This window comes from Lepisma saccharinum, chromosome 13 (genome assembly GCF_977018435.1).
Source record: "Lepisma saccharinum chromosome 13, izLepSacc3.1, whole genome shotgun sequence".
NCBI lineage: Eukaryota > Metazoa > Arthropoda > Insecta > Zygentoma > Lepismatidae > Lepisma > Lepisma saccharinum.
This window is the reverse complement of record NC_139241.1, coordinates 85,576,615-85,698,510: the sequence shown is the minus strand read 5'-3', so window position 1 is coordinate 85,698,510 and position 121,896 is coordinate 85,576,615. Positions and strand designations below refer to the sequence as shown.

General features: G+C 38.1%; 3 protein-coding genes across 9 annotated transcripts; all 3 read left to right on the top strand.

Annotated features, from left to right (window-relative positions):
- The first annotated feature begins 6,874 nt into the window (after positions 1 to 6,874).
- On the top strand, positions 6,875 to 28,747 carry Cox17 (Cytochrome c oxidase copper chaperone COX17). Of its 2 annotated transcripts, none has more exons than XM_083134602.1 (3): positions 6,875 to 7,114; positions 12,743 to 12,865; positions 28,597 to 28,747. In XM_083134602.1, exons 1-2 carry the CDS (start codon positions 7,032 to 7,034, stop codon positions 12,825 to 12,827), a joined length of 168 nt encoding a protein of 55 aa, XP_082990728.1. In that variant the 5' UTR covers positions 6,875 to 7,031; the 3' UTR covers positions 12,828 to 12,865; positions 28,597 to 28,747. The 2 variants fall into 2 exon arrangements, with proteins under 2 accessions (XP_082990728.1, XP_082990727.1); XM_083134601.1 differs by lacking the exon at positions 28,597 to 28,747 and adding an exon at positions 17,814 to 18,302 and having other exon boundaries at positions 6,877 to 7,114.
- A 55-nt stretch (positions 28,748 to 28,802) lies between these two features.
- LOC145997491 (uncharacterized) lies at positions 28,803 to 36,131 on the top strand. Its single transcript, XM_083134600.1, has one exon. It carries the CDS (start codon positions 28,814 to 28,816, stop codon positions 33,197 to 33,199), a length of 4,386 nt encoding a protein of 1,461 aa, XP_082990726.1. The 5' UTR covers positions 28,803 to 28,813; the 3' UTR covers positions 33,200 to 36,131.
- A 5,245-nt stretch (positions 36,132 to 41,376) lies between these two features.
- LOC145997497 (uncharacterized) lies at positions 41,377 to 120,097 on the top strand. Of its 6 annotated transcripts, none has more exons than XM_083134613.1 (12): positions 41,377 to 41,488; positions 44,613 to 44,656; positions 61,825 to 62,837; positions 72,778 to 72,898; positions 75,321 to 75,436; positions 82,513 to 82,681; positions 87,641 to 87,764; positions 90,366 to 90,680; positions 94,827 to 94,954; positions 102,442 to 102,665; positions 109,777 to 109,846; positions 116,573 to 120,097. In XM_083134613.1, the coding sequence occupies exons 3-11, from the start codon at positions 61,848 to 61,850 to the stop codon at positions 109,819 to 109,821; spliced, it is 2,232 nt and encodes a 743-aa protein (XP_082990739.1). In that variant the 5' UTR covers positions 41,377 to 41,488; positions 44,613 to 44,656; positions 61,825 to 61,847; the 3' UTR covers positions 109,822 to 109,846; positions 116,573 to 120,097. The 6 variants fall into 6 exon arrangements, with proteins under 6 accessions (XP_082990739.1, XP_082990734.1, XP_082990738.1 ...); XM_083134608.1 differs by lacking the exon at positions 116,573 to 120,097 and adding an exon at positions 105,709 to 105,792 and having other exon boundaries at positions 109,777 to 116,344; XM_083134612.1 differs by lacking the exon at positions 116,573 to 120,097 and having other exon boundaries at positions 109,777 to 116,344.
- The last annotated feature ends 1,799 nt before the right edge of the window (positions 120,098 to 121,896 follow it).

The following is a 121,896-nucleotide window of genomic DNA, read 5'->3' as shown; positions in this document are numbered from 1 at the left end:
TCAGTATTTTAATGTTTTATTAACACAGAAACAAGGCTTAACAGTGTTAATATAAAAAAAAATATTATTATTGTTGCATTAGAAGCAGACACGTAGCCAGGGGGGAGGGCTAAGGGGTGAAGCTCCCCCGAAATCCCACAAATATCTATTATAAATAGTGTATAGTGGTAATTAATTTTTACTTCCTTATCTTGCATAATAATTTGTAATATACTAAGAAATTCATATTTAGGGCTTCTAGCCTCCCTTTTTCACCTTTAGATGTCGGCTGCTGATAGGGAAGAGCCCCAACCGAAATAAAATCCAGGCTATGGCCCTGCAGCAGGTTCTCTCTCAAAATAGGATGTAATGCGTCCATTGTTGACAATAATTTTCTGTATAGAATGTGGACTTTAATATATTTGTCTACAAGTGCATTTGAACATTGGGAAGGCGAGGCCCCTACTTCTTAAATTTGGGAGGGGGGGTGAAGCCTCCTCTTCTAAATGTTGGGGCCAGGGGCCAGAAAATGTCTTGCTCACTCCCAATTAAGGTACTCTCTCGCTATTTTTTTTCTGTCTCAGTTGTTCTTGTTCTCTTTACCTCACCTTCTTTCCTTTATCATTTATCCTCTCTTCCCCTCCAAAAATATTTTATTTTTCGCTTTAAAAATATTCACTCTCTTGAAATTGTTTTGTTCAGTTCATAGTGGGATTTTTTTTTTTTTTTTTGAGTGGCTAGAGCGGCCAAGAGAAACAACTCATATGTCAAGATTTGTCCTTTTCAAAGGTTCGTTCGCCCTTCCGTTGGGTGCCCGAACATGAATTTCATGTACATCTCCGAGAAATGCTGCATCCTCTGGAAAGCAGATGACAAGATCAAAGGCAGAACGAAGGTGAAATCGCTGCGCGAAATGACATTGAAGGCATAACTGCATTGTGGGTCAACGCTATGTAAAAATGAAAAAGAAAAAAAAAACATTCATAGCCAATTCTTGCTCGCAAACTGGTGGGAGTAACGTGAACTTGTTTTAAAACTAGCGTTACTTTATGCTAGGCTCATTCCAGAGTTCTTGGAAAGGGATGAATGTCGCTGTGGGAGGAAAGGTTGTGGATTATCTTGTTGTGCACTACCCTTCTGTGTGACTTCTGGTGCCGATACCCAGGCACGTATCCAAGAATTCCTTTCGGGGAGGAGGGGGGGGCTGAACACATTTTTGTTAAAAGGGGTATAGATAGAACCTCACAATTATATGTTTAAGGTCAGTGGTGGCAATTTGGTTCCAAAACTGTGTGGGGGGGGGGGTTTGCAAGGAAACTTTACTTTCTCTTGTTAGACAAGGCTTAGGATTAAGAGGCCATAGTATGGAGGCAAAAAAATCATAATTTTATTTAATGTAAACAGAAAAAAATCCTGAAGGTGGGGGGCTCGAGCCCCCTGATTCCCACCTTGGATACGCGCTATTAATAATAAGAGGGTTATAGAACATTCTTCGTCTTGCCTCGACAATAATTTCTCCTTAAATTATCGTCATATTATTCAAAAAGACAAATATCTAATTTTATCTAGTGTAAACTGAAACATTTCCTGGGGGGGAGGGTCGAGCCACCTTATCCCCACCTTGGATACGCGCTAGTAACAATAACAGGGTTATAGAACAGTCTCCGTCTTTTCTCCATAATTATTTCTCTCAAATTATCATCACATTATTCAAGAAGCCTAAATCCTAATTTTATGTAGTGTAAACAGAATCGCTAAGATCAAAGGGTGGAGGCTCAAACCCCCTGATTTCCACCTGGGATACGCACTATTAACAATAACAAGGATACAGAACATTCTCCGTATTGCCTCGATAATTATTTCTCTTCTTAAATTATCTTCACATTATCTTATTTCGCACCACAAGAAACAAAAAACCTCATTTTATCTAGTGTAAACCGAAAACTTTCGGGGGGCTCGAGCCATCTCCTTAGATACGTGCCTGCCGATACCGACACTACAATGATTTGTTCTTATTGCAGATAACAGAGAAGAATGGACAGCAGGGCATATACAGAGCCGGCCAAATGAGCATTAATAAATATATCTGCATTTGTGTATAGGCCGTGTTAAAAATGTAAACATAAACATTGGTGAGGTCTTGCCCGGTCCCCCCGGAACTTCCGGTTCAGGCCAGTCCCCGTTGTTGCCAAGCAGATTCACCGCCATACGAAGTAAGAAATGAGCGCTTGTTTTCATCAGTTATGCGACGATAGTCATGAAAGGCATTTGTTAAAGTTCTACTATGAAGGAGTGGACGTCTAGAATCCGTCGGATGAGCAACTGCAGAGCAGATTATTAAAATATGACTTGTCTTTGTGGTCGCCAGTTGTATAGCACACTACGTACATAGCCTACAAGTACGTATCTCATGTACACTCACGACGAACGTTTAGATACTTACATTCAATTATTTTGTAAATGGAAAAGTGAGGGAAAGATAATTCTATAAAACTAGTGATATTATTATATTATAAAGTATGCTTAAGTGAATCTTTGCTAACAAATCTGCAGAAGTAATGACACATAACAAATGCTAGTAAATATATGTGCTTTCAACGTCGCCTTTCCGCCTGAGGGATTTAGGGAAAACCTATGATATGGCATGCCACTTTCACTTGCACGAATTTACTTCAAGCAACAAGGGAGTTTTCAGACTGAAGCAACAAGCGATATCGGCATTTCGCACAGAAGTATTCAATCTAAAGCAAATCATCCAACAGTCACGCTTGCGCAAATAACAGGCCGGGGCAACACAATGATAAAACGGCACAGTCCGAGCGACAAGCGACACCTGCAATTTGTCGTTCGGAAGGTGTTGTTTATTTTTTAATGTTGGTTTCCAAGAGACACGTATCGCTGCAGTCTGAAAGCTTCCTTTCGAACCAATTCACCATGAGAAAATGCACGTGTCGCTTGGACTGGACCGTTGTTTTCTCAGTACCATACATCGTGTCGCCTCGCTCTGTTGTACTCGTATGCAAGGTGAATTGTTTCCTTTAGAGTAAAGTGGCTGTTGCTTGTCGCTTCGGTGTGTAATCTCCGTGCCACTTAAAATAAAGTGAATCCTCAGTGATCAATGAAATTTTTCGAACCGAAGCGACACGACAAGCTGCACGTGTCGCTCAGATTCCGAATGGCGTGTATTGTGCCGCCTGAGACTTGATTTCCCATGAGCGGTAAATGCTTATTTAAAGACTAAATGGGCCTGTGTCGCTTGTCACTTCGGTACGAACCACTGCTGTCGCGTGTCGCTTCGGTTTGAAACCTCACTAAGAGGCGTGCTCTTTACCACAACACAATACGCAGATAAACGATCAACATGCTTGTAACAAAATGCAAGTCGTAAAAATCCTTTCCGGGTACCAATCCTTTCTCGTTCTGCTTGTATCAACAGGTTTCGTCTCTCTACGTCCTTCGAAAACCTACGAAGTGAGACTTGACAATAAATTTGTTTCCGATCGGCCTGTGCAACCATATGCTACATAGCTGAAACGTATTTCCTTGTAAAAGAATCTCCACTTTGCCCTTTCATATTAAAGTCCATAGAATCGTAAGCGTAATCGGATGTTCGAGGGGGCCAGACGAGTGCGCATGCTCCGCAGTAGCTCCTCCTTTAACACCGTCTATAGTTTCACTACCCCCCCCCCCCCCACCTCCAGGTTAATACAAACTACAAAAATGTTGTTTACATGAAATGAAGCAGGGACACTTAATAAACAAAAACCACGGATTTTTCGGTGTAACAGCAACACTTTAAAAAAGGCTTGCAACATTTCAAAAACTTACTTTTCTTCTTTTTGCATCCTCTGGGGTAGAAAGAAGTTCACATAAAATATCACAAGACATTGTAAAGGCAGGATAATGCTACACGAGAATAATTTGAGAGTTATTTAATGTCATTGTGACTCAGTAACCAGCCTCTGTTATTTTAAACTGGAATTATTCAAGTATCGATATCGGCATGTATGTGTCGGTGGAGGCATAAAGTGGACTTAAAACAACAAATCAACCAAACAAATGCGCGCGCGCGCACACACACAGACAATATAATATAATAGAGTATTGTTTTAAGTCCACTTTATGCACATATAGGCTCACTGGCGTACTCAGAGCGGAGGCTGATGGCGGGGCTACAGCCCACTCCGAAGTTTTGAAAAATCAACATTTTCAAATAAAAGCAGCAAAGAAGTACTAGGGAAAACCCAGAGTGGTAAATGCATACCTTTCTTCAAATGACCCACGATTGCCATTTTTGAGAGTGGAAAGTTCTAAAAATACGAAGTATTATACTTTGTATGCCATTGCCACTCCCCTACGAAGCATCTATGCACTATCCCTCACGAAAAAAACTGGGTAGAGTCCAGCGCAGATAATTCTGCCGTGCGATGCGCGAAACAACTAAAGAAGCAGTGTTGCTAATGGAGCAGATAGAAAAATCGCTGCAGTGCGCCGATGCACAGCTGTTACGTACAACAATAAAATTAGAGAATTCAGGTCTATCTAACGTTGAGTTTTAAACGTCATGCATTATACCAGGACTAGGATTAATATGTACTAACAAGTGGCTTTGTATGTAGCTACATACATATGGACTAAAAATTTGCAAAATATGAACTAACACATAAGTAAAATTACCAAAAATGCTGCAAAGAAGACTTCTTCATACGATTCCTTATTTGAGTGATTTCAAACAAAATAAAAAAATATATATATATTATTTTTCATTGCATTAATGCACTGGTGGCGTTCTAACTTTTCACTCCCAAAACCCGTATACACTGGTATGGAACTGCAACGGCAGATAATAACATGCCAACGTGTGAAACCGCTACAATTGCACCATAACACTCCTCCTCAAGCAGTATTATTATTTCCTCTCTGAGATCGGCGACAGTCGGTTGCCTTTGTTGTACATTTACAAAGGATGCCGGCTTCCACAACAATAACAAGTACATATACTGCCACTAGACGATAAGCTGCGCGGCTTTTTCTTTTGTTATGAACCAGGGCAGGCGCTAGTCATTTTGCCTCCCTGGGAGGTGGCGGCAGATGCCGCTCTATTTCGACCCCCCCCCCCCCCCGGTCATTACGCAGCAACGGAAAATTGAAAATCAATATATTCCTAACTAAAACATCAAAATATAAAATAAATAATGAGACTTCTTATGCTATTTCAATACTATTCAGCGCAAAAGAATATCTCGCTCGATCACAGTTTTCAATAGGCTTATTTTTTTCTTCTCTTCAAATTTTGCCGCTCTGGGCGATGGGACGGTTCGCCCTCCCCTTCCGCCGGCCCTGCTATGAACTTGGTCACCCAGCAAAGCATGGCAATTTTAACACAGAAAACAATATGTATCGCATTAAGCATCAAAAATGACAGCCTCCTCTATGCAATTTCTACAAGAACACGTGCCGGAGCCAGAGTTGAAATGATGTTGGAGCCACATCATTTATTTATTTTGAATAATTCCAAAATTATGAAATATGAACAATTTGTTGCTGCTGTTCGCTGCTCTCTTGCCAAAATGCTTTATTGGGATGCTAACACCATGACTGGCTTCCTCCTTCATGAACTCGTGCACGTTGCTTAGAATTTCCCGAGCTTGGCTATGCAAGGTTTTTGATTTCAACTTCGACAGAACTGGAGGCATTATGGAATTTAACGTTCATTAGCAAACACACACTTTTACATACACACACGCAATACACGCACACAACGTCAAACCGGTCAAATACTTAGTATAAAATAAAAATATGGTGCTTCCAATCCAACAAAACTCACCGCCACTTTACCTGCCTTTTCCCCTTCCGTGACAGAAATAGTGCTTCATTATTACAGTTGGCAACACTAGTTACTAGCTAGCCAATGAACATGCACTGCATAAAAGAAGCAAGCACTACGCCGTGCTATATTGCCACATTAGCGTCCCTACCGAACGGGGGGAACCGCGAGCTGGAGCGCTATTCAATTGTTTTCAATGATGTTTGCGCGAGTGTGTCCAGGAATGGAATGACAATGTGGCAACAATAGCGAAGGTTTTCGAGCAGGGTAGAACACATGATGCTAAGAGAGAGGGAGACGAAACGAAAATTCGTTTCTACGCAACGGCAAATTTACGTGTGTGGCACTCTACGCCAGTGTATAGGCTAATCGGGACTGGACTCTTTGTAACTTTCAAAAGAAATTGTAAAAAAAAAGCTTCTACAAAAAGAATAATCGAATAAAAATATATAGCTACTTTTTTACATGATATGTTGTTTTTTTAAGTTCACTTTACGCACAGTAAGACCATGGTAAGGCTAATCAGGACTGCACCTACAGTTTAAAGTGGGATCCAAACCACTGTGCCATGTGCCTCCACTGGCCATCGAACCCGGGACACCTTGATTACAAGGCGACGAGGTTACCACTACGCCATCCGGGAGGCCCTATGTGTGTGTGTTTGGAAGTAACAACAGTAACACAATACCATAGAATAGCTATGACAATACACTCTGGAAACAGTTACTTTTTTAGGAATTCTAGCATTGAAGAAAGTTCAACATTACGGTCTAGGGGTTAGGACTTGTATGTTTAGAATACCTGAAGAGGGAGTAATCTAATTTTCATATAACTACCGTGAATAGAATTAGGAACTTAAAGTCGTCTCAATGATGTCTTTGCTCAGTAAATTCTACAACTGTTTAATGATCAGTGGTGGGTAGCGCACCAAGCACGAAATGGGAACTCTAGCCGAAGGATTTGTAAAAGTTTTCTCTATTGGTGAAGCCCAGGGACTTGTTCTATCGCTGGCCAATCGCTTCCGACAATATAACAATGGGCAAATCTGATCGGAAACTAAGGTTGGTCTGCGCTAGGTTCTTGTGCATAAAACTTGAACAAACTCTATTCATGAGGTTAAGTGAGAAGTAGTGGGGAGAGGTGAAGAAAGGATTAGTTGTCATTGTTTATAGTATATAACACTTTTGTAGTTTCTACGCTTGCTTAGGTGACCTAATTTGTGAAAATGCCTGACGATAAGAAGAATGCTGAGAAGAAATTGAAGCCTTGCTGTGCATGCCCCGAAACAAAAAGAGCCCGAGATGCCTGGTAAGCATAGCCGTAGGCATATCAAATTAGTATAGTTGTCGTGCGGTATGCACTTCTGCAAATTGGACATGCTATTGACGTACCAAAGGTTTATTTGTTGTATGTTTCATTAAAATGAAGGGTTAATGGTGCTATATGAACCGTAATAGGATTCTCACCACTAGAGGTGCTTCACCCCTAAGTTGGCCTACCTGCAAGTTCAATAGGGAAAGCAAAAAAAAATCAGTATTACTTTCTCATGTATTACGGTGATGTGTTTTTAAAGTAATTTTGCTGTTTGCATGGAAGGACTAAGTTTGACGTATTGCCTCAGTTAATTCATCAAATACATTTTCGTCTGATTTTTTTAAAAACTAAATAACCAAATTTCGAAATAGTTTTTTCTTATAATAACTACACGATTTTTGTATATGGTAGAAAGGAGTATTTTTCTTAGTTACCAGTTTTACATATTGTACTTTGTATTCACTGTGGATAACTTCATTTATTTACTATTATAACTTAAACCAGTGTGGGATCTACAAGCCGCAAAACCCCTCAGTGCAGGGGAGCCCGGAGACAAGTAAGCCTTTAGGGGGCCCTCAGCCATTGACATAGTAGAGGGTTCGTGTATGTAAAAAATAAACTTATTTACTCAGGTGACAGATATACAATATATACGGATAAGGTAAAATTAATGTTTCCTGTGCATCACCGTGCCATGGAGCCACATTTAGGATATGTGGGGGTAGGGCTAGGTATCATTTGATTTGAGGCTGCGTGTGCCCTGGAGCCACTTTATGCGGGGACAAAGCCCGAAAAATTCCAACCTTCGATCACACACTCCGGGTCTCCCACGTGGGAGTCAGACTAGAATCAAATCATGATAGAATTTCGGGAGGTGAAGGTTTCTATAACCTATCTTTAATCAGGAAAAAGTTATGACTGCATGATTGTAACAAATGTATCATTTTCCAGGTGTGGGAAAACAGTGTCATGTATGTATATATCACATCACCACGGGCGCCGAAATCGAGGGGGCCCGGGTTCCTCCAGTTCTCGTTTGGCCCCCCTATTGGGCCAAAAACCGCACACCGAAATTTCGCATGCAACAGTTGGGAAATTATGCAGGATTCTGCACTGAATGGGCAGGATCAATAATGTGGGACTAGTACTCAGTTTGAGTGTCTTTCTTGTGCGTTTAGTATTTCAGTACTTCCTTTTTCAAACCGACAATGAATAAAGTAAAATGCATGGTAGGCTATATCATGAATGAATATGCACGAGAGTAAAGGAAAATGTATGGGAATACTGTAGTCTTCATGCTCTTGAATGAGTCCGTCCATTGCAAAATAGGCACCTTTGTTTCCCTTCGGAAAAGTCAAGCAGAAGTTGAAAACCACTGTTTTATATGTATATAATGAGGATTAGTATTTTATTTTTTTACACGTAGCAGTAAACATGTGTGTGCTACTTCATAATGTGTCTGAAAGTTGCAGTGTTACATATTTATATCAATGCTTAACCAACATTCAAAACAATAGGTGTATGGCCGGGGCACTGCCTTTGACGGTGGCAGATCGGCATCCCGATTTAGTAGAGCCAAATCCTTATTTCTGAGTATATTTGTCTTTTGAAGAGTTGGATTTGTGTAGAGAAAAATAAATTGAAGTTACTTCTCAATGACAAATGTATATTGCAAAATCATGTAGCAATTTAAATTAAGAGACTACTGTTATTTTGATATCAACGTACAATATACGTGTTCTTTGATATTAAGGCATTGAAAAAACAGGGGTATTTGGCCGAAGGTGGAAAGTAGTGGGATCAGTGTAGAAAGATGAGGTGGGGGGGACAGTGTGGACAGTAGGGGTGCCAAAAATCGACCTCGCCTGGATGAAAATTTTATCTTGGGCCTTCCTTTTTTATATAAATATATGTAAAGATATTAAACTCCTAAAGGATTGTAGGAATAAGTATTATAAACCGAATATGATAAAAGAAACTCTTGCCCCTCCCCCCCAAACAGAAAGAAATTAGTATTTATGCTTTACTTAGCTTTGCGCCCTCCAAATCTCTGAAGAAATTGGCGCCTATGCACATCACCCCCTTCCCATTAAAAAATGAGATGAATTCAATATGGCGGACATCCGCTTGGAACACACCAATGTGGTTCCCTCTAACCCTAACCTGTTTCTATTTTGACCATATAAATATAATCCATATTCTTATACGCAACCTAACTTCTTTACTTTTTATAGGGTGTGTTAACGGACTTTTGAATCACCATGTAGGCCTATATGTGACTTTGTCAACATGAGATCAATAATCACACACATACATTATACATATGTGTATGTACATACATACCCCTGTGGTGCAAGTAGTATTGGGAAATGCTGATTCTGCCCCACATTTTCTGTGGGTGCTTATTTATACTAAAAATTTACTAGAATATAGACTGTAAAGTGCAAAATTAATGCACATATGTGTATATCCATACGTATATGCCTAATTTGTGTGTGTGTGTCTGTGTGAAGGTAGGTAGGTAGAGGGGTGGCTTTTGGTAATATTTTGCGGGGGGGGGGGGGGGGGCAAGATTTGTAGATCCGGCACTGACTTAAACGCAGAATAATGGGGTTAGGTAATGTTTGTTCATTTCAGTATGCTTTTTATCATAGATTTTTTCTAGAAATTATCAATCTCAGTGTCTTCTGATGACACCAGGCTACTGCTAGGGATCACAGCATGATGTAAATCTGTACATTGGTACTGGTATGATTCACATTCCATTTTGACAGTTACAGAGTGGAGAAAAAAAGTAACTATTTGATTCAGCATTTTAATACTTTGGTAACAGTTTCATATGGGCAAAACACCTCTCACTCGTTTATTTCGTCATTTTTAAAATTCGTACGTACATATTCTGCATTGCGAAAAATTCTTCAAGGTTGCATTTTGCTTTTTTCACGAAAATAATTTCAATTTTTCACATTAAGAGTAATTTTTGTTATTCCTTTTTTCGCTTGCGTAACACACAATATGGCGGGCACAGCTTGACTACCGTTGTAGATCATCAGTGGGTATGCAGTGTTTCCAAACTTCTTAACCGAAAAATACCTACTATCGTGTTCGTCACATGTGCAAATTGTACATTACGCACGGGTAGCCCTACGAACTGTGCACAGGTAGCCCCAAAAAACCATTCACGGATAGCTCCACGAACCCTTTTTGGTAAGGTTGGGTTAGGTTAGGCAAGCATAGTTAAAAAAAAGTGGTTGGAAACACTGACAGGGGGTTATCAAACGTACACCGCATCCGGTTCACGTAGAGGAAGCAAATAAAAACAATGGCGATTGTGCGTCTGTGAGATATTTCTCTTGAAAAATACACGAGTTCCCGGTCAAATAGATTCCACGATGAAAGAAAATACCTCCACGAACTTTGAAAATGCTACAGAAACTCATTTCCGTAAGTAGTTTCTTCTGTAAAAATGAAGAAAAACGTTTTGCCCATATGAACCTGTTACCAATACTTTTTACTTCATTTGCCAAATAAATTCTACCTGTTAATGTTTTACCATTCATTTTGAATTGAAATTTTTGGGAAGGCTCCAGATTAACCTTAAATGCAGTTCATAACTACAATGTGTGGAAAAGGAAATTGTCCCATTCTTGTTAACTTACACAATTGTAACTTGGGCCAAACATGCACGCTACAAGCTGTTCTCTTCAAAGTGGAATTTTAAATTAATTTTGAAAGTTAAATTTGTTTTTCCTTCTCTCTTGCATGGCAACACAACCTGTATCAGTATTAGAATTACCATGTGAACACATTTGAATGACAAATTAGATATATTGATATTTGTAGAAGTGTCAGAATATAATAATCAATTGTTTAATAGTCCTTGTTGAATGTCTTCACTGCTGAAAACATTTCACCAGGCTGATGATATGTAGAACATAGCCTATGTTTGTTTGTCACATAGATCATATTTTCCACTTTATTTTAAACTACAATGATTGTATTTTTTTATTGTATTGATTTGATTTATTTTACTTCGCTTTTGGTGCCACTTTTGGCTAATTTGCGAAGATAGGGATGAGTGACGATTTGATGAATGGACACTCACAAACATCCATGCCCAGGCCAGGATTCGAACCTGGGACCCCTGGTGTCGTAGCGCAATGTGCTAACCACTCTGCCACGTGGGCCGGCGAACTACAATGATAATTCAAACTTTAGTAAAGCATGTTTTCGACCAAAAAAAAACAGTGAATAAGATTTTGTTAATTTATTATTGAACTAAGATATGAATGTTATATATTACCATATATTTTTTGTCTGAAATCCATATCATTTGCTTAAAATTGTTGTAAGGGAGATACATATTTTCTAAGGCAGTGCAACTCACACTGGGAGGAATGGTAGGGAAATGACTGAAACTAGTTGGAGACAAAAGAAATTACTTGGTTACTTGGTACAAGTATTCCAAGGTAGGAGGTTTCATGCTTCCACAGGCTATACTTTTGAATCAAATATCTTGGTTATTTGTGGTTTTTGTGATTAGAAACATATTTAATAGCCCTGTCCAGTTGGCTGCACTTTTTGACACTCGGTGCAGTGCAGGTGTATCCATTGTCAGAGTGGTGCAAGGAAGTTACTTTCAACCAACAAGACTGAAAGCGGTGTTCAAGTTCAGAAGATTCGACAAATGCCTGTCTGCTGCTTTAAACGGTCATTTGATGAGTTAACATGCACCACGTGACCATACACCGGTCCGAAAGGTAGTGCAGACACCAAATACACTACTTGACACGAAATCAACGAACTAGATGACTCGGTGTTGCACCGTGCAACCAACTAGACACTTCGGTGCAAAGAGAGTCAAAGCGAGTCAGAAAATGCGGTGAACTAGACGGGGCTAATATTACATAAAATCTCAAAATCTATCAATTAAAATAGAATTCAACAAATTCTCAATAAAACATTAAAATGCTGACAAAGGCAAACTATTATAGATAAAAAGTATACATAAAAACGTATTGTTTCCACCCTCTAACAGGGTCTTCTTCAGACGAAACTTCACAATAAATTTATATTCCACCCTGTTAGGGGTGGAAACGTTACGTTTTTATGTATAATTTTTATACTATAAAAGTTCGCCTTGATCAGCATTTTAATGTTTTATTAACATGGAAGCAAAGCTTAACAGTGTTATCAAATTCTGAAGGGGGTGCAGTTGGTCATGGGGCCTGAACAAAATACGCAAGGAGCTTTGAATCTTGGGGTATTATCTTTCAGTCAGATAAAAATTGACCAAGTCATGTCAATATTGATGTGAGAAAATGGCCTGGTACAAGTGGTACAAGTTGTTTGTTGCTTCAGTATGAATACATCATATGGACTGAGGAATTTAGAATATAAAAGACTGTTTAGAGTATTGGATAGTGTTCTTTGCTTAATATAGTTTGTTATAGAGGTAACACATTTTCATTAATGCTTTTCATGCATTCAGGCTAGTGGCATCATACTCAAGTATTTTTTTTTATTTATTTGTTAGCAGGTGTCAGAGTACTTCATATGTTAACATTGTAGGTCCTAGAGATGTGACCATCGTGAATTTGAGCAAGCTCTCTCTCTTTGCAGCATAATAGAGAATGGCGAGCTGAACTGCCAGTCGTTGATAGAAGCCCACAAGGAGTGCATGAGGAAACATGGCTTCAACGTGTAACTTCTCAGGCAGGATCACCTGATTGCTTCAGGAACTGGGTAAGGCCTCGCTTGATGGATTTTCAGGGTACAAGTATTCAAGGCAGGTGAAAAAGTGTTACAAATTGAAACATTAATTCTGTCATTTCCAGTGTGTACCAATGTCCTTTTTTTTTTAAAGGGACCGTCCTTTAAAACTAGGACTACTGATAAATTCCATTGGGTCCGTCACATATTTCCTATAGTAACACAATACAGCTAGTGTAAAGCAAGATAGTTTTAATTGATAGATAACATAATCCCTTTTGTAAAACAATAACACAACACTGTTCACTTTGATTTTTTGAAAATCACATGAGGTAGATAGCCACCATTCCGTGTTGTACACTCACAGAGTTGACGAACAAAATTGTCCATTACAGACAAACGAGAATTGCAGGTGGAATTGGCTGGACTTCTTCCCGAATTCTTCTCTTCAGAGGGTTAAGTTAGGGATACGTGTTCACAAACTGCTCTTGAGGTGCCCCTAGAGAAAGAAGTCAGTGTGTGGTGTGCAGCTACCATACAACGTAACGTACATCACTTTTAAAATACGCCTCTACCACAAAGCAGGGTGTTCAGTGTTCCAATACTCCATTGCTACAGAAATGGCATCCCTCATGCTCTTACCAACATGGTTACCCTTGACCCTCTGTACCCCTTAGAGAAAGTGAAATATCGTGCATGGTTTATGAAGATTTTGTTGTTTATGAATGTTTTCAGTTGATTTTAGCTCTCGGAAATGTGTTATGGTGAAGTAAAGTATGTCTGTTACCTATGCATGTTACATTACTCTGAAGCAAAACAGCCCGAAGGCTTCACACAAGTGAATATACAGCAGCTATAATTTTACGTAGTTAGGTTTGGTACTGATAGTTATTTTCGGCATGTTCTTTCGCTATTTTAGTATACATACAAACAGTTTTTGCTAACAAAAAGCGGCGAAAATACTTCAAAATTGCAGGTTTTAACTTACGTGTGCCATTCTTTGGTATCAAATATCTCCGTTATTTGTGCTTTCCTAACGCTGGAACCACTTTTACATTACATTACATAAAACATTGAAATCTGTCTATTAAAAAAAAAAAAACTATATAATTCTCCCCTAGCATGCTCGGTTTCATCCCTACTGCTGGGCTCTAGGGAATACCAACCTTTGAAAGTGGTAGACCCTGTATATTCAATACTGTCCTTTATTTTAATTTTTCTTCATTTATGAACCAGTGTGGAAAAAGTCTGAGAATTTATTTTGTCTGGAAAAGTCATTGAGAAGAACTCTGTATACCTGCATCAACATTATATTATACAGGGTGTTATTTTAATGGCAACCACGGAAACGTATAGAGGACATCAAGACAAATAACTTTTCTCAGTAACATTTCTTCTCGTTGGTGCATCAATTCAACGGTACAGTCGTTAAAAAAGCCCATTTTGCCACCTGCATGCTGGCAACCACACACAACATTTGATTGCATTTGTGACATCATATCCCATCGTGAAGCGATGCGTTCCAGGGTTGCCAGGAACACACATATTCTATGAAAAATGACATAGCTACAATAAGCCACATTATGTACCGTAAAACAAAACGAGGAAACATATTCTGTAACCTAACAGGAAGTAAACAAATGATACGAAAAATGGTAGAAAGAAAATAGAATTCAAGTGGAAGTGGTCATATCGAATTTTGTCTCAGCTTACATGTAAAATCTTTGCAATTCTAGTTACTAATTTGGCATCTACAATTTAGTCCATCCACTTCGTCCTTCTGATACTAGTTGTCTGTGACACACTGAACAGATGACAAAATAGAATGAAAGAACTCAAAATTCCAAAGGTAAGCAACACATAATATAATGTATATTCAGGGCATTATGAGGCAAGTGGCAAAAATGGTTGAAAATACAGGGATATAAGTAGTAGCAATACAAGCTCTCCGACGACTGTGTTTATCTATGCACCGGATACACATGTAATAGTTTTCAACTGTGAACAGGGCAGTATATTCGCTACTGATTCATCATTACATTGTTACTGTGTTTGTATGTGTTTTAGCCGTAATGCAACAACGTGAACCTCCGATACTTCCGTTATCAGCACAAATGTACCACAAGGCATCTGGACACAAACCTGTAGATATCAACCATGCAACGAGATTTGCAAATATTTGACATGTAGCTGGGCGTAAACAGCCACATGTAAGTTGCAAATCAAATAAAATTTATTGTTGATATTTGACATGTAGGCTGAGAAAATATCCGATATTGACACTTCACTTTCAATACGTTTTTTACCATTCCTCATATCATTGGTTCACTTCCCCCTTTTCCTGAGATAACTGCTGATATTCCGGCTGGTAGGCTATGATGTTCGGTCTACTGGACGTCTTTCTTGCTTCGTTTTACAGACTAATAATGGGGTTGGTAGTTTGTAATTTTTCACAAAATTTGTGTGTTACTTGCAACCCTGCCGTGCGTCATTTCGCCGCAGGAAATGACGTCACAAATGCGATCAAATGTTGTGTTGGGTTGCCAGCATCCAGGTGGCAAAACAGTCTTTTTTTGAACGGCTGTAGTGTCGAATCGACGCACCAACGAGAAAAGTGTTACTGAGAAAAGTTGTTTCTTTTGATGTCCTCTATACGAATCTGTGGTCCATGGGCGCCATTAAAATGACACCCTGTATATAAACAATTATACGTATAGAAAAATTAGATTTCTCCAAAGATCAAAAAGTGAAAAAGAAACCCTCTCAAAATGTATTTAGTGGTTTGCTGTGTACTACACTCACATGATATGTACTGAAGCAGAAGCACTTTTTATTTCTTTGATATAATATTGTTACATTAAATACACATTTTTTCCCTGACAAACCATTTTGTTCATTCAATGAGAATATTCTTCTACATTGTAGAAATTTAAATGCATCTCTCTCGGTGAAAAATGCGGAAGTGCGAAATGTTCTAAATTTCACGTAAGTAATATTGAGAATTAATTTGGTATAATTACATTTTTTACAACCAGGAACCTACAGAAGAGAAAGCAATGAGAAAGAATATGTATATTATGTATTTTAATGTACTTACATATTTTTACATATTTCAGTATTTTTCTACATATTTATGCACATATTTTGCATGTTTTGGCTACATAAAAATCCAGTAAAGAATAGAAAATGTATTGGAAAACAATTGCACGTGATTATGTTGTTTCAGTGAATGCAATATAGGATTATTGTATTAGTTGTTTAGGATTATCTTGAGTATCAGTTGTCACAAGTCTCTGTGACGTCAGAAACCCAGCTGAAGCTCGTTGTCTTCTCGTGTTGAGCTTATCACAATTATCACTTCAGACCATGTGCAGCTCTGTGGTTCACCCAACCGTTGAAAAGGCTACCTGGGAACAACCAAGGTGGTAAGAGCAGTCATAGTCTGGTGCTGATCACATCACATCCACACTGGCGACAATCGTGAATATGTTTAACCCCTCTCTCCTCAATGCCTTTAGAATGGAAGACTATGCATGGGACATTCCATGTCAGAATGCTCTGAATCAAAATTTTAAAAATAAAATGCTGTAACTTTATTCTATCTTGTCAATCTAAAATTGTGATTTGGATACATTCAAGTTTTATACTTAATTAAGTTAGAAGGTGTTTTACATATTGTTAGTTTATTTTAGCTCTTTGATTATTTTTATGTTGTATTGTTTCCCACCCATGACACCAAAAAACAATTAATTTCCCCCTCAACTCCACTACAATATTCAAAGGTCAATTACCTTCTCTCTTTGTCATAAACTATTTATTTTTCATCATTTGAAAATGTACACAAATTGAAATAAGTAAAAATGCAATGTTTATCATTCTACCCGTGAGACACAATGATTCACTTACAGCTATAAATTTGGGAAAGTATTCTAATGTTATAGTAGTTACGTTTAATCACCAGTGTTTGGTTTCATAATTTCTTCCACAGAAACTGTAAGAAAAATGTTGCTTAACTGTCAATAGGATAGTTACTTTAATATCAAATATGTTGTCTCTGTTTCCTACCTCGTGGCAGTGGAATGCCCCACTCTTATTTATTTTTATTTTGATCTGTTAAGTCAGTAATTTCAATCCTTTGACTAATTATCAAACAATTTAACCCTCAGTCCTGGAGGGGGGAGGTAGGGGCCTCATCCCGATCGGCAGCTGGTGTCACCGTTTCACGTGTAGAATCTGCCTACCAACTTTGTCTGAATTTGCGGCATAGTTGGAGAGGAGAGGTGGAAGATGCGACAAGTGCACGCTTCAACTCACTGGGGCCCTGCGCTTGGCAGCTGTATTGCAACTTTCACTACGCAGAGGCAACGTTTACTGAATAGATGATGTAAAACTTGGTGCTACGTGGACATTTTTCGATAACACGGCATGTAGAGAAAATGTAAAAAGAGAAATCACATGTCACATCTTTAATACGTAGTAAATAGGTGGAAATCATTGTCATGTTTGGTTGGCGTCTGCCTTCTGCTTCCATACTCTTGAGCCCCAGAGCATGGTGGGTGGCATTTGAGCTGACACCTGGTGGGAAAAGTTTGAAATGTTCTGCATGGCAGCATGTAGATTCAGACCTTTGCGACGACGGGAAACAATGAAATAGAACGGAACGTAGCGCTTGCCAATTTGGACAGGCCAGGAATTACACATATTCACAAAATCTCAGTTATTGTCAAGGTGATGTGATCATCACCATGATCGGACTGCCTTTATTTCCGTGGTTGCCCCCCATGTACCAGTTTCAAGAGTCGATTCGTGAACAGCTCCATAACAAAGACTTTTCTTTTTGTCTTGGATATTTACTTGAAAGCAATCTTCTTTAATCCCCCTCTGCTTATTTTTTTAATGTAGAACATAGATGATGTCATGCATGCCTATGACGTTGCATGAGGCTCAGAGCATTTTGCATTCTCAGTTTCATATTTTGCAGGCTCGCAACGGTAACGCCTATGATACCTTGGTTGTGAAATATTGGCAGGATTATATTGTTACGCGGGGACGCTATTGAAGAGGATGTCTTTCGGAATGAATATACCTTGAACTTTGTTTTTTTAATTCTTCGTAGAGAAGGATTCTATTCTCTGTACTTGCACAACAATTGTTCAATTGTTACAAGTTACTTCCCATGCCTTTTCTAGTATTTCATGTCTTGTATAAATTCCATGATACACTCTTTCTTTAGGAATATCGATCTTTTAATTAATCCTAAAAATACTTTGTCAAAACTATTAACAATTTCTTTTTGAGCATAAGAAGTGTGTTAAATCCAATGTTTACAGTACAACAAAAGACAATTGAAAAACAAATATGTACAGAAACAGTAAAAGTGTAGTGTACTTTAGAGCATAGATAATGATCTGGGAATAAGGTACTTTGTAAAATGTATATTTATTTTCAATATAGTGCATGTTCTCTGTTTCTTTTTGAGTTTCATTTCTTATTTTCTCTTTTAATGTCATCCTATTTTGTCATTGGTGTAATGTTATGCATGCAAATTTATATACTGGCTTCCAGTTGCTTGCAATCTGAAGCTTTGCTTCTGACGTATAACATAAGTGGGTTCTTAATAGTAGATTAGTGTTCTTTACACACAGAGATTGTTTGTTCATTATGTACTCACAATCATTAACAAAACACCAGGTGAAGGAATATTTTTTAAAAATAAAATCCTATTTCTCTAAATGTAAAGTTCTCCATGCATGTACACCGTGCCATGAAGGCACATTTAGGGGAAGGGGGGGGGTAGGGACCCACACATTCTTGATGTCGGCCATTTTGGAGGTGATGTGATCATGACCACACACTGGCTGCCTGTAACCCCCCAGGTACCCATTGATTTGAGGCTGGGTGAGCCCAAGAGCTTCTTTATGTGGGGAGAAGGTCAGAAATAATTTGACCTTGGATCATCCACCCCAGGAATTGAACACAGGTCTCCTGTGTAGCAGTCAGATGCCCTAGTGACCAGACCGTGACTCCTATTTTTCTAACTTGCCCACAGATTAAATGCTCAGTTAGTGGGGGTTTATTTTTCTTCTAGTTTACAGTTGCTACAAGCATAAGAACACAATTTTTAGTGTAAATAAACACACAAGTGTCCAATGTTTCCCTGAAATGTTACATTGAAAATTGTGTTTCTGTTCTTGTAACAACTGTAAAGTACAAGAAAAATAATTCTTCAATGCAACAATACGTTCATACAAGAAAGATGATGATGACTTTGTGAGCAGAAACTTGAATGTGAAAGATGTTCAGATCAAATAGTGGGTGGGCATTGAACATACGATTCCCATTTGAAGTTATTTAAGCGTCCACATATTGTATTTTTCTGGAAGTTAAGATCTAAATGTGTGCCACATCTGAAAGATGAGAAGAAATAACTTGTCGACAATGAAACACTCAAACTGTAGTGTTTTGTACCAAAACCGTGTTGAAATCTTAATTTTTCAGCACTCTATGCAATCTTCCAACAGGTGCGTGCATATATCATAACAAATGGTAATTTAGCAATTGAAACCATACCTTTTGAGGCTTCTTGAAATAAGACTGAGAAGAAGACAGTGAGACTTTCAGCCTCGTTTGCAAAGTGTTCCGTGCGTGCCTCATTAGGCTAAAACATTGTCTGTCAAATGGTGCCATATGAGTTTCACATGCCAAAGGTTCTGGGTTTACCCCCTACTTCTTTCCTTTATTAAATCCAGCAAATATTTATTGTGTATATTCATTTTTATTTGCTGTGTGATTTGTCGAGAAATATTTTTATTTTTATTTCGTTACCATTCTGGATCGTACACAAAAAATGTAAATAAAATCGTTGCTTGTGAATAGTATTCTTGTGCTTTCTTTCTTGATCATTTTATCAAAAAAAGAAAATGTATGCCTTTTGCTAGACATAATATTTTGTTGAATTGAAAATAACAAGACTAATTTAATATGCAAAAGTTTGTAAAATGAGGAGGAAATTTAAAGAAAAATAAAAAAAGTAGTATCCCCTCTAAATTTAAATAGCCTTTTATTTCAATAAGTTATTAAAGAAAATGTAATAAACAGTTGCTTGAGATAATTTTTAAAAAAGCATGGGCAACCAAACAGGAATTGAACCCAGGATCTTTGGCACGTGAAACTGATACTCTACCACTGGGTCACTTGACAGCCGGACAATATTTTTGCATAATGATATACACATGGAGAACTTTGAAACTGAAGTGGTTTTCCTCTGAAATGGCTAGCTAGCGTGTGCTAGTACCTTGGCATATCAATATCTGAAGGGAACCGTACCGCTACATGAAGTCCTGTCCCAAAATCAAATTTCCCAAGCCGTGCCCCCTCCCTGTCATTCAAGGTTTACGACTCAAAGATTTGACTATGAAGACTTGTATCTAACCACGTAAGGTAACATGGTATCTTCATTTTATTTTACATAACTATAAAGATAACCTCATGATTTGTCTAACTATAAAGATAACCTCATGATTTGTCATGCACAGGAGATGAACTTCACCGAAATTTAAAAAAAAATACAAGAATGACCAGGGCTTGAACCTGAGTGTCATACTGTGTCAGCCCTGGTTTCACCTGATTTTTCACTTATGCCTTTTTACCTGTGTGGAATTGTCTATCATCTCGCACTGTGGATATCACGCTTTGGGCCTCCGTCTACAGGGCATGCGCAGGTTCGAGTCTCCTCGGGAAAGTGTAACAACTTTTCTCCTGAGATTTCGTCCTATGTATGGGACTGGTGCCAAACCACCATCGTGAGGAAGATAGGGACCTAGCGTAACCCGCTCACGAAAACCTACAATAATAACAGAGGGTTCGTCGTGCTGACGTCAACCCGTAACTGGTCTGATGATCTCCCTCCCACCTCAGGCGAGTGAGTGAGAAGGATCAGGTGGGAGTGAGGCTGGCACTCGGTAGGTGGGCATTCGTGCCACCATTGGCCACAAGTAAGGGGAACTGCAAAACCACATTGTTGCTGCTGTAGAACCTGCGACAACTGACACTGACCAAGTTCGAGAGGAAGTTGCCCATCATTTATTAATGATGTTGCTCATGCTACTAAAAACCGCATTGTACCTGTCTGAAAACTGTGTTATTTTTACTCTGATCAAATGGAGATAACATTGTTAATCAGTAGTGTAGTCAGGATTACTTCTCAGGCAAGTCCCAACCTTTTATATAATAATAATAAAGAGCGGTGTGCCAGTCGGTTGCAATAACTGGATTTATAAAATATTAATTTAATCAGAGTGAACAGAAAATATGATTGTATTCATGTTGTTTTTCTCAGAAAATGGATACAAATGAGGCCAAATTTGCAAGAAATATTAAAACTCGCATAATATACTACATTTACATTATCCACATCTAAGTATGTGTGAAAAATATGGTTAGTACAAGTTACACAAGTACAGTTTGGACAATAAGTGAACATTTTTCCATGTCACAAGTTGCAGATTAAGGCCTTCATATAGGACGTACGATACAATATTTGCAAGGGGTTTCACCACATTTCGTGTTCTTGCATGAATACAAGATTAATGCCTAAAAAAAGTGTCATTTGGTATTTTTAACCTACGGAATGTGTAAACTGTTCAAAATATTGGTGAATACGTTTGACTCCAATACCTACAGTACTTGAGCACTCAGCCACATGTAAAATCATTGAAAAACCTATTTTGAAATATAAAAAGAAATAAAATGATGGATTAGGTTAATTGTAGTGTTGGGAGAAAAGAGTTTTTTAAAGGGTGAGACCCACTCGGTGGCATATTTATGGCTTCATTTCAGGAGTTAGATTTTTTGGGTATGCAAATTTGTGAATGTTACCAGTCAGTAAATTAACTATTGCCTTGTGGTTCTAACAGTGGGCGGACGTTGCACGCTTATTGTAGTGGCACTTGTGAAAGGAGGTTTAAAAAGACCACGTCTGTTACAAGATAGTGTCAATATGGATAATCTAGATGATAAATGTCCTGATATAGCTGGTTATACATATCCATGTAATTTATTTTATTGGTATATGAATAATTTTGATATCCAGATAACCAAAATTACATACATCACTATACAGGGTGTACCAAAAGTCCCATTATCCCCTTTTTGAATTGTAGATAAACCTGCAAAATGTTATTTTAACAGCATGCGTATGATGAGAGGATGGTATACCATTAAATCAGACCAATGGCCACCATTTACTCTGTGTGCACACCGTCATTTTCTTGGCCCAGTATTATTTGCCTCCAGGTGCAATGTGAAATCCTCCTTAACTTGGCTGGCGTGAAGGAAGCAAACGCACTGCGAACAGCTTCTTGAAGTTCCTCAGTTCTCTGATAACGATTATGGGCGACTTTCTGTTTGGAAAAATGATGTGCCCCCATAGCACGTTATCATAAGATGTCAGATTTGGACTTCGGGGTGGCCATTTTAAAGGTGCTGGTAAATTTGGCGATCCTCGTCCATCCGTTTGTCTCTGAACACATCATTGAGGAATTGTCTTAAAATGGCCACCCCGAAATCCAGATCTGACATCTTATGTTATGGAGGATTTCACATCGCACCTGGAGGCAAATAATACTGTGCCATGAAAATGGCAGCGTACACACAGAGATTCTCTGGAGTAAATAGTGGTCATTGGTCTGATTTAATGGTATACCATCCTCTCATCATACGCATGCTGTTAAAATAACATTTTGCAGGTTTGTCTACAATGTAGAATGGGTCTTTTGGTACACCCTGTATAATCCTGCTAGATGCTATTTATCTTCAAGATAAGTACCATGGTATGTTGATATAATAACATAAATAAAAATATGTTTATTGAAAAATGTCAAATTTGAGTAACACCCTAATTGTAATACTCGGATATCAAATTTGTACTAATTTGCCACTTATATACACGTAATAGGTTACTGCAGCAACACTGTTATCAAAAATGATGGGTATCATGATAATAAATAAGGGAATCTATTTTCTTGTAAGTACAACTGCTAGGGGCTTCTTTTGTTTCGGAATATGTATCTGTAGCTAAGCTACTTTTAAAATGTAGCGTTTTGATCACTGGGTCCTAAGTACCCTAGAACATTGGTTGTAACTTAGGTCATTATATCTTGTGATAACATTTACACGTAATTTAGAAACAGTGTATTTACATTCTAGGAAAACCCAAACTCATACATAAGAAGAGCTATCAAACTAGTGACACCAAAAACTTGATCAAATCTTCTATTGCCAAAATCTACCTACAAGTTTCTTGTGAACACTTTTATACTTGTGAAATACCAGCACTATGCCATGGAAACGTAAGTGGAAATCAGCCTGCTGTTGTCTCGGCTCGGTGAGGTTGGTCAGTTGCAGAATGGGGTCCTTTTTTTAATCCACAAGGCTTCATACCTTTCAGTAGGTAAATCTTCGATAAAAATGATGATCAGTTGTGTTTGTTACACAAGTTAAGAAATGGTATACTTTCAAAGCCATTTTCTTTGAGGGGAATTAAACCATCCCTAGCATGGGAATGAAATTTTCTCTGGGAAATCCCTAGCATGACCCTGTTAATTCGCACACTGGGTAACTGAAAGAATTCACCATTGATCAGAGGATATTCAATTCGTGCAAGGACCAAGTAGTCAGCAGAGTTTAGTCGCCACCAAAATTATCTGTGATGCCACTATTGGAATATTATTGTGGAATATCTTTGGTATTATACCACCAGAGTTATACTACAGTATGTCCGAGAAGATCCTGTATACCCCTATTTCATGATTGCAACCATGTCAAAAATTCACCCACATTCTGTTGATTGTGAATGATTTCTTTTTTGTTTGGCATCCCTGAAGACACATGGAACGGTAGCTCCAATTCATACAGGGTGGTCACAATTGAAGTGTGTCTACTCGGAGCCCTCTGGATCCTGTTCCAAGCAAGGGATTGCATTGAAACTTGGTATAGAAGCTATGGAGAAATGAATGCTGACAAAAAAAGGTTCAAATTTTCACCACCAGGTGCAAATGTGGCACTGAAATCTGGTGCACAGTAAACAACATCCAAGGAAAAGCTTTGTGCAGCCATCGATCACGCTGTCTTAGGCTTCTAGAGGGTGATTTGCGTGGACAGGGTGGATGTTGAACACTGCTGTGCTGACGTAAACTCAAATTACTGGTGGTTCTTACTTCAGCGCCACATTTCAACCTAGTGGTGAAGATTTGAATGTGGCCGCGGTGGCTCAGTCGGTAACGCGTCTGACTACCATGCTCAAGGTCCCGGGTTCGATCCCCGGCCGGTTCAAATCCGGGAACTTTTCTAAGGTTGGAAGCGGCCCCGGCGCCCACCCAGCGTCGAATAACATGGGTACCTGGGGGACACCCTGGGGGGTAAAGGTGGTCTGGGGCGTGATGCTGATCACATCACCCCCACTCATGACCGGATCAAGAAAGTGTGGGGCGTTACCCCCACACCCCCTATACGCCTTCATGACGTGGTGCTATGCACAGGGGAGCACTTTACCTTTAGTGGTGAAGATTTGAACTTATATATTTTATATATATATATATATATATACACTATCTGGCCATTCGTCACCGGACACCCCATCAGGTGGCATCATGGTGTGGTCGTGCTTCTCCTGGTATGGTCTTGGTCCTCTTGTGTTAGTGGTGGAAACATGAATGCAGATGCATACCAAACGATCCTGGACAATTCTGCGCTACCGACATTGTGGGCACAATTCGGTAGTGGTCCTTATCTGTTTCAGCACGACAATGCCCCATGTCATACGGCAGGTGTGATCAACACGTGGTTCGAGGATATGGGTGTGCAAAAACTTGATTGGCCCGCCCAAAGTCCTGATCTCAACCCGATTGAGCATCTTTGGGACGAGTTGGAGCACCGGTTGAGAGCCAGGCCACACCGCCCAAAAAACACTAAAGAGTTGTTCGCTGCTTTGCAAGAGGAATGGAGCAGGATTCCCGTCGAAACCTATCGCAATTTGGTGGACAGTCTTCCAGAGGGTTGCGGCTGTACTTGCTGCGAAAGGTGGCCCCACACGATACTGACGGACGCCTGAAACCGGATTAAAGTACTCGTTCCAGGTGTCCGGTGACGAATGGCCAGATAGTGTATATATATATATATCTGCTTCACTTCCCCAAGTTGTCTATAGCAAGTTTCACTGCAATCTGTTGCTTCAAATTGACTTCAGAGGGCTGTGACTAGCGCATTTTTAAGTAATTAACAACTGTATGTCAGTTGTTGCACTGTGACTGATGTGAGTAGGCATAGTATAGTTACAGTGCTGACAAATGGCTGGTGACGTGTGTTAGTGTGACTGACAGTGCATGGGACAAACAATGTACTGTAATCTAATGTAAATGAATGTCATATATATCTATGGGTAATGTATACTTTGTAATATAATCTAAGGGTATAGGAACTTCTTGGTCACCTTGCACAGTATACTATAGAAAGGTAGAGCAGAAGATATACATTGGTTCCCTACAATGAGGGCAGCTTGATTGGACACTTTAAACATTGAAATATAAACATAAGTTACTACTAACTTATGTGTGGTTTACAAGTCCTTTACAAATCCGATGTTTCTGGTCTGTTGCCAGTGCTTTCCTCAGGGGTGTAAAAGAACAAAAATCCGTAAACTGGAGGCAGTGCTGCACAATGGTAGACAGTGATGTGCATCTGTTATGCAATACAGCTGATGGCAACAATGCAGGTGCAGTTCGTTTAAATCCAAATCTTTTAGGCTTTCAACAATCTTGTATTTCATTTTTTTCCTCTAGTGTGATTTTTGGATCTATCAATACGTCCAAAACATTTGGTAAAGGTCTTGTAAACTACACTTAAGTAGTGACTTATGTTTCTTTAATATTTGCAAGCTATGGCTATACAAACTTTTAAGAAATTATTGAACTGCAAGTCTGATGTACCTTGGAACAAGCAGGTTATTATTTTTGCCATGAATAGGCATCCTCACCGCACTCCTATTCCTGCTGAAACCACAGCGGTGCCACGTTAGCGTTGCCACAAGTTTTCCCTCTTTGCGTCTGCCGGTAGCCAGTCCTTTAGTATTGTCACTGCATTGCCCAGCAGCTTGTATATGAGGGAGACATGAAGGTTAAAGAAGAAAAGGACTGGACTGAATCTTTTGCGACCCTCGAAGAATGCTCAAGGGAACAACGTCTACCTTCACCCCTCCCTGTTCTGTTGGAGGTGGCAAGACTCCTAACTAGTCTTCCTTTATCACAGAGCACCACAGCTGAAGATTTATGACTGTGGTTGTTTTGCAGATTGGGGAAATGGAGGATGTTTGAAAAGGTCAAGTTCTATGGAGACCACAACATGGAACAAACTGAAACCTTAGTAGTAAGCTTCCAACCTACATTTCAGGAACAAGTTGGAAGAGAAAAGCAATACTTTAAACTACAAGAAATGAAGCCTTTGAACTGGGTCATTTTTTCTGTTTTTAGCTACATCTATATGAGTAAATTTCTTTATTTTACACCATATACTTACAAGTATCATAATTTACATTGACGTGAAAAAAAAATGATGCCATTGAGCAATTTTAACGAATTGGTACTAATGAAAATTATTTTCCTTCTAAGGTTTATCTGTTTACTTGTTCTAATAATATGATATTTTTGTAGGTAATTGTTATCAATGTGCTACTTCCAGTAGTTGCACCAGAGCATATAGAAGAGTAGTCTGTCTAAGGACAGTCTGTTGTATTGCTATAAATTAGTAACTTGTGGTCTGATACCATTAGGTATAATGGCCTTCTCGATGACATAGTGGTAACGTCGTTGCCTTGTAATCAAGGGGTCCCAGGTTCAATACCCAGTAGAGGCACATGCCACAGTGATTCTGATCCCACTTTAGAACTGTAGGTCCAGTTCCCATTAGCCTATCTGTGCATAAAAGTGGACTTAACAATAGCAACAACTATTACATATAAATGTGATGGCAAACCAAATTCCATTCCTGACACTGAACCAAAAAAAGATTGGGAAACTTTGCGAAACAATTACAAGTGCAATGCTTATTAAGATATACGTAGGTTTTATAATGTTAAAAAAAAGGATATGTAATATTGTCTAAACTAGAGTTGGTTTACAGTTAGATACAACCATCGATGCAAGTGTGCAATGCTAATTGGATGATTTAGTTTTTGTTATTTATCGTCACTTTTCTTCCACTTTGAATGAAGATGAGTGATGATATGTTGAAATTGATGAAGGGACAGTCGCAACGAACACACATGCTCAGGCTGGGATTTGAACCTGGGACACCTGGCATTGTAGCATGCTGTGCTAACCACTCTGCTACAGAGGTTGACACTAACCACTGCAAAATAGGGGTGACTGCAGTGTGCAATGCAGTAAGGGAATCAGGTTTCATGATGATCATCTGCTCACCGAGAACTTTTAAGTTTCAAACAAAACAACATAAGTACAGTAAAATGCAAGATATTACCGGAAGCTTATAAAGGAATAACTGACTTGAAAATTCCAGGTAGTTTCATGTATTTCTACAAACTTTTTCTTTTGTGAACAGATTCACCCACTAGAGAGAGCTAGACTGGTCGTTGTTATTCTTTGGCAGGTGAACAGTATTATAAGTGTTTGTATTGATGGCAAGTCTGGCCCAGGCACTGCTGATAATGCAGACCACTGGAATTACAAAATATGAAAGAATTCATTTGTTATTTGGGTGGATTCTGTTTCAATAGATTGATTTGTGCCTTAAGACTCGGCTGGACTCTTGGCTGATGCCAGGGCAGCTTTTTTCTAATTTTTCTTTAATTTCGAAAAAAGTCCAAAATCTGACAAATTACATCAGCTTAGAATTCTTTCAAGAGCATCTAGATATTATCAATAGCCATGATAATATCTAGCAACAGCGAAAGCAAACTACATAAATCGGTTTTTCGAAAGGAAACAAAAATTTGAAAAAAAGCTGCCCTGGTGTCTGCCAAAGGTTCAGCTGAGCTTTCGATGTGTTCTTCATGAGTGAAACATCTGTGGTGTGAGATCTGGTCAAATGCACAGCATATTCAGTGTTTTCTCTTCACCCAAACCATCTGGCCAGTAGTTGCATTGTCAATGTAGGGCCTTTCATCATGAGGAGGTGCCCCATCTTGCTGGAAATAACTCGGACTTTTCTTGGAGGCAATTTCTTTTGGGGGAAAATTGTAACTTTCTTTCAGCTTATTTTCTTCTGGAATGTTGCATCTTGGCAACCTGAAAAGTCACATCTGCTTCAAACATACCTCTGACTCAAGGTATGGTGAGTCACGTTGGTGGATCTTTTTGAAACTTGCTTCTCAATTCTTTTTGCACTTAACTTCGTACTTTCATATTCACTTGAGAGCAAAACTCCTTTTGTCAAGATTTAAACTGATTTCAGTCATTACATCAATTTAGTTGCATCTAAAAAAAAACACCCTATATTTTGTATTGTTTGTAAAAATTTGTAAAAACGTAATTACTTTCTTAGAAGGATTTTTTGGTCCCCTCAGTTTCCATTCTAAGGCCTTCTACTGCACTGTTTGTAACAATTAGGAAAATTATTACATTTTTGGTAATACGAGAAAATTGAAAAGCAAAATTTCCACTTTCATTGCAAAAAAAAAAAAAATCATGCTTGTGTGTGTGTCTGTGTTGCAGTGATATTATTGAAGTACAAAAAAGAATTCTTTTTCGTTACAGGTGATAGAAGAATGAGAAGTGCTCAATTGAAGACTTTGTGTAATTCTCGTTGATTCTAGTGACAATGTGACGTGAAAGACAGAATGGTACTTACTAGTGTGAGTGTGTGATTCGAATATGTGATCAAATTTCTATGGACTCCTTATATGTTGAAGGAAAAATGTAATCAATATTTAAAGGAGTAGGAAAAACGAACAAGGTGGTTCATCTCTGGAAGATGAACTTTGGCCCAGCAGTGTTGCTGATTTGGTGCCTTTTGTTGGTGGCCAGCAACACTGAACATGCTCACTTCCGTGCAGGCGAAGGGACGTTTCCTAATTTTCACCGTTTCTTGTCTGCTCGCCAGACGAGACATGTGCTCTCCGATCTCGAAAGTATTGGGCGTGCTGGCCGTAACAGCAGGCACCAAGGTAATGCCACGTTGGGTGGTAAGAGTGGCGGTACCCACGTTGCCGCGGGGAATGAATCACAAAGTACAAGTCCAAACAGTGCGGTTGTGCCAAGTGTTTCATTCTTGGATTTGGCGTTCGGATGGGATAGGAGCTCTCTTGAGAAAGATGTTGCCGCAGTGTTCAGTAAAGTAGCGTATGGAGGTTCTCAGGCACAGAACGCGACTGGTGGACAAAATGTCAGCAATTCAACCGACGACAAACCTTACAAGTCACTACCTGAGCTCAAAGGAACATTTCAACCAAAGGAACCTGAAATCGTGTTACCATCATCCCCACAGACTCCTCAAAACATCTCTGCTTCACCATCAAACACATCACATCCAGAGTTACCCACATATGTTCCGCCGAGCCGAACTCGTTTCAAACCTCCACTTCCGCCAGATTACGCCAATCCTTTTGCGAACAAACCAATTCTCAGAGGGAGCCAGTCGGAAGGCTCCAGCATCACCGGGAACGGCCCACCTCCACCTCGTCCTCCACCCGAGAGGGAGAGAATACCCATTCGCCCTCCCGATCTGGTAATAGCACCAGGCTCGGAACGGAAGAAGCCTTTAAACACGCCTGCTGGCTTCCTCCCGACGAATGCAACGGTCCTTAAGCCATCTAGGGGAGAAATTGTAACCACTTTTCCATGGGGAGTACCCGTTACGACCCCTGGCAGCACGAGATCTCAAGTGACATATTCCGAAGTTGATAACCAAGGACAGCTTCAGAAAGAGAACCCCGAAGGTAACAACACGGAGTTTGACTTCGTTCCTATCTTGCAGAATCCCACAGCGACTCGCATATTGTCAGGTAGCAGCGGGAAGAAGCAGCCTGTGGAAGGAGGGATCCTCGTTGGCATGGTCCCTCCGTCTGGAGTGGGAACCACATCTCGCAACAGCAGTACTAGTGAAAGTGGAAGCAGTAGTGAAGGTGGTAGTGTTGTTGGTGTTGGCAGCAGCAGCAGCAGTGGTGGTGGTAGTGGTGGCAGCAGTGTGCTGCTGGAGCATGTAAACAAAGACTCCATGATAGACATGAAGCCAGAAACTCCACCGGAGCCAAAACCACCACCTCCAGAACCAGAGCCGGATGAGAAACCCAAGGTTGTTATAGTAGCCGATCCCAATCCACCATTTCCTGAGCCGGATCTAAAACTGAAGAACACTTTCAATGTATGGGGCGTAGCTTGGGATGTCCATGTGTACCTCATGGGCTCTCTCTTCACCTTGTTAGCCCTTTTGTCACTCCTTAATATTATCCGCATCAATGCGTTCCATCAGCTGCTTACAAGAGGCTACTTTGTAATTGTCAATGGGTTTATGTTCGTAATTGGTACTCTTCGAAGCATTTACTTGTTTTACGATGCTTACAATATCCACAGTTCGTACCCGCCAGTAATGTCCAACTTTATGTTAGATATTGTGTTTCCCTGCCTGACATCAGCTTTTGCCGTTTTGTTCTTTGCACTGCTGCAGATTACAAGAGTGCAACTATTTAACCCTCGTATACAAACTCCTGTCATTCTTGCTATTGTACTTGTCTTCCATTTTGTGCTGAATGTCAGTGTTGATGTCGTAGTAGGAAGCGTTCCACATGCAAAGTTCCTGCTTCTTGTCTGCCAAAGCTTCTTCATCCTGTGGTGCGTGGCTCTGTCCCTCGCTTACTTGTATATCTTCAGCGCATTGTACCGGGCTGCATTAAGGAAGCAGGGAGAGATGATAAGAACGACCTTCACGAAGATGCACATTGATGGCGTGTCTTTGCCTAGACGGCTCTCCAACCCAACGCTGGGACTTGCGGTACGTGTAACCTTAGCAACAGCCATGCTGTGTCTTCTGATGTCTGCCGTGCAGCTGTATGGAATGTTTGGAGTTTACGGCATATTGAGTGAGCAGGAGCCGAGACCATGGCCATGGTGGGGCTTCCAGTTTTCAGTTCGGGTAATTGAGATTTCAATGTGCTACCTGATGTCGTTCGTTGCAACGCAGCCACTTCGCCAGTTCGAAATGGAGGAGAAGCAGAGGCACATATTTGCTCTTTTCGCCTGCGGACCAAGTCCAATTAGCTGCGGCCTTGCCCTGTGTAGCTGCGCAGCGACGCCTGCAGAAGAAAACAAAGCGACGGAAGATATGTATCCTACAATCTGCAACACAAATCAAGCTATACGTAATTACGCAATGCATACTGGAAAGAAAGTGTACGATGACTCGTTCCCTTTAAGCAATTTAGTTCCTACCTCCGACACAATGGTGCCAATAACTGCCATACCCAAACGTCGTTCACTCAAGAAATCCGGAACCTTGATGTCATCCTTATCCGAAGGTCGTGCATCCCCAAACTGCCAGATGAATGCTCAGACGTTGCCAGCCACTCATAGTAGACCGTCATCAATGCTGTTTTCGGAAAATGGGTTTGTGAGATTCAGGGCCTCTGGAGACCCGGAACAGCCGATGGAAGAAGTTCTGCAGCAGTCTAGCACGACCAAAAAGGGCTCGTCAGCTCAAGTAAGTTTAGAAGAGGCTATAACAGCTTTTAATAACCCCAGCACTGGATCTTCAACACCTTGCTACAAGAGCATAGACAGCGTGCACTTCTTACGTCACATGCCGTCAGATAAGATAACCGAAGTAGATGTGGAAGAAAGTGCCGAAAAAGCTTTTTATCATCCCAAAATGAACGTGCAGCGAGCATGTGATGCAAGCTCGGTCGACACCGTAAGTAGTTTCCCGGCATCACGAGGGGCTACGAGTGCACACGATATACACTTGTACAAATGTGCGAGCACTTGCAGCTCCGAGAGCGCTGCCAACAGCTTTAATATCCGACTCTTCCCACCGTGCAAGGAAACTCCAGATAGATTCCTCGGGTTTTGCGGGAACACGTACCGGAGCCTGAGCCGATCCCGTCCATGTCCAGAGCCTCTACTCCATCAGGGGGAAACCAGAGGCGGGCGACAGTGGAGCGTGGGGGAACAAACACTTCTAGAGAGGCGGTCTCTTCCGCAAGTTGGCACAAGTCTGGACAATGATGCGAGTCCGACGATGAACAACTTGAGTAAACCTGCCATGGCCGCCTTTCTCCCCCACGGCTCCTTGTCGCCCGCCCCTACCGACACCACTTCAAAATCGGATATAAACGTCGACTTCCTTACCGACTTGTCTACTTCAAATTCTCATGGCAATATAAACAGTTCGAACGACCAGATGCAAGATCTGTCCGATTCTCTGAACTCGATGCCGTCAGGGTATGAAGACGAAGAACACGACTCGGATTCTCCTTCAAACCAGTATCCTGGTTTGAATTTGCAGCTATTAAATAATCAAGAATCTTCTAATGTAATGAAGTGTAGCCCAAACTCGCAAGATATTACACCCGATTCAGCCGTGGTGGCTGACATTACAGACTGTTCAAAAAACGAGCAGGCCCCCGTGGAAAACAGCTACTTTCTGAAGTATAAAGATGCTCCTACCTCACGAGTGTATGACAAAAGTCCTCCGATCCGAACCTTAAAATTGTCAAAATCTACCGGCAGCTCCGTCACGGACATTCTTAGGATAAGTGCTACATCTGTGAATGACATTTTGAACGGTTGCAGTGCGTACACATTTTACCCACTCAAGAATTCTCGTATCCTTAACAAGCTGAAAGGAAGCAACTTCTCGCTTAACGGGCAACATTACAGCTACAGCCCATTGGGTTGCGAGGATCCCATCTACCAGGAAGCCATGTGCCGATACCGCACGGCCGATTGTGATGGGAGGAAGTTTGCAAAACCTTACGCCAAATCGACTGCGAAATTGTCCAAGCATAAAATGGAACCTCAACTCCGACCGCTGCTTCCTCACCCAATCAACTCACGATGCTCTCAAGACTTCATCTGCCCCAATTCCGTGCCATCTCAAGTACTACATCACGACTATTATTTAGTAGACGAGGGAGTACCATACGGTGCGTACGGATTGAGGCAGGAGTTCAGCCCGTGTGAAGGGCACGACAGAGTATGTTATGATGCAGAGCAGGAAACACTTAATGATTTATCTGTAGACACACAGTACAGGGATTTAGGGCAGCTCAACATAACATCCTATGCTTTTGAAGATAGTTCTGCGAATGTTTATCCAGATAACGAGTATTGTGAGCCAAACGTGGGAGAGGAGAGTGTTGTATGAAAATATATAAGTCTGATTGCAAGTTGTTAAAATGAGAGGTTGGATATTTTTAATAATTTCATATTGTAGTTTAAAGAGTACAGAGTTTTTGGTCATCCAGTTGATGTTAATTGTCAGTATTAAAATTGCAGCCAGTATCTATCATTCATTTTCATAAATGTACTGTGTTGGTGTATGTCACAGTAACTCATGTTATTGTCATAAGTGTCATTTGCAACCTTCCCATTTGCTTTTTTCATCATTCTCAGAGGTGCAATAAATTTATTTGTGTTTGTAATAATAATAATAATAATAATAATAATGATGCAGAGTGCAAGAAGTTAATTTTATACTTATTGGACATGTTAATGCGTTTGTTCCCATTTGAAAGCATGAACAAAAAAAATATATTTTCAGAATATTGTCTACAATTATAAGTTTTTATTATGTTTGCAAAATTCAATTAGATGTGATTGAATTTTAAAGTTAATTTAGACTATCAAAATTTAAAATATGAAATTTTGTAAAACACTGTACAACAAGATATTTGTTTTTTCGCTGGGGCTCACCCAGCCTCAAATAAATGGGTACCTGGGGGTGGGAGGCTGGAGCATGGTGCTGATCACATCACCTCCAAAATGCCCTAACCCCACATCCACTAAATGTGCTTTATGCACGGGGGACTTTACCTTTACCTTTGTTCCTGGTTGGTTGTGTCAGAATCATAAAAAATTGTTTTGTGATCAGGAACGTCATATTTTGAAATAATACTCATTTTCCATATGGGTTAGAAAATGTACACATTTTTTTATAATATTATTAAAATGTACATGTGAAACTCGAGAAATGATTATATGCTTATGTAAGCAGAACTTTTAATTCAGTTATTTGTCTAGATGAAGAATCAGTAAATATTTCTGAATTGCTATCCATTTCCAGTATTGTGACTAACCATTTGAACAGTCAGCCTTTCCTTCCGTTTACGTTTCACAGTACTTTTTAGTTGTGTATTCAACTTTAAAATCACTTTATAAACCCAACATAAAATGCCTGTAAATCTATTGTGCAACTTATTTCATGTGCTTGGAGATGAACACTGTACCCCTTGGTTGTGAATGAATGTAGAATTCGTAGGTAGGGAGGGGGGAATGTTGATGTAGGGAATCCTTTGTTCCTTGGAGGATGCAGTATCAGTGCTGTTGTCCAATATTGTTTACTTTGTTGATAGGCTTAACAAGGAGAAAAGTCAAAGCTACAATAATATCATTTTTATTTTGGTCAGACTGATTTCCTGGTTTTTCATTTAGAAAATCTGGTAACTGTGGTTGCACAACACCTCCATAATCAATAAACACAACTTCAATATTGCTACATGTTTTAATAAAGCTGTTTTTAGAATGGGCCGAAAATTGTCAATGAGACATAATTCCAACTTTAGCTTTTCTCGTTGCAAGAAATAAATAAAAGAAGTGTTTCTGCATTTTTACCTACATTTTACCAGTTTTTGGGAAAATGTCCTTCAAACAATCTTTACTGGTGCTTCCAAGTGCTTATTCTGCATTTCTTTGAAACTTATGTTTTAAAACAAACCTTGTATGCTTTCTTCTGGATGACTGAAAATGCTGTCGATATAAATCTTGCAGTGGAAAGAGAAGAGTTCACCTGAATATGCTATACGAGAAGATAAAAGAGAAATAAATCTTGTATAAAGTTTCAATGTTCAAACTAAATGTTCGTGTTTCACATTTGAGTAAATTGTAGATAAGCCAGTAAGATATTCATTCCAGAAGAGTTTTATCTGTAATTTATATTTTCTATTATGTGAAAGTAAACCATTCCATCTACTTAAATATTTCATTGAATGTGAATATTAGTGATTTACATTTATATGTAGTTCATTCTTAAAAAAAAGAAGCTGTCATAAATATATATATATAAAAACATACAAATATATATATAAAGTTCATGCCTGTTACGGTGCTTTATTTTTTGCTGTAAATAGCCTTGTAATTTTTTTCATGCGTACATTTCATCTTAAATTTCATATGAAATGCTGTTTTCCACGGGGGACTTAAAACTTTACGAGTTGTAATGAAAGTATTACGGCATTACCATATATATGTAGTGCCACAGTGTTATATAAGAATACTCTGTATTTACTATACTTATTGAGACTACTTGCTGGTGAGGTTGTCTAGGTATTGCTGGCCATGTTTTTTTGTGCGAGTGAAAATAAAGGTCACAATTTTTGGCCAGCTCTTGTTTGCTGTACGGACCTCTTGAATACGCCAAAATATGTAGGATTCAAGACTTCTGTATATTCAGGCCATGTAAATGCATGTTTTGCAATATCTTTATACAAGAGAGATGTGTAAAAAGTTTAAGAATTAGTAAGTAACCAAAAAGTAAGGTTTCGTGCAGCTTTATAAATAGGTAGCTTTACAATTTTATTACGCACATGATTTATTGAGAAACAGAATGCTTTTGTGCAGCGAAAAGGTAAAGTATTTACATTGCTGTGAAATGTATTTTCTTTCAAAATGCTATACGGAACATAATTGCAGCTAAATTTATTTCTTTATTTACTTTCCAAGCAAAATGGAAACAATTTTGTACCAAAATACTGGTATTATTGAAAAAGCAGTATTTGTATATAATTGCTTAAGGAAATTTGAAGTTGTAGTTTAATATGTTGATTTAGAGAATTTTGGGTATTCTAGTTGATAGGTTGTAAATCGAGCAATATGAAAGGATTTGATGACGTGTTAAGGAGTAATACATTCTTCAGTGGAGGAGGGAGAAGGAAAAGACTGGCTCACCCAGCCGTCACCGAAGTCTCAAAAAGTATAGGTTTGTCCTTATTGATATTTGTGTGTATTGCTACCATGTATGATGTGCGTGTCATGTTCCATATGTTTGTATACAGTCAATAAATCTGTAATAAAGCTCGTGTACAAAACTAAAGTGTGGTTATTTATGGTCACATGCAAGGTTATTAGAAAAAAAAAGAGGTTGTGTAGATGGATTGTTTTCTTCGTGATGATGTAACAGTGGTAAAGGATGAATTGTAAACAAATACTGAATCTTCATACTCTGTCAACCCATTTACAAGTTTCTGGCTTCAGATAAACTGAATGCACAGAGTGGTCTGAAATTCTTGTTACCCCTGTGTTTTTGTATTTCAAGTCTATAGAGCATTTTGTGGCAAGTAATTGGGTTCACTAATGTCCATACAAAAAATTATTGTGGAAACGACCAGCCAAAGTGCAAATTCCAAAAACAACTTTTCTGACGCACATGCAACAAGATTTGCATTTAGTTGTTTAGGCCAATGTTTGTCAATGTATTGAGTGATGCGGATATGAGAAAATGACATGCAGCTTGATCAGGTTTACTGTACAAAGAACATGTGCGGTAACAAGACTTTCAGACAACCTCGCACATAACATGCAATAAAAAGTATTGCCTCATGGTTTAAATGAGCAATAAGAAGCCTTTTGTTTCAATACTTTACAATTTAAACACAAAATGCACTTTACAATGTAATTTGATGAAATTTAGTAAATCACTTTGAGTTTCATGTTGGTCGAAGGTTAATCGCAAAAACCCATTCATTACTTGTCCATGGTTTTGTAGCTTGAAGTTGCTGTCCAATTGTTCGATGGTGCTAGTGACTTTTCCGAAGGTTTGTTCAAGGTTTGTTCCCAAGTGGCACAACTTGCTTGTAGCTTGCCACTCATTGCTTCATTCTGATAGCTCCTTTACATGAAAGTGAAGGCATGGTATTGTATAAGATATTGTTTTGTTTTTTTTGTCTACATTTAGTTTATTCATCTTAAGTGAAAGAACTTTCGTCTGGCAATCCAGTCTTCAGAACACATGTTAGGAATAAAGGCCCATATGAAATTTTGGCCAACACCATTATTCTGCCCAGTGACGTGCGGTGACGTCGACACTTGGGGTAGCAGTCAGTGGCGTGCTCAAGGGGGGGGGTTCGTGTGAGTCACACCCCTCCTCTCTTTAGGGCCAGTATTTCTTCAAAAAAGAAGAATGTCAATAACAGGAAAAGATTGTAAAATTATGAATGAGTACTAGAAAAAAGTACACGTAACCCCCACCCACATTCGAAAATAAAAAAACTATTTGATTTGACTCTAAGCCAGAGATCCTGGGTTCGAATCTCGGATTGGCCATTTGTGTTCTTTGTGTGTGTTCCTTCATCTATTTTGTTGTACCAAAGGTGGCAGAAAAGCGAAGTAAAATAAACCAATTTGAGCAATCAATCAATGATTTGATTTCATTTTTGTTACTTAGCGTCGCTTTTTTGTCACATTTGGTTAATTGTGAAGATGATACGATGAAACTGATGAAGGGACTAGCATAGGGAACACCCATGCCCGGGTCGGGGTTCGAACCCGGAACGCCTGGTGTCGTAGCGCGCTGTGATAACCACTCCCCCGTGCTTTGTTGATTTGGTGACAGGAAACAAAACACAACACACTTTTTTGTAGTTTCTTCAATGATATTCATTTGACTTTTTGAGTTCTGAGATACATTTTTCATTCCAAATTATTTCATTATTCACTGCAACACATAGGACAAGAATGCGCACTCATCACGGATTCCAATCCTGGCCTGGATTGTTCATATGAGGTCCCTTGATCAATTTCATCATATCATCACTCAATCCTCATTTTCGCGATAACCAAATGTGGCAGAAAAGCGAAGTAAAATAAACCAAACCAACAACAATATGAACACGCGTTCTCTTGCCCAAATAAATACATCCGTATTTATGACTGTTACAGGCCAATATATTAGTATATTTAAATAAAACACTACTAAAACGAGAGTCAGAGAGAGCCTGAGCACATATTTGTAATTTAATCATTATATATTCCATATTTGAAAAACATTATTGTCTGCACATAACACGTTCCCATTTTATAAATAATAAAACTACATCCCATATTATACATACACACATATTGTACAACGTGTAAAAGGTTGTGTAAATACAGAGAACATAAGTACTGCAGAAAATTTTACCCTGTGTTCTTTAGAGGATTTACAAAAAAAAATGAGAAACCAATCCCCTATCTGTCCTATAGGAGATAGACTGGGGGACCTGAAAGCCTGGGCTTTCAACCATTGCAGCGGGGGGCGTGGGGGCAAGGGAAGTAGAGGTCGAAATCTTCCTTTTCCTTGGGCCGGCCGTTTCTACCTGGAAACTGGCCTGGCTGAAGAAGAGCGAGCTAGGGTATCCAGCCTGCTTTGCCCGCGGAGAACACCGATGGACGAGAAGTGCGTGGAAAAGAAGGTGTTGCATATGAGCTGTGGTGGCTTTAACAAGACAATAAATATTGTGATTTGAATATAATTCGAGATGTGAGATTGATTGATCTATCTCTGCTAGACTAGCTACTCCTCAGTGCACGTCACTGATTCTGCCAATCCAATGTAAAATTCCAAATGTTCCTCAAACATGAACACGAATGATTTATTATTAGCTTATTTAATTATTATATGTAACTACAGTGGGTTTTGTCTTTAAAAAAAGAAACTCTGCATTTGGCTGGCACATGAATTACGTAGTTATATTTGTAAAAAAACAAAAAATGATAAATTTTTGCACTAAGTTATATACTATTTACAGTTAATGTAATTATACAGACATCTACCAGGAGATACCAGTAAAATATATATTAAGATACCTTGGAACTATCCTACTTTCATTAAAAATCAAATAATGAATGATATCCAATTTCCCCGCACAATTCGTTAGTCCATATATCAGGTAAACAGATCAGATCCCACGTTGAAAACATGCCAGGTAAGCATTGTACATATGATCACAGGGATTGTATGAGAAATGTATACTTTTTACCTTTTCTCCTACAGAAACTGTGTAAAGCGGTTAAATGAAAATGTTCTTGCTGTAAGAAGGCTTCTCATATGCTTTCCTTACCCACGTGAATATGTTTTCCCAATTTCTTCCCAGAGTACACTACATGATGACATCAAGTTGAATATCATCCATTTCAAGGAAATCTCAATTCTCATGTGTTTCTAAAGAATTAGATTATGGTTTAATGTGGTGAAAACTGGGGTGCAACAGTGAATTCTGGAAATGGTCCATCATGAGTCATACGCAATCAAAGTTGTGTTTAGCTGTAGAGGGCCAAGATCTAAAATTAAAACCACACTTTTTGCTTCATAAATTTAAAAGCCATTTTTCAGCACTGAAATAAGCAAAATACATAATAGGGAGTGTTTATATTTGTACTGAACTTCCATGAGGTAGAATTTAATTAGGATGAATAAGTTTGTATTGACAGTACAAGAATTAAAGAATAATAATCGGGCACTTCATTTTTACCAGATGAAAATATGAACTATTTTGTTATAAAACTTGCTTTTTTATATTTATTTTTACATTATTTTCTTTACACACATTGTCATGTTAATGACCACTGGCATGTCCAAGAGTCTTTGTGGGTGTCATAACCCCTTGGCCCAGTATTCCTAAAATAAAAACACCAAAGGCAGGAAAATATGGTGAAATGAGGTTAACTACTAAAAACAGCCGCTTTCCTAAATCCTGGGCACGCCAACGATAGAAATGAATGATAGTGATTTGTTGTTCGCTTTTCTGCTCCTTGTGGCTAATCGCGAAGATGAGGATGAGCGATGATATAATGAAGGGGGATGCCAAGATTCGAATCTGGTACCCCTGTAGTCTCTGCCTGAGGCGCCTTGCATTCTTGTTTAAGTACTTACTTTTATGTTTATAAGGTTTGATATAAATGACCGAACTTTTACGAAGAAAATTATTAATTCTATCTAGGGGTGTGCGGGATCCCGAAAAGTCGGGGCCGGGATCGGGAAAAAAATTGCGATCCCGACTTCAGGAAATACCAAATGGTCATTTTAAAAAGTCGTTAATTCTCGACGTTTTCTGCATTGTATATGTTTGGAACATTTCAAAGGGTGCGTTCCGAAAGTCTTAACGAAACGAACGCATTCAACGAAAATAACTGGGCTCGTGAATCTGGTGAAACCAGTTATTTTACAGACTTATGGGACACTCTAGGCGAAAGTGCAGGCGCAGCGTTTTGTTTAGAGAAAGTTTCGGCATGGCGTCAGCGGAAGGAATTTCCTTATGACAAATATAAACTATACTGTGGACACTGTTACTCATTTTAATCACATTCTAAGAACGGTCAAGGCATACTCATCTTGTACAGTGGGATCCATGAGTATTACCCTGCAAATTGTCCATGACTATTTTTATTAATTTTTTTCTTACATCCTATGTGTTTTTAAGCTATGCATTTTTATATATGCTGGTGCAGAAGTTGTCAACAGCTTGTTTTGAGTTTTCTTTTAATTATTGAAGCTCTTATTGGGTCAAATAAAGTGTACGAACGTGGTTAAAATTATAATGTGTTAAAATTATAATACATTTTCCGAACTAGTGCAGTTTGAATCCATCACCACGCGCTTTGTCTGCAAGGAGCAGACGATTCTCACGGAACAAACCAGCCTCCTGGCCCGTGCGTTTGGTTAATCTCGTTCTTGCACGGAATGTGACTTTTGGGACAGCATAATGAAACGCACGGAAGCAGTCATGGGACAGCCAGTATTCATAACTCGTTTAACGCGTTAAACTCGTGTGACTTTTGGAACGGGCCCAAAAATGGTTAGTTTATGTACCAGAAATGCAAAACCAATCACTTAAAGTGAAAATGACCGATAGAATTCGAGATTTCCAGAGATTCGGTAAATTTTCAACATTTCCCGTCGTCGGAAAATTGCGAATTTTCCCGTCCCGACCCCAAAAATTCTGTCCCGTCCGCACACACCCCTTATTCTATCCGATAATATCGGTATCGGTCATATCAAATCCCACAGACAAGAAATCCTTTCCAAATGCTACGTATAAAGAAAAAAAATCACGTCCTACTTCGGTATGCTAATTTGACCACATCAGGAATGTGGTTTTCGTTTGTTTTTTGTTTAATTAACATTATTAGTTAATTAGACAGTATTAGGTTTATTTTATTATTACTCAGATAGGGATTCGAATAAATGCATGTGTGAAATAATGTATCTATTGTTTTAGGTACATGTACCTTTTCGCTAGTATTTGACAATTCGTAAAAATGTCGGTTTAACGCGGGTTAGTTGTAGACAGACAACGAATGTGTGTGACGAATTTAAAGGTGACGATCGTATAGGGCTTTCATGTAAGACAGGTGTTCTTCAATCGCATCGCAAGAATTAAGGACTACTATTGTAGTTCAGCAGGTAGGGTTGCATTTAATTTTACGTTAAGTTTCATAAATGCTATCGTGTAAACATCTGAAGATTTTCCAACTTTGTTTTCAGTAGATAATACTTTGTCAACATTTTAACCACTACATTTATTCGATATTGCAGGGAATTGTATTCGTGGATGTAGAAACTTTTATGCTAGCTGTAGTGAAATGTAAACTGGAGATAGTATGTGAATATTTTTAGATTTTACGTAGCTTGTTCATTTTGGTAACTGTTCCGAACTTGGGCCTTCACAGTGTAAATGGGAGGTTTTTATTATTTGACAAAAAAAGGGAACAATTACCCTGGGTCTTTGATGGGGCAAAGACAATCTTAAGAATAGCCGTGTAGTAGTATTTTTGATACTTGTCTGATAAGGCCCGAACACCTCTCACTCGTTTATTTCCTTAATTTTAGCATTGATACTTACATATTCTGCATTGCGGAAGATTCTTTAAGGTGAAGTTATGCCTTTTTTCCATAAAATAGTGTCAACTTTTCATATTACAAGTCCTTATTCAAGTACCTTATTATTTGTCTTCCTTGTAGTTATGCTTGGGTAACAGACAATATAGGATGCAGTCGTGCTTGTGTTTTGACAATTTGGAGTGGGTATGCAGTGTTTCAACCTTCTTAACCAAAAAATACCTACTTTCGTGTTTATTATGTCATAAACCATTGACGGATAGCCCCAAAAACCATTCACGATAGCCCCACGGACCATTTCCGGCAAGCTTAGGTTAGATAAGCATAGTTAAAAAAAAATCTCGTAAAAAAAAGGCACGTTTGGAAACACTGCCAAGACTGCGTGACTTTCGACGTCGTGCCATCTGCACGTACATGATGGAAACAACGGCCTAATGTTACAGAAGATGCAAGTTCCTTACGTAACAACTGATTATTTATTGTTCTACAGCATTCTATGGTGAAGTTTTAGTTTCTGTGAAAGAAAATGCCTCGAAGAACCTTGACAATGATACAGAAAGTGATTTCAGTAAGTAGTTTCTGCTGTAAATTTGAAGAAATCCGTTCAGGCGGTATCAGACAGTTGCCGTATTTTTTCTGATAATCACATTATTAAAATTTTTAAAGCAATAAATAATTTTAATTTTCTTTATTACATGATATTCCTTGTTTGTTTTGTGGTTCCATGCTTGGATGCCCTTGACTTAGTGTACCCCCTTGACATTGATCCTTTTCTAATCAATAGATATCAATGTTTTATGGGCCCAAGTTCAGATTGTATTAATTATGTAGTATTTCCCGAACACTTCTCACTCGTTTATTTCGTTAATTTTAGAATTGATACTTACCTATTCTGCATTGCGGAAGATTCTTTAAGGTGATGTTATGCCTTTTTCCATAAAATAGTGTCAACTTTTCATATTAAGAGTCGTCTTTCTATTTACCAAGGTTGGAAACACTGCATACTGACTTATGATCTTGTCATTGATAATAAATTATCATGGGAACCACATATTAAATACATAACTGCCAAGCTCTCCAGGGTTATATATTTGTTAAGGAATCTAAACAGTCATGTACCTGAAGATTACGTAAGATCGGCTTACTTCGCTTTCTTTCAAAGCATTATTTCATATGGAATTTTACTTTGGGGGAACTGCAGTTATGTACAAGAAATTTTAATACTGCAGAAAAAAGCTGTGAGAATAATTACCAACTCACACAAATTAGTTCATTGTAAGCCACTGTTCATTAAGTTAAAATTTATGACTGTGATAAATCTATATATTTACACTGTGCTGTTGTATGAAAAGAAAAATTTGCCACAGCTACAAAGTAGACAAGATGTACATTCCTATACTACAAGAAACAGCAGGCGTATAAATATACAATACCATAGACTCTCAAAATCCTTGAATAGTTATGAAGCTCTAGGATTAAGACTATTTAATAAGCTACCTCTTGATGTGACAAATATGCCTATGAATGTATTTAAACATAAACTGTATGCCTGGTTAGTTGCTACACCATTGTACTCAACTCAAGAATTTCTTGAAATTAAAAATATTGTATTTTAGTGCAGCTTAAACATAAAATGGGTTATAATTTTATATTATTTTATAATATATTTCACGTGTATTTTGTTCTTGACGTTGTCTATTGCTGTGCAAGCTTAATGACAATAAAATATTATTATTATTATTATTATTATTATTATTACAACGCTAGTCAAGCTGTGCCCGCCATGTTGTGTGTAATGTAAGCAGAAAAAGGAAGAACAATAATTACTCGTAATGTGAAAAATTGAAATTATTTTCGTGAAAAAAGCATAATTCCACCTTGAAGAATCTTTCGCAATGCAGAATATGTAAGGACGAATGTTAAAAATGACGAAATACATGAGTGAGAGGTGTTGTGCCCATACGAAACTGGTACCCCAACCTTCTTAACCGAAAAATGCCCCACAAACCATGCAAGGTTAGATTCGGTTAGGCAAACATAGTTTAAATTTGGGGTTGTAGTAATATCAGGAATGTATATTTCCTTTTTACATCTTCTTGCGAAACAACTGCATGGTTGGAAACACTGACAGGGGGTTACCGTAGGGGAAGGAAATAAAACCAACGGTAATTGTGCGTCAGAGAGATATTTCTCTTGAAAAATACATGAATTCCCGGTGAAATTGATTCCAAGATAAAAGAAAATACCTGCAAGAATTTTGAAAATGCTACAGAAACTCATTTCGTAAGTAGTTTCTTCTGTAAAAATGAAGAAATACATTGTGCCGATATGAAACTGTTGCCTTAATTCACTGCAACCTGTTTGCAACAGATACTCATGGTAATCCTTTTATAATATAATGTGAAACAATGTAAATGCATGCAACTTACTTCATGGTGCACAAGACCAATAACATTTTCTAACAGCACCACTTCATTTGTCACCATCACATGGGTGGAACACGTGTTCCTTCTTAGGGTAACAATATATCTAGCCATTATGTATCCAACCTATGCTAACACAATAGTTTTTTTCTTAGATTTTTTCTGAATCAACTTGTACATTACATTTTTGGAGCCTATTACACCAGTGGTAAACTTGCAAAGTCAATCTCTAGAAAAGAAACTTAGTTATTTTATCTCCTTTTCAGAAAGTTCACAGTGGTAACAAAATCATGGAACAAGCATGCTTTTGGTAAGTAGCAACAACAATTAGATACTTACATTGATGATGAATGAGGTATTATTTGTTGTACACAAATGTGAATGTTAGCAACATTTGTACCTTGTTGGATAGCTGATGACACAAGGAAGTAATTTAAGTAATTTGTACGGTTCGTGTCATACCATTTTTGTTATTAATACGTTGCCAAGTAAACTAAGAGTGCATTTTTTTATCATGACTTGTAAGTTTAGACCCACCCGTTACTTACATGTAATTGTTATTTGGGAAAAACTTTTTTTCAACGAACCACTTATTTGTTAGCTATCAGAAAACGCTGAAATAAGTTCCATACAATGAGCAGTTTTTTCTCAATTCATCTTTTTATGTGGAAAATTTTTTAAAAAACAATTGAAATTCGATTATCTCGAAAACTACTAATTTTAGGACGGGGTATCATATGGTCAAATTTATTGCAAATTGTCTCTACTTTAACCCCTTTCAGGGAATACATCTAATTACCAGTCACCCTGTATATGAGAGACAGACACGTTTTTAAAATTAAAATCAACTCTCATATACACACGCACGCCACTCATCATCCTATGGCAGGATGTTTTTCTGGCTGGGGGGTAGAATTGTAAAAGTGAATAATACACTCTAGGGGGTTAAAATTGTACTAAGAAAAAAATAATGATCGTAGCTTGCTTGATTGAGTTGGCGTTTAAAGTGGGATCTGAACTACTGTGTGCCTCCGCTGGGATCCAAAACTGGGAACCCTTGATTACAAGCGGCGACATTACCTCTGCTCCATCAGCGAGACCAGTAATGGGGTTTGCTTGATTGATTGATTTTACTTCGCTTTTCTGCCACTTTTGGCTAATTGCGAAGATCAGGATGAGTGGTGATATGATGAAATTGATGAATGGACACTTAACAAACACCCATGCTCAGACTGGAATTCGAACTCGGCGCCCCTGGCGTCGTAGCGCGATGTGCTAACCACTCCGTCACGGGGATGGCTAATGGGGGTTTGCATTTGCCACTTTTTTTCTTTCTTAGGTTACCAGTCCAAATTCTCTGACAGACCTACACCGAACAGCGGAATATTTATTTTATTTGTGAAAGAAAGTTTTTACTGATTTCCCGTCATAAACTATTTCTGGAAGAAGTACATTCGTGATTCTATTGTGTACTTGCTTACAGAGAGAAATTTGAGGGTGTACCGCCCCACACACTTGCATTTAGGGTATGACCAAATTGAGGAAGGATGAAAAGAAACGGACAGACCGTCGGCCAAAGAGAATGGGATACATCCCATCTCATTTTCGCTGCCGTCGGCATTCAGGGCCAGAAGGTCCACTGGGCTTTTTTCCGTCCTCTGGTGTTTACAACCGTGGCAGGGTTTCTCTGACATCAAGATGAAACTGCCTTCCGAGTATCTCATACTTCAGTACTACAAAGTAACAGAGTAATAAGCAGGGGTGCAGATTTATAGACGCTGAAAACTTTTAAAACGGCAGGCAAATAGACACCCAACATGATAAAAATACACGTATGCACTTGATGGCACAAGTGTTGACTTGATTGTTTTTGTATTTCTTATAATTGCGTCACTTTATTTACATTGGGCTAATCACAACGAATATGGTTAATAGTAGCTAGATGAAATTCATGATATGGAAAATGCTTTATTCAAAGAAAATAATAATAATAATGATAAGAAGAAATGTGAATTTGAGCATATTGCAGGGAAGAACTTGTAAATTGTGGATACATTTACTCCTTTTGCTTCATTGTTATCCTCCCCTTTTATTCCTACGATAATATCTAGTTCTCGAAAACTGGCTTTAATCACGACGTTGAAGACGTTGGTTTACTGGGATACCGCAAGCGCACGTGTGTGTGTGTGCGTGTAACAAATAATCATTACGCAATATTAATAACCATGTTGGTTTTGAGAGTAGAATTTTATAGAAATGGAGTTGTCTTGTCTGTTATTTCAGTTTTCATAATGTAGCATAGACGCCGACATAAGCTTTGAGCGGTGTGCAGTTGCGCCAAGATAACTGAAACATGGGAACTACAGATTTCCCTTCCTCTTTCTTTCACCCTGGCACTTCCATGCTAGGCTTTCAAATGCGGTCATGGATCTGTAATATGGGAATTTAACTCCAATAAATCCTCAGCTGGGCATCTCATGTATATAATTTATACCAGAATTAGGGTTACCAGATCGCTGTAAGGGAAATGTAGGACATGCTGTCCCAAAATGTAGGACATTAAGTCAAAATGTAGGACACAACACATTCTCAATAAATAATACATATTTATATAGAACACGTTAGGAAGTAGTTGAAAAATGACACTTTTCAGTTTTTTAAAAAAATATTTCCCAACGAATGTTTAAATGCAAAATTTCAAAACTTGCAATCATACTAATCAATGCACCTCTTACTACTTGATTTAAGTGGTACTTCTCAGAGGAGACAATTTTTATCAAAATTTCAGGTTTAGTCAAACTATATATTGATGTTAGAGTGGACAGTCAAACTCGTTGAAATTATAGGGACCAATGCCAAACATTTTACAGAGTTTATCAAAAATAATTCTCTCGTGAGTCTGTTGTGCTGATGGTAACGAAAGTACTCTCTCATCATTTGAATTATGACCTGTCATGTTAAACAAATATTCAGCAATTACTGTAATTTAAAATGGTTTCATCTTGAGTAGTTTTTAGTTCAATAACAGGGTGGCTACCAAAATAATACATCCGGAAATCTTGACTTTTTCTAGACTTTTCTAGATCCTACTTAGGTAAAGTTGGAAATTAGTAATTAAGAAAATAAATATTTATTTAATGAAAATCCCTACCAAAGGGCCAGTTAAGATGAAAACTGAAGCTGAATTTAAGAAGAGAATTAGATCTGCTATTTCGTATTAATGCATCCTGAACTGTGTTTGGCAGACAATCGAGGCTTTTTTGGCGTCTGGATTCACAGCCAGTATAATCTTATGTGGGGTTTGTGTGGTTGTCCCTATATGTTTATGACTATCCATTCATCCATCTTATCTTACCATCATTCTTTCTCATCTTCGCGATTAGCCAATGGGACAGAAAAAAGTGAAGTAAAATAAACTAAATCAACCAATCAATAGCAAAAATTCTTTACCACAAGAATAAATTATTGCCTTTTTAGTGACATCTTGACCTACTTGTTGATTTTTTACTTTTTCTTGACTTCCATGACTTTCTTGACTGGCAGACACCCTGAATAACTTTGTTCTCTATGCCCCTGCTTTACAATCAAATTATATTGAATAAGAATGGGCAACACCTTGTTCCATCAGTATAAACACTAAGGCAAGAAATTCTGCTCAGGCATTGAACAGTGACGTTATCAGAAAGTCGTCCCAAACCTTGTTCATTAATTGCTTCCGTTTTCCCGTTTGTTTAATAGCAGGACAAACTTCTTTCTTTTTGTGCAATGATTGAATCAAAATAAATTTCACTATTGAGTTTGGAAGCGCAGTCCATAGACTTGTAATTTGCATGACTTTTTTCTGTTACGTATTTTCCTAATTAATATTATGTGACGTTCAAAATGTAGGACATTTATGATATTTTTCAAATTCCTCCCGGACGCCGGACATAAGGCTAAAATGTAGGACATGTCCGGGAAAATCCGGACGTCTGGTAACCCTAACCAGAATCGAACCTAGCACCTTTTATTTCGAAGCGATCGTGTTATCCACTATCCTTCGGGGTGGTCCCTGTCTGTTTTCCAACTGGTTGTGAACTTGAAGAATGATGACGCTGGATAACAAATTTTACATACGTTTATGGTATAATTTCTTTAAAAAATAAACTTGTTTGTGTGTGCAGATCTAAATATTTGATGGCACTGGATATAACAGATTTCGCACAGTTATTGCCTAATTTTATGTTTATGCTTGAGTCGAATGTAGCTTTTTATGCACCCAGCGATGCTACTTTCCTTCAGCACACTTTTACAGTTTTTACAAAATTCCGCTTCCGACGTGTAAGCGTAATACGCTATGAAACCAGATGTCCCAGGCTCTAACTCTGGTCAGTCGTGGGTGTACTATGCTTGTACCATCGCCATTTTTTCAGTTCATCATTCATCCCCACCGCCGCGATTAACGAAAAGCAACAAAAAATAACCAACCTAGAACGGAATTAGAAATCGTTCTCTGGAAATTCCACAAGTTGAGTACACTACCGCATGGAAAGAAGATTTCCGCTTCTATGAGTAATGATTGATTGACTTGCTTTATTTTACTTCGCTTCTTGTGCCACTTTTGGCTAATTTGCGAAGATGAGGGTGAGTGATGATATGATGAAATTGTTGAATGGACACTCACAAACATCCATGCTCAGGCCAGAATTCGAACGCAGGACCCCTGGCGTCGTAGCGAGATGTGCTAACCACTCCGCCATCTTCCTTGGGTAATTATACAAATGATATGCTCTTTAGAATTTGAAAAGCTAATGTATCTAAAGCGTGTAGATCATTGTTAATAATTTAGTACATACCTCGATATCTTCCATAAATAAGGGATGGCTTATTCTTCATTATAGCCCTGTGTTAACGGCAATCCCCCTCCCCCTGAAGTTTTATCTTGCAACTTCTATCACTCGAACCACACTATGGTTGTCTCCGTAATTTGAGACAGAAATGATAATTGTTTCCAAAGAGCTCCGGAAGGAGTAACGTCGATCCCGAGGGACATCTGTTACCGCTTAGCAGTCAATCGGCCCGAATTTTGACCTTGCAGGGAGGAAAAGTACATATTCAAAAGACCTCCGAATTCCCTTAACGGGACGGGCTATAAAATGATTAGCGGCAGCTCCTGCGTTGAATCTGTTTTCGACAGGAAAGCAGTAGAAAAAGGAGTACAAGTCTTGCTTTGGCGTTCATGGCGCGGGAAATTTGCGAGCAGTGTTTCAAACTGTAAGCAAAATTTACTGAAGAACAATTTTGCAATATTTGCCATCAAATGAAAATTTCCAGTAAAATACAGAAACATTTGCCGGGGCCACGAGGCCTCCCTAACGACGTCCCTGTTCAAATGGCTGTCTTAGCCTGTATTTGGGAGGAAAGAAAAAGAAGATGCTGGCTTCTGGGAAACAGGGGCTGGCGGCTGAATTATTTTTAACTTTGTCTACCCCTGGTTAAAGGGTTGGATGACACAATTAAGCCTTGTTTCCATGACAGAAGAAACACAACATGTGCTGACCAAGGCAGTCTATATTTCAGTAGAAAACACCTAACAATGTGAAGTTTCCATCCTCTATCAGGATCTTCCTCAGAGATGAAACCAAACAAACAAAAAGAGTACGAGAAGACCCTTATAGAGGATTGAAACTTCTCATTGTTAGGTGTTTTTTTTACTGAAATATAGACTGCCTTGGTCTGCACATGTAGCCTTTTTTCTGTTACAGAAAATTACGTGCCTAACGTAAGGTTAAATTCTAACTTGTTCTTCGTGTGTACCACCAGTTTCAAGCAATTTCATCAAACATTCTTCCCTGGAAATGATCTAGATCCTGAATTTTCACACCATACACCTAAGATTTCACAATTCCCCATATTATAAAGTCCGTGGGATTAAGATCAGGTGACAATGGTGTCTGTTCCCTAGTCCACAAAGGAGAATTGTATTTTGTCAGTGTCCTTGCTCAGCTTTATTAGTACGCAATATTTGCGTGGGTTCCGGACTTCGTAGCCACACTGTAGGTCGCCCTAGTCACTGCTTGGGTGGGAAGAGTTTGCCATGTTACTACGCCAGGGGTGCCAGGTTTGAATCCTGGCCCGATTATGCACGTTGTTCTTTGAGAGTGTTCCTTTATGTATTCCATCATCACTCATCCTTGTGATTAGCTAAAAGTGGCAGAAAACCGAAGTAAAATAAACTGTCAATTAATCAACCGTGCCACGAAGCATATGTGGGGATAGGACCCCACACATTCTTCGATCTCTGCCATTCTGGAAGGGATGCGATTAGCACCATGCTCTGGCAGCCCTCGGGTACCCATTTATTAGACTGGGTGAGCCCCACGGCAGATTTATCCGGGGACGAGGCCCGACAAATTCCGACCTTACATCACCCACCGTGGGAAACGAACCCAGGTTTCCCGCGTGGCAGTCAGACCACTGCGGTTCTTACACCCAACCTTAGAGGAATTTCTACAGTGGGGTTTGCAACACTGGGAAGTGGTCGCGTGTCTGGTCTTATGGAGAGCCACAGCCGCTCGGCGATCACAACCATTTCCCTTTTAGACGGTGTCGTCCTCTTAATTGAAGAATCGCATTTCCTGTCGCCTTTTGATCGAACGAGCTTCCTCTGCCAAGGTAAACACAGCGCCCTTGCCTCTTCTGTTCGGGCGTCAGGCGGGCCCTTTTCATGTTATGTCTAGACAGGGGTGCACCCCCCCCCCAAAGTCGTTCATCAAATCCCCCCCCCCACACACAAAAATGTAGTTCGGATAAACGCAGTAATTGATTTTTGTTTGTTGATAATTTGATTTAATTTTTTAAAAAATAAATTTTGGAAATACTTAAGCTTTAGACAACGAAAATTGACAGTATTCTACAATTATCCAGTTAGTCGAATTACAGGAACACACACATACAAGTGAAACAAATTGTGCCTGAAACCATTCAACACTAAAACTGAAGTCCGCACGTCGGAAGTTACTAGCGGACTCGGAACTATACCACGGCCGAGATGGCAACAATCCAAACTCATTAGTCATGACATTCCAAACCTTTCATCTCAGTTGAAATTAAAAGACAAGGAAAAGCAGGACTCACTTTCATGTTTCCTAACATAAAACGTAGAAAACTGCTCAGGCTTACTGCCATTGTTAGTGTACTGAACCTTATTTTTAACATTTTGCCTGCTTGACTAACCTTGTATTAATGAGAACAGCACGTCCCTCTCTTCCAAACCGACTCTAAAGGCATAAGAGGCGGTGTTTCATTTCAACCCCATCGCCGCGATCACCCACAGATAGCAAGATAAACTGTACATTCTGGCGGTTTCAGGATTCGTGAACAAGGGGTACGATAAGCAAACCAGCGCCCCCCCCCATACTATTTTTTTCTAGGAATTTTATATGTTATAGTATCTGTATGACGATTTTTTTATGTTTAATCATACAGTATAATTAACGTAAGAACTTTTTGGAATATACAACACTAGTAAAAAGGATCCCATATTATAAAGGCATATTTCTGTATGCTTCTAACGAAACTATTAACATTTAATTAATTGTTAATATCTTCGTATTTGTTATAATAAAACCTAGTACATGATACGAGGTATTACATACAATATTTTTTTTCAATATGTGTTCCGAAAGACGAAAGTTAACTTATGATCAATCATTGATTTCTGTTCTCCTTTCCAAAACATTACCATCCACCTTACACTCTACGCAGACGAAATCTACCTTTCTCTTGTGGCGCCGTTGCCGTAACCGTAAGGTTTATTTAATTTTCCTCTATTTGCACTGAAATGTTTGTGCATGTTAAAAATACCAAGGTTAGCTTTTGAGTTTACAAAAGAAGCCTACGAGGGCCGTACGATAAGAATCTATCAATGCAATGCGAAATGTTATTGTCTCTCAATAACTTAACTTCACGGACGAAAGGTTGGTTAAGTAACTCACGTTTCGTTTTGTTGTTAGCCGTACCTACAGTCCGCCAGAATTAACTTGAGAGAAATGGCCGCTCTGCGAGTGATGCAACCGCTCTCGAATTGGCTAGAGGGGGGGGGGGGACTTCCCGCTGTAACGGGCCAACGCAGACACTAATGTTCGGGCGCGCGAAATGTTACAAACTGTTGAAAGGACTCACGTGCAGTGACTGGTGAACCTCAGGTGTTTTCAAATTACGAATTAAAGATAAAGAATAAACTGTTTATCCATTTATTGTGTAAGAATACTTATAATTTTCTTAGCATGTCTTCTTAATACAGTGATATTTCCGTTACACAATGTAATTATTTTTCAAATCTCCCATCTCCCTTTGTCAGCTGATTGCCCGTGATTCACGTGAGAGCCAAGCTTTCACTTTAGGTTGGTACTCCTGCAGCGACGCCGGTAGCCATTTCTCTCAAGTTAATTCTGCCGGACTGTAATACTATACGTAGTTTACCAAGAAATGTCCAATTCTTGCAGCAATATTTTATCGCTATTTCAAAAGAAAAAGCCAGGAGAGAAGCAAAAAAAAACAACACTAAACCTGACATAACTAATGGTATCCAAAATTCAAGTGTCAATATCTCTAGTTTCGAAACTCGGATCGCAAAAAAAAAAATGACTATGATACTGTTCGGGAAAAGCGTACAAAAATGATTCGCTGGAAGTTAGCAGTTATTCAATGATTTCAGTAACACCTGATTTCGAACGTTTCAGGAAATTATTCATGAAAGTAGACTAACGCAAGGTAGCCTTTTCCCGTTCTCTCTGCCTTTTCTTATGTTCTGCCCCTGACAGTTTTTTTTCTTTCTTTGCTGTACTGATTTTCATTGGATGCGAAAACGGAAAACCTGGTAAGACCGTATTCTTCTAATGCGTGCGATTCACTTACTACCAGGCCACAACCGAGTATCCGAAGGGAAGCAATACTACGAACACCGACAATTTAATTCGTAAAAGTGAGAATGGATCTTATAAGGGATTGTTGACGTTAGAGGACAGGTTCCGCGCGATTGTTGACAGTTGATTGAAGCAGCAAACGAAAGGAACGGTTTTTGCATTTTTTCCCCCTCTTACATATCTCCAAAATGTTTCAGTCGGAACTTTGCAACGTGCAAGTTGCATAGCAACAAATATGCGCAAGAACAACAAGAAGTTTACCTCAAAGGATGCATTCAGTAAAGAAAATCCGGCTACGTTCTGCCTTCATGTCGTCCCGGCGTCCATGAAACAACAGGGGGTACGGCCGTACCATCGTAACCCCCCCCCCTCCCTTGGGGCCGCCGGTGTAAATAACCGTAAATAAAATCATTAACAAGTCAATCAAACGAAAGCATCCCCCCTTTTTGTGTGAAGATATATAGACAAAGTAGCTAAACTATAATATTTTGCCCCCCCCAAAAAAAACAAATCCCATGACGCGAGCGCGTCATGTATCTCCCTCCTTTGTGTCTTGAGAAAGATATAGGAAATGTGAAAATTAGACCTGGAGGTAAAAAACCTTACTTAATCATGGTGCAGTGACCTCGGCAAAAGAACCTTCGGCTAAAATTCTACGCGCACTTTCCCCTCGATCCGTTCAGCTCGGCCATGAGGAAGCATTCTCCACCCTCCCCCTCCCGCGGGAGTACGGTTCACAGGAGTCGCGGGTCTGCGCAGGTTTCTTTGCTGATGGTTCCACTATAGTTAAGGGGTATCTCGATAAGAATATTATTACGAAGTAGGCAAAATTCTGATTCTATTCTATTATGATGTTTGTTCCTTATATTATATTTCAATAAATGAATAACATTAGTACTGGAGTAGGTATTCATTTGACAAATTTAACTTGCTATTGATAACATATTCGACTTCCATTTAAGATTAAAATTTGGAAAGAAAAATTGTAACAAGGGTGTCCAAAGTTTTTAATCTCATTCCCAAGGGTGCCAAGAACGTAAAAAGGTTGGGTAACACTGCTTTAGAGCATCGCGTATGTCCTCCCCCTCCCCCTACCGCGGGCGTTCGCAGAAGGGGCTGGTGGGGGCTACAGCCCCTCCCGAAATTTTGAGAACATCAAAATTTGCATATGGAAGCAGTAAAGGACTGGGAAAATACCAAAGTGGTAACTGAAACCCCGCTTTAAAATGTCCTCCGATTGCAATGTTTTGCCTGTAAGACGAAGGTTGAAAATGGTATTTATTAAAAATTCTATAGAATATCTCACCCCATAAAGCGCAGCTATGTAATATGCACCGTTACAATTCCAGCCCCTTCCGAAGAAATCCTGTGTACGCCAGTGCCCTCTACACACACACATAGACGACAGTCTTGTGGTGGTTTCCGCGAGGTTCTCCCCTCCCCGGCGGCTGTAGGCACTGTTGCCAACTTAGCTATTTTGTAGCCAGATCTGGCTCTTCCATGCACTCGGTTGGCTGTGAACTGGGGTCTACATAGACCAACTTTTCCCATGAATGTGCATTTTGCACGTGATATTTGTATATATTGGCTGCGTCGCCCCTCTTACCTCCCAAGCTACTTTTTTTACATCGCCGTGACTGACGTAAAGATGACAATATTGTTATCTTGAAATCCTTTATTTTCGATTTCATACGATCCCATAGGACATTGCGCAGAGCAGACAAGATAAAAAGATGGACTAGCGATTTGAAGAATGTTGTAAGAGAATTACTGCCGTTATTAAAAATTAAATGAAGAAAAGTGTGGACTAGAAATTTGGTTCGAAAGAAAATATGATAATTCAATAAGTACTGAATAAGCTTTTTAATGAACTCAGGTATGCATGTTCATACATGAGATTCGCGGGATTCATTCATTAAAAAATGAAGTTCAACTAAAACATTTAGTACACTTGTGATAATAAGCATTTTCTTTGTCAGCTAATCATATTTGTCACGTACAAATCTCGTCGCTTTGCATAAATACAACTGAGCGCGAATGCACATCATCTCTGTTACTTTTTCTTTTATCGAGAAGCGAACAACTTCAGCTCCATTTGAGGTGAAATTTAGCTCTTTTATGCGCATCAGGTTTGGCAACACTGCCAGGATGGCCGTAGGAGGCAAGGAGAAATGCATTACTTTTATGGGAGTATTATTTTATTCCTTCTCTTGAGAATATGATACTTCCGATGGCATAGAAAAATTATCAACGGAATGAGAACAGATTGAAGATGTGATTTGCAGGAGGAAAAGTCGAAACTTCCATTAGATTGGCTGTAACTTCTTGTTGAAAATAGCCTCGCAAACCACCGTCACACATTGTAGGCTCGTCTGAATGACGTCCTGTTTTTAATATCTACAAATCTGGTCACCCCAAATAGAATCGACCCTGAAAAAAAAAGAATCTGCAAACGCTTCCTGGATTCGATCAACATTTCCTTGTGACGTGTTTGCAATTCCTTCTCTTCGGTGTTACTTTTTCATTTTGTAAACTTTAAGTTTACAACATGTAGTGTATTTGAGTAGGCTATGATGAAATGTAAAAATAAAAAAAAAACCTTACTCGTCTGATAGATTTTGTAGAAAGTTCTCCCAAGTATATACGTAATACGCAATTACGGCGGGTGTATTTCATATGTAATTGGACTCTCACCAAACAGGGGAGAGGGGCAGCGGTAAGTGTAATTGCTGTTTCGCAGCAAGTTCCTTCGTAGGTAAGCGCAGCAACAGAGGGTCACTGCCAGAAATGCGGATCCCGCCCTGGGAGATGCGACGATTTCACTATAGCCGTGTTACACGTACGTGGTCGCAGAATAAATCGGTCACGCATTGGAAATGCATAAATTATGTGCAGTTGTTTTGAATCTGCTGCACGAAATGATGTTTATATTTAAATTAGTCTGAACCACAGAGAAGGATGAGAGGGGAACAGAGAACTTCTGTGCCACGGAAGAGGGAATTCTTTTAATAAAGTGATTTTCGGCTAGTCCGGACACACACTACGGGGATGTCCCATGTAGTAACTTGACAAATGGAAATATCGCGAGAGATATGCATCGAACGAAAAAATGTTCCATATGAAAGTATAATAGTATTGTGGGGCCAAGTCACCTACGCTACAATGAACCCACCCCGCCACTCCCGGGGGTTTGGACAGGGGACTATCTTGAAATGTTAAAAGAAAACCCCTATTTTGATTGCAGATTCGAATTCGACGTCTGAAAATATGTAGGTTTTGTCCGGCACATTTTGCTCCATTCGTGATGGATGGCGCCGTCCGTTCACCTCTCACCATCGGGGTGCTTGTTTTGGGTGAGTCCCATCGCCTCGTTAAGAGATTTTGCTTATTATTTAAGTTTGAACTTAGTAAGTGTTTAGGGATCCGTACCCCCTCCAAAATACGTCCTTGCTAGTAAAGAAAATCAGAAGTTGGCACACGCTGCTGGATAATGTTTCAGAACGAAATAAAGAAGGAAATATTTTGATGGAGTAGTCACCCTTGCGCGTAGAGAAATATTATTTCCATTAGTAACACTGTTCAGGAATGCTCTTTTATGTCTGTCCCCCAAATGGGACAGAAAATACCGCTAGCAAAATTCACCTGCTTTGGACAGCCTGTTCAGTTACATTTCAAATCAGAATAGGGAAGGAAGATCCTTGATGATATTTTCAGATTGTTGTGTGCACAAGTGTGTGTATTTTCTTGAAAATGGGGTGGGAAGACTTATGCGTAATAAAATGTACAGTTGGCAACATTGCTTAGTTATATTTCAAAGCGGGAATTGTATTAAAAAATTCTCAAGATATGTTATTTTCCTCTCTCTGTGTGCGTGTAGGGGTTGGTTGACGGTATGACAAACATATCTCTGTGTATAGATAAATGCCCTGTTTTAGTGGCAATACTGTTCAGGTACATTTTTTTCCTAATTTGCATTTTTTTTACCATTGACAAGAATTTGTAAAACCGACCCACTCCAATATAGGCATTTGTGATTGTTATTTAAAAAGAAAATAGTGAAAAATTGATTATAATTTATTTTTGTGAAAGTTTGTGTTCCTGTATGTCAGATGAGGCGTGTAAGGGGTTATCCTTTCTGAATTCTCCAAATGTCAACCATTTTTTTCCATGTAGTATAACCACAACTGCATTTTGCAGTCTAACGAGGCTGCGGCGTCTGAACTCACAGCCATTATAATCCTCTGTTGAGTCTTGTGTTCTGTTCATGCACGTCTACGATTGTCTCTTCTTGTGCGCTTGCATTTGGCAACACTGCTCAGTTATATTAGCAAAGACGTTGTATTGATACTTTTCCCAAAAGGGTAAAGCATTCCTAGATGTGGAGATTTTAGAACGTAGATGACAACCCTGCCAGATCGATGTCTGGCTCGGGTTGGAAAGTACGGGACTAGCCTGGCCGTGCCGAGCCGGGCCAAGCGGACGGAGGCTTGATCATAGCGAATAATCTGGCGTCTGCTGGTCTCTTTCTCGGAACGGCGACCTAGTTCCGAAGTAAGTCACGAGGTGTCGCAGTGATCACGGAAGTGTAGGGGTAGTCGGGAAGTCCGGACGAGCGAAGGATTTTTTTTGCTCGCTTTTCAGGATCTTAGGTAAAGTGGAATTAGTATTTGCATTTACGCTTGTCGTTTGACAGTGAGAATGCGTATGCACCGACAGTGGGGAGTTTTCGGAGCGTAAATATTTTCCAGTCGCCATTTTGTGCTGCTGTGCTAGTATTCCCAGTGCATCAGTCGATTATGACGGAATACATCACTGGCTTTGCTTGTTACTGCATTGTCACGAGCAAGCGTTTCCGTATGAATGCATTGACAGTGTGAAACGGCTGTCTAGAAAATATTTTCTCTCAGTTTCGCCTGTCAATCGTCCAAGGTCATTCACCCAGTGACAGGTCTGTATCAGAATTTCCTTGAATATGACTACCTGAATGCATGCAACCAACATAACGGCTGTGGGAATATAGGTCACATAAGTGGAAGGATATGTCGCTTCTGTACAGTGTCGTGTGTGCTTGAAACCCTTTGATGACCGACGCGGTGGTGTTTTAATCGCCAGACGAATGTAGTACATGGTAATCAGTACAGTAGACTGAGATATTTAAAGTGTAATGGTAGGGTCATGCGATCCGTGAATGCGTGATCCAAGTTTGGAATTTTTGTTCGGCGACCTCTCGTGGAATTTTTCAGGCAAGGAATACATTGTTCACACGAACTTTGTTTTAAAAGCTGTGCTAATTTCAAACTTTTCTTTCTAGTCACGAGTAAATTTCAAACGTTGTTGAGTTTGTATTATTTGTGGTTTATTATGCATGCATCGTTCTTGCACAATACATTTGCACGCAATATTACATTAATGCATTAACAAGTATGTAGTTCTCATACTAATACATCTGTGTGTTTATTTTGCTAGATTGTGTGGACATTTGTGCGTCAGTATAAATACAATACTATTTCCGGTGCACTATGTTCATTGATTTCACAGACTATTGAACAGATATTTACGTCTGTTTCATAGACATCTAGATGGCCAGACTGGAAATAAGTATCCTGTCACCTTTGGCAATGAGTACTAATTTTACGAACATTTTTGTTGGAACAATTGTGCTAGTTTTTAGCCACACATTAATTTATGTTGCTGACTTTTCCACAGACAACGTGCCCTTTGTATGATTTGGGTTTACATGCATGTTAGCAAATCGGCATTTTGAAGTTTCATTACAAGTTTACTAGCTATTGGGTGCCGTGTATAGTAAATGATGAAACAATGCCTACTGTCGATACGTTTATCGATTTCACGGACTACTGAGCAACTGTCTCTATTTCTGTTAAATCTCTCTACTACCTCTAGGGGTTAATCGCGACGGTGAGGACGAAATTCATGATGGGCAGAGAGAAAATTAACAAGCAAGCAAAAAGTAAATAATTCCAAGAGAAGACTGGGAGCGAAAATATAGGCAAAGAAAGACTGAAAAAGTAATAAGTTTGCAATTTTTCCTCCTTCTGAAGCTATCCCCTGAGAACGGCTATGGACTGACTTAGTGCAGCGGTCAATCTTCAATCAAATGTCTGCGCACTGGTGTCCGAGTACGTTAAGAGATAGACTTTCGATCTGGAAACAGAGTTCCTAGGTTCGAGTCCTGTTCTAGTCGTGTGTATTCCTTCTTGATGTATTTAAAGCTAACAATACGGTCCTTTGACATCTAAAATGACGACCAACCCCTTAAAATCTTAAATGAAGCGATCTTCCTTTTTTCGACATTAAAACTAAGCGATCGTCTCACTGAAACGTATAAAGTGGTAGCGTCCTTGCCTTGTAATCAAGGGGTTCCGGGTTCGATACCCGCTGGAGGCACATGGTACAGTGGTTCGGATCCCACTTTAAACTGTAGGTCCAGTCCCGATTAGTCTTTCTGTGCATATAAAGTGGACTTAAAACACCCAACTCACTGAAACGTTTAGAACTAATAATACGAACGTTTGACATTTAAAAGTGCGCTTGCCCCTTTCCTTGACATCTAAAATCAAGTAATCATTCTGCCCGAAAACTTAGAACCCGTTGACATCTAAACTGACGATCACCCGTAAAAGAGATGTCTAAATCTAACAATAAGTAACAATAAAAATTCAGTTAAATTGACATCCGCTCTCGTTTGAAGTTTGTTAATTCGCCACTGGCTTTTATAGACTGTGTTATTCTTGGTGCCATTTCGAACTGAGAATCTGACTTCCGTGAAGAAGCCTTCGTGCAATATACGACATAACTTTACATATATCTGGTGTTTCTACTCAGTAGTAGAAGAGCTAAGAGGGTAGCAGCCCCCAGCATAATGTCCCAGGATCAGAAAGAAAAACAAACCCTTGGAGAGCCGAGAATTGGTGTCAGGGTAAGTGGCAGTTATGAACATGTGGTGCGTGGTTGCATACATTCGGGATGAAATTGCCATTTTTCGATGGTTTGTAACGTGAAACGATGCGTCAACCACAAAACGGTTACTGAGAAGCGTTTGCCTAATGACGTGCGTACATTGCGGAAACGTGTATGGTGACGTGCTACATTCTTTGTACTAAATATTTTAAGAAAATGCTCAAGACTTGTTCTTTCTATACATTCCTAGCAGCATATTGTAAGCAAAATTTTCAAAAAAGGAATACATCTGTGTTAACATGTGATTTTTAACTTTATCAGACATATGATTACCTGCACAAAGTAGATGTTTATCCAGAATTTTCCATCGGGGAGGTGTGACGGTTGGGGGTAATGGTAAATTTTGATCCGAATTAACCATAAGTTAGGCTTTTATGGAAAAAAAATTGGTGGCATTTGGGGTGTATGTATAAATCATTGTTGTGTGTGTTTCATTTAGGTATACTTGTAGTTAACAGTATTTTTGGGTATTTCAAAACTACCCAAATATATTGTTTCCCTTAACAGAATCATGTTTTATATATATATATATATATACATATATATATATATATATATATATATATATATATATATATATATATATATATAAAATATACTGCTTTGATATTTATATGAATTATGTTCACACAAGAATCTGGTTTATCCAAAATTAATTTTATTAGGATGTGGTAATTTAAGCAAAAGTGCAGGCTGAAGTTTTAAACATATTGAAATAAAATTCTGTTCCTACAAAAATTGTAACTATTAATAACATTGGCTTTTTTATTGTTATTAAAAACTTTCTTTATTTAAGACTGGTGTGAACGCATCAAATTTGGTAAAGTGAGATTTTAGTGGAATGGAATTGTTAAGAACTAGGATGAAAACCTACCTTGTAGTGGTGTGTGTTTTGTATTCACTTGACATTTTTTATTAGTGTTGGGAATTGAAATATCCTTCAGGTAAGATCACATGGTATTAGAAGGGTAAAAATATTCTTTGTTGTTGAAAGTAAAAGTAAAGAATTGGTCATGATGTGTGAGCATCATTTGATGCATGCAGGCAAATGAAGGGAAGGAAGGGGGGGGGGAGCTTGCAAACCTTGCAACAGATGTCTTTGGGTAAGATGACAGGGTCGTATATGAATTTGTTAGAAATTCACACCTCTCTGTGTGAAGGGTAGGATAATCTATCCCTCTCTCTCAAATTATTGATGGATGTGGCAACACCGAGGATTGTGGACTTTTCTGAAGAATAGAATTGCATTGTCACATGTTATAAACTAACTAACTCTCTAGCCTTCTTAAACCCAAAGGTTTATGGCTGCAGCAAGACAGGCCTTCCCTCTGTCCCTATCCTGGGCAAGATAAATCCAATCTCTTCCATCCTTACATTTTTCCATTAGGTCCATCTCCATCTTGGCCTTCCTACAGCTCTCTTACCATCAGGTTTCCCAACAAGAATCCTGTAAACTTTTCTTTCTTCTCCCATTCGTGCTGCAATGGCTGCCCACCGAAGTTTTCTTGATTTAATTATTCTAATAATAATTGGACCAGAAAGGCTGTCACATGTTATGCAAATTTAAATAATTGTTTTAATTTTGTTCCAGATTGACGGTTAAGTGATACCGGAATGGCAGCCAAGATGCCGGAATTCAGCTACTCGTGTGAAATATGTGGAATGGAGGGACTGAACGACGAAGAAATGCGGAGCCACATGCTCTTCTACCATTTGGAAGGTGCCGTGTCCTGTCCTTTCTGTGATCTTGGTGATATTTCTGCGGAAGACATGCTGATCCACGTGAACAGCACCCACTTGGAGTACCTCACTCCCGAACAGGAGCTGCTGGCATTCATCGACGATGAGAGTGACGATGGTGGACGTTACGAGACCCCGACCGACGGTCCGGTGAGCCCCGAATGCGTGCGGCACTATCAGGAGAATAGCAATCAGCTACACTTGCATCATCATCATCATCACCTTCATTACCACCATCACAACTCCAACATGCAGGACGGTGTGGAAATGAACAGGGGTGCCAACCGAGCGTACTCGAAAGAGAACGCAATAGGATGTAGCGCGAGCAACGCCGTGGAGGCTGTCAACAAAAGGTGGGGAGGGTCATCGAGGGAAGATGACAGCAACAAGGAAAACAATATAAACAACAATAATAACAATAACAACAATATAGTTCCGGGTGGTGATTGCGAAATGCGGGATGGTGAAGTGGGGACTTCGTTCGGAGGGTCGAGCGGCATCGCGAGTGCTGGACAAGGATCGCCCCTGCGGTCGCAACTGGCGCTGAACTTGAAGAGCCCCGCAAGGTCCGCGGGACCAGGAAGGAGCGCAAACGCAGTTAATAATGAACATTTAGGGAACTCGGTGGGAATAGTGCAACAGTGTCCTTTGTGTTCATATCGTAACGAATCTCCGTTGAACCTCGAGGAACATATAAACCGCCAACACTTTGACTTGACGAGTCCTTCGTTCCCCATGGTGTCTCCTGCCACCCACCGTGATTCCACGTATAACTGTCCGCTGTGTGTTCGAACATTCCAAAATAGTCCAGACTTGGAGCTGCATGTGAACATAGAGCACAAGGATATTCTCAGCCCTGCCAAGGTAAGTCTTTCCTTCCATGGATGTCAATTAACTTTATACAGAGCTTTACGCAGATAGGGGCTAGGGATGGCCGCAGAATCTGAATAACGGATATCTGGATTTCAAATTAATAATTTGTATGCAAAGGGTAATCTGAATATCCAGATAATCCGGATAGAACAGATTTGATGAAGGATTTGTGGAAAATACGTACAGAGAAATACAAAAATGATGTACCAAGTGTGTCAGGAATAATAATAATTATTATTTAATACAAGGCATCTACCAGTCAAGGATGTCAAGAAATTATGCTTTTGCTCACAAATTTTTGCTATATTTTTTACATTATAGTTAACTTACTAAAATTGTAAAATTGTATTGAGTTGTGGTTAAGATTTCTTCACTTAGCTTCTTAAGATTTACATTCTTGTATGCGTGAAGTTTTGTAAAAATATTAAATTAAGTAATGTGATCTTTCCCCATCCAGGATGAAGTCTGAAGCATTAATTCTTACATGCATTAATCATTAAAGCAAGTCTAAATCACTTGTTAAAGTACAGCTTCAGTGTTCATCTTAACTGGACTTTTGCAACCATACCTTAGTGGGGGTTTGATTAAATAAATGTTAAGAAAAAGGTCAAGAAAAAGGAAGGAAAGGTCAAGAAAAGTAATGAAAAAGTCAAGAATTTTGGATTTGTTATTTTGGTAGACACCCTGTAATATTGTTATTTATTTATTTATTTATTTACTGCCCTCAACAGAGGTAAACCTCCAATTACAGACGGCAGGAAAAAACAAAACATAGAAAACAATACAATTAGCAAATATATAAACATACATCAATAACATAATCAATAATGAAATTAAACAATCTGACACTTCCTCTTGTCTTTCACCATACTAGAACAAAGAGTTGTGCAATAATTACAGACATAAAATACCTATAGATATATAATTGTAGAATACAATGGAAAATAATGGGAGAATAGTGATACCGGAATGATTACAGTGTATTTTGTCATAATTCTGATTCAATCATTTTTTTATATAGTTTGAATGGCAATGATAAATCTAAGACCTGGTTATTCATTGAAAGCGTATTATACAAATCACACATTCTACTTAATGGGCTGCTTTTATATTTCTCAGTGTTGGGAATTTTCGGAATCAGTAAGTTTCGCCCACGTAAATTACTTTTTCTGGTATTGAATTGTAGTTGACTGAGGGAATAACTATCGTCTAATATACCGTTTACAGTTTTATGTAAGTATAAGTGATACAGAATATTCTGCCTATTACAAAGGCTTTTAAAATTAAATTCATGCAGCAAATTTTGATATGGCACATTATATTGTACTGGCTTTTTATATTTTATATAATATAAATACCTCAAAAATTTCTTCTGTGTTCTCTCCACGGTATTTTCATGCAATTTGTAGATTGGTGACCAGATAATAGAAGCATATTCCAGTCTACTTCTTACAATACTCTTGTATATGGTTGTTTTACAGTTTATACTTCTGAAATTCTTAGTATTTCTAATAACAAAGCCTAGTATTTTGTATGCGTTATTAACATCATGTGAGATATGCTGTTTGATTGTCAAGGAAGAATCAATAAGAACACCAAGGTCTTTTACTACGTTATTATTATACATATATAAAAATATGGTATAAACATAGAGATAGAACTGCACATGTTCATTATCTGGCTTACCTGTACCTAAGATTGGTATAATCTATATAAAAACAAGTGCCCTGTCAAATAAATTAATGTCAAAAACCTTTCTCTATAGATAAGAAAACCTATATCTATATGCAAGGGCATATTTAAGGGGGGCTCATGGGTCCAATCCCCCCTTCCTCCCTTTGGTTCAGTAAAATTACCAGATTACCTGTTCCATTCGCTATGCGCAGAAGAGACTTGTTCGTAAAAATTTCTTCAGACTTATTTTGTTCTCATAAATTACAAGTGTATAGAAAGGGATACGGATGGGAAAGAATTAATTCCACACACCAGATGGGACTGCAAAGCAAATGTCTGCAATTTCCTGATAGTTTCGGAATTTCTCTGGAAAATACTCAGAAAACTCCTGACATTTCACAAATTCTATAATGCCACATGTAATTTCTGCCCGAAGCAAATATTATAATTTCATTAGAAGTTCCCGATATTGTTTGTTACCATTCAAGTATTCCTCAGGTTCTAATATTTTGATAATTTGAAATTTCCCAACTGTTTTGATAATCCCGAAAGTCGATAAACCATTTTCCAAACACTAGATCGGAATTTGAAACTTGTTCCTATTGGAGATTGTAACTGCATCTGGATTAGCTTCAGCTATTAGTACTTCTCTCTGGGTTGAGTGGGTGTGGATTTAGAAAAAAAAAATAGTTGGTGAAGAATATGATGGTGCTGATGTAATAGTGGTAGAATTAAGGGGTGAGATAGATAGATAATTTCAGAGAAGTCTCCAAAAGTAATTTTTGTACATTGTTCAGTACTAGGGATGTGCCGAAGCCGATTACAGATGTATGAAAATGGGCCGAAATTGACACATCGGCATCAGTATCGGAATCGGCAAAAATCCGATATTTAAACCGGAACAGATTATACTAGAGTTTTTACCTTCTAATAAGTTTTATATTCTAGTTTTGTAAGATTTATTAAAAAATTTGGTTATGATTCGTCATTATTGTGGAGTTTTTGTAATAAAATTATTGCAAACTCATTCAGAGGATAAACCTAACTATAAATCAGAGATAAAACAGTACATTGCTGAACCAGGATCTGCTGTTGTATTGGAAATTCAAAAATGAATATTCAAACCTGAACCAAGTCCTGAGAAAATACTTGGGCATACCTGCTGCATCAGTATTCAGTGATTGAGTGTTCAGTGTTGCTGAACAGATTTGTGATAAGAGAAGAAGTAGGTTACTTCCTGAAGTGCTTCCAAACTCGTGTTTCTGAAGTTGAATCTGGCAGAACAGGAATTCATTTTGCATTTCAAGGAACTGCTTGTGTACTAATGTTTAATCTCTTGAGAATCCATGTTCTTCTTAAAGGTTCACATAACATTTTGTAGATGCAAATGTACATTCACATCTCTTGAGAATATATATGTATATACATATGATATGTAATAGAAATGTACATAGCAAATTTATTTTTGTCATGCTGAAAATAACATCCCATTTCTGTTTAATAATCTTATGTATCGGAATCGGTTAAATATCGGCATCGGTATCGGTTCCAAAAATTATCGGTGAGTACATCGGCATCGGTAAATTTTCAGCTTCGTTACATCCCTATTCAGTACATATTTTAACCCTGGCTATTGCCTATTTCTGCGATATTGAAACTGTGAAATTAGTTGTATTTTTTCCCCTTGAGTCTTCTCAAAGGAGCAACCCCTCCCCCCTCCCCATGGTTAGCACATGGTGGGTCCCGGGTTTGAAACCTGGAATGGGCATGGGCGTTTGTGGGTGTCAATTCATTAATGTTTCATCATGTAATCACTCATCCCGATCTTCGGAAATTAGACAAAAGTTTCACAAAAGGCAAAGTAAACTAATGCAAATAAATCAACCAATCTTAAGTAATTTGGTTGTAAAAAATGCAGTGCAAGATAGCTAAGGAGGGAAGTACTGTAAAGTTCTCAAGTTGTTTGACACAAGATGCACAGAAAAGTATCAATATTCAGTAGGGTGACTTGTGAAATCGTATACACTAATAGTAGAAAGTTTACTGTTGTCCATTTTTGCACCATTTTGTAGTAGAAATGAACCCAAGTTTCTCTGAACACAGTCAATACATTGAAAAATTGCAACAACTTATTCAAATATAAAATGCCTATTCCTCATTCATTGGAACAGTGTGTCAAGATGTTGGATGGCCTGGTTGATATTTTTTACATTTTCAAATCTGAATGAAAAATGTGGCAAAAAGTAATTGAAAAGACATGTTCAGGGTCTGCACTGTAGGCAGTAGAAAATTGTGACAAGCTCTTGTATTAAAATATGCACAAATTGTTGGTGATCTTGGCTACACTGCCAGTTACATCTTCAACACCGGAGAGGATGTGTTTAACATTAAGGAGGTTGACATAATGTCCTCGCAATTCAACGGGAGATCCTCGACTAATTGACTCAGGACTGTTAAGCGTACATACATACAAATATTAAAATAACACCGATGATGATATTTTCAATTTTGTAGCAAGGAGGAAAAGACTAATTCTAACATTGTAATTCTTTTTTGAAGAGAAGCTGGGATTAGCTTTTTCAAAAGCATTTCTGCTCATTTTATGTAGAAAAGTTAGAAGTTCGTAGATAGACTTAACTTAATAAATGTGTGATCTTTCATGTGGTGGCAAGTGCATTTTGATAGCCAGATCATACCTAGGGACGCTATACGTCCCAGATTTTCAGGGACAATCCCGGAATGGTATAATTTGTCCCGGTGTTGCGAATAGTTTCTTCGGGATGCACTAATGTCCTGGAATCAGGTGGGAAAGAAGAAATGATTAAAACTATACATACTTTCCTGAACTTTTTTTATATTTAAATGCTTGGACGTAATTTTAAAATGCTCATTTTACAAAACAATCTAACTACATTGAACCACTCCCTCTCCATAATACAAGAGTCAACGAGATACAGACGGTACTGCAAACATCTTTGACTTCACGATGGTACCGTCGTCTGCCAGCAGTGCTGAATTTCAGTTACGATTCTCTTCCCTTGTATAGTAACCTGCTTACTATAAAGAGTCAGTCCTTGGGTGCCTATATGTTCAGTCTGCAGTTTTCAAATAAAGTTCCCACCCAATGTAGGATGTAAATGACACCCCCCCCCCTCCCTTCCTCCCTAACAAGCTACCAGTCAGTAGTGTCCCGGATTTTCACTTATGAAATATAGTAACCCTAATTCAACCAAGAGTTGAACCCCCCTTACGTGAGCTATATATACACCCATGTCTATATGTATGGTGCCAAGAACCATACAAGGAATTTTAAACATTTTTAAAAAATATATAAAAAAAAAGATTTCAATAAAAAATATCATCCAAAATGTTTTTTTTTTTTTTAAAGAAAAGACATGATTTTTTTCCACCCTGTTCTCTTCCCAGTACTTTCTCTACAGTAGTGGTTCTCAACTTTCGTGAGAACAGTGTCCCAATCCCTACATAATTCCTTCCTAACTTTGCACATCAATCGATACGTCCATGAAATGAAGTACAGTGGATTCTTATTAATTTGAACTCCAATGGGTCATGAAAAAAATTGAATTACAATTAACAATAACATGCATCATTAAAGATGATTTCAAGGTGAATAATCTTCTGTTTGAATTACTGATCAATTCAAATTATCCATGTTCGAATTAAACAGAGTCTACTGTATTAATACATAAATTGCAGCTTAGTCAATTTTGTCTAGGCATGTTGACAAATATAAAGTTAGGTTTAAAATAGTTGACAACCATTTTGTTGTTTTCTCAGGCAAGCATCATTAAATTACTTTGGTAAGTGTTGATTTTCATAACATGGTGGGTTTTGAACACAGCAAGAATCCTCTTAATAGTAAATGGGAAATCAGTATATAAGAATATAATGAGTAGAGCCCGGAAGTTTGGCAAAATGCCTCTTTTTATCTACTGTATATATTGATAAAAATTTTCGGGTGTATGTTTCTTATGTTGTTTCGAATGTTTTAGAAGCCTTTTCATTTTGCCTATTTGGGACCCCACTGCCTATTTTTAATTATAATGCCTTTTTTTGCCTTTTTCAATGAAATTTGACAATTTTTTTAAAAAAAGATATGTATACAAATTATTTTTCTCCCAAAAAACGTTGTTGGCATTTATTTTTCTTCCGTTTATTATGTGAATAATTTTCGCCTTATTTAAGTAATATTGAACTCGTGCATGTTTCAACATTGCTGAAGGAGAAAAGTGTGAGAAAAATGTATTTCATGCTCAGTTAGGATATTGCCTTTCGGTTAACATTTCCTTGTGCATGATTGACTTCTGAAGTGGACAGGTTGATTTTGAACACAAAGAAGATATTTCTGAAATCTCCCTCTCGAACCCGAAAATTTCAGGAAGTTGCGATTGAGCTTAGTTTACCTCAGCAACCAGTCTTGACGAGATGGGGAACCTGGATATCAGCAGCTATATATTATGCTAACAACCTTCAAAAAATCAGTGAGGTGATCGATGCTCTTCCAGAAAATGAAGCGGCTTCAATTCGTGAAGTGAAAAAACTCCTGTGCTATTCAAGTTTATTTTTTGCACATTATAGTGCATTGCCAGAGCATCCATGAAAATCTTCGAGGAATCTATGCAGCAGATGATGGAAGTGCCAGGAGAAAAGGAGTCAGCTGTTGCGGAAAAGTGCAGACGTGTAGTAATTGCAAATGAGGACCTGAAACAATTGAAAACAATTTGTGATATTCTAAAAGGTGAAAATGCTGTTACTGAAATGAGACCAGCTACATTAGCATGTTTTATGTATGCTCCAATAACTTCTGTCGAAGTAGAAAGATCATTTTCTATTATGAATAACATTCTCTCTCTGACAGACGACTATCAATGAATGTTGAGAACTTAAAAAAACACCTTGTAGTCATGTGCAATCAAGACGGAGAAAATTGAAATGCTCTTCCGAATTTAGATTTTAACATTTTGCCAGAAATTATAGATAAAAGTAAGCGACTTCTAAATGTGCATTTTTTTCATTTTTAGTGCCTATTTTCCACATTATAAATGCCTTTTTGCCTGCCTATTTTAACGAAAATAAATGCCTGAACTTCCAGGCTCTAATAATGAGTAATTTTACAGATACACCTATACGAGGAGGTATCAAAAAAACAAACAAAAAAAAAACAGAATTATAATGTTGCGCGGATTACCGATGTAGTTATGGCTTGTGCCGCTAGGTGTCATTAGTATGAGATATCTTGCATCAATCTGCAAGTTGGCATTATTCTGTGCTGAGCGGTTCGTTCGTAGTGTTTCATTGTTTGTGGTGTTCCGGCAAGAGTTTGACGATTTGTGAGTGATTGTTGAGATGTCGGAAAAAAAGGAGCAAAGGACGTGTTAAATTTTGTTTCTTGTTGAGAAAAACGGCTGCCGAGACCGTTGTTATGCTTCGCTAAGCTTTTAATGAAGCTGCTTTGGGAAAGACACAAGTGTACGAGTGGTTTTCCCGGTTCAAAGCTGGGGACATGTCAACTGAAGACTTGCCAAGGCCTGGCCGTCCTTTGACAGGCAGAAATGAAGAAAACATTGGAAAAATTTGAGATGCCATTAATGAAGATTGTCGAAAGACCATTGAGCAAATTTCTGAAGAAGTGGTGTTGTCCTGGAGTCCAGTGCATTTTAACTGACGATTTGAAGATTAGACGGGTGTCTGCTAAATTTGTGCCTCACTTGCTGTCAGAGGAGCAGAGAAAGAATCGAGTGAATGTTTGTCGCGACTTGAAGGCTGAACTGCACAAGGACCCAAATTTTCTCAAAGGAATTGTGACTGGGGATGAGTCCTGGTGCAATGGGTACGATCCTGAATCAAAATAAGCATCCAGCCAGTGGAAGACTCCAAATTCACCATGTCCCAAGAAAGCACGTCAAGTTCGATCCAATGTGAAAACAATGTTGATATGTTTCTTTGATGTGAATGGGATTTTCCACAGGGAATTTGTTCCCCAAGGACAAACAGTGAACCAGCAATTTTACCTGAATGTCTTGAGAAGATTGTGTGAAAGTGTGCGACGGAAGCGTCCACAACTGTGGAGAAGTGGAATGTGGTTACTGCACCATGACAACACCCAACCCACATGGCCATGTCAGTGCGGCAGTTCTTGGCCAAGAACAACATGGTGCTTGTGCCCCATCCCCCGTACTCACCTGATTTAGCACCCTGTGACTTTTTTTTTTGTTCCCGCGGATGAGGGGAATGTGAAAGGGAAGCGATTCCATGACGTCAATGAGGTCAAAGACATTATGGACAAAATCTTGAAGTGTATTGCGCCAGAAGAGTTTCGAAACTGTATTCAACAGTGGGAAAAACGATGGGACAATTGCATTAAAGCACGGGCAATACTTTGAAGGTGACTAGAGTAGACATGCTTACCTGAATGTACCTACAACATGTACATGTACGGTCAAAATAAAACAAGGTGACAAAATTCCGTTTTTTTGGGGTACCTCCTTGCATGTCTATATCAGCTAACACTGGTAGGGTACAGATTAATCTGTCCCATCTACAAAATTACTAAGTACAAAAGCACTGTTACGCAGGATTATGCAAAGTAGACATCATAAAAAGCCGGGGATAAATTGTACCCCCTCAACTAATTTGATCAGCGCAAGATGCTGCGATTCAAAGAATCTCGTTTTTAGTAGCTACATTCAAAAAAATATTTTGTCTAAATTTTCCTATCCAAAATAATTCAAACCACCATGAATCTATTACATCCCACTTGATCCTTGCTCTTGGAAAACACTACTTCAAAATAACCGTGAAATTTCTAGAAGATATCAAAATTATTTTATTATTGTTTTTTTTTTTTTTTTTCATATTATACCGTGCATCCCTTTCCTTGCAAGGCCAAGAGATCGGGAGAAGTGTGGTGGGACTATCCGATGATGATGTCATCAAAATAGAAGGAAATTCAGGGAATGTCATCTAGGATCTTCGCTAGACCATTTGAAACAGATCTCCACTTACATTTATGCCAAAAGATAGTCTGTGAGGTTTATATAATTCCCAAGGTGTATTGACGACAGTGATGCGTTTGGCAGCTTCAGAAAGCTCCAATTGTCTGTAAGCCATTTGAAGGTCAATAACCGTATAGTATTTACACCTGGCCAACTTTGAGAAAATATCCTCGACTCTAGCAACGGGAAACTTGACGTTTTCAGTCATCTTATTCACTGTTCCTGAGAAGTCTGGTACAGAGGCGAAGTGAGATCACTAACATTTGTTTCATATTTTATGACATCAACATTTAAATTCAGACACAAACATGTAAAAACCTGTTTTAACTCAATTTCATGGTCAGATGTGCTCATTAGGACTTCACGTTTAATTTTAACCCTAGCTTACCCGTGCCGTAGGAAAAACTTACATACGGGGGGGTGGCTCACAGACAACACTTTGTGTTTTATCACTAAATTTCAAGAAATCATTTTATAATTGAATCACTGCTTCCTTTGCTGATTATATATGTGCAGTTATTTATTAATTATAATAATTACAAAAATTACTATCATTAATAAAAAATGATAACCAATTATTTCATGAGTCTCTCACATATATTTTATCATTCACCAAAACTCAGACTATCCATAATAATTTTTATTAATGTTTTTTTTAGTTTGCAGAATTGCAGTTGTTTATTAAATATCATAATTACAATAATTACCATCACAACCAACCAATTGTACACTGTCACTGGCATTAGTGTCTCGAATGAGACATATTCAAAGATGGCGCCTGATATGCCCACCAAGTGCATTTTGCTTCTTAATTACATTAAGTACATTTATGTTTTTATAAGCAAAAGTAATAAAGAAAAATTTTCAGAACATTCTAGGAAACGAATGTAATTTATTTTCAAACAGTGTAAAATATAAATAATAAGGTTTTGTGCCTGCAAGGCCTCTCCGGTAACCTAGAGTTAAAATTGTATCTCAACCACTATGCAATATGTGTCCACTGGGATTGGTCAATATCTGCCTCTTTACTGCTACATCATGTAAATTTATTTTAGCTAGTTGTAAAATATGTCAGTACAAACCTGTAAACTCATAACAGTAACTTCAAGTGAAGTAGGTTAGCTGTAATTGGTAAAAAGCCAAAAATTCCATTTTTTTAAAAAAAAATATTGCTTTTTATCGGTTTGCAACTTTATTGTAAAGTAACAGAACAAGGAGTAATCCTTTGTTGTATTTTCCAGCCAACTCAAGCCATGCCAAATGCTGAGAATTCAAGTGAGAGCTGCCCAGTGTGTTGCATGTCTGGATTCAAGGATAGTCAAGAGATGGCAGCACATATAGAGGAGCACTTCAACCAGAAAGGTAATTTCGGCTATGATATTAAACAGTGCTTGTTTGGAACTGAGGATAAGATGCAGTGTTCCCCTCTCCCCTAACTTTTTTCAAGCTCAAATAAAGTTTAAAAACACAAGAATGTGAGAACTGCTATTCAAGGAAAACTGAAGCCCTGGTTTTTATTTAAAGGCACCAGAACTTAATGGACATACCCTGAAAGTATGCAGGTGGAGGCAGACTTGCCAGGAGTCCCCCTTTTTTTCTTCTTTTGTAATTGTGGAAATTAGAAGATTCCAAATTCGAGGGTAAATTACCAGAAATGCCAGAATACAGTTTTCATCTTGGTTCATACCTCTGTGTGGGTGTACGGTAGAATCCTGATAATCAGGGAACGGATTTATATGTAGTGAAAATGTGCTAAATATGTAAATAAATATTTAGTTATTTTCACCAAAATATGGAGTTAAATATGGACACAAAATACAGTCTTGCTATTGTAAATATTACCGTGACACTCTTGAAGATAAACCAGAAGTGAATCCCGTACGTGTGCCACAGAATTGTTGGTTCTGGTGCTGCTGTCGGGCACCAACTAGTAGCGAGGGTGGGGTTAGCAATGGGCTTCTCGACTTGGAACTCTCTTCCAACGTTGGCAAAATAACTTTTGTAACAACCTGGAGCCAATGCTTGAGCTCTCATTCTCTATTGTTGACAACAATTTTAAGGAATTTCATGGTTTTACAATAGCAAAATTAAACAGTTGGGAGGTATTAATTTAGAAAAAAAAATGTTCGGATGACAGAAAACTTGTATGGAAGGTATAAAAAAGGTCGTAAACTTTTGTTTGTTTAATGATGCTTCGGACTTTGCCAATTATTCGTAAGAATTTCACCACGTCTTTCGGTCACAAAGGGACATGTAGTTGTTATTGCCCGAATATGGAGTATTCTGAAATATGGAAATAACTAAAATTTTGTAAAATATGCACCAAAACATAATATGCATACAAATATGGAAAATTAAATCTGAATTTTTCAAATCTACGTGCCATGATGCGCAAAGATAATGCAAAGTATAACTGATCTCGGCTCCTTACATAAATATGTATTTACATATAAATCTCTTCCATGCTGATAATTTGAGGCAGACGGCAAATTACAAAAAGGCTCTGACGTCCAACTATATGGAATAACATAGGGAAAATCAGAAGAGGTGAAAGAAAGACAAAATTACAAAAACTACAATGTGTTAAAATTGGAATATACGATATTGTTATGGATGTTGTACTTACTTTGCTCAGTACACCAGTAACAATGATGTTAGGAAAGAAATAGTTAAACAATATTCAACTTATACTGCAAGGAAATGGTCAAGTGTCACCTGCTACAAGACATTGCATAGTTCCCAAGCAGCATCTTCTGCATAAGACATTGTATGTAGATTATGTTTCTGCCTCAAATGCACCAGTTTTCTTTTTTTTCTCCCTGGGATCAGAGATAAAATGTAATAATCACGAAATACCTCACACAAAATGTAATATGATTTAAGTTTTATGATTAATAAGATGGTAACACTGATAATTGTGAGGAATTACTTTTTTCAGGGTTACCAATGAACACGCGAGACTGAACGGGATTGCATTTAGGGGATTGACTGCAGTTACCAGCCTTCGCTGCAGTGTGTACTGCTTCGCTCCGCCCACTCGATTTCCTCCCTTCTCTGACGTTATGCATAGTCTTGCCCCAGAGATTACAGAGATAGACTATAATTCTTGAATGTTTTATGTTTATTTAAATCACAGTTTGTGATTTTAAAAAAAACACATAAAATTGCTTGACTTTTTTGGCACAGTGCGTATGTTTGTTTTTGTCATCAACGTTTGTATGTTTGATCAACATTTCCTTTCTATAGTCCACAGATAGAATGCCATCCTGTATATGAAAAGATCTGCGTGTGGCAAAAGACTGCCTGCATAGTTTCACAGAAGTTAGGGGTTTTCTTGACCTAATGCTGCCCTTTGATTCAGGGCATGTGTTGTTTATCCCGTATATTGGAGAATTTTAGACATTTTTTAAAATTATAGTTTGCAAAATATTATCAACAGTTTACTTAGAGGTTAATGATAATGACACTTTTTAGAGTTTAAAGTGATTAATATTTTGTATGTTATTCTAAGCAACTTATCTGCAATTTTTCTGTTTCAAAGCAACAGAAATTTAATCTGTTTACAGTTTACATATATTTTCCTTTTGTATGAGCTTATCCATAATTTGTTCCTTTGAAAATGTTAGAGTATCTGAGAGCATTGAATGATTACAAGATTAATGTACTTTCACCAAAAGTGAAATGTACATTATTCTAAAAATTAAAGTGATTTAAATCCAACAACCTTGCTTTTTTCCATTTTTTTATGTGGGTTGATTCTATTTTATGATGCTGTGCTTTTCAGGTGTGTCTCCAGTCACTCCAGACATGTCTTGCGATCGGATGCTAGCGAGGGAAATAGAAAGGAAGGAGAGGGAAGTGAGGAGGCTGAGGGAGCAGAGGGAGTTCGAGATGCTGAGGGTAAGACTCTTCCTCTCTTGCCCTAGGGTAGGATAAAAAGGGGCTGATGCTCTGCTTACTGGCAGGGTCTCCACTAGTGTTCGGCAATATATCATCCAGGCGATATCAACGAGATGATAAATTGTCACGATATTTGGCGATATATGTCGTGTTGGGGATATATCATCATAATATTTTAGTGATATATATTATGTCAGCCATATATTGACAATACATGGAGATGATATATTGCTGATATCACGATATGATAAACATATCCTATTGTATCGTCTGTGACGATATTTTGCGATATCAATTTTCCGATATCATCCATCCCCAGTTTCCACTGGCAAACTTCTGTTCTGTTAAACTGTCAATCAAGACAATAAACTTTATTCATGTAAAGTTACATGTAGCACCTCGAAAATTTTGGGAATTTGGAATACATATCCAAATACTGAAAATCAAGTGTTCTTTGTACTGGTATGCAAAATTGATGGAAAATGATTGACAATTTTCTACAAAAAAATGTTTTTTAAATTTATTTCATGAATGTTGAATGGAGTCACAGTGGTCTGGTTGGTAGGAAATCGGACTGTCATGCAGGAGACCAAAATGGCCAAGATCAAGAGTATGTGGGGCTAAATGTTCCTTCTTGGCATGGTGCTACATGTATGGGGAACTTTACATGAATAAAGTTTATTGTCTTGATTGACAGTTTAACAGAATAGAAGTTTGCCCTCCTTTGAAGGCATTGTTTGGCCTGTAGGGTTTGAAACAATACTGATGTACAAGGCACATTCTGAAAGTCATGAGCCTTGTTTGATTGCTCTCGGACTTTGACCATTTCGGTACCGCATGTATGGCAGGTACGGCTATACGTTGTCCACTGAACGAACCGCATGCTGGCGCATGCACGCTTACGCTGTCGGTATGAGAAAAATGGCATCCACAGACAGTTTGTTTCGTCAACGTGCTGTCATGAAATTTGTTGTTATTGAAAACGTTGGAGCTTTTACAGAATTTCTTAGGAGATGCCTGCATGGGTTACAGTACAGTGGAAAGGTGGGTGAAACATTTTAGATATGGCAACATAGTCGTTGTTGATAAGCCTCGTAGATCGAAAACAGCTTCCATGCTCAACAACACAGACTGAATGCAAAGTGACAGGAGGATAACTGAATGAGAAATTGAACATTGTCTGAACATTGGACGTGTGACATACAGGACATCTGCAACATGGCTATGCCCGTCCCCATAGAACTGGGTGCACAGTACAGAAAATTGAAAGAAATAAGCTTGGAGCTAATGTCCCACCCTCCCTACATCCCAGATCTAGCATAGTAAAGTAGATTTGGTTTGGCTAAATTTTTAGAATATTATGCAAGTGTTACAGAGGCATGTTTCGCTCTCGACATCATCTTGACAGGTCTTGGAGAGTCTGGCCCCATCGTATGTCTGCACCAGCTAGAAAATTAGTCACGGAACACTTTAAAGTATTGAATTTATGCAATTGTATGGGATATTATGGAAGCCACAGTCTGATTTGTTCCAGCACAGAGCTTTCAGACTGAAATTACAGGCAACGAGAGGCGTGTGTCACATGGAAGCAATCACTTGGTAATCCATGCAAGGTTTCGAACCGAAGCAACATGACAAGCCATTTTCTCAATAGCGTGCATCGTGTTGTTTCAGTCAGATGTTTGTTCATGCTCGTGCACAGTGAATGCTTGCTAATAGACTGAAGGGGCCCCTGTCGTTTGTTGCCTGTCATGTTGTTTTTGTCTGATATCTGCCGAAAGGTTAAACTGCCATGATGAATGCTCACTACATGCCTCCATTTCAAGAGCTATAGCTACACACCTTCTTTGTATAACTGCTTCTCACACACCAAAACAAAAGCAGAGATGTATTATTCTTTGGCTTAAATAATGTAACAGGAAATGCCATTGGAATCTGTTTTTAAAAATATATAAGTGAAGAAATTAAAGTGCTCCCCTGTGCTTTGCACCATGCTATGAAGGCTTACAGGGGGTGTGGAGTTAGGGCCCCATGCTTTCTTGACCACAACTGAAAGGGGTGGAGTGATGTGATCAGCACCACTCCCCTGGCCACCTTTACCTTCAGAGTTTCCTCCAGGTAGTCAGATGCCCTAACGACTGAGCTACTGCGGCTCTTTTAAAAATATATTTCTTATTAAATTCTTCTTCTTCCATTGATATTACAACCATTTATGAGTCTTAACGTTCTCAACAAAGTCATTCTGTGACTTCTTGTGTACTAATTCCCTCCAATTTCTTACAAAGTCCTCATTTATATCGTCCTTCGATCGTAATTTGCCCTTCCTATTGGCTTCCGGTACGTTATTCATTTTGGTAATCATGTGCATGTCCTAGCCATGGACTTGAATGTCTCTCACAATATCTGCTCCATTTGTTTGATTTTCCAATTCTATATTATTTTGTATTCTCCAGATTCTGTACTGGTCCACATATTTTCAGAATTTCTCTTTCAAAAATTCTGAACCAATACTAAACTCTTTCCGTAACATTCCATGTTTCAGTAAAGAGCCTAACTAGTTAAAATTTTCAACTTTTTCAAATGAGTTGGTTCCAATTTCTAGTGTTATTGTTCAATGTATTATAGTGATATATTATTTGATTGTTGATAGGTATGACTATGTTTCCATGGTAGTCTCCTGGCCGTGTGGAGCTCCCTTTAGTCCCGTGACACTGCTTTAATAACCCGTATAGACAGCCAGAGCTAGCAATTATCATCCGTGCCAGGCCTAAAACACCTTTAGATGGCTGTGGTTATTGGGAGGTGTGGCAAGTACCAGCTTTTGGCTATTTCCCTAAATCACCGAGGGCTTTTCACGAAAGACATTGTCACGAAGCACTATTCGTCATTCTTATGTGAAAGGCACAATTTTGACTTTTTTTACATAACTGTGTTTTTCAAATTGTTAGCATCAAAGCACAAAATATGTTCTGAATTCTAAATAGCTTTAATTTTGACATACACTTAACTTGCGATGGTTCCTGATGCAGTTCGTTTTTGCTCAGCTAGCACGAATTAACTCAAACGCTGAACAAACCATACAATAGGTTCTCAATTAGCAGTAGTGGGAGACTCCGCACACTGGTGTCAAAAGAACCAGGTGCCTCGTTACTTTATAGTGCAGTTGTGGCAATGCAAGAGATTAGTCACTAAAATAATAGAACCCAGATCAAGATTACTCTATAATGACATCTTTATTGTGCACAAGGGATGTATAGTTTGCACGAATCACAAATGTTTACATTCCCACATAAAACAAAGAAAAACACTTTGGTACTTACACATTTCTGGCTCATAACTGACTTCTACACTATTCTTCTGGGGCATATGTTTGTTATACACTCAGAACTTCTTACACTCGCATAACATGTGGCTCACGGGGGTATGGACAGATACGTTGCTGTTGCAGGCTCCAAGATGGCACTAACGTGTGTGGATGGCCAAAAATCTTTGTGGTATGAGAAGCTGGTAGTTAACTACAGGTCATGATGACAAATTTGGATTTGTCCAAATGGATTCCCATCTCCACTCTTTGGCACACAAAGGAGACCTTCCGGTGGTCCACTTGGCAACGCACACACTTTTGGCGGGAATTTGCCTGCTCCTTATTTGCAGTGGCGTGAAGTAGCGTGCTACTTGTAGTGGTTCTGCTGCAGCTAGCTACAAATTTTGTAGCTGTAGCTGTATCTAAGCTACAAAATTTGTAGTTGTAGCGAAAATTTCGTTACAGCTACATTTCTTCTCAGCATTTTGAGGTAAATTTTGAATGTTGCAACAGCGTCAAAAAAATTTGACAATAATAGGTATGATGTCACTAGCTCTTAATTGGCATATCAACAGGTTTACGACCTACAACCAAGAAAGCCATTTCTTGAACTTTGATTATACTGCGCATTATACACGAGATAAACTTTTTTGTCACTTTTCCCCATCAAAAACCAGGGTGCGCATTATACACACTTAAATATGGTATTCAGACGTTGGCCTGTGCTGACCCTTAGAAGTTGGCTTAACTTGTATCATTAAGTTAATATTGGCTAACTACAGCTCAATAGAAGGACCCAGACTTTTATATCAACCATTCCTGTAGTTTTTCACTGTTAATTCACAAATACATTTATTTTACTTTTTATACAATGCTAAAATACAAAGTTCTAGAACAGGGTGATTACTCACTGGGAATTCTGTGTGAATTATTGGGTCCAGTAATTATACATGAATTTTTCCTCCATGGACGTGAAAAGTCGCAACTTTTATTAATCCAAATCTGATTGAATTTATACATAAAATGCCCTGAGGTAAGTTTTTTTCACGATTTAGCTTTAAGTTTTATCGAGGAAGGAGAAGAAAGTTGCAATTTTTCGTGGATTAGTATATCCGTTAACATTTGTGACTTGTTTTTGTAGATATATTTCAAGTCTGAGTATATGTGGCTAATGTACGAGGTGCATCCAGAAAGTAAGTTTCCCTATTTTTTTAAAAAAAAAAACCAACACAGTTTCAGGAAACCATTTATTGGCAACAGGTACAGCAAAGGTTCAGCTATTTTTCAACATAGCAACCACCAGAATTGAAGACACTTGTCGTATCGTGGTATTAACTTTTGGATCCCACTGTCGTAGAACTCTGCCGCCTGTGAATGGAACCAGCATGACAAACGTCTTCAGCTCTTCGTCGTTGCCAAAACGCTCACCGGAGGACAGGTATTTCTTGAGGTGCAAGAAAACGTGAAAATCGCTGGGAGCCAGATCAGGACTGTAAGGTGGATGATCAAACTACTCCCAGCCAAATTCCGTCAAAACAGCTGCTGTGCGCCGAGCCATATGTGGACGAGCATTGTCATGGAGGAGCACAACACCTGCAGTAAGCATGCCACGCCTCTTGTTTTGAATGGCACGTCGCAATTTCCTTAGTGTTTCACAGTAATGGTCAGCGTTCACCGTTTCACCTCTGGGGAGGAAATCAATGAGGAAAATGCCCTTCCTGTCCCAAAACACGGTGCACATCACTTTCTGTACCGACAGCGTCTGTTTGAATTTCTTCTTGACCGGAGATCCACTATGCCGCCAATGCATTGACTGCTGCTTGGTTTCCGGGGTGAAGTGCGAAATCCACGTCTCATCGCCCGTGACGATCCTGTCGAGGAAATCATCACCGTCATCATGGTACCGTTGCAGGAATGTCAGTGCTGCTCCTGAACGTTTCATTTTGTGTTCGGGTGTGAGGTTTTTCGGCACCCACCTGGCACACAATTTTTTGAACAGCAGGCGCTGCGTGACAATCTCATGCAACACGGATCGCGATATCTGCGGAAAAAGGCTACTCAACTCCATAATCGTGAAGCGACGGTTCCCTACGAGCCGCTGCTGCACCAGCTCAACCAGATCATCAGTGATGAGGGACGGACGCCCACTGCGCTCTTCATCATGGACACTTTGACGACCTTCCGAAAAGTGCTGACACCAGCGACGCACCATCTGCTTACTCATAATGTTTGGCCCATAGACCTCACAGAACTGACGATGAATGTCAATTGGCGCAATGCTTTGTGCATTCAGGAACTTTATCACCGACCGAACCTCGCATGCGGCGGGAGAAGGAATACGAGCTTCCATTTCGGACCACTGCTGCTTCGCTACTGGCATGCGGCGGGAGAAGGAATACGAGCTTCCACTTCGGACCACTGCTGCCTCGCTACTGGCGCCGGGCGGGATCTGTCCGCCTGGCATATGATTGATACGTCTTAGCTCTGCTGCGCATGTGCAATTTACACGGCTCATTATGTTTATTTTCACGGAAAAAAAATAGGGAAACTTACTTTCTGGATGCACCTCGTAAATTAAATATTTTAAATATATAAATTGTTTAATTGAATTCAATTAGAATTTTTGATACATTGTCATCACACAGCCCCTTTATATCGTTAATAAATGTGTGTGTGTGTGTGTGTGTGTGTGGAGGGGGGGTGAGGTGAAATAGAGATAGCATCTGGTTGTACTCTTGAATTTTTGGAATGTTGGCCTTCAAAACTTGGAATTCTGCTTGAATGTTATCATGTTCCTAGAGTGCCGCCCTGTAAAAGCAAGGAATGTTTGATTTTGCAGTGTTTTTAGTTTTTCAGGTGCCAGATGTGTTGAAATTGACCAAAGCTACAGGAAATGCATTATGTATGAAAATCATGTTAATTCATGATTTTGAAGCCATATAAAACGTGATTAATACATACCATCGCACAAATATAAACATGTTTTTGGCGTTTGCAAAAAATCAAGGTTCCTGTTAAGTACCGAGTATATTTTTTTATTATTCTGAATATTATTTGTTGTGATTTTGTTTGCAAGTTTGTTCAGTGTGTGGGCAAATCCACAATAGAAGCATCAGATTGAAGTGCATTATTGTGTATTAAGTTGAGTTCATTTTACGTTGCAAGTTAAGGTAAAGGGTGTGTCACAGGAAATGGACGGTTTTCAAATGGAGAATTCGAAGCAGGGTGAGGGAGTAGAGATGGAAGTAGGGTGGCATTGAACACGCTCGGCCTTGCCATTTTTGCCTGAGTTCTGATCGGCTCATCGTGACAGCAGTACGTGCAATGTCAGTTGCAGTCATGGCGCTGTAGACATTGGAGCATCTTGTGTTCATAAACAACAGTTTTGTGAAAAGTAACAAGTCTATTATTGAAACAACAGACATTACTGCTGCCACGCTGAGCCGATCCGAACTGAGCTAAAAATGGCAATGCCGAGCGAGTTCAACGCCACCCTACTTCCATTTCTACCCCCTCACCCTGCTTCGAATTCTCCATTTGAAAACCGTCCATTTCCTGTGACACACCCTTTATGTAGGTGTTCATGTTGACCAGGCATTAACCTGTGCGTACAAGATAGCTTCCGATATCTGTGAGTACCATCAGTATCATCTTGGCCCTAATTTAAAGTGAATTGGAGCCATTTTTCTTTTATTCTAAGTATGAAAGATTAACTGATATTGTGTGCTTTATTTATCGAGAAGCCCACTAAAGTTGCCCTTTTTCCCTGTAGGCTCAATATGGAATGGACAATCAGGGCAATTTCAGGGAACAGAGCTTAACGAATATGCAGAAAGCTGTGTACGCGGGTGAGATGTCCGTGGCCGATTACTACGAGCGCCAGATCGAGTTACGGACAGCGGAGATGAACGGGGTGGACGACAGTAGCTCCTGTACAAAAGGTATGGTATCTCTTAAATGCTAATGTTATTTTAGTAACCAGAAAATTATAAATAACATGACAGGGTGTCTACCAGTCATGAAAGTAAAGATTGACAAGTGGGTCAAGAAGTCAATAAAAAGTCAAGAAATTGTACTTGTAGTCACGCATTTTTGCTATCACAATGTCTGATTGATTGATTGATTTAGTTTATTTTACTTCACTTTTCTGCACCTTTGACTAATCGCGAAGATGAGGATGAATGGTGGGAAGATAAGCTGGATGAACGGACAATCACAAATATATAGGAACGACTTGACGAGCCCCACGTAAGATTATACTGGCTGTGAGTCCAGACACCAGAGCCTCGCTAGTCTGCCAAATCAGACCATGTTGCATTAATAGGATTTGATGATTTGTTCTTTTCCACTTTATGCACAGAAAGGCTAATCAGGATTGGATGTACAGTTTAAAGTGGAATCTCAACCAGTATGTGACTCCATCAGTTATTGAACCCAGGACCCCAGCCCATTTATAGATAAAGAAAGCAAGTCCTAATTTTCTTGTTAAATACTGCTTCAGTTTACATCTCCACTGGCTTTAGGTAGGGAGTCTTCATTAAATAAATATTAATTTTTTAATTGCTAATTCCCAACTTTACCTAAGGAGGGGTTTAATAAATAACGGTTAAGAAAAATGAAAAAGTCAAGAATTTTGGATGTTATTTTGGTAGACACCCTGTATGAGTAATTAATTCCAAGTTCCATTACTTTTGGACAAATTGGAGTTCTTTTTCTGTTCTTATACCAGGTCCATGTTTAACAAGTGTTGCTATTTCCACAAAACTTCCACCAAAGAGAGAGAGATGAACATTACGACTAAAGGTGAGTAGGTGTGTACAGGGAATTTAAGAATTAATATAACTGCATGCTAACTTATGCTACAGCAAAAGTAACATTCTGGTAATAGTATTAAATATAGTAACAACTTTCGGTTTTCTTTCCATTTTCAGAAGTGTAAATTTCATATGTTGTGGCAATAGCATGGAATAATCCAGAAATGTCGACACTAAGATTGTAAGCTCCTTAGTGTTTTTTAAATTAAATGTTGGTTCCTTCTGGATGCATATTTCCTAAGCCAAATTGCCATATTTGTCTGCGTATAAGACACACTTTTTTTCCTTTATAAATAAATCTGAAAATGAGGGTGCGTCTTATACACCGATACTCAGGTTACACCATCAGGAAGAAGGAAGTTTGTGAATGGGTCAAAGCTTCATGGGACGCTGCAAAAACTAAGGGACTGGTTAAATCATTTAACTGGTGTGGCATTATGAACAGAGTGGCACAGAGGACGATTTGTTGTGTGAGGACATAAGATTCTGATTGGGAAGAGGTTTCAAGTGACTTCATTTTGCTCTGGAGATGAATGTCTGGGTTTTAAAAATGATGATTAAAATGTATTCTTTCCCAGTTAAATTAGGCAAGTTATTTGTTGAAAGTGGACCTATGTATAACTTTATATTGGAAATACTGTAAATTAATTGGACCATTTTATTTCAAATCATACATGTAAGCAGTGACGGCGCCAGCCTGAAATAAGTGGGGGGCTACAGATTTCCGAATCAAATTCTCGGGGGGGCTAACTAATACCGACTAAAATGTACTTACTTCATACTTTTAGAGTAGAATTTTACCACTTGCATATTTTACAATCAGGACTCAAGATAAATCAATGAGATGTTGTATTTTGTTCCATCATATACAAAAGTACTTTTAGGCATGAATCTATTATGTCAAATAAAATGCAATGATTATATTGTTTCTTTTCCTAAGCCATTATTGAGTGGAATAATATCAGTCTTACTATTCATGTGAAGAGTACAAAATATATCATAGAATCAACACTCATTACATTATCAACTCGCTGGATATTCATATAAATACTACGAGTAACACTATTTCTATGTAAACAGTGAGCCTAACTTGTTGCTAAAAAGCGAAAATGAGCCACAGCAAGAAACTAAAATAAGATACGTCTGTTTATATGAGCAGCCACAACCTTTTTTAAATCCAAAGATTTTGCAAGCTCTTCGGACAGAACAGATAGAGCACTCAACCTCTCGTCACCAATTAGATTCCGAAGGTTTGTCGCAAGCAACCGTTTCAATAACACAAAGCTTATACAGTTCGTAAATGGAAATTTTGAATGTTTCAATCATTGTAAGCAGCTGCTGAAGGTCTTCATTTTGGCTTCCATTCTGCCTCATACTGTGCCATGACTCTAAACTGTTTAAATTACAACAGTAGGGAGCATATAAAGACTGTAGCTTTTCATGCTTTCATGCTTCAGAAAAGTGGCACTAACTTAATAAAGTAGACATCAAATAAGTGAAAACACCCTTGAATAGAAACTGTATGAATGATACCATTTTCTCTTTCATGATGAAATATCTTACTTTTCTTGTTCAACGACTGGAATTCAGAACTTAGGGCTAAAAATCGGGAGGATGTGAGAAATATTGTTCCCTTAGGACGTGCCGCTCTCAAGGAACAAAAATATGTTTACTACAAATCCACCTCCACTACGAGACAAATATATTGACATAAAATCAATGAATTTATGTAGTTGCAACTCTTCCACTGGGCATTTTGGTTAGAGAAGTGACTGCTGAAGATTATAATTTTATTTCGGAATATATTATGCTCTGAATATTGATCAGAATTGGATCAATAGTTTTATGAGATGTTCTTCAAAGATTGATTCTTCTGCACGGAATCAAATTTGGCCACTGACGGTACTGCAGAAATTATTTTCTAACATCACAAATAATAATTAATTAGCATGTAGGAATAGGCCTGAGAAGAATGAAATTTGCCCAAGCGTTCTGATTTTTGAATCATATACAAAAATGTTTACTTGATTGGATTTGTATTAAGATCCACTATATACACGGAAGCTAATTGGGACGAGACCTACAGCTTATAGTGGAATCCGAGCCACTTAATGATATGTGCCTCCACCGGGGAACGAACCCGGGGACCCCTTAACTTCAAGGCAGCAGTATTGCTGCTAGATAACCAGGGCAGGGAGGTCCAATTTTAATATTTCCAATTCTTAACATTTAAGAACTCTTCTTTCCTTCTTTTCTCTCTCTATCTCTCGCTCTCTCTCTCTCTCTTTCTCTCTCTTTTCATTTAAGAATTAGTTACTTTGTGTACTCTTAAGATTTCTTAACGTCCTATTTTCCCCTGTTGAATATTTTGCAACGATAAGGATAGATATAACGATGAAAACAATGAGAGAACATCGATAACACTCGTACCATCGTCAGTACTCCAATGAGGAACTAACAAACAGAAAAGAACATTGACGGCTCTTTAGATGTTGAACGTTGTCCTACTTAAAAAAAAATCATTTTACACACCTGTTAGATTTATTCAGAATACGATTCATGGAACCTAATAATGTACACGTTTAGCTGCATATGCCAACAATTAAAGAACAATCTCACAGCCACTGAATACGTCGTCCACCTACGAGGCAGTTTGGTTGTCACTCATGATTGGCCCATTACGTAGTATCAAATGGTAGCCACTGCTATCCAGGCATATCTGCATCTACCCCCCTCTCCTTGATTTTAGAACACATCGTATTAAAAGTTACTTTGTGATCTAACTGAACTAGAAAATGTACTTGAACATTGTACCTGCCTCAATGGAATTTTAATAATGTAAGTTTTCGGTCAAAATGTGTCTACCATACAGGCGGGGGCCTGAGGCCGGTTTTGGGTGGGCAGCCCCTCCCCTAGCCCCCTGTAGCGCCTTCCCTGCATGTAAGCAATAAATGTGTCACCTTCGAATTTCAAAATCAGCTGAAAAAATATATGTTAAAAGGACCCCATGATACATGTGCAAAAATAACATTTCTTTTCCGTTGATTTGTTACAGTGTTACAAGCTCACAAAGATACACAATTTGAAGCAAGCATGCTTGGACACACAAAATGTTGCCAGTAATCTCTTTGGTGCTCTACAGGTTTCGGGATAATCACCAGTCAGAAACAGTGTTGCCAGTGTAACACATTTTGCAGTAAGAGCCAAAAAAAATTATGGGGCATGGAGGACATTTTTCATAAAATCTCCCTGCTTACACACAAAAATTGCAAGGTCTGATTGCACCTCTTGCAAGTACAGTAACCAAAGACTATATTGTACAATTGTCAGAAATTTTGAGATGGGTGTTTTTGAGAAAATTATTTCTAAAAAAAAAATGAAAATTTACTTTTTTTAAAATTTTTTACAAAGAAATTTCTACATAACGTTAGAAGTTAGAGCAGAAATGGCATTGCATACAGTTGGTCCAGTTCCCATATTCTATTATCCCAGCAAAACTCTTGTCCTGATGTTCTTTTTTTCCAAAAAAAAAAAAATTGAACTTTGAAAAAAAAATTCAAATTTTCGTATTTTGATTCTTAATTTTAGAGTTGCAGAAGGTTTCATAAATATGTTCTTTAATAAGGTTTTGGAAGTACTTTGAACAATCTTTCAAATAAAGGAAACCTTAAGTCTCTACCATTTTTTGTTTTTGATTTATAGTGATTTGAATATTACATTATTTTCCTTTCATAAATTTCTTCCTTTTTGAGCTTGTAACACTGTAACGAATTAACGGAAAAGAAAAATATTTTATTTTTGGACATGTATCATGTGGTCCTTTAAAATATGTTTTTTTCAGCAAAATCCGTGATGGTGAGTTGACAGCACTTGTATGCTCTGACATGAAATCACCCAATTATAATATTCAGTGACAAAAATTTTTCCTAGAAAATATGTACATGCATCTTATATGCAGGCAAATATGGTAATTATAAAAGTGTTTTTTTTTTTTGTTTTTTTTGGATATTGCCTTGTCTTGGTCTTGGTGTGTTTACTGTGCAGATTATGTATTGAACATCACAATAACTGATTTCTTTGTTCCAGGGCTTGTTCCTAAAATCAGGGCAATCAGTGGAAGCTCAAACAACGTAATAAGAACCCTGATGTGCACAACGGTTGATCACTACGCATCGACATACGGAGACAAAGGCTGGGGCTGTGGCTACAGGTGACATATTTTTTCAATTTCTTACACGAATATGTAATGATTGCAAAATGTTACTTTATTCATCTCTCGATTCACAGAAGGCTGCTAATTGACATTCAATAAATTTGATGATAGGCAAAGAACATGCAATAGACTAAAAGGAGTGCCTGACTTTTCAAGTCTGAATTCTGTTTCAAATCCAGTTCTAAACAAAAAATAATGATGATAATAATAAATAAATAGAGTTCCCTAATGGGAATTTCCAATACGTTTTTTTTTTTTTAAATAACATGTACAGTGTATGTTTTTTTAATGTTTGCGTGTTTTCTGTATCATTAAATGAGCCAGCCTCCGTGGCAGAGTAGTTACACAGCTTGCTACAATGCCAGGGGTTCCAGGTTCGAATCCCAACCAGGGCATTGGTGTTATAACTGTCCCTTCATAATTTCATCATATCATCACTCATCCTCATCTTCACAATTAGCCAAAAGTGTCAGAAATGCAAAGTAGAATGAACCAAATCAATCAATCAAATCATTAATTCAGAACAATAAACATCACTATATTATTTTATTGTTTACATATTTTATTTGTTATAAATTTTTACACTGTTGTCCAACCACATTTTAAAATCTGTGGTGATACATTAGAGTTGGCCATACATTACTGTGTATTGCATGGTTATTTCTGGTGTTAACCAGTAGAACCTTATTTATGTGAAAGACTTCCACTCTGTTAACTAACTAACTCTCTAGCCGTCTTAAACCCGAAGGTTCATGGCTGCAGCAACACAGGCCTTCCATCTGTCCCTATCCTGAGCAAGATCTATATACTCTTTTCCATACCTACCGATTTCCTTTAGGTCCATCTCAAAGTTGTCCCTCCATCTTCGTCTTGGCCTTCCTACAGGTCTCTTACCATCAGGTTTCCCAACAAGAATCCTGTAAACTCCTCTTTCCTCTCCCATTCGTGCCACATGGCCTGCCCACCTAAGTCTTCTTGATTTAATTATTCTAATAATATCTGGACATGAATACAAATTATGTAGTTCTAAATTATGTAATCTTCTCCACTCACCTGTCTCCTCATCCCTTTTAGGTCCTTTCCACTCTGGTGAAAGACTTCATTATCTTGTATTAATTAATTAAATGTTTTGAGATCACATTTCAAAATCTTAGTTTGATTCATGGCTTTCTTAGCCTGTATTAGTAAAAAATAATGCTGGCTCCTGAGGAAAAAAGGCTGGTGCCTGAATTATTTTTAATTTTGTCTACACCTGCATCCCAATGCTAAACAGGCCCATCAACTGTGGGAATCAATTGTAAAGAAAGTAATAATTAAACAATATCAACATATATATACAAGTGACATTTAGTAAACCAGACTGAAACCAAGAAACACTACTTGCAACAACCGTAGACTACAAGAGAAATAATTCTACAATTCAAGCAATACGTACATCCAAGAAAAATTATCAAAATTCAAGTTGAACGTGGCAGAAATCCTTGCTCTTAAGTGTTACATAGAACTTGTGAAAGCTTCCATATCCAACAGTGGTAAGAAGCACCCAGCAAGATCAAGGCGATGCTTCTCTTTGCCTGTGACTATGAAGTCATCATCCTTTGTTACACAGTACTGAAGGGGGTTACCGTGAACAATGATTATTACAGTAACTTTCTGGGGAATAATCACCTTTGATCAGTTATTCATCAGAAATGGCCAACACTTGTGGCGAGACATCCAATTGTGCTGCACCACAAAAGACACTACGCTGCAAATTGAGTGTGGCAACTTCTGAAGTGGTGGAATTGGAAAGTGCTAGGTACCCCCTCTGTAGGCAGGACCAGAGTTCTTGCAACTACGACTTGTTTTGGAAACTACAAGATCCTCCACGACAGGGTGGCAACTCACTGGGAATTCTGGGAATTATGCATGAATTACTGGCTCTGGGAATTCTGCGTGAATTTTTCTCTAGTTGTGAAAAACTGCACCTTTTATTAATCCAAATCCCATTTAGAGAAAACATGCATGTAGCATTGAATTTTTGGAAAGTCCACCTTGAGAACCAAGAATTCTACTTGATTTTCTCATGGTGCTTGAGTGGCCACCCTGTACACTTGAAGACCATCAATGGCACAGTACAGGCCTTAGGGTGGTCCCTCACTGATATACGGGACAACTATTCTGCTGACAGTGTAAGAAAATTACCATAAATTTGACAACATGTGCTATACTAGGCCGGAGACTATTACAAAGGAATGCAGTAACTTCGTCCTCCACAATATTATAAGTATTCAGTTATGAGCATGTAATCAGTTTTTTTAAGTTTTTCTTGTATGTACGCATTGCTTGCATTATAGAATTATTTTCCTGTAGTTTACGGTTATTACAAGCATAAGATTTCTTTAGTCAAAATGAAAATAAATGTCTGATGAAAGGAGCGTGTGTTCTCCTGAAACGTCACAAAGAAAAACTGTTTTCTTATGCTTGTAATAACCGTAAACTACAGGAACATAATCAGTTTTTTTTCAAGTGATCCTCTTATTTAATATTTTTAAGTAATGTATGGTTTTAGTGTAGTGTATGTAAATAAATAAATAACGCAGCCATTTGTTCCTGCAGGAACATGCAGATGATGGTGTCGTCTCTCCTCCACCACACGGGCTACAACGAGCAGCTTTACAAGCCCCCGATGGTGGGAGGAGGGATCTTCGGGATGAACCAGGCATGCAACGGAAGGGCGTACGGCGTGGGGGTGGACGTGGTGAGCCGCAGTGCCATGCCTTCCATATCTCGCCTCCAGCAGCACCTGGAGTGGGCCTGGAAGCAGGGCTTTGACACCCAGGGCTGCGAGCAGCTCGGAGGGAAGCTCTTCAACACGAGGAAGTGGATCGGAGCTACGGAGGTGGTGACCTTCCTCTCTTCACTCAGGATAAGGTGGGTGGGTGCTGCAGACAAGGCATTCCTATTCTGGTTGTCAGTAAATCTCGGAAGTTTGGCAATTTACCTTTTTTTTTTCATGCTGCATTTATTGATACAATTTTTCTTCATACAAGTTTTGTATGTTGTTGCTAATGTTTTGGAAGCTTTTTCATTTTGCCTATTTTGAACCTACCACATATTTTTAATTTTAATGTCTTTTTTTGCCATTTTCAATGAAATTTTTTAATATATTTTTTTAATTGTATGTAACTTATTTTTCTTTCAAAAACGTTATTTATTAGCACATTATGGTATAAGGAGACGTAAGTGAGTTATTAAAATTATTTCCGTGAATCTTACTTGTAAATGTTCTATTAATTTCGGTGGCCTCTGCCACCATCCACTTGGAAACTCGATGCTTCACTGTTGGGTTGACTTCCGGTTCCTGTTGTTTCCTGGCTTACCGCTACATTGGTGTAACCACTTTGCCTGCTGCGTGTGATAGGTTTGAGTTGTTGCAAAAGTGGGAGCCAAACATGATGTGCCTGACCACTGTCAATATTCAGATCGTGCAGAAAGTGCATAGTTGCATGCGTCTCTTTGATTTTTGTGTCAATTAGGGGGTGTGTGATGTGTGCCTGACTGAAACTTTTTGGATCCTGTATTTGTTAAACTTGAGGTGCTTTGCTAGTGCGGTAGTGGGTTGAGATTTTTTTGCAACCGTTAAGTGCTGTTGTATACTTTCGTTGATGGATGTGCCAATGTAATGCAAGTTGCACTCACACTGGGTATCATATACTCCCGGGTTGTCAAGTGGTGAAAGGAAAGATTTCTTGTGTTTGTGTAGGACACTGGCTATTTTGTTCACTGGTTTGTGTGCGAGTTTGATGTCATACTGTTTCAGGGTCTTGGCTAGGCAGTTGGATGTTGTCTGGGAAGGAAATCCATTTTGTTTTATTGCCGCTGCCTGGGTGGTGGTTTTTAGGTTGTCGCACCTGCATTTCAGCTGTGCTCCACCATGTAGAAAGTTGATGTACTGTGTACCCATTCTGAAGTCCTATGTCTGTAACCACGGTAATTTCTTCCTTCAGATCCTCTTTGCTTGTGCAGTGCGAGAAAGCTCTTCAGTAGAAGTTAAGCCATACATTAGCTTTATGTTTGGGTGGGTGGATATATTGGCTCCCTGCACCTGGTTTTCTGTAGGCTGTGTTGGTGAATTTGTTGACCCTTCTTTTGATAGTTAGGTCTAGGTCTAGAAAGTTGATGCTGCCTTGGATTTCCAGTTCTATTGTGAATTTCAGCCTAGGGTGAATGCTGCTAAGTTTTTCATAAGTAGATCTATTTCTTCATCCTTTTTGTGGGGTGTAAGGGGTGCTCCTTCCACGTAGTGCACCCAATAGTCAACCTCACTTCCACATAGTACACCCTGGACTGCAGACTAACGACGCTCTGGCGACTGGCCCCATGGCCAGTATAATTTTGTTTGTGTTGTCCTGTGTTTTGTCCTTATTTGTGCCGAGTGCTCCTTTACAGCCTCAGCTTTTAACGAAAGTCAGAATATTTTATGATTTTAGTTATGCAACGTTAGAGTTGTTGTGTGTAATGATAAGGGGCTGGACCGCTTATAATGTGATGGGTGCAAAATAGCCTTAGTGCTGATGCACCCAAAATTTTAAATTCAAATTCAATTCATCCTTTTTGTAAGCGACAATGATGTCATCTGCCATATCTTATGTACCGAAGTTCTGGTGAGTGAAGGATATCCTTTTTGGCTAAGTTCATCACAATATTGGCTATTGGAACAGACAGAGGGTTGCCCATGGCTAATCACTCTGTTTGTATGAAGTATTTGTCTTCAACTGAAAAAAGTTGTGCCTGAGGCAGATTTCCAATAACTTGGATACCTCAGACACTTTCACTGGTGATACCTTATTGGTAGCAACCTTTCAGCCGAGGTGAGCACTAGGTCAATCGGGATGGAGTTGTACATGTCGACTATATCGATACTAGCGAGTTTGGCATGGTTGACTTGCACTATTGAGGTTATTAGTTCTTTGGCACCTGTGCTGTTGCAGAAAATGTACGTCAGTTTGTGGTCGTGTTCAGAGATTTTCTTTTTTAGCCAGTTTATGAGGTGGACCGTTGGTTGGTTGAACCCTGTGGCGATTAGCCGCATCGGAATCCCCTATTTGTGTGTTTTTGGAATGCCATAGGCTATGGTGCAGGATGGGTGGGTGTTAAGGGAGTAGTTTGCAGAACTGCTGGTTCAGAATTACACAACTTTCAACTGCACGCTTAACGATACGCTTGCACTTTTTCCTTGGGTCACTGTCGATGGTTTTGTATGAATCACTATTTAGTTTTTTATGCATCTCACGGGAGTAGTCACCTTTATACATAATCACGTACTGTTTTTTTTCTATCCAATTTTATGCACCAGCAGTTGCTTGCTTCCAGACACGATTTGAAGCCTATTACTACTAACCTGATCCAAAAAGTTTGTCAGGCATACATCGCACACCCTAATCGACACAAAAATCAGAGACTAATGCAATTATGCACTTTCCGCACGATCTGAATATCGACAGTGGTCAGGCACATCATGTTTGGCTCCCACTTTTGCAACAACTCAAACCTATCACACGCAGCAGACAAACTGGTTACACCAATGCCCCTAGCGGTAAGCCAGGAAACAACAGGAACCGGAAGTCACCCAACAGTGAAGCATCGAGTTTGCAAGTGGATGGTGGCAGAGCCCACCGAAATTAATAGAACATTTATAATTAAGTTTTACGGAAATAATTTTGTAACTCACCTATGTCTTCTTATTATCAACACTGTTTTTATTCCCCCTAACATGAATTATGGTATAGTGTATGGTATTTGCAGTATTTTGTATGAGCAGTATTAAAGCCCAGAGATTTATCTTTTAAGTTTACAGCTTGAACAAATGATAAAACAATTTTAACTCACTTTTGTGTAATTGCTATGATAATGCTTTTATCAGACAAATGTAGAAGTTCAATTTTTAATAGGAATGGGCCGATATGAAATTTTGACCGATACTAATAAAGTAACGATATAAAATTTAGCGATACCGATAACCTATATTATACCGATCCAATATAAAATTAGAAATGGTCCTTGAAGAATATGAAAGGTTCATTAACATCCTTAATAAATGTGTTTCAAGGTGACTGCAGTGAAAAAGAAATTGCATATTTAGACATTTACTTTTAGAAATTAGAGCATGGAGATTAGCCATGAAAATTACAACTAAATGGCAGAATTTTGCACTAAATTATCAGATGTTTATCAATATATATCAGATCGGTAATGTTACCGATACACCGATATGCCTATATCGGCCAATACCGATAGAGTACCGATTAATCGGTCCCATCCCTAATTTTTAGTAACAAAGTTGTTGGACATAAGACAACTTGGCCAATACGTTCAATATATTTAAGCACTGTACAATATCTTTTTGAATGAAAGTTATGAACAGTCAAAAAATTTTCAACAAAATCTGAAACCTGATATCTAAAACTCTATAATTTTTTTTTTTTGTTAAAAACAACCAAAGCACATAAACAGCATGATATGACTCACTTTAAAAGTTTGTCAACGGCAATTTATGTGGAAATCTTTATTTATCGTGGTATAACACAGTCAAACCCATCTTCCTCAGCGATCAATTGGAACAACCAAGAACTTACCAACACTGCAAGACTGCAGTGACATCTTCCGAGAGACGGAGCAAGCAACGTCATCAGAACCTTGACCGTGTCTTCTTTGCCATCTCTCGACCTGCCCTGATGATTCCGAGATGGAGTCGAAACAAACTTTTCAAGTGTCTCGTATCATGCTTTGGATGTTTTTTAACAAGAACGTTTCCGGCACGTGGCGTAATGTCAGTATTTTATAAACTTTAGGCTAAAAGATTAAAAATCAGCAACTTACGTGTGTGAGTATGAGATTTTTCGTACTACGTTTCGGAGGTTACACTACCTCCTTCTTCTGATTTTTAATCTTTTAGCCTAAAGTTTATATTTAATTGTGAGTAATTCGCACATTATCAGTATGTCAGTATTTTGTTTTTGTTGTTTTGCTTGTCGTAATATGTAATGAAGAAATGTTGTAGAATGACCATCTTTCCAGGTGTCAATTAGTAGACTTCCACAGACCAACCAGCCCAGATGGGAGTCACCCAGAACTGTTCAACTGGGTCCTCCAGTACTTCCAGAAGAATGAAGAATTCAAGCCACCTCTCTACCTCCAGCATCAAGGCAAGCCTTTCTTATTGTCTGTAACCAGTGCACAGTCGTTCAGATCCCACTTTAAACTGTAGGTCCATTCCTTGTTAGTCTGAGTACAAAGGGGCTTGGCAGTGGCATATCCTCCCGTATTACCTGGTATACTGCCAGTAAACCAACTTTTTTCACATATTTAGAAATTGCCGAAAAATTTTGAAATTGGGCCTTGGTGTTTTATTTCTATTACCAGTATATCTAAATAAAAATATACAGTATTGACACAGTGTCTGGTTTCTTAAGACTATATTTTCACCAATAATGAGCAGAAGCTCATGATACCATAACAGCATGTCGTAAATCAAAGAATCCTCATCAAGTATAAGAGTTGTTAAACCTTATCACTAGTCGTTGTACTTTAAGGTATTTCAAAATTGCTGCATCAGTAGTTAATCTTCCTGAAATTAATGTTGCATACAAGTGGTCATGTTGCTGACCTAAAAGGTATTATAAAGTAATGAGTCAGTAACAAGGAAGAGAGGAAAGGATAATAAAATTGAGTACAACGGACAGTGATGGGTCAGTCATTGGAAAATCGTCAGCGGTTATCCAGTAGGCGATCAGTCTTTGCCCGATTAGCAGAGAGGATCAATAGGAGAAGCTTGGGGAACATTTGTACAGTTGTACGCTTAAATTGATCTACAACGAAATCTTCATGAACCATTGATAGATAATTATCCTTATATCTAACCATGTGTGATCCGGATTGGAAAGTGTAAAATCCTAGTAATTGTGTGTTTCCATTCTTGTGTGTGTGTTACACCTCCCCCACTCTACCGTCAGACTTGTGGTCAGAGGCGAGTGTTCGTAGTACATAGGATGAATGATACCTTGAATTACATCACCCACCAGAACGGTCAAGGTTCCTGGTTAGATCCCACGTTCCTAGGAGAACGTTATGATACCACCACCATTTGAAAGAGGAATATTTGAAGTTTTACACAGACCTTAAATGCATTCTATGTTCACCCAACGTGTGTAATTCTGAAGCATGTTTTATGCGATGTCTCCGATCGCGGTTTCCCCAGTCACTGGACCTCGCAGGGTGCGATTTCTTCCTGTGGGGTTTGATCAGAGACAATGTTTACGTTCGTCAACTTGAGAACGTGCATCGACACCACCATCGGAGACATCGCACAAAACATGGTTCGGAAGGTTTGGTGAGAATGGGAGTACTGCCTGGTCATCTGTCCTGCCTTACGTCAAATGCATTTAAGGTCTCTGTAAATATTCCTCTTCAAATATTCCTCTTTCAAATGGTGGTGGTATCATGCGTTTCTGCTCATTATTGGTGAAAATATAGTCTTACAAAATCGACCAGTAATTATTGAACACTCTGTAGTACAATATATGTACAGAATGAGTAGGAATTGTTGTGGTAAAGCAGGTCTAATTTTCAGGATACACTACTGGAGCTTTTGAATTTGCCTTTTTTATTCCTTTGTTGTAAAAACTTATGGCTTTAATGTTTTTAATTCATGTTGTGTTACTTCAAGATCAATAATGCTTTTCTGTAGTGCTTATATATGCCTGTTTTGCATCAACTTTTCTAAAAAAATCTTTTTTGGTGTTTTTTCTTCTTATTCTTGCTTTTGTTCGCTGCTTTGGCTTTTTTTGGAATTTAAACACCAGTGTGAGTAAATAGTTTCCCAGAGTTCAGGTGCATTGTTGAGTTCAAAAAATTCCTCAGTTCGCTTTTGCGTAGTCTAAATATCCTAGAAATTGTGCAAAAATAATTTGTGTTATTTTTTCAACAACACAATGGAGTCCTGAGTGAATCCCAGCCTCGATGTGCAGCATCCCTTCATCAGTTACATCCTCATCATCGCGATTAGCCAAAAGTGGCAGAAAAGCTATTGTAACTAACAAAAATAAAATTTAATCAAATTAAAATACGTAATACTAAAAAATGACAACAAAGGGGTAGAATTTTGCCCTAAATTACAAGAGACTAGACACACGTCAAACCAGTATAATTATATATAATTTTAGTGATAAACTGATTTGCTGTGAAATCTGAAAAACCAACAATTAATGTCTCAATCTTATGTTCAAGTATGTACAACTGTTAGAGTTTGAGTACTGCTAAGCCATACAAGAAAATGGATATTTGAGGTTAGCGGTTGCATGAAGGTGAAGAACCGGGTGCCTGCCAGTGTGGAAAACCTGGAAACAATGAAAAAAGACCAAGAAATGTTTGATTTCTTGTGGATATATTTGATATATACTGAGTATTACCGGCAGTTACAGTATAAATTGCATATTAAATACTATAAGATAAAGACCATGTTTTGAACTATTTTCATGTTGAAATCTACTGTAGTAAGAGGCTAGTAGTTTAGTACATTTTAGAATTAATACAGATTTTATTACTAATTTTTGCTATAATTATGTATTATTTGTGCTATAATTGTTATGATTTGTTTGTAGAAATGAATTCTTTGTCAACCATAAATCAGTCAGGCTGTTATCACTTTTACATGTGAAATGAATATTCTAAAAACTTGCTTATGTTGTATTCTAAGTTTGGTGTTAGCTAAAATGTAGTGATGCTTTTTACGTGTTTAAATACAACCTCTGACAATAAAGTTCGGTGAATGATCCTGAATATCGAAAGTAGACGAATTCTCAATGAAACCTACCTTACTGTCCTTCGAAGTAGTCCCATGGCTATGCACCATTGAAAACGGCTGTACATGTCCTGGAAACCTTTAGAAAAGTCTTCTTTCTGGATGGTGTTCAAGATCCTCGTCACGTTCCATTGGATGTCCGGAATATCCTCAAATCTCTGACCTTTCAAAGCGACTTTGAGGCGTGGGAAGAGAAAGAAATCTGGAGGATTCAGATCCAAATTTCTTGCAATGCATTGCTACAGAGGATGAGAGCTGGTGTGTGAGGTACAACCCTGAAACGAAATGCCAAAGCATGGAATGGCCTTCTCCTGCATCATCCCGTCGGAAGAAGGTCAAGGCGGAAAAATTGTTGTTCCCTCCGGCAGGAATTCCTTGTGGATCATGCCATCACTGTCAAAGAAAGTGATAAGCATCGTCTTGATGCATGATTTTTACGCCTTGACCTTCTTCCGACGGGGTGATGCAGAAGAATGCCATTCCATGCTTTGCATTTCGTTTCAGGGTCGTACCTCACACACCAGCTCTCATCCTCTGTAGCAATGCATTGCAAGAAATTTGGATCTGAATCCTCCAGATTTCTTTCTCTTCCCACGGCTCAAAATCGCTTTCAAAGTGAACACCATCCCGAAAGAAGACTTTTCTAAAAGTTTCCAGGACATGTACAGCTGTTCTCAACGGTGCATAGCCATGGGAGGGGACTACTTCGAAGGACAGTAAGGTAGGTTTCATTAAGAATTAGTCTACTTTCGATATTCAGGATCATTCACCAAACTTTATTGTCAGAGGTTGTATATGAATTGCTGTAATAGCTTTAGTGTGAAAAATTTGGTTCTTCCGTGGAAAAGTCAGGATATTTTGTTTTTAGGAAATTGTAGACATCATGGATGAAATGTGAATTGCTAAGGTCACATGCTTATGACTAGAGCCTGGATTTGTATGTAATTACATATTCTAGTCCTTTCTAGATACATACCTTGAACACGAAAATGTCAATGAATTATATAACTGACATGATTTTGCATAAATTTTATGTTACTTATTTTTACATATTTGCCAGGATATTACATATTCTACATATTTGCTAATTTACTTTACATAAAACATCATATTTCAGTATTTTTTTCCTATTTTGATCCTTTTTCCTATATTTTCTAATCAATGAGATGCATAGTGCTTACTATAAACTAAAATTAACTGCCAAGTCAAAAGACAGGCTGAACACAAAAAAATATATATATATTCTGGTACTGTTCCAGAATTATTTATCGAAAGATGCTGAAGTTTCTCCTCCCCCCTCCTTTTTTGGTTACATATTTTCATTTTGCTTTTAGGTTTATCCAAAGCACCTAAGAATTTGGCATCAGTGAACAAGAAAGCTACTTCCCTCTATGTAGTGAGTTACACAATTAATATGTTCCCGTGTACACAAAGTACAAAAGTAGCTATGTATTTTTATTCGATTATTCTTTTTGTAGAAGCTTTTTTTTTTACAATTTCTTTCGAAAGTTACAAAGAGCTCTTTTACGTATTTACATATTCTACAATAATTTGCGATGTGAAAAATAATTAATAGTTTGACAACATTGGTTTATTAAATATGTACACTTTACTGTGCTTTTTTAGTTTATAAATTTGATACAAATTTTAATTTGAACAACTTATGTCCTTACAATTATGTTTAATATGTTCAAAGAAACTAAATATTGAGCAGAATTCTTGAAATTGCTTGGATAAGCGATTATTATTAATATTACATATTCTTTGATACTACATATTTAGCTACATATCCTTTTGATAATACATATTGTAATACATATTTTATCAATTTTTGTTAGATATATATGTACATATTTTGTAATTTGATATTATATAAAAATCTGGGGTCTACTTATGATGTATAAAAGATCAAGGTCTCAGTAAAAAAAAATGGCAAATTTCTGAATCAAGAGTGGTATGTAAAATGGCATTTCAGTGTTAAAATGGTGAATAAAAAGGTAAATGTGACTTAAAAAGTATAATCATTACACAAAATTAACATTTCACTTTTAATAGCACATTTATATAGTTATCAGAGGATTACGTTTATAGTTTTTCTTGTATGTACGCATTGCTTGCATTGTAGAATTATTTTCCTGTAGTTTACGGTTATTACAAGCATAAGAAAACAGTTTTTCTTTGTGACGTTTCAGGAGAACACACGCTCCTTTCATCAGACATTTATTTTCATTTTGACTAAAGATACAGTTATAACAATGGTTAGTAATTTTTTAAACATAAAGAATCCCTTATATAATGGATGTTGTCAATGTTACATTGTTGTAATATAGCAACTTAACTGTGGAAAAAGCAATCTGTTTTATTTTTATTTCTGATTTTTTTTTTTTAAAATTATGAATCCCAAATATCGTCAGGTAATTCAAATTCATCATTGTTTTCACAAAGTCTCTTGATGTTTTCTGTTACATTAAATTTTAAAGATGGTGGCTTACTCCATTTGTGAAAAAGAAAACTCCATACTGGATCTGTGTTACCATTTTCATTATTTAATTTATTCCAGTGTTCTTCTGCAATGAACGAAAACATCAAGAGACTTTGTGAAAAAAATGATGAATTTGAATTACCTGATGATATTTGGGATTCATAATTTTAAAAAAAATCTGAAATAAAAATAAAACAGACTGCTTTTTTCACAGTTAAGTTGCTATATTACAACAATGTAACATCGACAACATCCATTATATAAGGGATTCTTTATGTTTAAAAAATTACTAACCATTGTTATAACTGTATCTTTAGTCAAAATGAAAATAAATGTCTGATGAAAGGAGCGTGTGTTCTCCTGAAACGTCACAAAGAAAAACTGTTTTCTTATGCTTGTAATAACCGTAAACTACAGAAAAATGATTACGTTTATTCCTGTGCAAAAAGTCAATTTTTCCTTCTCAAATATTTACAGCAGAATTAATCAATCTTTTGTGATTTGCATAACTTGCAGGATAATTGACACCTCAGAAAGTGTTGCATCAGTAATGCTCAGTTGTATTATTAATTAATTTCATTATTACTAGGAATGTAATTCCTAATTAAAAATTCTATAAATTGTATTGAATGAAATATTGTTAGTGTAAATTGGTGGGATTACTACATGATTTGCAGGGGTAAAGTTTTATAAATAAACCCTAAATTTCAGTAAGTAATAACTAAGGCTGAGCCGATACCAGTGGTATTGGTATCGGTAAGTATCGGTTGAAATTTTTCCACCGATACCATTGTTTCTGATTCGCTAGAAGGGTGGCCAAAACCAACGCTTGTTTCTTTTCAAAGGTTTGTTCGCCTTTTCCAATTTACACTTGGCTTTGAAGGAAAATGAAAATTGTGCATTTGTTAATTGAACATGGACTCAAGTTCCGTGAACAGCAAGTACGTGACAAAGATCTATATGCAGATAAGACTCGCAGTCAAGTATCTTCCAAATCAAGGGTAACGAGAAATGATCCCCATCCTTCTTGTTCCCACAGATGCGGTCTCGCATAACAATAATCCCAATGAGGTCCCTGCAGCCAACGAGGCACCTGGTGCATTGTGGACATTTCTCTGTTTAAAGACCTCCTGCAGTCAAAACAATCATCGCCCTGCGAGTGGTGCATGTGTCTCAGACATAGTACATAGCATATTCCTGGAAATTCAAATACCTGGGCTAATCCCCTTTTCCTTTCCAACTATAGGCTGCTGTTGTCCCAACTGGCATAACTGGGTTTCAACAAGCATGTTTCGGCACAGGGAACTCTGCAAGGGAATAATTTTATTTGAACGACAGTTGATGGCACTTACTTTTAAAGTGTAGTGGCGGGTTTGGATTTCCTTCCACGCCAAGGGATATTACTAAGCATTTAATACTTTTTTGGAAAGTATGTATGTCAAAAGAAAAGTCAAGTCGGGATATCACTGTACTGAAATCAATCAGCTGATATATAAGCAAGAGACTGGCAAGTTATCACTTTCTGCTTACATTTTGTTTATTATTTATTATTCTCTTTGTTAAAGGACAAAAAAAGAGATGAGTTGTACCATTAGTTTTTTAGACGTCGTGTCCGGGGCTGGTAAATGGCCAATTATTCTTGTGTGATCCTCTAGTTTAAAGGAGGTTGAAGAGGCAGGGTCTCATTTTGCAACATGGGGTGGTGGGGCAGGGGGGGGGGGGCACAATCGCCTCGCTCTTAGCTTCTCATAATATTGTTCTCATATTTGAAACATCTGAACAATTGTCACTAATCTATAAAAAATCTGTAAAGTTGTGATGCATTGTTGCAAGAGAGCATTATTTGGTGGGTTAATTTATTCATCGCCCCTTGTCAAAAATACATATCTACAAACTGTAACAATACTAAACACAAACACACACACATGTAATAACTAACCTTTCGTTATTTTAAATTCGAATTATATACAAGTATTGGCATCGGTATCGGTATCGATTCAAAGTGGTATCGGCTCAGCCCTAGTAATAACTTCCCTTCCCATTCTTGAATCTTGTCCTATCTCCTGAGGACACCACATGATGTGGTGAAAGCGTGAGAACAAACAAAACTGGTCTTTATTACTTAGTGAAATGATGGCATGTGGTGTAAGTTATGCCTTACCTAAATTTCATGTTTAAGAGTTAATTTTGCATCATTTTGTGACAAAACATGGTAGCAAATTGCACCTCACACCTTTAAAAAAAAAAAACATGAAAAATTAACGCTCCAGTGAGATATTTCACATTTTGTGTTTCGTCAAAAACGAAATAGGCATGCCTCTACAAATTGCTGATCTCCTCTTTCTCAACAGGCCACAGCAGAACCATCGTAGGGGTGGAGCAGCTGAAGGATGGCGCAGTGTATCTGCTGGTGTTTGACCCCAGCCACTCGCCGCCTCAGATGTCCCAGTTCCAGAACACTGCCACGGCCGCCTCCGCCATGAGGCTCATCAGGAAGTCCCTGGCTGCCATGAAGGCCAGGCAGTATCAGATCGTTGCTGTCTGCGGAATCATGGATACGGAACAGGAGTATCAGGTGAATATCATCCTTCCTTTCCACTAGCTTTAGGGGTTGTAAATGGTGACCTTTTGAGAAGGAACTCGATGTTACAGGACAAAGAGGCTCTGACGTCTGGACATGCAGGCTGTGTTTTGTCCTTGCACGTGGCCATATATATACGCAACTAATGGGTGGGATTTAACTTATTGTAGGCCAAGGGTGGTGCAGTTTTAATAGATATAATTTAAATATTACTATTTAATGATTTAAAATTTTAACCAATAAGATTTTCTCTGTAACAAGTTGGGATATAATATTAGCTTGATATACATGAATTATATTTACAATAACAGTAGGGTCAATCCATACCAAATGATCCAGCACTGGTTACTCGACCATTTTTATTTTTAAAATTTTGTTGCCGTTGTTGTAATCCCTATGCAAGACTAGTTCAACACAGGCATTATTTTTTCTAAACCTCTGCCTTACACACCTTTTCATTCATAATAGCTACTTACAGACTTACCATGCCATTCGTATGATTTTATTAATAAATACAGTACTTTTAATTGCATGATTGTTCATTAAAAGTAAATATTTGAACTAATAGCATAAATTTGCCTGTTTTTGCCCAACTTCTCCCTGTTGTAATTTTGTTATCCATGGAATATCAACCTCCAAAACTTTTTTACAGGTACCTCTCATAGAGTACTCTTTATGCTGTAATGTCAAATTTTTATTAGGTTCCCTACCAGAGATATTAGTGCCCAATCTTTTTAAAATAATTAAAATGAGCATTTTCATAGAGCTATAACTCAACGAGAAAATTAGTAACAAAGCTCAAACTTTGTATGTATATGTTTCAACTAAAAGAATTATAGCTTGATATTACATTACTTCTCTACTAAAGAAAAAATCCTAAACTTTGAGTTTTCTTCAAAATTGAACATCATTTTTGGCCCTAAATTTCAGTCATTGCATTGGAGATGATGCAAAAAGGTACAGAACATAAAATGTAGCTTGAAATGTACTGAAAACAGTGTTTTTTTACCACAGCTTTCTATCATTTCTCTTAGCTGAGCTATTATAATTATTGCAACTGTCTGCAGAGGCCAAGAACGCAAAAATATTTTGAAGTACCCTTACATTGAGGGTTACAACAACAAAAAAATTATAAATTTTAAAATTTTGGTCAATCAATCAATAATTGTTTTTTGAACCGTTTGGTATGGATTGACCCAGTATTGTTTTTACATGTAACTTTAATTTTTAAGAATTTAGTTGTGTGTGTGCGTGATATTAATACAACTTCCAAAATGTTTTCAACCATAATAGTATGTTTACCAATTTTGAGATATTGTTTATTTGATTACACAATTAATGCAAAATGGTTACTAACTCAATTTGATGGATTTGGGCCCATTCAAGTCTTCCCTTACATACAGCCATGTCCTTATATGAGCTGAGTGCCCCTTTAGAGCCTCAACTTTCAACATAGGGAAGGAGATTTTAGTCCTCTGAGATGTGTGTTGATTTTAGAGTCAGTGTCTCTAATGTGCTCAGGCAAGTGTTTCTACTCCAAACCATAGGAGTATTCAGGAGGAATTGGGTCCCCTGCTTGTGCCATGTTACGCATGAAGTGAACACTTCACGTTTCTGGAGTTGGCAATTTTGTAACTTTCCTACGAATTCTGTAACTTTGTAATTTTGCTGCAAGAAACTTGGTGAGCTTTTAAATACTAATTGTGTTTACTTCTGCTGCATACAATTGTAGTGATCTGCCTGGCTTTTCTCCACTCATACTGCCCCTCCCAAAGGCAGGAACACCAATGGTCGAATACCAGAAGGTTTTAGAGCTTCCCACGAAGTACCCCAATTTAAGGTTTTATACGGATGGGTCCAAGTCAGTCTAGTTGGTTGGTTGCACCCTCGTCGTAGACTCTCAAAGTTCCAGTTACTCATTACATCCTGCCTGGTCCATCTGTACAGCAGAACCGTATGCCATCCTAAAGGCAGTAGACTTCGCTGACGTCCATGCTCTGCAGAAAGTCTTCGTCTGCACTGATTTGACCAGCGTGCTTCCGAGTCTGGAATCGCTGACTTCGAGGCATCCTATAGTTCAATGCATCCTTAGCCGGCTCACGACCTTATCTGCCAGTGCCAATGTCTGCTTTTGGTGGGTCCCTAGTCACGTGGACATAAAGGGGAACGTGGCAACCAGTGCTGCTGACAAGTTTGCTGATGCAGATGGCGACATTCCGATCCACCTTCTGCCAGTTAGGGATTCACAAACTGCTTTTTTTGTTGTTTCCTTCCTAACCCTTGGCAGGATAAGTGGGACAAAGAATCGGGGAAATACGCTTGGAGGTATTAAGCCCACTACATTGGCGCTTGGTGTTCATCTTACCATCCTTCCCATCGTTCTCACAGATGGGCACTTGCTGCAAGGCTGGACAACTCCAGTGTGTTGTGTCTGTTATGTCATTTTAAGTGTTAAGGCATATTCTTCCTTTCCTCAGGCAGACTTTTAACCTTCCCAACTGTTTGTCATCTTCGTTGGGATGTGACTGTTTTACCAAACATTTTTAGGTTCTTGAGAAGAGCTGGTCTCTTCCACTGTTTGTGTATTCTTATATTTTTAATGTGTAGTGTTTGTCATGTGCAGGTCCCTTTAGAAATTTGCACTCTTAACTTTTCCCAAGGGCTTTTAACATCCCATTTTTAACTCTCAGGTAAGGATTTTAGTTAAGGAGCCGTTTCCCCGCATACATGAATGGTGCAAAATGGCCATATGTGCCGATGCCCCCCCAAAATTTCTTTCATTATAAGTTTCTACATTATTGAAATTGAAAATATCATTTAGATTTACTTTGTATCTGATTATTAACGTGTGCATGTGAATGACTATTTTTACATTTTACTAATTGTAAAATGGACCTGAGTAAGAAGTGCACACATATCATCATCATCATCACACACACAGAAACCATGACAACCATGTTCATAAACAACTCTTTCCATGTAAACACCAATCTACTGAAGCTGAAAAAGAAATTACTCACGTAGATTCCATTCGCAGAATGAATCTACGGGTGGGAAACCCTTGAATCGACAAGTTGGAAACACTTCTGTTGACGAGCACTGCACCACCAGGCGTAACTAGGTGAGCTTAAACTCCAGGCCACATGCATTCAGGGCAGTCGATTCTTTTCTTTGTTCCTTAAAAACCATTCAAGATTTCATATAATGTTTGCAAATGAATCTGCAGATTGGCATCAGTAAATTTTATATCAGCACTTTATACATATTGGTTAAAATTACGTGTAGTACATAAAATTTCCGCTGCGTGTGTGTGCATATTATTGTATTTATAAATTTGGTTTAGCTGATGACTAAGGCCTGGATGTTTATGTAGCCTCAATATCATCATCATCCTTCGCAGTTTCCTGCCTCTGGCATAGAAGTTAAGCCTCTCCATTTTCTTCTGGTCTTCCACCACTCCTCTCTTTCCACGGTGTTCCAATCTTGTCCTCTTCTCCTAATACTCTCCACTATTTGCTCTTTTTACCAACATCTTGGTCTCCCCCTTGGACTCCTCCCACTCCTTGTGCTTTGTAAGCTCTTACTGGCAGTCTTTCTGCTCCCTCAATATGTAGGATAAATTGGTGAAATATGTAAAATATATATTAAAATGTGTAATGTAGTAATTTCCTTCATCCAGTGCAATTTTCTAGATTCCTAACAGTAAAAGAAAGAATTGTACTAAATTAACTTATATATTTTTTTTTTAGAAGTTATTTTGAAATAATAACTTCATTTACAGTCACTATTCTTAGAATCAGCAAGGATAATTTGCAAAATGTGGTTACGTAAGACTATTAAACTACCGTTGAGAACAGTGAAAGCGAACAACATAGAAATTCACGTGAATGCTCTGAAAGCAATTCTGGAGAGATGTAGCCAACCTCCATGGTGGAGTGGTTAGCACAACGCCAGGGATCCCAGGTTCTAATCCCAGCCTACATGCAGGAGTGTCCCTTCAACAATTTCATTCTAACGTCGCTCATCCTCATTTTCAAGATTAGCCAAAGGTCGTAAGGCACGACAACCTCACTGCAAAAATCAAGGCTCCACGTGCACTTTGTTCTTCACTGCTTCCACATTTCTCAAATACTCCATGCTCATTCTGGGAATAGTGTCTGCAAGCCAACAATCACTTAGTAGAAGTCGCAACCAGATGGAAATTACTGATCTTTTAGAGGAATATCTGTCGCATGAATTTATCTGCATTACTCACTGAAAAGTAGTGATGTGGCACAAATAGCACAACTTGTGTAAAAATATATATATATATATATATATATGCACTGTAAATGGAAAATATGTAATATACCTCAAAATATATAACTTGGAATTCATTCTTATTCTCCATTCACTGCAGAAGGAAATTAACGTAAACAAAATCATGTGACTTCTGACAAATAGTTTGTTCCCTATGTGTTAGTTCTGGCGTTGTTTTACCTATTAAGATATTGGGTCCAGGGGTGCTATGTATCTGGAGAAACTGGAAATTTTACAGATAATCTGGAATTTACGTGCATTTTGGAGTCTGCAAGACCAGTTATGGATTCAGTTCTTGAGATTCCACTCCTCAAAAGGATTCAGCTTCCTTTGACTTTTGGTCCTAAATAGACCAAATAGGTAATATTTAATTTTCACTTGTTTTCTAGGTTTTAGAAAGAATATCAAAGTAAAAGTTGTAGTGCATCTTTACTGATTGATAACTAAAGTACTAGGGACGTTCAATATATAAGTTTCCCTGTGCTGTAAAATATTGTATAAAGCAATGCCATTAAAATGAAGCACATGGTTGACAAGAAGAACAAAAATTGATTCGTTATCAGACGTGAAGGTGCATGCGCTCAAGGGCGAAAAGTAAATGGTTGTTCGGAAAATGTGGGCTCTCATCATAAGGTGTTCAGAAGCATGGATGGTGCACGCGTGTTGGAAAGCTGGAGTAAAGAAGAAGAAGAATGTTCTGTCGTTCGATATTACCTCCTAGTGCCATTCATACAAAACTTGTTGCTGTTTATAGTGATTCCGTAATGACAGTGCAAATGGTTAGGCGTTGGTGCAAGTTGTTTGATGATAGCAGGGTGTGCATTTTTGACAACGTTCGAGCCCGGGCGATCTTCGAGTGCCACCACTGATGATAACATTGCGAAGGTGGATGAACTTGTTCAAGAAAACCGTCGAGTGAAGGTACGCAAGGTTGCAGAAAGGTTGAACATTTCTGTTGGTACAGTTCATCACATCATTCACGAGAAATTGCAATACCGCAAAGTGTGTGCACGTTGGGTTCCGCATCAACTGAGTCGCGATAATCGACTGATAAGAATGGGCTGCAACCTTGAAGGTTTAATGCGATACCAGCAAGATGGCAATGCATTCCTCATGCGCATTGTGACAGGGGATGAGACATTTGTCCATCATTATACTCCCGAATTCAAGAGAACATCCATGGTGTGGAAGCACAAACATGTGAAGAAGAAGAAGTTCAAGATGGATCGATCAGCTGGGAAGGTGCTTGTGACCGTTTTCTGGTGCTAAGGGCGTTCTGCTGATGGACTTTTTGGAACGAGGAAGAACAATTCATGCTGACCGTTATTGTCAAACATTGGATAAACTGAAAAACGCAATTCGACATAAGCGACCAGGTCTCCTGTCAACTGGTGTCATTCTTGACGATCACGCTCGCTCTCACTCAGCAGTGCAAACACAACACAAAATTGAAGAATTGGGGTGAGAACGGCTGCCCCACCCTCCACACAGCCCCGATTTAGTGCCGAGTGATTTCCATCTTTTTCTGGTGTTAAAGTCTGAATTGCAAGGTTACCATTTTGAAACAGATGAAGAAGTGAAGCGGAATGTGAGAATAGTGCTCAATAGCCAGAGCCCTGATTTTCTTGCAAAGGGTATGGACAAATTGGTGCAACGGTGGGACAAATGCCTGAATCTCTATGGGGATTATGTGGAGAAGTGAGGAAGTATCCTCCTACACGTGTATGTATAGTTTTCTAATGTATCTTAACAATAATTTTTTTTACAGCATACGGAAACTTATATATTGAACGACCCACTTAGGTTGACAACAAGATCGCAATTATCGGAAAGGTTGGCGAAGATGAGGTTATAGATCTTGGTCTTGTTGGCATTTAAATTTTAGTGTAGCAAGAAAAGAAATTTTGTTACAAGATTGTAGAATTTTATGTAATGAACGTTGACTGTTATCGTTTGGTCTGCATAATAGTACATGAATAGTGCAAAAAGTGAACATAGTGTCATACAAAATTTTTCTTTTTTTTTCTTTACATTTATAAGCACACAGCACCTGGAGAAATCGTTGCATGAAGGAATTGTGTAGCAAATCTGCTAGAAAGTGAAAATTTTTGTTGCTTTATGAAGATTATGTTGTTCATGAGCTTTTTTCTGTTTGATATTGATTGTAATTTTATGTCATTCTTAAAATTTTCTGTGTATGTAGAATGAAATTTCCTTATTCATCATAATTAACGGACCTGTATATTTAATTGAAAACACAAGGTTCAAAAGTAAAAATCATGATAGTAAATATGTCTGGAAAATATTCATTTTTAGAGTGGAAACGTGGAAATGTCAGAGAATTTCATAATAAAAGAATCATAGCAACCATGGAGTCTCACAACTTGAATAAAGCAGTAAGACTTGAATCTCCTGGCGACGAATGATGAATAGATTGTCTCGGGCTATCGACCAGGTGAGTTGTGGAAAATATTCCAAGCTTTCGAGAGAGCTAACGTCACTCTCATCTTCATTGTTGAAGTTAATAAAGCATTTACGTTGAGTCTTTTGGCTACATCACACACACTATTCTTACATGCAAGTTTCCTGCCCAGCTACCATTCAAACAACCAACAGGATTTCTCACAAGTCACATGCATTCTTTTACATTGACTTCGTTCTTACAACAGAGAGAGAATATCTTTGTGCCTATATGCAGATAAAGAATGTGACTACATAAGAATCCATGCATTACTGTTAACATATTGATTAGTTATTAATTCATTGAAAAAAATATATATTAATAGTGTTTTTTCTCCCTTTACAGTTGAGCAAAGTTCTACGATCAATTCGCGTTCCCCAAGATCGATGATAACAGTGCATCTTTAGCCAGCGTCGTAAGTTTTAATCAGGTGCTTTACATTATGAACATTGTTATTCAACGAGGCAGTGCTGTATCAATCATCATCAACCGCTCATTCGTATGAATAGTAAAATTATCCCTAAAGATCTTGAAACGAAATACTTTACTCAAAGACAAGAGAAATATTGTTATTATTTCTTGGCTTTCACTTATTATGTAATATATATATATATATATATATATATATTTTAAGTGCACGTTGTCTTATGTTGCATGCTTTTTGGATTCTGTAAGAAATGAACTCAAGCATTCGAAACTCCTGCTGAAAAGACTTGCCTTAGGAGCTTGCCCAGTTAGTGACCATCATAGAGGACGTAATGACAGCGCTCGTTCTCATACATCACCCATCGTCTTTCTTAACGGCTCTCGTACTTCTAAAACAACAGTCGTAGGGTTTACAACCTCGAAGTGCTTAGTGCACAAGGAATAATAATAATAATGTTGGCCATGAGGATATTTTAAATAAACCTGTTGAAGGATGTTTGTCCAAATGAGATATATATATTTAATGTTTTGTTTTGAAGAAACTACCAATTTTTGTATCAATTTTCAACTCATGAACTGATGTAGCTATGAAACTCAAGTCAGCATGTGTTCATTAGGTGAAGCAACCAATGAAAGACTGAAAAAAGGCCAGTATTTTGGATGTTGAATCATGCATAGGCATTAAGGCATGAAGAAACACAAATAGATGTGTGTATATACAAGACGTTATCATCATTAGAGCATGTTGCATTGTTACTAAAGAACTATTGCAATCTGTAGAGAATTTAATGACGAGTGTTTGAGGTTTTGCGAATTCAAGTGGGACTGGTTTTCAGTTTGTGTATTTTGTAAGTAAAAAGGGAGCTAAATTCACATTAGTTTTTTTTTATATATATACTTCTAAAGGACCAACTAGGTATCACATGTTGATGTAACTGTTCTTTTTAAAACTTTGACAAGCTTTTTTTCACTCAATGTGAAGTTTAGCGTAATTTTGCATATCGTCATATGAGAACCAGAGTAACTTAATTCCAAAAATGTGGTTTTCAGATTTGTTTAAATCAACTCCTCTGAAGAGTTCTGGAGTCGGATTGACATATCTCCTATTCGGATCATTATCAACCAGTTAGTATTGTATCTCCAATCTCCCCTACGTGTGATAAATTGAAGTTACGTCCCTCTGGTTCTCGTACAGGATGATATATAAGCGCCATCTTGGTGGCCAAGTGCGTTAAGGAGAAGAGGGACAGTTTCGCACCAGGCATGCATTAATTTCAATATTGTTGGAATGTACACTGCTGCTAAAAAAATACCCAAACAGTATGAGTTGCAAGTGGAAGCGGGTTAAGCTAGATGCGATGTTTGAAAAATATAATGAATAATTATTTATAGACTCCCATGTATTCCTTATGGACAAACAACTTCAAGTTACAACTATTCAAATGGAAGTTTTGACTTTTCTTAACAAACAAAATCTTCAACTTGTCCTGTTCCCATTCGTGTGTCTTTCTACAGCATCGGAAGTTAGCCATCCATCTCACCGTGGTGAAAAGTCTGTTGGAGAGGAGCAGTTTAGGGTCCTCGCGTCTGGTTGGACACAAACTGTTCCTCCTGCCATTAAAAATAGCACCAAACAAAATGTTCTGAACTAGGCAATGACCATGAACTTGTTATAAAGCTCAGCTAGACCTTTGGCTATCACCAGCAAAGTTGATTTCAAAATTTTCTCTTCTTTCAAAAAATTCACTACGCTATTCGAAATTCTGAAAACGTACATTTTCTTCTAGAGCAGCGGTTCTCAATCTTTTTCAGTCAGGGACCCACCTTGAAGGATATGACACTTCATTGGACCCATAAGCATTGGTCGGCAGAATTAGTACTTAGGGCTGTGCACCCAGTTTATAATAATATTTTTGCTAACATCGAGTACTTTAAGAAGCCCTCTTTTATGCTTCCTTAAATAAATTAAAACCACTGCAATCCATTGTTAATAGGCAGTTAGCTTTGTAATCCAAGCAGTCTTGAGAGCAATGTGAAATGATGGCAGTTCACACCTCTCGACAACCACCCACACACGCAAGCATTTGGAGATATCAAGCGACACTGTAAGTCGACGTGCATATGACACACAGATAATTAAGTTCTCATTGCTGCAACCGAAACGAAAATGATAGATATGCGATTCTTTTGAGTTAAACAATGGAGAGATGCCGGTAAAAAGCAATGGTAGAGCGCGAATAACAAAAATGTAGAGTTTAGACTTCGTACAACAGGGGTTGAATTTAAATTGTTAAAACAATATATATGTATCTTAGTAATTTAAATGTAAGTTTTTAAGAAACACTAAATAAATTTTCAAGCCCGACTTTGCACCCCACCAAATGCTCCCTCAGGACCCAGCAGTGGTTCCCAAACTTTTTCGTTTCACGGCACCCTTAGTGTTTCAAGACATTTCCGGGGTGTCAGAATGTAGGCCTATCGAACACTTTCAATGCTCAGTTAGTGATGTTAGGTTGCTTGCCTGAAGTTAAAATATAAACAAACACACATTTCAAATTCGGAAACATTTTGTGTGTAAAACTAATAAATTAGCACATATTTGGAACAATCATATCATTTCATGGAAAATATTGGAACATTTCGCAGCTGCCCTGTAAGCCAGCTGCGGCGCACACTTTGGGAACCACTGGTCTAGACACGTGAATCTTTGTGTGGTTTTCAGGTATTTGAAATAGTTTTGTGACTACATAAGACTACCAGTCATAAACTCTTGCAAATATCTAGACAACCTAGAAAGCAAAATATAAGAAGATTAACATGAATGCTCTAGAAAGATTCTCAGCAGATGTAAGTTTTCAGAATTTCGAATATTGTGTTTTTTTTTTTTTTTTTTTTTTTTTTTTTTTTCATTTTGAAAGGAGACTAAATTTCAAAAATGATTTCCCTGACATCGGCAGAAGGTTCAGTTGAGCCTTCATGTTCTTAATCATCATCATCATCCTTTACTGTTTCCTGCCTCTGGCTGGGTCTGCATAGAAGTCAAGCCTCTCCATTTTTTCCTGGTCTTCCACCACTCCTCCCTTTCCACGGTGTTCCAATCTTGTCCTCTTCTCCTAACACACTGCTATCTGCTCTTTCCACAGACACCTTGGTCTCCCTCTTGGCCTTATTCCCACTCCTTGTGCATTGTAAGCTCTTACTGGTAGTCTTCCTGCATCCATCCTCTTCATGTGTCCGAACCATCTCATCTATGCCTGATCTAGTCTGTCTGTTAGATTTCCTCATTCCTTATTCTATCCCTTCTAGTCTTCTCCAATATACTCCTTAAAAATTTCATCTCCACTGCCTGCATCTTTCTTTTCTCTCTCTCTGACATTGTCAAAGTCTCCGTATGTAATTATTGGCACATAGTATGCGTTGTATATTGCCTTCTTTCATTTCATAGGGACATCCCTGTTCCATATTAATCTTTGAATGCTTTGATAAAGCAGTTACTTATCTTTCTTATATTTTCATTTCTTTTCTCTTTTGGCTCATCACAATGATGGTGCTTTAATTTCTCCAAATTTAACCTTATCCCAGTCAAATTAAAATTTGAGAAAAATAAAATTTTACTCAATTCAGAAGATATGTATAATGAATTAGCATGCAAATGTTGGTGCATATTTAATATACATCAAAGAATTATGTAAACAACTTGAAAACACACAAACTGAAAACCAGCAGTACACTTCAGCGAATGGGAGAAATTATGAGTAGAATATCAAATTAGTATTTTTAATATAAAATGATTATACATATTTTAAATCAAGCGAAATTGAAGCCAGTTATCGTAGGTAATACTGAGAGTAATTATATTGATTGTAAAAAGTATGGTATTGTGAAGAAGAAATATATAAATATATATATATATTAATCTGTACTAAAAAATTCACATGATTAAGGATTAGTATGTTGAAGTTAAAATCCAAATAACTATTGTGAAGTGATCAAGTAAATAGTAACTATTATCGAACTCATTCCTTTGCTTAAATATTTTTACTATTGTATTACTTACTGATGTTTCCTCTTCTCCTTTTGTTACTCATAAGTATGTGCCCAATTATTGCCTCTAGTGAGTTATTTTCATTATTTTTAAGTGATTATTCAATTTCATAGTGAATGATGATTATTTTAACTCTTATCCGGGCAAGCAGTGTCTATCGGACACTGCATTGTTTTAAATGGATCTTGCCCTTCTAATGCGAGATTTTTATGTTTCATTAATGTGGAAACCTAATCATCATTGTTATGTCCATAATTCTCGTATTCATCATCATCATCATCATCGTAATTACATGTTGTTGTAATTTTTGCAGCATAGTATATGAAAAATGTTAGGCTGGAAGGTAGTGTGAAGAAATTGTTTTATTTGCTCATATATTTTTCATTTTTTCTATTTTGTTGCTAGTAATATTTTTATGTGATGTCTTATTAAATACTTTAATTATGATTAAACATTTGTTAACACATATTCAAGTAATATTACAACTTTTGTTTTTACACTGTGTCCGACAGACACTGCTTGCCCATTTACGTAAGTGAAATGGAAAATACTTTATCAAACGAAGTCAAATATTGTGAAATGAGAAAAAAGAGAGAAACAAAGAAAGTAAAAAAATATAATGAACAGTGTCTGATAGACACTGGTTGCCCGGATAAGGGTTAATAATACAATGTGTGGTACTTTTCTCTTATTGAACATTCCTATTTTTTATAATAATTTTCTGTAATGACTTGCATATTTTAGGTGGCCATTTCTGGAATATTCAAAAAGTTACATTTGCTTCATGCCATGAAGGCATATAACGTATTCCCATTTCACCAATGGGGGGGGGGGGGATGAGGTGGTCAGCACCATACTCAGGCCACCTTTATTGGAGCTAGTGTGAACCACAGTGCTGCTTTATGCAGGGACAGGGTCGCTAATATGTCCCGCACCGTGGCCGTACTGTCTAAGGCATCATGATTTGGGCTCCGGCTACGAGACGCATGCAAGTTCAAGTCTCCTGGGGGAAGCGTAACAACTTTTCTCCTGAGATTTTGTCAGGCATTACTGTGCACTTTATGCATGGAGGCTAAACACTCAAGACAAGTCTGTACTGGGACAACAGGCATTAACTTCAACAATTAGAAGACTGAACGTGCCCAATCATGTAACCACGGAAATTTTGGCAAAATGCAAAAATTGATTTCCTGTACTTTCTATTTACCATGTAGGAATAGCAAATGTTAAGTTTCCATATTTGCAACGGTGTCTTATGGAAACTGAAATATGACTACGTGCTGTCAAACCGTTTTTTAAATTATATTTGGTTCTGAAAAAATAAAGAAAGTAACATTTCATAAAACTTTGGTTCGTTTTTCAAAACGTTTTTCTGATTTTGGTTTCCAAAAAACAGCTTTTCTTGAAAACTGAAAACCGGAAATAAAATAATTTCAGCAACACCAATGCCCTTCGTGCCACTGATTCTCATTAACACCAGTCATTTAATTCTAGTTGTTTTGTAAACGTAGCCAAATATAATTGCCATCAAATTATTTCTGATACATTAAGTACGAAAGGTGCCATTTCCTTCGTGAAGAGCAAGGGGAGATCACCATAACCTGGTGGTTGCTTGTCAATTTTTTTTTTCTTTAAGTACTGTAGAAGCATCTTACTTGATATGAACAGAATGAAAAACATTGAAGAAGAATTAGCTTTTAAGAAAATGATTAGTGAAAACCTTCAAAGGAAAGCAATTTGATTCTCTGTAAACAATAATATCCGGTCATCGGGAGATGCGGTGATGACAAAGCAAAATAATAAAAATATTGCTTTTTAAATATTTTAGGGAAGAAGAAAAAATAAATCAGAATATTCGCATATTTGAGCTAAATTAGTCAAGTAACACCATTTAACAGCTAGAAATATGCAAGGGATTCGAAAGGAGAGCCCAGTTCGTTCTACACCCCCTCCCCCCATGTCCAACCGTCCCGCTGCATTTCTGTTGAGTGCAATGGTGTCAGATGGGCCAGCTCATCGCAGCAGGTCTGCGAATCCAAGGTCCTTCGACCGCTTTTGAAGGTGTGGTCATGAGACACCTTTTTTTCAGCCTCCTTGTTTACAAACATGGCAGGGTTTCTGTGACATCAAGATGAAACTTTTTAGAATGTCCCAACACTGTAAACCATGCAACACTCTTGTTTTTTAAGAGAAAAAAAAACATATTGAAGAGCATCGCAACGCAACTTACACAGAATACATGATGAAAGTAATGGTGCATAGAAAAAAATATATAAGTAAACAAAAGCATAAATTTCCCCACGGTTAGTGCTAGAAAGAACTGGAAAAAATAGCAGTTCTGGATCCATTCTATTTTCTTCATAGTATTTCTTCTTTTAATTTTTTTGGATCCTGCAGTTCAAATATCGATTTGGGGGGGGGGGGTGTTCTTGGTTTACAAAACACGAAGTACTTCCTCCTGTTTTGTGTTTACTATGCTTACAAATGACAAGATTGATCAAGATTTTTGTTCTCGAGGTGATAGACATACTCAAACAGAACCTTTTCCCTAACATATGTCACAAGTCTTGCGATGACTACGTAAAAATGTCACACTTTGCCACTGAATAATATATTTAATAACATTGATCTAGCTTAATAATCAGCTTAAAAATCTGTTTGCAATTGCAGCACAAGGAGAGATCAATACGCTATACTGGAGCAAGACTGTGCTTAACAGTACAGAAGGTGAGAGTGTGTGTGGATGGAACAAAGCAGTGCAGAGCTCGTAGCTAGAATTGTGTTGCCTGCTCCGTGCTCTGCCGTCCCCTTAAGTCCCTACGTGCGGAGAGACTTGTTTTTGTTCGCTTTTCTGGAACAGGATACACAATAAATGTGCACCATAAATGAAACTAGACCTCATACCCATAACGAAAGTTTTTGTCAGGAAAAGTAATTTTATTATTGAAACTCTGCACAAAACATATAATTAAATCATTCAAGCATTTACAACATTTTTCATATTATTAGAATCAGGACATTGGTACTCACTGTTGACATAGGGCATACGTCATTTTACTCGTCTATTCCTTCCCTTGTTTTCTGGTCTGACAACAAGGATACCATATTCTCGAAATTTTTGGGACTTTTGAAAGCTATTTTTATTTTCGTACTGCATGGATTGGAAAGTTTTTATCTGGATTTCGATATGGGTAACAAATTGGGACTTTTGAAGCAATTGATATACTGATTATATTGCAGTGAACGAGAGAACATAACAGCCACTACAATTTCCCTCGATATCAGTGTGTGAACTTTGATGCAAAGAAAAATCGTTAAGAATAATTATAATAAATAGCTGTAGTTTATTATTAGTTTATAATAAATAATTGTTATTATTATTAGAAATCATAAAGTCCTGGCAATATTCATGCAAATAGAGAACACAATACATCATGCACAACAATTGTGCACAGACTATCATATTTTCCCATTTTTGACACAAATGTTTCAACATTAACATATTGAATGATGATGGTATTACTCTTAAAATGGTAGCAGTGGTGTATGAGATGTACATTTGTTTGAACCCTTGTTTAACAGTTGAATTTCAGACAATTATTTTGCTATATTTTTGTTCAGAATGTTTCAAGACTAATATTAACACAAAAAATGAGTTTTTCACCTGAGGGAATCAGGGTAAGCTACACAGTATACTTTTACAGATAATAGTAATCTTTGCCAACAATGTTACGAAGTGTTTCTGAACACAATTTTGTGTAATTACAGTTATTGTTTCCTTGATACATAAATGTGATTTTTATGTATTTTTAATCAGATGGTTACATTCAAGGTTTTTGCACTCTTGTAATGTTTCTCCTTATGCAACAAGTACTGTTTTAATACTTACAGCAGCTATAATTGTTAATTCTATTATGAACGCTCTTTAAGTATTGTTACTCTTTCTGATTGTTGCTATAAGAAGCGACATCTGTAGCAATATGGTCTCTTGTGAAGAATATTGTATGTATAATGTTGCGAAATTCACAGATTATAACTAAGAGATGTTTTGTTGTTATAGAGATCATGTATACATTATCAAATTGTTCCTGTTTTTGTAAAAATGAATTTCAAAGATTTCCTTATTGGCAGAGTGCCCAAGGTTTAATATGTAGAGCTTTACCACCTACCAAAGTTAACACTGCAGTACACCAGGAGCAGCACAGCACCACTTACTTTGATATATTATAATATATTTGTAACTATTTGTCAACTTTCAGTCTGAAGTGACATGCAACAGTTTGGCAGCTTTAATTCTGAAGTGACATGCAACAGGCAGCTTTCAGTCTGATGTGGCATGCTGGCAGCTTTTCATCTGAAGTGACATGCAACAGTTTGATGACATTCAGTCTGAAGTGAGATGCGACAGTTTTGTCAACTTTCAGAAATAAATGCATCTTTTATATGAAAGTGACGCAACTATCTGCAAGTGTCACTTGTCTCTTGGGGGTCACGGGGACTGGTCCATTTTCTCAATAGGGTGCACAGTTCTGTCTCAGTCTGCCACTCGTCACAGTGTGAAACCCATATGTCATCAGTCACTTAGTCACTTTGGTCTGAAAAATGCCTTTTAGAAACGTCACTAGGAATTCTCATATGTATACTCGGTCTATAATTTGTTACAGCAGGGTTTGGTAATCTTGATGCATTTGTGTTTTTTGACTTAGATCATCGAGTATTTCATTTCCCCACAATTCCCTCTGCCAGTCCCATGAGAGAATCTCCTCATTTGTCACCAGACAAGCATCAAGACTGGTGCTGAACTGATATCAGTGTGTGTCAGGATTGGAAAGTATCACTAGGAATATAATCACCAAATGGTTGTCCAGCTAATACGAGGGTCATCCAGAAAAAAAGGAACCTTTTTTGGTGTAAACATAAACAACAAATGATGCGTGCAAAACATTTCTGGTACAGAAACTACATACCTTCCTCTACTTTTCCACATATTAGCCACACCCATTCAAGCACTTATCATAGCATGATACCATCATTGTACTTAGTTGCTGCAAATGTGCTTTCCGGAAAAAGGAACATTTGACTGTAGCACGCAGCAAACTCCACGTATGCTCCCTCAGTTTGAACCAAGCTGTGAGCCCTAAACATGTGCGACAAAATTGAGAATGCTGCCAGGTGTGAGGTGCAGAATGTGATAAGGTTTCTGAATGTGAGAAAAGTATGTGCCAGTGAAATTCATAAGCAATTAAAAACTTTATTTCCGGAAATCACTTTGCCACGGCTGATGAGCTCAAAGATGATGTCACTACATGGTTGAATACATTGACTGGACTGTATCAACAAACTGGTATGATACGTGCTTGAATGGGTTTGGCGAATATGTGGAAAAGTTTAGTAAGGTATGTAGTTTCTGCATCATGAATTTTTTGCACATCCATCATTTGTCCTTTGTGTTTTACACCAAAACGTTCTTTTTTTTTCCTCGACCCTCATAGCATGTTTTCCATTTTTGGATAATTTGTGAAGATGAGGATGAGTGACGATATCATGAAATTGATGAACGGACACACTCAAATACCCATGCCCAGGCCCTTGGGCATCATAGTGCTATGTGCTAACTACTCCTCCACAGGGACCGGCAATATGTTTGAAGTCGTTAATAGTAAAATAGTTTTTACCGACGCTTGGTGAACAAAAGTTTGAGTAAATGATATAGTTTACTGATCTGTTCCATGAACATATTGCTAAAGTTAACTTTGGTGGGTGGTGCGGTGCGCCTTCTAAGCCAAAAGGCAAGACAATTTAGTGCTCGAACCAGTTGATTCGAATAAAATGCACTCGACATACATACACGTTTAACATAGACCAATCTCCTATCACTTACACGACTAGTGTAAATTGTCAATTTGTGCCTTAAGTTAAAAAAGTTTCCATCACAATGCTTAATATGCATTAGTTGCAGTTGTACTTATAATGTTTTTTTTTCAATAAGAAAATGTACGTATGTGAATAATGATTGTTTTAGGTAGCGTAAGTCATACTTCATAGATTAAGTTGTAGTCAGTCCTTGAGTAGTCGATGCTATAACTCGCAGACTCGTATCTATCCTGTTCGTCTGCTTGTTCATAGAACTTCATCAGAAGATCCTGTCTTGTTTCACTTTGTTACTGTGATATTTTTGGGTATGCTAAATTTCTACAGAAGCAATAAAAAAGTTGCATTTCAATCTAAGCTGTGGTTTTATTTTTCTCTTCATTTTCTTGTTTTTGTGTGAGAAGCAAGTCGAGGATGTATCTGCAAGGGGGATCTGGAGACAAAGGCATTCAAATTCATAAACGGTGGAACCTCAATTTTACGTTTTTCAGGGGACCAAGATGAGAGAACTTAAAATGATGGAATATGTAAAATCGGGGAAAATTTTATATAATTTTGTTCTATTGGGACCATGGAGATCGAATGTTTTATGCAGCAAAATGTCAAATCAGGCAATCGTGGTTCTACTGTATAACGTTAGGGAGCTTTCAGACCCAAACGCGTGTTTGCAACTGTCTCCAGTTTTTCTTGTATGCATGTGAGATCGCCCACTCCCTTTTGCATGCAGGTGTTCGTCCGTGGACCCTTGAAAGTTTTCTTGTGCGAGGAAGAAAAGGGACATCATTACGGAGTATGGGATACTCCTACATTAAAAATAAAGAATGGAAAGCAGGAGTCTGCCAGGTGGAAGAAACTGGAAACATAGCTGGTAGCTTAATTACTATTGTGAAAGGAATTGTTTACTGCTTGGACTGCAAGACCATGCACAAAATATGACAATTTTTACACCAAGGTCCACTGAATGTTCATTATTTTTGTTTATACTGTAGTACAGTTGTTTTGTTTTACCGATTTCCTTTAATAATTATTGTTTTTTAATTGAAATTGTTGCGTACCCCCTTTGAAGTTCAAATGGCCCTTCACTGTGGCCGTGTGGTCTAAAACGCAGGCTATGGAACATGCGTAGGTTCGAGTCTCCTGGGGGGAAGCGTAACAACTTGTCTGTGTGTGGGTGGGAGCGAGGCCTCACTGGCTGTTGTGCCATGGGTTATTGAAGTTTGAATTAAAAGGAGTTCACTGTAATATGCTGAAAAAATAATGAACACAAACTTCAATTTTCAGCACTGGAGCTAATCTGTTAGTCTGCAAGTCTTGTGTTTTCCTCTTGATTTTGATAGAGCAGATGTTTTATGCAAACAGTTAGTAATCGTATCTAAAATGAATGCATGCTGTTGCATCTCTATTCTTACATCATCTTGTTACCTATTCATGTTATTAGTGAAGCCTTCTGGGAGGACCTCACGCATTCACAGTCTCAGCCATTCTGTGCAGGTGGTCATCAACACCATGCTCCAGCCAGCTTTACCCTTCTTCTTTTAAGAAGTCAGTTAATTTCATCTTGATTTGTAACTTGTAGGTAGTTTTATTTGATGATGAGAATTTTTTTTATTACATTTTGTAGATATATGACAAATGATAACTAGTATTGTGCTAACCAGGCTTTGAGGTCTTGTTTTCTTCTCTGCTTCCTACTGACCAAATACTGAAATAAATTAGCTTGATTTGATTTTAAAAATATATTATGGAGCATCAAAATCAAGTCCCACTTGTACTTTTAAAATTACAATTTATTTCAGTATTTGGTCAGTTTTTTTGTTTTTTAGTCAGTTAATTCAGCAATGTTTACTTTCGACTAATTTTGCCCCTGTAATGATAAAATTCAGCTTTTCTATCGCTGGCAGATTCAGAAGTTTCACTTGGGACGGGTGAATTTCAGTCTATTACCTCACTAAGAATCAGTTCTAACCCATACCCTGTCCCATCTATCTCTGGAGCAAGACTGCTCTATCAATGAACACGTGAGAGGGAACTCTATTTCCTCCCCTTGCTCCAGAGAGAGCTGGGACAAGGTATACCCTTGCACCATTTTGTATAGACAACATTCATCACCCTGTTAGCAGGAA

Bases quoted from the DNA above. Each gene is read 5' to 3' on its own strand.
- Cox17 (XM_083134602.1), top strand. From the start codon at position 7,032: ATGCCTGACGATAAGAAGAATGCTGAGAAGAAATTGAAGCCTTGCTGT. The intron at 7,115-12,742 runs GTAAGCATAGCC...CTCTCTTTGCAG, and splicing joins AAAAGAGCCCGAGATGCCTG to CATAATAGAGAATGGCGAGC.
- LOC145997491 (XM_083134600.1), top strand. From the start codon at position 28,814: ATGAACTTTGGCCCAGCAGTGTTGCTGATTTGGTGCCTTTTGTTGGTG.
- LOC145997497 (XM_083134608.1), top strand. From the start codon at position 61,848: ATGGCAGCCAAGATGCCGGAATTCAGCTACTCGTGTGAAATATGTGGA. The intron at 75,437-82,512 runs GTAAGACTCTTC...TTTTCCCTGTAG, and splicing joins GGGAGTTCGAGATGCTGAGG to GCTCAATATGGAATGGACAA. The intron at 90,681-94,826 runs GTGGGTGGGTGC...CCATCTTTCCAG, and splicing joins CTCTCTTCACTCAGGATAAG to GTGTCAATTAGTAGACTTCC.